Source organism: Sphaerodactylus townsendi, linkage group LG05, assembly GCF_021028975.2.
Source record: "Sphaerodactylus townsendi isolate TG3544 linkage group LG05, MPM_Stown_v2.3, whole genome shotgun sequence".
Classification (NCBI taxonomy): domain Eukaryota; kingdom Metazoa; phylum Chordata; class Lepidosauria; order Squamata; family Sphaerodactylidae; genus Sphaerodactylus; species Sphaerodactylus townsendi.
The window spans coordinates 106,871,244-107,015,422 of NC_059429.1; the positions used below are offsets into that span (position 1 = coordinate 106,871,244).

Below are 144,179 nucleotides of genomic sequence, written 5' to 3' on the forward strand. Positions count from 1 at the left end.
AGCCAGAGGCCATTCAGATACAGTTGCGCTTGTGCAAGAGCAGCATTTCACTCTTAATGTGAATCCATGTTTATTGAGGTCCCTTCCGCACAAGCAGAATAATGCACTTTCAAGCCAATTGTTTGCAAGTGGAGTTTGCTATTTTGCACAGTAAAATCCTGCTGCAAAGTGCATTAAAGTGAATTGAAAGTGCATTATTCTGCATGTGTGGAAGGGGCCAGAGAGAATTTAAAATACATATTCTAAAAACAATGTTATATAGTGATTATACATAGTCGGTACAATTTGGGAGAACAATGTGCAAACCCCCCTCTGCTGGGGAAGCTAACTGAGCTCACTTTCAGCCAGTTGCTCTCTCTCAGCCTAACCTACCTCACAAGGTTGTTGTAAAGATAAATCAGAAGGGGAGCAAATGATTTTAACTTCAGGTTCAAATCAAGGAGCAAAGCAGAGTATAAATATCAAAAATACAAATGTAGATTCTGAATCTTCTCAGACGCTTTGGCAGAGGGCAGTGGTGGAATGCTGAGTCATCAGTGCGGTTGGGAGGTGACAACCCAGGCAGCCATCACTGTGCCAGGGCCCAGAACCATTCCATCTTGCTCTGCCTTCCTATAGATTTGACCCCACAACCAGAAATGACAGGAGAGGTTACAAGAACCCAACTGTCCAAAGTAACTGGGTTTGAATTTTACAGACTGTACCTCCTTTCCGAAACACAGCTCAAATGCCTGGCATGTGAACCACTCCAAACTGGCAGCTGTTCTATATTTGCCCAGACATACAGGCTTGAAATATGCAGAACTGTGTGTGTTAGAGCATTGGAAGTCCTAGCTTTCAACACATAACACATTAGCCTACTGGAGTTCATTAATTCAGAGCGGATGTGTGGGACAGCATATAGAATTGACAGCATATGGATCAACGGCAGGAAGGAAGAAGAACTCTATTACTTTTGCAAGATAACAGTGTTTTCTCCTGCCATTGTACTTAACAAGTTTCTCCTGCAAGGCAAGTCAGAGAAAAGTAAGGTTTCTCAATGGGTGTAGATTTACACTAGTAACTGGCTGCCAATTCTATATGAGAAAAAGGTTAGGCCGAATGGGGATACTGTGGGGGGATTCACTGAGCAAATACTTACTGTGAAACACTGAGTTCATTTAATAGCCTGCTATTTGCTTCTTGTCCCTGATTCCCCTCCCTAATTAAATTACTGGTTTATTCAGGATGAGGGTTATATGTCAGTCATATCCCTGAGGTTGCAGAAGGTTGGAGATATTAAATGAATTCACACAGGCTGTTAGCAGAGCCACAGTACTGAAGAACTGAATCTGGTTCAAGTGGAATAGGAAAATTAGAGTGCAATCCTAAACTGAGTCAATCCTTCAAATCCCATTTATCTTAATGGACTTTCAAAGGTGTAACTGTGTTTGGATTGCATGGCTAGCGTTGTATATTATAATATATGGGTTGGGGTTTCCATCGTCCTCAACTTACTAATGTGGAATGGAAAGCAAATGTTGAATTGCATCAAATCCCCACTAGTCACACAGTAATTTTATGCTCACACACTCAATTTCTCCCTTACTTTACTCAATACAACCCAAAGTGTAGCCTTGAAAGTGACACCAACACTGAGAGAAACAAATTCAATAATGATCAGTAAATAATTAGAAGTTTCTGTAAGACCCATATAGCATCACTGTATGAAACATTGGGTTGGATCCAGAAGTTCTGGTGCTGTTTTGTGGGGGAGGGCTGTGTGTGTAGGTAAAAGCACTGTGTGGTTTGCCTCTAGTCTAGCCTTGCTGACAAAAAGAAATGCCTGGAAAACCACAGTTCAACCCAATCAGTTCTGGGTATGCTCGAAAGCAATGCAGTTATCTAATGAGTGCCACCAACTATGCAATTCTCAAAAGCAGTACATACACTGTCAACTTAAAGGATGTGTGACCTGCTCATGATAACTTTGGGGCATCTGTAACTCAAAAAAACCAGTGTTAGGTCAACTGGAACCAAGCCTGCTTCTACCATCTTCCCAAGCAAACCAGTGTTGTCAACTGAAATCAAGTCGGCTTCAACCAGCTTCCCTAGGCAGGAAGCTAAAATGGCTAGGGTCAAGGTAAGTTGTAAGGTTATCAGCAAACAGGAAGACATGCCAGATTGGCAAACAGGAAGTCATGGCAGATGATTCGTTAAGGTGAATTGTCAACAAGCAGTGTAGATGACTTTTTAAGGAGGTTAATTAAAATTTTTAAAAAATCATGGAGGGGTCTGTTAACAGATACATGTTAAGATAACTAAATAGAATCTCCATGTTCAAAGGCAGTTTGTTGGATACTGAGCATATATGGTAAAGCTGTTGTCCTCTTGCCTCGCTGTGTGCTGGCCATTGTTGAAAAAGTGATGACAGACTGTGTGACTCTTTGGTTGGATTCAATAGAGCTCTTTTTAATGTTCTTAATCATGCTCATCTGCACTGATTTATACCAAATAAACAGGAACAGAGTTAAATGACATTCTCACAGATTAATCAGAGAGCCTTTTGGTAAAAGTGTGGTAATATTGCTCCACTGATACACTGTGCAAAAAGACCCCAGGGTGACTTTACATGCAGCCTATCAGCTCAAATTCAGGCATCCCAGCCTCAGGCAAGCCACCAGATATTTCTCCCTTCCTCTGTGCAAAGAAAATTCACTGTGTGACTTAACTGCTATCTAATTTCACACATGATTGGCTGGTGATACAAACAAATGGAGGAAAGGGCCAAAAGAAACCCAGAGGAATATATTACAGCTGAGCCTTTCCTGACTGTTTCAGGTGCAAAAGTGTGATGATGCAAAAGTAGCTGATGGGGGCGGGGAGGAACTTGGGAGTACAAATTTATCTAGACCAGGGGTAGGGAACCTGCGGCTCTCCAGATGTTCAGGAACTACAATTCCCATCAGCCTCTGTCAGCATGGCCAATTGGCCATGCTGGTAGGGGCTGATGGGAATTGTAGTTCCTGGACATCTGGAGAGCCACAGGTTCCCTACCCCTGGTCTAGACTCAGGTTGCTCTGAGGTCCCCAAAATACCACCTCATTTTCTATTTCACTGAACATAGTGCCCATCATCCCAAGTTTCAGCACTACTTAGAAGTCTCTCTAGGAGCTCATAACCACTTATTTTAACCTTTTTCTGGACTTGAAATCATAGTAAATGCAGAGCATTTACTAGAATTTCAAATCCAGGAAAGAGTTAAAATCAATGGTTATGAGTTCTGTGACATAACTACTATCACCAGGTCCATTTCTGCACACAGGTGTGAAAGTACCTCCTGGACTCTCTGTCCAGCTCCCCCTCTTTCTGTGCTCCTCTTTAGCCCACTACTACCTTCTAGCCTTCAAAAGAGTATCTCCTTTTTTAGCACTTACTGTGTCGCCATTAAGGCTTCTCTCTGCAGTTGCATCTCTCTTCATTCTAGCCACTTCAGGGCTTCGCAGACACATAATACAAACCTGGAGAACTATGGTATCAACTTCTGCCTTTTCCATGACTTCTCTTGGGCAATTGTGTCAGAACTAGACTTGAATTATTCCTGGGATCAGAGCAGCACTGTCCAAATTTAAAGTAATAGAAGCCCATGCACGCCTATTCACACAACAAGTCTGAGCAAATATTTTTTTAAAGGCAATATAACTGTTAATTCTCTGACCCTGTTCCATTTACCCCCTAAGATGCTAGAATAAGGATAGGTTCTTTCTCTTGGAGTTACAAGTACTCAGAAAAGGTTCACACCTCTACTCCATGGACAGAGTTTCATTCCCTCTGTTTTAGCAGCATATGGCCATCACTTTCCTTGAAAAAGGAGCCACTGTCTGAGATGGCTCCATGTCTAAAGCACTTGGCTAAGAAAGATGAATCAACCCCCTTTCTATCCCTTTCATTCTTCCTTGCCTTTCCTGTTCTCTATGGAAAGTGTCACTTGACCATTTGTTTTTCAAGTCTCTGTAGCTACCGTGTGACTTTCACTACCCCTTTGCTCTTTCTTAGGCTAGGTCAGGGATCTCCAACCTATGGCCCTCCAGATGTTAATAGACTATAATTCCCATCAGCCCTTGCCAGCATGGCCAATTGGCAGAGCAGATGGGAACTGCAGTCCATGAACATAGGATGGAGACTCCTGGGCTAGGTTGGCTGGCTCCCCGGCTCGGCAAGCGCATCCCCAGCCTGGAGAGAGGCGCTGGGCACCGCATCACAGGAAGAGCCGGGTGCAAGGACCCAGCTGGTGCTTGGCGGCTCTCTATGCACCCAGGCTGCACTCGCCAGCTTTGAGCCTGCCTTTCTGCAACAGGAAGAGGCCAAAGACCAGGCAGGTAGGGAGGCGGCCGAGGGGTGCCAGGCAGGCCCGCGGAAACCCTCCCCCATTCAAACTCCATTGGTGGTGGCCAGTCACCTTCCTATCTCCCTATCTTCCTGTTGCAGGGCCAGATCAAGGAAGAGGGCTTCCACGGGCCTGCCTGGTGCCCCTCGGCCCAGCCCGGCCCTGCAACAAGAAGAGCCAAAGATCAGGCAGGTCTGCGGAATCCCCCCCTACACACACACACACTCAAACTCTATTGGTTTCCCGACCTGCCTGGTCTTCAGCATCTTCCTATTGCGAGCTGAGGGGCTCCTGGCAGGCCTGCAAAAGCCTGCAGTCTGCGGGGGGCAATTTTGCGCCTCCCACATGACTGGATACAGTTCACACTTAGGGACAAAGGTGACTACATATCCCTATAGGCAGTATGCCTCTGGTTTTATTCCTCTGTTCCATTAAAGCTTAGTCTCTCCTGTGTGTGCATTTATGTGAAAGGATGAACAGATGCAATATTTCTCCAAGGGGCTGTGGTGGTTCTTAGCAACCTGAGAAACACACAATGGCTTAGCAATGCCCATCCTCCTGACCATGTTACAACTGGTAACCCATGGCAGCCCAAGATTTGATGTTTCTTAGAAGAACAGCAGGCACAATGCTTATGGCAAATATCATGGAGTTGTATTAATCTGTAAACATTAAACCACATAGGCAGTCATGGTTTAGACTGGAACCATGCAGGAAGTGGAGAGATGATTTAATCCTCATATCCCCACTGCCTTTGCCAAAGCTACAGCACTGCCCAGATTCATCTGCAGCATTTAGATGAAGCAAAATTAAGGTGGAAATGAGTGAATGAAGGTAGGTGGTGTAGGATGATTTGAGCAACTGGGCAAAATAAAAATCTCCTGAAGAGTTGAAGGCCTACCTGATCTGAAAGAAAAATCCTTCCCTATCCTGATTGCAAGGTTTTACAGATGCCAGGCTAAAAAAATTAAGCAATATTGTTTTAAAATACTAGCTTTTTAAAAAAAGCCATGAATACATCCAAATACATTGTTTGCAAGTCAGTCTAGAATGCTATCTGAAATCTTTATGGTAACATGGACACAGCCATTGTTAATGTTTCTCAAAGGGCTTAGAGATGCTGCCGTGATTAACGATAGATACTGACCTTTATTTGCTACTGAAAGATAGGCCCAAATCACCACTTCTGCAAGCCGCTGATAACAGCAATTCCCAGAGCCACATACTGGGCCTGTAGGGAGGTGGATCAGTCAAGACTCCCATCTGCTGATTATGAAAATGTGACTGCAAAATGACATCTGAGTTGAAACAGGTACAAAGCTGGATCATATTTTTATACCTTTAATGGTCTAATTTTCCAAATATTCATGTTTGGACAGTCTCTGTTGTCTAATTCCTGTTCCCAATATATCACTCTCCCTGTTTGGAGGAAACTTTAGAATGATCTTAAAAGTGATTTGTGCATACATACATGCCACAGAGCCCAGAGGCTCCTCCTAACTGGGTTATCAATATACCTCGAGAAAAATGTCCTATCTCTTTAATAGAGGCTTAACATGTGGAAAATATGGAACTAGAGATTTTCATGGCATGGAGGTAAAATACCATCACCTAGAAATAACATCCCATTAAGCATTAAGGGACAGGGTGTTTTTCTCTACTGTTAGCAACCCTACCTAAAAAGCCTATCCAAACAGCAAATGTTGCTGAATGTTTGACAGGAGTTATTACAGTACAACCAGATATATCCTTTATATCATTATTGTCATTTCTGTGCAGTGGAGAACAGTTGTTTGTCTTGACTAAAAAAAACCCATGAAAGATGCTTCTTCAGTCTAGGATTTGGGCTGGTCCAGTCTCTCAATAAAACACCAGGTCCTCCGAAATAAGATGTCCAGAATTTCAGAACAGCTTTGGAGAGAGACACAGAGACTTCAAAACAATATGGCCTAGAGTAGATTAGAAGAAGTGTAACAGTTTAACTACTTCCAGAAGATATGGGTTGGGACTGAAGGGAGGAAGCATCTAAAAATGGCATCTAAAAATGGCAAAAATATCCAGCCAAGGCCAGAAATGAAACTACAGTGTAAAGATTAAAAAATGGTTGAGGGCCAGCATATGTGTTAGAAACTTGTAATCACTACTTTAAAAAAAATTGTTATTTAAAATAGCAAGAATGTACTAACATATGAATGTGTATATCCTATTGAATGGGACAATTAACTATTATTGGAGATGTTCCTATAAATATGAGAGTCTAAACTGGCTGTTGTGGGTTTTCCAGGATATGTGGCCTGGTCTGATAGCTTTTGCTCCTAACGATTTGCTCGCAGCTACAGCTGCCATCTTCAGAGGCATGTCACTATAAGATGTGTTTCTCTCCATGGCACAGTGTGGGGTGATTTTGTGGGGGGGGGGGGGTATATGTTTTGTCCACCAGACAGGGGGGTGAGATGCATTTGCATTTATTCAGGTGGAGTTCTTTTGCAGATGCTGTTGCATTTGCAATCACATTTGCAATTGCATTTAAAATCGCATTTGCAACTGCACTTATACTTGCATTTGCTGTATTTTAAAAGGCTTTCATGGCTGGAATTAATTGGCTGTTGTGGGTTTTCTGGGCTGCATGACCATACAGTTTTTGCTCCTAACATTTCTCCCACATCTGTGACTAGCATCTTCCGAGATATCTCTGAAGATGCCAGACATAGATGAAGGTGAAACATGAGGAGCAAAAACTACCTGACCATGGCCACACACCCCAGAAAACACACAACAGCCAATTGCATTAGCATGTGTCTGGATGGAGTTCATTTGCAGTTGTATCTGAATACCTCTGGTTTTTGGTTTTGGTGGGGTTTTTTTAGTACTGGTAGCCAGGTTTTGTTGATTTTCAAACTCTCTTTTTTTGTTGAAACTTTCCTGGTGTTTGTGGATTTCAATAGCTTCCATGTGTAGTCTGACATAGTAGCTGATGCAGGCAAAATGTTAGCAGCAAAAACTATCAGACTATGGCCATACAGCCCAGAAAAACCACAATTGTCAGTGGATTCTAGATGTGAAAACTTTTGACAATACAAAGTCTGAATTATCAGGTTCTTCTTTGAGGAAGCTCCTTGATTGTGATCTTTCTTTTTTATGGTATGAGACATTTAATATACTCATGTAACTGTTCTCCCATCCTATTATATAAAAGGCAAGCCATGGTAGCGATGACTCACTTCCAGCCAATTGCCACACACACAGCTTGGGGAACAGCTTACCCAGAGTGGGTAATAAAATAACACAAACAGAACAGCAGAATGTGAAGTTATTCACTCTCTCCCGCACTTGTCCTTCTCCCTCACTGCTGAATAATTACAGTCATTGTACTGCCTGAAGGTGCCTGAGGAGGGTTTTGACTCTTGGGGGTCACAAATGTGTTGATAACTGTTGTGTGGCAATGTAGGTATCTGGGAAGAGGAGCAGGCATCCAGGAACAGGAGGAGAAGGAGAAAAGAGCTGGTGACATGGGGGAGGAAAGGCAGAAGGGGTCACTCCCCCCCCCCTTGGTGACTACTATTAACCCTTGCACATCACTGGAGAAGTCTGGGAACAGGACAAGGAGAAGGGACCTATTGATATGGAGCTGAGGGAGGAGGAAAGGCAGTTTATTTTCACAAACACAAGGTCTAGGAATTTGGATGTGTAAATTAAAACAAGATTTTTGAGAATGCTGAATACTAACTCCAGACTCCTACTACCCCCTACCCCCCACATACACATACACACAATTTGTGTGACAGAATTTCTAGATAAACCCAGCCAACTTGCATGGTAACAACCTTCCTAAAACAAGACAGCTAGGGTAAGCAAGCAAAAGAGCATTTTCAGGTATTTTTTATTCCCCACCACTCCTCCCACTTGCAATCTCTGCCATTCTCTTCCCTCACCCATTATCTCTAATCAGAAGAATAATGGAGATTCCATTTAAGCTCTACGCTGCCTTTCCTTCCCTATTGCTCACAACGCTGTAATTTTCTTGTAATAAACAATTTTCCCCTGCTCTTTTGTCAGCATCGATCTTGCCTAGATGTTCAAAGGCTCCTTTTGGAAAATAATTTTTGTGCATTATTATATGGAACCCCCTGGCTGGGAAGGAAGATTTTTTTTTAAAAAAAAAAGGCCAGGGTTCTTAACCAAAGCATTAAATTGCAAAAGGCCATAATCAGGGACTGAAGGGTTTCTTTGTTCCCTTTCAGACGCAGGCACTGGCAAATGAGGATAATCATTGGCAGCTATTTGTTGACACAATTACTTGCCTGTCTCAGAAAGGCACCCCATTGCATATATGGGACTAGGGTTTAAACCCATGACACACACACACACACAATCTATTGTCAGTCAATACACTAGTATACACACTCACTCAGAAAGTTGGGGATCTACAGTGGTTACGTGAATATTAAAGCTACACTGAATATTCTCTAGCTTTGATTTGTGGATTGTTCTGGTGGTATGCAACTTCTTCAAAAAAGGTGGGGCTGTGTTATCCCTTTTTTTTCAGTATTTTGCAGAATTCTTTGTTCTAGTTTCTGCTTTTTCAATGACATTTCCCCCCTGGCTGCTATTGCTTTATTTTTCCTAGATCAGTCATGTAGGTGATGGCACCCAATCAGAAATCATACAGCAGCGAATAGCATGATTTCAGAATGTTCTCAAGTTCATCCTATTAGGTTAGCTCTTGACTAGCGGTAAGAAAGAGCAACTGAAACAAAACGGGTGAATTTTTGCAGATTGCTGAGCTTGCTGGCAGTGATGGTGGTGGGCAGGGAGCTAGAGCCATGGTGAAACTGGGGTGGGACGGGTGGTGAGCTGCTGCCACCCCCACCCCCACCACTGAAATGCCAAAGCTGGGTGTGGGCAGCACTGCCACCACAACAAGCTGGAATGGGAGGGAAGCTTGGGGGCAAATCTGCCTTCCTTGGAATTCTTGCAGGTTCTCAACCAGTCACCTTCCTGGCTGCAGCATTCTGCACCAATTGAAATTTCCAAACATTTTAAAGTAAGTCCATTGCAGCAGTCTGAGCTAGATGTAACCAGAGCATGCAACACAGGATGTGCCACAGCGGCCAGTAACAGGGCTGGTCCTCATGACAGTTTTCACAGTTTAAAAGAACAGTTGTCTTAGAGCATGTCTGAAAGAGAGATGGCTAGAATAACCATGGAGAAAAACTCAGGATAAATTTGATAAGGCACAAGCTAGAGCTTATCTCAAAGTCCAATTCATGGCTCTGATGTCTGCAAAGAAACTGTATTTATTTGCCAGCTACAGTTCCCTCTGGGCAGGAAAGTTCTTGCCATAGCAATTCATGCCCTAGTAACATATAAATGGGTCTATATCAGATTTTAAAAGCATCAATTTCTTGAGGTGAGAACAAAAATGTAGACCCATTAATAGGCTAGCAAGAAATTTGGCTCCGGGTTCTTTAAAGAGAGGACAGTATAAAACATAATGTGGTAGGTCCTTCAGTACAGGTTCCCCACAAATGCACAGGGATAAGACCAATGGAATCTGGGAGTATCTTCCAACCAACAATGCTATCAGGATTATCTGCAAATGGGCAGAAGTAAATGCCATTCTGAGGTTAAGAGAGGTAATGTTTGCCAAATATTCAGATGTTGGATGGTCTTTTTTGATAAATTTGAACCAAGAGGAACAGTTGGACTGAGATATTGCTTGCCTGACAAACATGGCATCACATCTAAACATCCAGTCACGTCGATATGTATGTATATGTTTTATTCAGTTGTTTCAGTACATTAGTATTTTGAAATGTTTTAATGTTTACCCTCTTGGGACCCTGAATTAGGTGAAAAGGCAGTACAGAAATGTTTTAAATAAAATGAATAAATAAACTTTTTAATGATTATCTTCCTCAGAAAAAAATATTCAGCGATGTAGCCCTGCATCTTAGAAAGGAGCACCAGCCACTAAGCACCCTAAAAAGAAACAACAGTAGAAAGTTCCTTGATAAGGACAGAAAAATAATTAAAAAACAGTCCTGTGAACACGCTATGGTACATTTCACACAGACATGCGCAATAACAGGGAACTGCAAAATGAAAACCACATTCGATTTCACATTCTTTGTATAGCACTTGTTTCCTGGAAGAATATATTTCAAAATTAAATATTCAGATAAAGATTATCCTCTCACAAGCAGTGATCTGAATTATTGCTCTTTGTTCCATTCCATTTCTTCTTGTTTACTGCCTTTGATTGATTGTTTACATTTGTTGGGTTATCAACACCACTCCTCAAAATGGAGAATCAGTTTTGTTTCAGAGAACACTATATTTTTGGGGTCTCATGATTGATTGGATTTTGTAAGAATGCTTTAAACACAAGTTCATCTCAGCTCACACAATATATATCTGTTAAACATAATCATTTGTCAGAGTAACCCTTGATATCCTGTATTCAATCATCCCCATATTTTCTCCTGATATTATTACTATTAGCCTGGAGGGTTGTAGTTTCAACGGTTCAGTCTGAATTAACCACGTTAATCAATCTTGAAAGCACACAGTGACACAGATGATGAGTTTTAAACCTGGATCCTCCTCAAGTCTAATTTGGGACCTATAGGCTTATTAAAACAAAAGAAGGATATTTTTTGTTAAACAGTCAACATGATTTTCATGCAAGCTTTGGGCATATTAATATTTTAAGGGATGGTGAAGCTGAGGTTTTTATTTCTCTGATCAGAAGAGAACGTCTCAGCATGATACACCAAAAGGGCAAAATTCTTTTGCCTGAGGTCCTTTTTGTTTGCCCAATTTCTCAATGTCCTAGGCCCAGGATATTTTAATTTTACTCTTCCTCTGATTATTTTATGATAAAACTTGTGAGACAGCATATAGGCTGAGAACATGTGACTGGTCCTCATCCCAGCAGACACTTTTCTCTTATCCAGGGTAGACCTTCTTTCAGAGAATCCTGGGCTATTGCCAGGCTGAAGTTCTTAGCCATAATGAAATAGAAAAATAATAACACATGATGAGCATAAAAACTAGCTGCAAAACTTATTAAATGTTGGGGGGGGGGGATGGCTTCTTGCCTCTCATTTTCCCTGATGGTGAAGAGATATATGAAGAGAAAGGCTTAACATCTGCTTTCACTTACTCTGTTTGTTTTAGTTAGTTTACAGTGGAATCCTGAGCAGAGTTGCATGCTTCTAAGTACAATGATCCAGATTCTTGGTATGGCTGCAGTGTGAGACCTTCTGGCCTGGCCACGCTGCTGGGAGAGGGGGGAGGGAGGGACCATTAACATGATCCTGATGCTGCAATGTCACTTCTGGCACAAACCTGGAAGTGACATCATTGCATCATGACACCTCTCTAGAATTCACCATAGAGTTTCAAGTGAATCCTAGCAGGTCATATCACTTGCAGGTTCACACTAGCAATGACAGTCCAGTGTCAACACAATGCTAATAACTCTGCCCACCCTTACATCTCTCGGAGGTTGCCAGTGCTGGACTGGAAACCTTTTTCTAAGCCTGTTCAACTCAATATGTTTAGAAAGGTGTGAGTGATACTATTTAGGATTGCATCAAAAGCATCCCACTTTTCTCCTTGAAAGTAGCTCAAAAACACCCCAATGTAAACAGCAAAATATAGCTAAGAAATTATATTTTAAAAATGCTAGCCTAGAGCCATTTTTGATCTTGGTGAGGTTAAGTATCAATTAGATACCTACGTTTTGAGTGGGGTTATAGGTATAGTTTCTGTGTTGGTAGGAGATTCAACTAGATGACCCTGGTAGTCTCCTCCAATTCTGAGATTACATAAAAAATAAAATAGTGGGGGATTCCCTCTGGATCCCCCACTATCTTCCACTGTGTCCAAGTCTGAGCATCTTCCAGAAACAGCATAAGAGTTATTTTTTAAAATCCTTTAGTTCTAACTAGTGGCTATGAAAGAAGACAGCATTCTTTTAGGGGAAGCACTGTTTCTTAAATGCATTAGATTTTCAATTTGTTGTTTTTGGAAAATGGTATAGCATTTTTTTTTTAATATGAATGTTGTTAGCCGTTTTGAACTTTTAGGAACAAGGAGGTTAAGGGGTTTATCTATAAAGTGGGGTTTATCCTGTCTCTCAAAGGAGGACCTCCTCTCCAAATGACAAATCTTCGTTTCCTACTGTCTGTTCCTGCTGTCATAAGCACTGTGATCTCCATGACTAAATAAATCAGAACTTTTGGCATCTATCTGTGTCCATATGAAAGGGCTACAGCTGGTAGGCTAATGAGATGGAAAAAATAATTCACCTTGGATTTAGCCCCTCTTGCTTTCATGCATCACTCCAGGCATGCCTTTTAATTTTTCTGCATGAAAAGGGAGGGTTTTTTTTTTAACCCAGTATACATATGGCAGTCCCTTGGGAAGTTCTCCTACTCCAGCCCTATTGAAACAAATGGGAAATGTAGTCAAGCGCATCGTTTTATTTTGTCTGTAAAATATAATGTTTTCACAGATGTCTTTTCAACTGTGATGGAGTACATGAGCAAAGCACATATTTACTGTACCCTCTTTGCCTTCTTCTTGGTCCTGGAGGATGTCTCTGCATTCAAAGCTTCCTGTGAGTCATCACTAGATCAGTGAGGCTGCAGGGTGTCATGGCTATATTTAAAACACTGGAACACAGCACAGCATGGTGGAATACTCTCCAACTGTCACATCAGGGGATTGTTGCTGAGTTGTTTTATTTTAACCACTTATGAGTTAAAGGGCAAGTGATTTGTTCAGAGGCAAGTTTCAAAGAATGTCGAAGCGCTGATCTCTGATTGGAGAACATTTAATATTGACCCGTTCACGTGTGGAAAGCATTTCACACACTAGATGATATTTATGATAATGATTAGTATTGCTGAGGGACATGATGATTACTGCAGGGAATGGCCACTATAATGCATTTTCAGGGAATTTGAAATGAATCTGGTGGGGGGCAGGAGGAGAGCAGGACATGACTACTATTTTTCTACCAAGGAACGAACTAATAATGTTGTGGCTCATGTCTCCCATTTATGTCAGCACCATTGTGAAAGAAGTTCACAGCCCAGCCTTCCCAAAATATCTGGTGGGCATAGGAGTTTTCATGAAGATAATATTATTCATTATATAAAGTGGAAGTAATTCACCTAAAGTGGATTTGTGGAGTGTGAATTATGTATCAGCAAAATTCAAGGGGCAAAAATACATATGTGGGGTAATTTCCAGGGAGATTTCTTGTAGAACAATTAATAACAGTATGAGTAGGTAAACCAGACACCAGGAGGGGTGATGTATTTGCCTAGGAACAGGGGGTACCCTCCGTCCCCGAGCGCCACTGATCTGGTCACGTGGGGGCGCAAAATCAGGTCTCCACATGACCAGGAAGACGACAAGGGCTTCCTGCTGCCTTGTCATCTTCTGGTGCCCTCAGCCCCGGCCATGTCAGCATTGACATGGGCGGGGTCAAGAAAGCCAGAGGACCCCCCACAAGCCTCGCCCCTTCCAGCTGCCAGCACCCCTCAAACCCCACCCACTCCTGGCATGGCTACACCCACAAGCTTATAAAAGCAAAGGCCTTAGCACGGAGCCTTCCAGTTGTTTCTGTCCTTCCCAGAGGGGAGGGCAGAAGGGACTGCCGGCTGCCAGCTCAAAGCCAGCAGCTGGGACCGGGTAGGGCTCGGGGGTGGGCCCTACCCCAGACATAGCGGGGGGGAGCAGCCGGAGAACGGATGTCTCCAGGCGCTATTGTCCCTTGGTATGCCTCTGCCAGGAGGGGTAGAAGATGGGGCTGATTGTTATTTATGATTAGGATTGAAGAAAAGCGAGGCCATAGTAAGGGGAAAATCAGATATTCTTACAGTTTCATAATCACCTGTCTGACAGGACTGAAGGTTGTTGACCTGATAGTATTTATAATTGAAAGAGTTTCATGTGGGTAACCATGTTAGAGTCTAGTAGCTCCTTAAAGACCCAAAAAAATTCCAGGACATCAGGTTTCATAAATCAAAGCTCACTTTGTTAATTATCTGGCAAAGAGAAAGGAAGTTACGTACTAAAGAAAGTAACATACTGAAGGGAAATAACATACATTCATGTACATAGTCTGCAAATAAAAATAAAAACAACCATCAAGATCAATCCTACTGCTACATCACTTCTGGGGAACCCACAGAGGTGATGTTGGCATAGTTCTTGCAGTTGCTGGAAGCTCTGTGTCACCTCCAGGTCTTCTGGAAGTGACATAGGGGCACAGCCAACATTGCACTCCCCCACATCCCTGCCATCAGTCCTCCTACTGGTTGCCTGGCAACCCAGTGTGATACAACCCCTCAGAAACAGCAGTGGGTGACTCACATGGCCTACAGTTAGAAGAAGGAGGATGAGATGTGGTACATCATTTTCTTAAATCATGAAGGAAGCTGCTGCATCCTCAAAAAACACAGAGAGCCAACTTCAAATCATGGATTGTAACAGGGGAGGGAATGGTGAATTTGGGACTGGAAACTGAAAGTACAATTGATAGACCTTTATTCAGCATTAGCCCTCTACAGATTTAGCATTTTTTATTATTAATAATGAGGTGCACTTTGAAAAGGAGGACTTCAACTTTTTTTCAGACTAAATCTAACTTATCCTCAAGACCACTTTATATTGCAGGCCAATTCACTAATTTTACACATTGGGTTGAATCCAGACTAGGTTTTCATCTTTCATCCAAGTACTAGCCAGCAGTTTCGTTTGTAAAGTGAACACATGTTGGATCTTTTTTATAAATAGATATATGCATAAACATGCATGATGTATGTGCATTCACTGTTAACACATAAGCAAAGCTTTTACACCATACCTGCTGCTAAATGACATTAGCCACACTTCTGTGAGTGAGCAAAATTTACCAGGCCCTCAGCTAATCTTTTTTAGTATGCATAAAACCTAATCCTTTAGAGCATTTTCACAAAAGTTTAGTTGCCATGGATATGTAGCAAAAATAAAGATGGTTTTCCTGCAAGCTCTGGATCAGCTGCATGGATTATTTCCTTTCTTCAAATGATGATGTTTTAGTGACAGGGAAATATAACTCTTTCCTTTACACAGCACTTCATTTGGTGATCACTTTAAAAATTCTTTTTTTTTCTGAAGAGAGTTCCTTTAGTGGTTAAATTCATTCTTGAATCTTTACAGCACCCCACAAAGTTATTCCATCCTCGGCTGGCAATGCCCTCCCATTTCACGAATACTTGTAATTTACATTTCTTTCTTTGCAGGCTCTACAAGTTCTTCGAAGCTAAAATGCAAACTGCACATACTATACTAAAACACACACACTTTTAAATGAACAAGTTATTTTCAAATTATTTTGAATTACTGAACATCAAAATCTGACTATTTACCACCAAAAAAATTGCCTCTGAATTTGAGGCAACTGTATCAATAGCCATTCCTAATCATCAGTTGAAAATCTTAGAATATTCAGGTCCAATCTTCTGCCCTGGTCTCCTTTTCCAAGTTAGTTAAACAAACAAACTTATATTGTAAACTGAAAACTTGGTTATTTCCCTCAAAACCCAATAATGCATACAAAACCTTCCATCAAAAACAAATATTTATTACTGACCCGTCATACTTTGGAAATGTAGCTCAAAATAAATGAGTTTGACTGCTTCTGACTCCAGAGTTATTATTAAACGATTTGGCATTGAGGAAATTGCTTTTCATAAACATCCTGGGTTCTTCCTGTTGTTTTTTTTTAAATGTCTGATACACACAGAATCATAGTTAATCTGAATGAATCCACAAACTGCATTACTAATGAGACAGGGAAATCTATCATTTCTGGAAAATGAAATACTGTAGAGAAGGCGGCCAATGGTACTCTGTTTTCAGTTTCTACTTCAAATGTGGCATTAATCCTAATGCAATTTTGAGTCTGACTTCTGTCACATTCTGAAAGCTTGAGAAAGGTCACATGGGTTTCTTTCTTAAAGGAAAACACACACACACAATAATGCCTCCCTTGGTTGTTTCCCTATAGCTACTAAATGAATATTCAAAGAGCTCACATTGCCAAAGTGTGTCAGGAAAGTAGAGAGGGCTAGAGATTGTGGATGTCAGACTATATTGGGCTGAAAACATTTGGTTGCTACATCTATCCTTGGGTTCTAAAGGCAAAACAGTGTCTGGAACATCTGGGACCCCATTTGGGGATGAGATGCTGGCTCGGTGACAGAGCATGCAGAAGGTCCAAAGTTCTAATTCTGACATGACAAACTTTAAAAGATTGGTGTGAATGATTTGAAAGACCTCTGCCTCAGACCCTGGAGGGCCGCTGCCAATCAGGCAGGGCAATACTGACTGGCACAGCTTCCTGTGTTCACCTTATAAATGTCTGGTGTATACATTCTGCATATAGTAGTGTGGAACACCCCGACTATAAAATGGAAACTGTTAGAAAATAATGCCCTCTATATTAACCTTCCTCTGTATATGTGTGTTAAGTGCCATCAAGTTGCTTCCATCTCATAGAGACCCCATGAATCATCCAAAATATCCTATCATTAACAGCCATGCTTAGCAAATACACAAACTGGGGAAGTTTTGTAGGAATTTAAAAAAAAACAATCAAGGAGTCCAAAAGCCTTTAAGTTGAATTGATACAGGCCATTCTGTTATAATATTTTGCATTATGCATAAAACATGTTAGATAACAGTACAAAACCTAGCCGAAGGAAGAAAAGAAAAATCACCAGCCTTCTCTTCCGTCTAAGGAGAATATAATCCAGTGGCTTGTACAAGCCTGAATGATAGCTATGAAAGGGGACAGAAAGAGATAGGTGTGAAGTACTAGCAGTACACTGTGAAGTTCTGGATGTTGGGAGTGAAGGGCTTTGCGCTGACTCTTAACCTCAGACTTCAGAGGGGGACTTAACTAAGAGTGGGGCAGTCAAGGCACTGGGCATCCTTTCTCTACTGCTCTGACATTGTCCCTTTTATATGTAGATTGCAACTCTCAGGGAAACTTCCTTTCTTCCGCCTTTTACACCCTCTCTTCACTGCACTTCTCCATCTCTGCAGCCACAAGGGCAGGACACAGGTCCTTCATCTCCCTCTTTCCTAGTTAAACCAGTTTAGAAAACTATATCCTATCCCGAAAGGAAGCTCGTATAATAAACCTAGTATATTAGTTTGAATAGACAAAAAACTCTTGAGTAATTTTTGTTCCTGGCACACATAAGAGATAAGCTTTGCTGTGCATGGTAGCCCTTGTGCACTCTGCTAAATTACTAGATCCAGAATCCAGTAGGTTGAGGGGCCCAGTTTTTGAGTCCAGTCCTGGAAAACTATTTCCTTCACATTATTTGCTGAGCTCAGTATTCCAGGTTGAACCCAGTCAAATTTGAACTCCAGTTTTAACACTGCTGAAGGCAAGCCATTGGCTCTGTGGTTGCACCTGGAGGGGAGGCTCCCACCTTCTGAAAGCAGGAGGTTAAGTAATAGTCTAAAATCATTGCATCAGAAAAAAACCAGAAAGGGAGTCTTCAGGAGGCAGGGGCTATAAGCTCAGCGGTAAAGTGTTTACTTTGCAATGCGGAAGGTCAAGAGCGCAATCCCTGTCATTTCCACTAAAAGGTAGAAGGTGTTTGTGAACACCTTTTTCTACAAAAGACCCTGAAAAAAACTGCTGCCAGTTGAAGTAGACACTACTGAGCTAGTGAGACCAGTTACTTGCCCTTGGTATGTGGTATTTTCAAAGTCTCATATATGCTGCAGCATCAGGGAATACCTGTAAAGTACTGTAAAATCCTAAGTAAATTGTGCCAGTTCCTATGGTCACTTTCAGTATAAAATGCAAATTCCAGTCTATGGGAAATTAGTTGTCCCTTTCTTGAGGTATTTCTCTGACACATACATGCACAGACACACATCTCTTGGAAAAGCAATATTTAACAAAAAGACTAGACATTCACAGAGGATAGGCTACTGGCCATGATATACTGGCAATATTTAACAAAAAGACTAGACATTCACAGAGGATAGGCTACTGGAAGTCTCATACGTAGAATGTATATACTTGTACCTCACTTTTCTCCCCAGCTGGGACCCAGAGCAGTTTACAGTATCTACTTGCTCTACTCCTTCATTTTATCTAACTACTGCCCTGTGAGGCAGTTTTGGCTGAGAAAGTAAGGCTAGCCCAAGGTCCAGCAAGCTTCCATGGCAGAGTGAACATTTAAATCTGCAACCTAGTTCAATACTCTGACCATTATACCTCCATACACCTGAAAAGGACAGAGAATAGATGGGGCTGCTGATAATCTACTGGCATGCTGGACTACACAGAACTTTGTTTGGGGCCACCATTACCTTCTTTGGTCATCACAAAGAGCCAGGTATGTCAAGGTGAGAAGCTGTATCCAGTTGGCAGTGTTTTAAGCTGTGGCCTAGGGCCGGGCTAAATTTGATCTTTTAAAGAAACAGAGAGTGGTTCGAATCTCTCTTTCTGTGGACCATACATGGTTTCTGAAAGATGATTTAACATGACACGCCTACATGAGTACACAAAAATGGTTTGGGAAAAGGCAGAACATTCTGTTCAGCTTTATGATCTAAATATAGAAATGCAGCCAGATAGCACAACAGGATTTCCCTAAACCTGCCTTCCAAAAATGTTCAAAGGGAATGACACCATTTCTAGCAGGCATCAGGCAGGGAATCAGTAAGCACATAAAAATGTAAGGTTAAAAATAGTCCAAGACAGATGGGGGAGGGCTAACTGGATTTCAAAAGACATTGATGTGTGTTAAAAGTGAGGATTTTAAGAAACCCAGAGCCTGTAGCATCATATGTTGAAAAGATAAAACCCATCAATCTGTAGCTAAGGACAAACTCTTATTTGCATTGCAGCTAAATTGAAGAAAATTATGAGTATTTTTCCCATTCCTCCCAGAAACAGGGAGATGTAGCCCAATCTGGGTTGCTAGGCAACTGTGGCCTGCACATGGCTGATAACACTCAAGGCATTATTTGTCTGCCTGACTGCACCCAGTCAGAACAAAGGCCAGCTAATGAAGCTTTCAAACGCTGTTGGCTCTTGCCTTTGATGGCTCAACACAGGTTCTCCTTGCATTTATGCGACAGCTATAGCAGACATGCAACGTCCCCTCAAAAACACAAATGCCTTCCACGTTCGGGCAGGAAAAGCCCAATGGAAAGTGACAGACAAACAAGATCACGTATGAGCAGCAAAATGTCTGACAGATACACAGTAGCAGGTTTCCAAAATGGAAGACAACTAGGATGAGACAGTGAAAAAGACAAATGGCTGAAGAACACACAGAAGTATCAGTACTTTGAATCTCAAAACTACCCTTGCTTAATTTTTACCACAGAACAGAAGCTTATTCCTTGAAGTCAATGAATTATATATTCTGAATTATATATATTATCAATGCCAGATTACAGAAATTCATAAGAGAAATGGGGTCTAAAGGGGAAAAAACTTTTCTTGGATTTTGTCTGTTTTCAAATTTAAGTTATAAATTTAACATAGCACAGCCTTCTAAAATGGTGACTTTCCTCAGCCCTATCAGCATTGGTGTGTGCTGCTGAACCAAAAAGTGTAACATTACTGCTGTGATGGAACAAATTCACTTCACCACACTGGTTATTTTTGAGTCTGCCAAGCCAGAGAAGCTTTTGAAAGCAATTGCAGCTGACCCAACAGTTGTAAATTCAGAGCAGGATATTTCTCTAACTTTCTTGATCACTCAGTGATATACTGCAAGATTACTTCTTGCCATCTTCCCAATGTCTGCAAAGTCGTATTTTCCTTTTACATATCCTCTTTCCACAGATCTTCTAGCTCTGATGCCAGCATCCTTCACCTTTTTTAGAGGACAACGTTATTTTCTTAGTATTTTTCCCCAACAGCATCCCATCTGATGTTCATTTCTTATTAGTTTAGGTCATGGCTCAGCAGCCAGAGAGCTCCAGGCAGTATCTGGCCCTTACTGCATCCCCAGTTGCCAGTCCAGGAGTATAAGAAATGGGAGCTGTAATAACAGGACTTATCTGGCCACTTGAGATGGGGTATCCGGTATTCTGGAGTTCTAAAGGGCCCTACAGGCCATCTAGTAATCAAGTTGTACTTAGTTCTTCAAAATGGCTCTCCAAGAGATCTAATAGCTGATGTGTCTAGATTCATACTGGAACTCAAAAGCTCACAAAAAGGAAGAAACCAAGTACTGGGGGGTGTTCTTTCTAAAACTAGCTTTCCTTTAAGTAGACACTAAGCTAACAGTGCAGTTCAGGGGCCTGTTCAGCAAGCTGTGATTCATTCAAGGAAAATAATTGTGCAAAAAAGGTTATAAACTTTTTTAACATTAGAAACACAGATTTGGAAAAAGCGGTGTGCAAATAGAAACAGACATTGACAGTGCAGTTATGCTTGTAACTGTATGATCTATCTTGAATCTCAACAAGGAAGGTTACCATTTATCCTCCTGCACTGTGCTACTGCCCCTTTATCAGAATTTTATTGCACAGCAGCTTTTGGTGCAGATTTTCACCAAAGTGAAGATTTTGGTCCAGTGGCACTAAACATTATTACCTGTTTGTTGTGGGTTTTCTGGGCTGCGTGGCCGTGGTGTGGTGGATCTTGTTCCTAACGTTTCGCCTACATCTGTGGCTGGCATCTTCAGAGGTGTATCACAGAGAGAAGTCTGTTACACACTGTAACAGACATCTGGACACATCATGCACCTTTAAATACATTGGATACTGGAGAAAATCAGGATTGCATTAATCTTCATAGGAAAAAGCCATGGCTCAGTGGTAGAGCACATGCTTGGCATGCCGAAGATCCCAGGTTTGATGCTGACCATCTCCAGTTAAAGGTCCTCCAAAAACAAGTTGGAAAAGAGCTTTAAAAGGAGCAGCAGTGGCGTAGGAGGTTAAGAGCTTGTGTATCTAATCTGGAGGAACCGGGTTTGATTCCCAGCTCTGCCGCCTGAGCTGTGGAGGCTTATCTGGGGAATTCAGATTAGCCTGTACACTCCCACACACACCAGTTGGGTGACCTTGGCCGAGTCACAGCTTCTCGGAGCTCTCTCAGCCCCACCTACCTCATAGGGTGTTTGTTGTGAGGGGGTAAGGGCAAGGAGATTGTAAGCCCCTTTGAGTCTCCTGCAGGAGAGAAAGGGGGGATATAATCCAAACTCTTATTATTATTATTTGCCAGGGGGGCCTCTGGCTATCAGTGTTGACAGAAGCTAGAATGGGGTCTGCAACCTGCGGCTCTCCAGATGTTCATGGATTACAATTCCCATCAGCCCCTGCCAGCATGGCCAATTGGCCATGCTGGCAGGGGCTGATGGGAATTATAGTCCATGAACATCTGGAGAGCTGCAGGTTGCAGACCCATGAGCTAGATGGACAAAATCAGTCTAAGACAACTTCATTCACACAACTGGTTAGCAAGAGCTTGATTTAGGGGTACTTTCTCTTCTATTTGGGAAGCTGTATTTGAGTAAACTGAAAGTAATAAGAATCAACACATGTTCATAAATATACCACTTGTTAGCTATTTAATCTTGGACAGGCCTTTAAAGTTTGCCATGCATCTTATCCACTCTTCTACTTACACTTCAAAATGTGCTGTGCGTTACAGACATCTTACCGTGACATGGCTCTGAAGATGCCAGCCATAGATATGGATGAAATGTTAGGAGCTAAAACAACCAGATCGTGACCACACAGCCGGGAAAACCTACAACAGCTACTTGTATAACTTGGCAACTTAAGGAAACAATGCAGCTATATGTCACAAACAGGATTCCCCTCACCCACCCCACATTGTTGTATTCCACTTAACTTCATACAATTTCTTAGAAATGTACAAGGTGCCCTGGATGAAGGCACAGTAACCCAATTAGAGAAAAATTGTGCAGTTTTGCCATTCTCATGGTTGTTCCAGGGAAGCTTTATCTGTACACCACTTTTGTCTATCCTGAAATTTGCAGTTTTCTCTGCCTTGAGGTGGCTGAAGATTTTTGCCTCTTTGTTCTGTCCCAAGTCAGTCAAACAACTACCAGGACTGATCAGTTTGCTAATTGCAGCAATTTTACCTTAAATACAGGCAGCTGGGTATTCATCAAGTCGCAAATTTCGCTGTTTAGTAAGAGACCTCCCCCAAGGAAAATAATTAGGGATAATAACAAGTGGATCATAATAAATGTAACACAACAACAAATGCACGCTAAGGACATGAAGCAGAGTCAGAAGGGCTATTAGGGAACCCCTGTGATTTCCCCACTTTTTTGGAAAAGAAAAACAATGCAATATCCTTGATTGTCTCTTGTATACTGGATTCTAGCTCATCAGCCACCACTGTTGGTTTGTTATAAATAATACCTAATTATTCCCCTTTTTGCTGCCTCTTGTGTCCAGAGAACAGCTCACCAGTGTCATCAGCACAGGCGAGAACTGCCACCTCAATTTACATCCATGCATAAAAGGCTGTAATGGAAGGCAGTAGGAGACACGTACTTATGTTAATTATAGGATTCCCACAGCCCTGCACCTGACAGACACCAATTTGCTGCAACTCCTCTTAGTCTTCACACGGCTCTCCGAGGCTCCGTTTTGTATCCCCCACCAATTCCATACAAGGAACCAAGAATGCTGTGATTTATGTATGCATACACAATTTGACTTTAACTGTGGGGACATGCTCCCAAACAACCACCCGTAAAGTCAGTCAAAGGTCTACAGGGCTGGCTAATTTTGTTTTAAAACCCAGAGAGATTATATGTGTTTCAAAACTGAATACATATAGCTGCTTTACATTAACAAATGGACCATTTCAGCCAGTATATATATGGATTATACTCCCTGACAGGGCAAGTGCTCTACAGCTCAGTGATATTATTGCAAGAATGGCTTGGGCAAGTCTTTCAAAAGCAACAACTGAACCCATATGTACCTGCCTGGGAGCTGAGGTTACAGGGGGAGGCTCTCCTTTTGGAACCCCCTCACTGAGAAACCAGGGGGGTATGGGAGGGCTTTCTCTATGATTGCCCCCACGCTTTGGAATAACCTCTCCTTTAGTGGTTCTCTGAGCATCTACCCTTTATGGGTTTAGGTGCCTGGCAAAAACTTTCCTCTTTACACAGACATTGGTTAGTCTCCCTGAATGTCCCCTCTATGATGATGTTGGGTGTGTGGGGTTGAAGGTTAGGATTTTAATTTTCATATGCTGTAGTATTTTTAAGAGATGGTTTTATGTATGGGGATGCTGTAGCTACCTAGAAATCTTGCATATAGACCCCCCCCCCCCCCCCGGTAAGCCTCGAGTTGCGGCGGCAGGAGCCAGGGGCCAGTGGCACCTCAGTGAAAAACATTCAGAATGCTCCCCTATGGAACAAGGTGGGGCACACCCAGTGGGAACATGGCGGCGGTAGCAGCAACTCCCTGGCGAAAAGCTGGGGCCGGCTCCTGTCACATCCGACGGACATTGCCTCCCATGGTTGCTCTTCTGTTTGGTTACTGGGGTATTGAGTTTAGTGGGATGTTAGACTAGAGGTTTTAATCTGGTTGCTGAATCCTTGTTAGCATGATAACAACTAGTTTGGTTAGGTTAATTAGTAATGTATTTTGTTATTGGTAGTGTAGCTAAGATAATAGGACTGTTTATTCTTAGGTCAATGGATTGTAACATTTTTGAGGAAATCGCCATCTGATTTTTTGTTATATTGTCAAATTAAAAATTTTTGTTCTATTGTGGGATGGGTTCTATTGTTGGTCATAATGGATTAGTAAGTATGTTGTTAAATACACTTGTGTAGATGTTGTGTGGTTTTGTTGTTGATGTTCTAAATTATGAATATTATGTTGTATAGTTGTATAGTTAAGAAATGATGTTGAACCTGTTAATAATGTTTATGATGTGGATGTTAAATTACTGTGGTGAATTGTGTTAATGTTAACCTGATATTAGATATTGCTAAGAGCTATTGAGTTTCTGTTAAGTATTTTGTTCTGATGTATTGTATCTTATCATGTATTATTGGTTGTACTATTATTTGCTGTTGTTTACCACCCTGGGCCCTTTGGGGGAGGGCAGTATATAAATTAAATTTAACATAACATAACATTGGCAGGGTATAAATTTAATAAATAATTAAAAATTAGAAGGACAATCCCACCTGTTTTTTTCTTAATCACGAATCCACAGAACTGCATGAAGAATGTATTTCCTGCCTGTCCATTTCCGCAGCTGTCTGTAACATCCAAAAAGCTACTTGAGGTTCCTGGAGCCCTCATGAATAGAACATAATTCACCATGGAGGACTGTAGGAAAGGAGTGCCCTTCTCCCCATTCAAGCAGAAGTGTCTTCAGTGTATGCAACTTTTGAATCCATCCCTATCTCAGGTCAGGTTTCCATTGTCTTTTCCTGGGCTGCACAATTGCATGCCATACAACAAATAGCTGAAACACTCAGTATTCAAAAGAAAATGCTCACCCAGCAGGAAGTACCAGTGATTAACATCAGCAATAGTTTGTCATTGGCTTCAGAAAAAAAATTACAGTAAGAAAACGAGAGTGCAAACAAAGAACACATGTAAGAATGGAATAAGAGACTAATGGGTTTTTAAAACAACTTCTTATATTCAAAATTCATGTTTCTGAAAACACAAAAGTGAACGCATCTTCAGCTCAAGCAGTTCACCAATTCCAAAACTCCTTAATCCTCCTTCCAACACCATCTTCAGCCACTCTTTATTAGGTCAAGCTTACCTAAAATTCCAGGAGCACCCTTGACCCTTGGTCAACATCTCAAGCAGCTGTTTAAGACCTAGCAAAGTCTTGTGCTTCCTTTGTCGATTCAGTTAATCAAATTATACTTGTTTATGGCCAAAAGCCATTACAAAATAAGTGCAGTAAGAGCAATAAAACCTTAAAATAAAATGAGCATTTCACAAAATGTTAAAAAGAGACAAATTACAAATTTATGAAAACATCCACACTAATAAATTCTATAGATTTGCTCTCTTTCAGATCTCATTGACTCTTATTGTTTTTGCTGCACAAGCAAAGACATTCTTTCTTATAGGAAACATAAGAATCAGCACCTGATAGTAAAAATATTATCTTTTCAAGGTTGGATTGCCAGTTTAAACCTCTCAGTAATCCAACCAAAAATATGGCTCTGGGCTCCATGTACAAGTGCACAAGGTAAAACAGAACGTGGAAGATCTTCCATGACAGACTCTCCACAAATACAATAGTGTTGCTCCTTTGGCTGCTTGCTATATTTTTCAGACAGTAGAGCCATTGGCCTAGTTGGAAGCACAAGGCAGTAAAGGCCACTCTACATTTTGGAATAGTAAGATTAGTTAAATGAGGAGTTCTGAGGTGATTCAATCAGTCCAGGATTGCTCTTTGGGCCAAGTTCAAAACCAGCTTTTTCTGGTTTAATACAATGGAAGTTTTCATTGCCAAAAATGCAGCAACAGACAAAAACAGGCAGACATTTTGGAAATATGTCTAGTTCTTTATTGATGTGCTGTTTTAAATATCACATTAAAATGTTAACATAAGCTGTTTTTTTTAAAAAAGCTCAAGTGAGCTAGTGTTGCATTTTGTGCCTCCCTGCTTTACCTTCGCAACAAAATTTCTCTCATGAAGAGAAACACATTCAAAGAACATCAATATTATGAACAGACATGAGGTTACACAGTCCTTTATGTCAAGTACTATAACTCTAGTCCCTTTATTGATTCCCTTGTATCAATTGTCACAATGTTCATTTGCTGTTGGTTTGTTAGCATCCAGGTTGTTCAGTGAAGTCATTTTCATTTGTTCCCATTGCTTTGTTCAGACTGAACATGGTTACAAACCTCTTAAAAAGATTCTGAGGACAAAGTAGTCCTCATTCTTCAGGAAGCAATGAACTGTCCCATAATTTTGCTCTGAATCTTGCACTTCTGATTAGTACTAACCTATTAGATTTTATTCATCATTATCTGGTCAGGGCACAGAGTGCATTCTTTCTTACTGGGCCAAAATATTTCCTCCACTATGCTGATCTTCATGCTCCACACAAAGTTGCAACTTCAATGCAGATTTTGTTGCACTGAGTGCACTGGCATAGATTACTTTTGTTTGGTATGCCTACAGTGAGCTGTATCTACACAATCTTGATAGGATTTCATGGGCAACTAAATTGGCAGTTCAGATTACACACAAAGGTGCATGCATTAGAAATCATACCTTAGAACAAATGGATACAAGAATCCTGCAAATTATTAGCCTAGGTCAACCAACAGGCCATTTCTATTGTGTTCTAAATGGCTGCAGGATCCCTGTATCTATCCATTCCTGGGTAGAACTGAGAGCCAAGAAGGAAGGCAGAAAAATGGTTACTTCCTCTCCACACCTTTGCCTGCTTTCCTGCTTCAAACCCATCTGTATTCAATCCCCTAACTCCTGCCAGTGGAGTTTTACAACACACTGTGCTGCTCAGCTTTCTGTTACTCATTCCTAAAATTCCTTTTTAAGGGGGCATTTGGACTTCTAATGCATGCATCCAGTGTTTCATGTGAATAGTGAGAACATTAACCCCAATTGACAATCCCCTTTTCCTGAGTTGTCCGCTCTTCAATTTCCCTATACTGCAGTTGCCTGTATCAGTGAGTGTTTAACTATTCTGCTAAAACTTACTTGGAAGATGCAAAATCTTTCTCACAGCCTAAAGAATGGATTAGAATATTTGCATTAATGCTTAGTTACCCTGTCTGGAAACCTTTGTTAACTGGGCTGTGCTAAATCCTGCACCACCCAAAGAACATGCTTCCAGCAGTATGTGTATGTATATAAATACGTTTAAAGTAGCAGCACACTGATTTTGTTCTTCTGACATTAGCAGCAATCCATAGCTGATATTCTATTTTGAAGAGGGTGCAGTGCTTGTAGGCACACCTTTCTGTAAGTAGTTAGCATAACAGATTTAAGGAGGCATCACATACTGACCATTCAAAAGCAAAACAGACTCAAAATTTCAGATGCTGAATGCTTAGTACAGAGCGCCTAGAACTGTCACTTTTGACAAACGCTTTACACATTAAGATGTTTATTTTAGCTTTTTAAAAGGACATAAAAAGTAAGGAAATGGAGAAAAGGACATTAACCTCCAAATAAACATTCACATCATATTTTCTGGACCACCTGCGCAAACAGGTTTTTGATAAATATTCTGACAAACACAGCACTTTAAAAAATTCAATATCAAAATAATATGAAAGACATGAAAAATAAGATCATATGGCTCAGGTGTTTACAAATTAGCTTTTATGCATTAAAAAACTTAAGGGCATGATGTAAAATGCTTCTACTTGGAATTTCATTAGGAAAAAAATTCATTACAAGTAGAAAGCAAATAAAGGTTAAATATTCACCTAAAATGCTAGACAGGATGTAAAATCCAATTTCAAGCTAGAGTCTAAAGAGGAATAATACTGAGGTGGCTTAGTGTGGCCAAGTACAAAACTGATGTAGATTTGTTTTAATGTCATGGCAAAACTGCATATACATTGAACAGTAATATTAGAATCTCTGAGAGAAGATGACATTCCACATCTATTGTTGTGTTTGATACTTCAGCACCACTAACCTGGACAGCGGCATTCTGAACACAAAATTCCCAAAATTGTTTCCCTGCACTGCATAGTTTTATTGTCACCTAAACCCTTCCAGAAACAACAGAAAATGTACAACAGCATACATCCTTACAGGTCTTTTTCCTTCAGGAAGCAGGCAAGTAACTTTGTAATAAAAATACAAACTGTTAAATGGCTATGAGCCTGATATCTCCTTCATCTGATATGAAGTCTCTCCAGTAAATGAATCAAATCTGTTATATGATCCTCATCAGTTTCCTGAAGGATGTGTTTCTGTTTACTAGTTGTTCTTGGAAATCCATTTTTACAGTTATAAATACCACATACATTCTGCTAACCTAAAGATCTCTGGAATTGCCTACAAGCTGATATGGAAGTTTAAAAGAACAGGTACTTTTTCCATTCAATCAATTGACTGATTTATTACAATTTCTTCAGCATACACTAAGCCTGATATTTTCCTTGATCACTGGGTTCCACAGAGTGTTTGGCTAGATTCCTTTCTCCAAATGTGCCTCCTAGAGTTTTCGTGGAAAGGATGGGTTTTGCCTTATAATCCATTCTGCATGAGGATTCACATGATACAGGTCTAACAGGTATGTATCTGGGTCCAGACAATGCTCATCTGTTGAAAGAAAACACATTTTGAAGAATTATTCCCAAAACTGGAAGCCGAGCAAACCATCCTGCATCTAAGAATGTCTGAATTGCTTTCAAATTTTTCAACCTGTCAAGAGTGCATAGGTGAAGCAAAAATGTTACTGTGTGTAGGTGAAGGAGGAAAAAACAAAATCTATGTGAATGATTTTAGTCACAGTGCTCTTCACCCCTTACCTTGTACCATCCTGGACAGCTATTGGAGGACAGTGACATGTAGACCTGACGGAGACGCATCAGGCACTGAAAGGATTTGTGAACTGCTAGGAATGAGTGTGAAGACCGCATCCTAAGTACAGCCAAAGCCAATGTCCTACCACTTAGTGAATATCCCTAATTACTGTGATCCTTCGAACCTGTTTCATGTTGCTAAATGAAACCAGACTTCATGCAAGGTTAGTAGTAATTTAGAAAGAAAAAAAAGCCTGTCCTTTCAAAACTTTATTTTGAGTAAACGGTGTGGGAAGCCTTGTTGCAATTAGCAAAATGGAGTAAGGGGTGAAGAGATAAATCCCCTCCTTTCTTCCCACATGGCCCTGATCTGAACCTTGGCTGCATGCACAGCTTACATTTTACTCTTTGACTAAGATATATGATGTTAGTCATGTTTGTTTTGACCATCAGGTATGCCATATACTGGATGCCTTTGTGGAAAAAATAGCAAGCCCTAGAAACACAGTCAATACTGAGAAACAATCAGATTGTTAAAACCAAGGCTCTTTTTAACGTACTTGTTAAGGGGAAGTTGTGATGACTAACAGAATACCCAGCCACCCACCCTCAATTAAAACACCATTTAAAAACATTTCATGGAGTTTAATACATTATTGGGAAGCTCCTGCTGTCCAGGCCAGCTCTAACATGAGGGTTAGAATCATAGAGGTGAGATCAGGTGAGATCAGGGCCCTGCGGGATTTACAAAGTTTCCACAGGGCCTATAAAACGGACCTGTTCCGCCAGGCGTTTGGCCAGCCGGGATGATGTCAACTGCCATAAAAAGAAAACATCTGGCCTCCCGTGGGTTCATAAAAAGGGGAATAGAATAGCTGAAGCCATCTATAGTTTAGTATTTTATGTATTTTAATTAAATTATATATACGATGTTTTAAACTTTTATTCTTGTTGGAAACCGCCCTGAGCCTTCGGGGAAGGCGGTATATAAATGTAACAAATAAATAAAATAAAATAAATAGAATTGGAAGGCGGCTATACAGGCCGTCTACTCCAACTGCCTGCTCAAAGCAGGATCAGCCCAAAGCATCCCTGACAAGTGTGCTTCCAACAGTCACTTGAAGACCGCCAGCGAGGGTGATCTCACCTCCTTCCTAGCCAACCAATTCCACTGCTGAACTACTTTTCCTGTTTAAAAAATCCTAATATCCAGCCAGTACCTTTCCACTCATTAATTAAACCCATTATTGCGAGTCCCATCTTCTACTATCAATAGGAACAGCACCCTGCTCTCCTCTAAGTGACAGCCCTCCAAATACTTAAAGAGAGCCCCCACCAACCTCCTCTTCTCCAAACTGAACAATCCTAAATCCCTCATAGGGCCTGGTCTCCAGGTTCATCCAAAGAGATTTTTAAGTAGTGCAAGACACCCGAAAAATCTAACCCTTCAACACACCTCACTCACTCCTCCACCTTCATGAAACTCTTCCCCTCTCCTGTGCTGATGAGCAGAGATTTCAGGGAGAGGGAAACCACAAGTGGGAGGCCCTCTATGTGTGTGATTGTGTGGGAAAAAAAATACACAGCAATCTCCATGGTCCTAAATCCAAGGTTGGGCATCTGCTGCTCATAAAATTCATTCCAACAGGCGCGGCTCTTGCATTTACCCAGCCAACAGCCCCACTAGGATAAGCGTCCCCAATTAAAATGTCAACATTCAAAATCACATACTTATATTGCCTCCAACTTCGTACAGGAGCAAGTTCATTGAATCTACTGATCCACCGCTGCAAAAAAGAACATAGTTATAATTAGTACCATGGTCAAAATCCGCCAGTATTAGACATGTTAACCTGAAGTTACAGATGGAGAGAATCATTCCTAAATAGGGTATGTATCAGTAGTGAGCATCCTTAAAGAGGCTTTGGCACAGTCATCCTGAATGGGAATAGAGAGTAGACCAATAATCCTCTGTGTTGTACACATCAGAAACACAGCTATACTTTTTTCCCCCTGGATATCAGTTTAACAATTGTGGCATATTTACAGAGTTCTAAGAATTTTACTCTGGTAAGGCAAGGATGCTAAAATTATTTTTTAGAGAGTGTTCTCCCCCACACCCCAAAATGCAAGCACCATTATGCTGAGTCACAAATTAGCATGTAACATGCACACACAAACACACCTGACCCATCCCACCCACACTCATTCAAGTGATGAAAGAAAATTCTTTCATTTCTGAAATATCATGGCTTGTAATCCAGAATGGACCCCTGAAGTAAAGAGTACCTAGTCCCCCCCTCCCCCCACAACCCTTCCTAGGTTGGGATGCCTCTCAGCCACCGTCTCTTCACCAAACTACAATTCCCAGGATTCCCTGGGGAGAGGGAACAATTACTAAACTGTTTAGACGTTTGCTGTAAGATACGCCACCATTCTCTCAAGCTCTGGTAAAGGGCTAATTTGTCAAGAGGAAAATAAAACCACAGTGAAGAATCAATATCCAGCCGCAGTGCAACTCAGCAAGAAGCTAATTCAGGTGATGCTCAACTGTGCCAATGAAAACTGCAGGCTTAAGTAGAGACGGGAACAGTTAATAGAGTATTAGCACTAATGCTTGCAAATCCACTGCGACATTCCCAATAGTCTCTTCTTTTTAACCTTCTGCAAGGCAGATTTATACCTATTTACTGAAGAAAAGAAACCACCACCCTTGTGTACAGATGACCAAATGGATGTAGACGTAGCATCGCTTTCTGAATCAGTCACTGTTCAGGTCACAATTATGAAGCATGACTACAACATAATTGCTCTTTATTTACTATACTTATACTCTACTCCTTCTCCCAAGAGCTCAGAGCTGCTTACATTCAGCTTCCAGAAAGATAATATCCCATTGGCTAAACTGACTTATCTGTAGCAGCAAACTCACTAGTCTTGTAGCAGTGGCTACTAACTTAGAAGCAGTGTAGTGGCTAATGTGTCAAACTACAACCTGGAAGATCCAGGTTCAAATTCCCAGTCATCCATGAAGTTCATTGAGGAATCTCACACCAGCCATTCTCTCTTGTCCTAACCTATGTCACAGGGCTGTTGCCAGGATAAAAAGGCAGAGTGAAAAATCACATATGCTGTCTGGAGCGCCTTAGAGGAAAGGTAAGATAATATATGAAAATGTTGAAAGAGGATCAAACAAATTCACAGGTAAATGGGTATAGCAACGACCATGTAAAAAACAAACAAACCCTGAGCAGTGATTGATGGTGGGTGAACAATTGAAGCTGATTATATAAATCTGTTTCAATCCGGTTTCAGGCAAAGGTTCGGCACAGAAATGGCATTGGTCACCCTGATGGACCTGTACCAGGAGAGGGATGGGGGAATGCATCTCTGTTGATTTCTTGACAGTTTTCGATACTATCAGGCAAGGTATCCTCCTGGAGCAGCTCCAAGGATTGGGTCTGGGAGGGACTGTTCTTCACTGATTCTTGTCCTTTCTCCTGGGCAGGCTCAGAAAGTGGGTAGTGGTGATGGTTCATGCTTTCAGCCCTGGGAGCTTCATGGTGGGGTTCTCCAGGGCTTTGTGTTATTCCCCCCCTCCCCTGCTATTTAATATATATGTGAAACTGCTGGGTCAAGTCATCAGAGGGTTTGGAGTTGGGTGCCATCAGTACACTGATGACACCCAGCTCTATGTTTCTACTCCATCTGAGTCAGGAGAGGCCCTTCAGGTACTGAACGCTTGCCTGGAAGTGGTGATGGACTGGATGAGGACCAATAAACTGAAGCTGAATCCAAACAACACAGAAGTGCTGTAGGTAACGAGACTCCAAGTCCAAGAGATCACTGGGCAGCTGGTACTGGATTGAGAGGTGGGGAAGTGTTGCTCCTGAAGGACTGGATGCAAGATTGGGGGTGTTCTTGGACTCAGCCCTGTCCTTGGAATCACAGGTGGCAGGGGTGGGTAACAGCACCAACAGCAGTGATGGCTAGGAGCACCTACCAGCAGCTCCAGCTGGTTCACTGGCTTTGCCCGTATTTGGACAGAGGGGATTTGGCCACAGTGCTTCACATTCTGGTAGCTGGAAGTCATTGTAGGGCGTGTTATGGATTGATTTCTTGGTTGCCGTCTCTTTTTGGTTGATGATGGAGCCAGGAGACCTTGAACAATTTTAATCTCTTCATTGTCAAACTTAAAGTCATGTAATTCCCCAGCAATCATTACTTATGTCTTCTTGATGTTCAGCTGTAATACTCTGGCACTTCCTGCTTAACTTTTATCATTCGTTGTTTCAAGTCTTCAGTACTGTCTGCAGTATGTGGTATCATCTGCATATCTCAGTTAATGCTCCTTCCCGTATTTTCACTCCACTTTTATCTAAATCTAATCCAGCTTTCCTTATTATATGTTCTATATGTAGACTGAACCAAAGGAAGATAAAATATATCCTTGCCTGATACCTTTGTCAGTTGGAAACCATTTTGTTTCCACACATTCTCTACAAAAGGTAACCTCCCGTCCAGGGAATAAGTTGCACATCAAAACAATCAGATGGTGTAGCACACTCATTTCTTTAAAAATCAGTCATACTTTTTCATGATCTACAACAGTCAAACGCTTTTCTGCGATCTATGAAAACAAACTATGCTTCTACCATCCTTGTATCTTGAGGTAAATAGTACTTAGTTAGGCAAGACACCCCGAGAAGCTGGATTTTCTGTTTGTTGAAGCCAATGCTGTTCAATGAATACAATATTTAGAAACTGGTAGCTGAAAGCATAATATTGTGGAAAGGTCACATAGAAATGATCCAAATAAATAAATAAATAGAACTGTTCAGGACCCCAAAAAGACTTTCTACAGTATAAACCTATATTGGATTTGCAAGTGTTTCATTGCTATGGATCCTCCCCAAGTATCCTGGGAGCTGCTGTTTGGTGAAGATGCCGACTATTTCTTTTTAAGCAATGCCACGTTTCTCCTGCTGCCACACCAGTTCCTAGTTTTCCATCAGCACAGCTCTCTTCACACTACAGCAGCAGGGAATTAACACATGAGAAAGACATGCTACACCGGCTTAGAGCTTGGTGACTTTTTACCATTTGATGAGGTTGACAGTGTTGACAATACTCCAGCCATTCTGGCAGAGGTGCTTCTGGAACTGCCGCAGAACGTCAGCTGCTTTGGTGCCATTGTTTAAGTGAACCTCCAGAGAGTCCTTCAGGAACAGGGAAGCTTGGACTTTCACTACTTTGGACGGCTGAAAAATGAAAGAGGCAGCATGGAGGAAGGGGAGGAAACACACGCTGATAAAAGAGTTGTGAGCAAGCGCAAATATAGCATCATAAGGGAAGAACTGGATGCTCAAGCAGAAAGATGCTCAGCCCTGAGAATCCACTATTTGTATTCGACATAATGGATGCAAGGTAATGATTAATATCGAATGATGCATTTCATCATAAAGCTGGACACATGTTTGACTAGGACTAGAGAAAGATAAGCAGGGGCGCCCCCTGGTGCTCACATAAGAGAAAATTCTCTTGCAGCAAGCAAAACGTGCTTGTTTTAAAGGGACTTTATGCACACAATATACAGGTGCATCTTAGGCACTTCAAACAAAAGAGAGAAGTTAGCTAAGTTGGTCCAGTTCATCGTGAGCATAGACTGAGAAGGCTGTGGAGACTTGAGATTTCAAAATGTCCCCATGAAAGAAACTCAGGAAAGCACAGGATTTGTGAAAATAAAAAATGAGGAAGGACGCCTCACAGCCCTTCGTCTCAGCATGAGGGGTTCCTTCTACTTCACTAATGGAGGAAAGGGCAAGAAATAGGTTGGCTGTGCCATGCTTGGTCCAATCAAGACTCTGTAAAATGGGTGTGGGTGTGGGTAAGAGATCTTTAGGATCTAATTCACACAACTAAAAGCTGTACTTGCCTCTGTTACACAGGCCTTCTTCATGGCTGGATCACCTTATATGTTATTACAACTGTTCTATTTCAGCACACTACTAGCTATTTATCCCAATTTGCTTGCTTCTCCTAGGCTCTCCTGTCCCTCTCCTTTTTATGATACATCTATTATGTTGCAGGCGTTATTATACATTGTAAACTTACTTTGAATGCATTGGCAGAAAGGGAGTACATGAACTTATCAAATAAATAAAATATGTTGATCTGCATCTAATAGGCTTTGAGATCTAATAGGACAATGCTGTGGTGAATCCAAAAAGAGGGCTGAATCCACCAGAATATTTCTTCTAGTGGGGAGGTTTCTTTCAGCAGAGTGTAACTTTCTCGCATCCCACCGCAGCTGCAAACCCCTGGCCCTCTAGCAACATAACTGGGAGGGAGGGGTGGAAAAACTGCACTCTGCTAGCAGAAATGCTTCTGACCCTGGAAGTGCTCAATGGGATCCAAGTCTGAATGCCCAGATCAAATGTCCTTCCATTACAAAAGAACTCACACCATGGATTTCTTCAAAAACATAAAGTAGCAATACAACACAGATTAATACTGTAAAGTGTTGTGATTACTTTAGGGCTCAGGCAAGCATTTAATTATTTCAAAATTTCATAATCTGCCTCTTAAGAAAAAAATATACACATGGGCAGTAAAAACTTATTAAGAGCTCAACCTGTTTCACTTTATCTCAGAACTGCTTACAAAAAACAGAAATCTGCCCAAAGTCAGCCAGTGAATTGCTCACCAATCAAAGATTTCCAAAGGGAATGTCTGGCAGAGACAGACATCTCTAGAATTCAATTAAAAATTTCCCTCACTAACTAGCTTCTAAAATGGCATTAGTGGCCACAGGATGGATCCAAGGTCGCCATCACTTGTAGTCTGGCCCTAAGTCACCAACATTTGCATGTGAAATCTTGAATGTGTGCAGGTTTGCGACTACCATGAACCTCAGTACCAACCTTTAATAAGGCAGGAATGAAATGGTATGACAGAAAGGGGCAGATAAGGACAGTAGCAGGTAAGGGCTCTCACTCACTTCCGCATGGTTCTTTTCTGTCTTTTCTTTGTCCGTGTGAATCTTCCTCAACAGGTTTTTGATCCTCCTGTCATAGAACTGGTACTTCCGGCTGCTGCTCTCATTCAGTTTCCGTACTTGGGTGACCAAGAAAGACGATATCTAAAATGAATGAAAAATTACGAGAGCTCAGATGGTTTACTTATGTTGCAACATTCTCACCACCCTTAAAGTTCTGGGAAACTCTTCTGAAAGTATCCAATGAAGATGAGAAGGGACACAGAATATATCCACACCAAGGAATAAAAGAAGCAGCCTGATTCTGAACAGCCTGATTCTGGCCAATGGTAGGCCAGTGATTTTGTTTCTGATAAGCCTAGATTGCTGCTTTCACCATGTTAAGCCTCCTCAATCTTTACTTTTAAAGTTCTCCCCTCCCTTCCAATGCTCATCTAACACTGGGCTCCTTTTTGCTCTCCTGCTGTATTCCCTTCTTCTCTTTCATGCTATTTCATCAAAACTCTTGTTCTTTATGTTTTGATCTATCAGTTTACTGTCCAGACCTTGGTTTCATTGGAACGAGGGCCCACTGGCTTCAGGCTTAGACCAGGAATCAAAACACCTTTTGGGACTTGGTGCTCTTTTGTTTCCAAACTTCTGCCAGCCACTAAGTTACCCACTGAACACCTGTAATGAACCGATGACTTCCAATCCTTGCTTTACAGATTTTCAGCATTTTCTATTAGTAAGCATTAAAAATGAAGGGCCACCATTTAAAAAATGAAAGTTCCATTTTGACCAACTGTCTGTTTACAGATGCAGGGAACTCAAATACCTTCGTTTCAGAGTAATTTGGGCCCAACTTACAGTCCAGAGCAAATCCTGATAGTGAATCATCATCCGCACAATATCTGCTGCCCCTTCTGCCAGCTGTTTTTCCTTCCCTTCTGGGATCTTGTTCCGCAGCCCTTTGTGCATGAAGAGGTTTGGAGCGATGACCGTGGAAACATTCCAAAGAGACATCTTGTTCTTTTTCTCTCTGGAAGCCACCAACCTCAGGAATTCCAACAGAGCCTGAAAATGGGAAAGAGGGACATTCATGGTCAAATTAACAGAACACGGAAACTAGTCAACCTTGAGCTTCAAGGAAAATTAACCCCCCCCCAAAAAAATTTCAATCAGCTTGATATTCATGTGTTTTGCATGATATTACCAGCTGTCTTAAGATCGCAGCCACTTGGCACATTAGGAATGTTCTGGTGTCAGGGCACTGCAATTCCTTAATACAGACCCCTAGGCTATGGGGAAATTGTCAACCTGACCATCTCCCATTTGCATAGGCAGCTCTTTATTCTGCAGCCATGGCAGTAGTACAAGGGATGACCAATGGCCACTTTAATCTAACTAAACTTATCAATAACGAGCTCAAAGCTGGGCCAGTGTATGGCAAGCAACTGCAGAGCCTAATGCAAGCTTTCTCAAACTTACACTGATGCTGCAAGTTTGAACATACTGCTACAAACAGGACACATTCCTCAGCCCTACTGAATTACAAACCTACTTGATAGGTAGCCTGTGTTTGATACAGCATGATATAGCACGCTTACTCCAAGCCTACTTCCTTGCAGTCATACATTATGGATCACTGACTTGGTTCCTTTAGCAACTTGCTTCTCAGATCCGATCTGCATTATTTTCCTGGGCTACAGCTGCTTAAAACTTACAGCCAAGACCAAGCATCTATTTCCTGTATAACGGCATCTCCCACTGGGTTTGCAGACTCCAGCCCTTCAAGCCCTCCAGTCTTCAAGTCAAGGGCTGTGATGCTCAAGTAGATCCCAGACACTCGTTTGCAGGGTTGCAAGACGCTATAAGGACTGCTTGTTATTTCTGCAGCTTTTTGGGGACAGGCCTACTGCACATGGGCAGACAGCAACAACACCACACCTCTCTTCACACACAGGTGAGAGGAGCAGTAGGATAATGGCATCAAGTCACTTAGTAGTACAAAAGATTCTTCATAGCTCAGAAAGGTTCAAAGGCCAGCCCTCCTCCTTGCCCAGTGAACATTGTCCCTTGATTACTTCTCGTCTTAATGTCCAACTCACCAGTTGGTCCTATTATCTGGGTAGAGGGGGTTTAATCATGTTTTTAATGCATTGTTCTAAAGTGTTGTTTTCTAGGATACCTATTGATTTGCACATGTGTGGATGTTATTTTTTGCCTTCATTTTTGTCCTACAACCAGGCCTAACCGGCCATGCTCAACCCACACCAATTGGTACATATATGCTCTATGCAGAGCTTCTCCTATTCCACAAGTGAGGTCATAACTCTGGCTCCTCCTTGCCCATATGATTTCCTGTCACTTGCTATCAGAAAGTTCCATAAGTGTGATTCCTGGGTCTAAAAGGATTGAAGACCTCTCTGCATATACTTTATGTCTTCCTACATATACTTTACCAAGGAGTTTTGGCCACCTTCCTAATTTAGACACATACATTTACTGAGTCATAGCTTCATAAACAGTTGCATGATAACGTTTCTAAGATAATGGATTCTGTAGGAGGTGGTTGCTTATTACCTTTAGGGTGTTTCGGTTTGGCTCCGGTAAAATCAGGATAAGCAGATTTAGAGCTTGCAACCTCTGTTTCAAGTCTGGGATATCTGTAGTGAAGAGAAGAATCTGAATTAAACATCAAGATTTTTTCTCTTACACACAGCTAAACGTTCCGGACCTACAGTTGGGGAACTACAAGGAAAATACAATGAAATACAAGAAGATATAATTTTAGATCACTGAATTTTCTGGGCAACACAAAAGAGATGAAGCTAGACTGGCCAAGCTATTTCTGGTGGCACTTTGCATGTCCAAATCCATCTCAATAGATATAAAGATCTGCCAATTTTAAGGCAGTTATCCGAGCACCATTTTAATTCCAGGATTTGCAGGGTTAAAAGTGCTACAGCAGACTTATGTCGACTCTGTAGAGTTTTCAAGGCAGCAGAAATTCAGAGGCTGTTTGCCATTGCCTGCTTCTGAGTGGACTGAGAGAGTTCTGAGAGAACTGTGAGTGGCCCAAGGTCACCCAGCAGGCTTCATGTAAAGGAGTGGGGAATCAAGCCCAGTTCTCCAGATTACAGTTCACTGCTCTTAACCACTACACTAAGCTAGCTGTAAGTCAAAGCTTCTCCCCAGTGTTGTTATTGTTGAAAGGAAGAAGCCTGTGCTGTGCACCAACTTTACAGTGACCAAGTTGTAGAAAGTACAAAGGGTCCATTTAAAATTAGCATAGCTTTTATGTGACACTCGCTATAGTCTGGAATCCACTTTTGGTAAAGATAGTTCATTGTGAGGGAATACACAACGTGGAGATTCCAGCAGATTCAAGGAGCCCCCATATGTAACGGGCTGCATATTTTGCCTAGGTAATATAGGATGCAAACTCCTGCCACCGTTTAAATGGTTGTGATTATTCCAGCAGTGAAATGTGCATGGACAACACCCTGCACAAAAGTCTACTTAAAAGGAAGAATCAATCAGATCTCTTTTGCTTTTCCTCTCCTATAGAGTTGATGATGGAGTACTCAGATTTAGGATTAGAAAGAGTGACTTGTGCTACACCACTGAACTTCTCCTTGCCTGGACTTCAGCTTTCCAGCCACTATATCACAATGACCCTCAAATGAACCAGAGAAATAATATAAGGTACTAGTGGTCAAGATAATAGAGACCAGGCTCTGCGGCCAAGAGCTCACTTTGAACAGCTGCAAAGGCAGGCAAGTATTCTGCTGTCAGCAAAGGAGCTGGAAGTTCCCGAATAAACCTCTTCAGCAAGCCGGACACGTCATTCTGATGGACCTCATCCCATTGAAAAATACCAGAATAGAAGGTGCTTTCTAGCCTTCGTTCCAGACTCTAAATGGAAAAAAATTACAGGGGAAAGATAAAGAGACCTCCTGGTAGTGAGAAGATTGCAGAGTTGGTGTAATTTTTTTAAAATAATGAAGCATTGTTAAGACAACACAAAACATTCTTTTGCCTTTCAACCTCAACCAACCAATGGGCCAGGACTGGTAAAACAGCAGTGATAAAATGCTGTAGTTTAAGTACTGGGAAAGATGAGATCTCCAGCAAAAGAAAGGCTACTTTGAGGAAAGCCTTCTAAAGTCACACTGGACCAACCCTGCATTTGTTGTACTGGGTGAGTAGGGAACACTTCGGAAATGTTCTTAATACTTCCTGTGCTAAAGCAACTTCTGCCCTCTAAGTCAGACACACAAACAAAAAAGCACTTCAATCCACTCCCCTACAGTTTAGCTAGGGTCAATGGGATTATAATTCAACTCCTCTTATGTAATGGAAGTTATATGCACCCTGCACTTTTATTTTTGAGAAAATAAAACTGTACCTTAATGCGGGTCTGTGATCCTGAGACTCTCAGGATTCCTTCTGTGTCCAGTCCCTTCTTTTCCAAACATGATAACAACTAGAAAGCAAAATACAAGGTCATTATTAAAAGAAAGGCTTTGCAATGAAGTTCAAAGTAAAGAAGCATTCTGACAGCAAGAACAATATGAGATATGGAAATTAACTTACTGCTTGCAGAATCAATGGAACTTTGGTATTTGGGAAGAGTTTCTGATCATTTTCTAGCAGAGTGGCAAGTGGAACTCCAAAGAGCCTGTTCTCTGCAATGGAAAATATGGTGTTATGTCAATCAACCATAATTAAACTCAAGTAAGTGATCTGCAGTATGACACAATAGTTCAGCACCAAAAGGATCATTAGGGTAAACTGGAATGGTCATCATATTGCAATGGAAGTGAAGAATCTATTAATGGTGTTTGCCAAACGGTGCTCACTTGGAGTTCTTGACCCTGATATCACAGTGTATCCGTCTAGCAGCACTTCCAAAAAGTAGTTTCCCCAAAAACTTCTCACGTGAATGACCCTGAGACCCTGGAAATCCACTGCTAATACATTAGTCCAAATTGCCCTTGACAGAGACATGGTCTGACTCAACAGAAGGCAGCTCTCGGTGTTCATATATTGGCAATGAATACAAGGCTCCATTGGCCTCAAAGTTCTGCTTTGTTAGCCACCATCAGTAAGTCTACCAAGGGACAGGCTATAAACTCTTTTAAATGCATAAATGCAACAACCAGGAAAAACACTGCAGATTCATTTAATAATACACATGTGGTTTATTGCCACCGGACATGCTGGAATGGACACATCTGCACTTTAAAGTTGATTACGGCCTAAATAGGACTTTCAGATCCAACAGCCCGCCAATTTTCCTTCTTGCTAGTTTAATCAATGACGAGAATCATTTGATGCCAAAAATCCAACTAAGAGAAATAGGGAATCTGGAGGTACCTGTTGCCTTCCATTTTACTGCCTTGTTTCTCTTCAGCTCTAATCCTAGGACATCACAAAGCGCAGTTAGCTCGATGAATGCTAACGTGGGGATCTTCTTCATATCCTGGGGTGACAAATCTCCTATCCTGGTCACTCCCAGCCTGCCCTTGGGGATCTTAAATTTCTAACCCAAAAGAAGAAGAAAAGAGCTCAGCATCACATTTTAAGGTTAATATTGGTAACATTCTCAATTCTCAAGCTGCCAGGCAGATATTCAAATGTTTGAATAACCAGATATTCTCTCATTTCAAGGAGGTGTAAGAAGAAGTCTTACAGTTAAAGAACTCTCATCCTTGATCCGTCTGGATTCCCTTGGGAACGAGCCTTTGAGTAGGATAGCTGCTTGCTCCGAATAAGCAATTTCGGTGCTGAATATTTCTTCTTGTCCAGAGCCTCTCAATGGTGATGGGAAGTCTGGGACTCCTGTTGTATCTGCTATTGCAGTAGTTTGGAAAAGGATGAAAAACACAAATCACGTCAGATGATCTTCTATAAACAACAAAAATGTCTGAATATATTTATCAGCAGCTGAAATACATCATCACCCTCATTCTCAGTTTACACCCCTCAGCCCCTGGATCACAACTTAGATCTGTCCATTTTGAGAGTCAGTCCCATTGTATGTTTTAGGAATATGCACACAGACCAATTATCTATAATGTTCATGCAGAACACTATTATTACAATTTCTTACATATAGCCACCAGGTATTTTGGAAGGAACTACTTTGCAAGCTGCTTTATAAAGAAAATATTTCCTCTCTTTAACCCCAAGAAACCTTCCTCCTTACATTTCTGATTGTTGTTGGATGACGTAGATCTGTGTTGCAACCGATCAATTTCTGAGGCCAGTTCTGGTGCAGTCTCCTAGACAGGGGACAGACAAAGAACGCACATGAAATCATATGCTGAATAATCTATTTCGTGGGACAGAGTAACTTCATCTTATTGGACATGGAAACCATGACAGTAAAACATCAAGACCACCTATAATTTGTAAAGGGGGGGGGGGGAAGCACTATGGATACAGAGGTATTTATTTTGCATAAATCACAATGGTGAAACACAATGCCTATTAACATTAGATAATGGAGAAGATCTGTTTGAACATTATACTGGGTCAGTTCACTGGTCTATCAAGGTCATTACTGGTTGGCATTGGAACTCAGAGATCTCAGGTGGAGGTCTTTCAAAACAGTAACTGTATGAGACTTTTAATTTAAAAATCTAGAAACTGAATCTGGGCCTCTGACATATAAAACAGACACTCTACCAGTGAACCACAAACACTTGCCAATGCTAGCTCATTCACACAAGCACATGTACATCATCAGACTGCAAAGCACAAGTAATACCATCTAGGCATGAACAAGTGTATAATAGGCAATCGTTAGAATAGAGTCCTGGGAGTAAGCCCTATTTTACTTCTGAGTAGACCTGCTTAGGATGGCTAGCAGGAAAAAAGTCCTATCATCTGGGAGAATCAGGGAGCACTAAACTTCTTGATGCTTCATTGTTTTGCATGTGACTGTCCTAGTTAATCAAAACCCTAAAAATTGCTGCCACTCACGTGAGGTTTTGCACAGACAAACTCAGCAAGCCCACATCTTTATATCTATTAAATATCTACTTTTGAGAGGGGACAATTTTAACCCTCCACCATCAAAATTGCTTCCAGTTGTCAATCACAATGATTGTCAGGCAGAGGTTAACAATTAAGGCAAACAGCATCAAGAAACAACTTCCTGTGATAAAGGCGACTAGGATATCCAGCCTTCCTGAAAGATTCACCTGTTAACCTGGAAATCTCCAGTTCCTAATTTCAATGTAGAACTGCCCCCATGCTAATTAAAAAGGCACTCTGCACATTCTTGGATGTTCTCACTATTATTGTGGTAGATTTCACAGCTGCCAGATCTTTAGCCGGTTGTTGGCCTTTCATTACAATGCAAGCCTCACCCAGAGGCCTAGGAAGTTGTAATGTATCGGCATAGTATTTGTGCAGATCCCAGCAGGGTTGCCTTCTGAGTTTGACAATTTTGTCAATTCGAAGATGTTTCAAGTGCTCCCCTAGTGTTTTTGGGATGGCGCCCAGTGTGCCTATTACAACTGGGGTGACCTCAGCTGGTTTGTGCCATAGACGATGTAGTAGTAGTAGTAGTAGTAGTAGTAGTAGTAGTAGTAGTAGTAGTAGTAGTAGTAGTAGTAGTAGTAGTAGTAGTAGTAGTAGTAGTAGTAGTAGTAGTAGTAGTAGTAGTAGTAGTAGTAGTAGTAGTAGTAGTAGTAGTAGTAGTAGTAGTAGTAGTAGTAGTAGTAGTAGTAGTAGTAGTAGTAGTAGTAGTAGTGCTTGATCCAAAAATTCAGAGCAAGATTTTTGCTAAATTCTGATTTAGATGTAATACTGACATGAACTGACACAACAGAGCAGCTATATCTGTTTATTCACCATTTGTGTCTTACAACATGAGTGGAGGCTCTAAGTTTTACAAACAAAAAAAAGGTGCACTGGTCAGAGGAGCTGAATGCTCCAGCACTGTACCTTCCCATGAACCCTGAAATCCGTTTCTTGCCAGTTTGCCTCATTTCTGCTACTAAAGACTGACCAGGGCATGGGTAGGGTTTGATCAACTCATACAACTTGGATCTTTCCATGTATAAGATAGATCTCCACCTTCTACATGAAATGGATAAACACATGAACAAGATGCAGAGTTTCTCCTGTTGCATATAGCTCAACTGACACTCTGTTAAATGGTTACTGTACCCTCCAGAGTGAAAAGCTGAGTCATCAGAAGGGAAATGGAACTGTCTGACTCCAAGTAAAGTTTTACGGCTTCTATTCCTTCAACAAGATTGAAGGATATCCAGCTCGAAGGATATCCGGTTGGTCTCAACCAGACCTAGGGCTTTCTTAGCCCTGGCTCCAGCCTGGCGGAACTCTGTCAGCTGATACCAGGACCCTGCGGGATCTTATCCAGTCCCACAGGGTCTGTAAGACAGAGATGTTCCACTGGGATTTTGGTTAAGACATCTTGTTTGTGGAGTATTTCATCAGTTGTAGCTGGCCTCCCTCACCCACATTTGACATCTGGGGCCAGACTATGACCACCTGCACCACATCATGAGCACCTGCCCACCCCCTACCCCACCCCCGTTTTTACTAGGGCTTGAGAATTTAAATTGGCAGCAATCTAAATTGGTTTTAAATTAATAAATGTTAGAATGTATTTATTTATTGCAGCTTGTTTGTGAAGTTATTGTTGCATAGTTTTAATTTTCATTTGTAAGCAGCCCTGAGCCCAGCCTTGGTTAAAAACTGCACCCAGGTACAAATATAATTAAATACATAAACAAAAGATCTGCAGAAACATCCCAGCAGACTAGCAGACACGGGCTTCTGCACAAGTGTCACACCACACAATGTGAGGACGCTACAGGCTTCCAGCAAGCTCTGTCAAACCACTGAGCAATCAGGGTGTGTGCAAGGGTATTAAAGGCTAAGCTAGACTGTCAGGTCATTCTGACAAGTAAAAATAGACTGGTGGAGTGGGATGGGAACAAAGGTGGGGTGCAAAGCTTTGGAGAATAAAGCAGAACCACAGACCAAAATATTACTGTGTTTAACCCACAGTGAGCCTCTGAGGGGTTTTAATGTGTAAGTTTCAGATCACAGCTGCAGTCAAACAGATCAGAAATTGATCACGTGCAAACAGCTCACATCGTCTACTCCAGTGGGGGGATTCAGCAGGTTCGCACCACTTTGGCAGAACCGGTTGTTAAAATGGTGTTTGTAAACAACCAGTTGTTAAATTATTTGAATCCCACCACTGGTCTACTCCATCAGCAAAAGCAAATGTAATGTAGGTAGGGCTGCAGCTACAAGGGCATGTATTTCTTTTTTAAAAATGCTTTGATTCAAGTACATGAGCAGAGGAGCAAAACATGAGGATTCAAGACAAGCAGCTTTTTAATCTGTTAAAAATTCTTTGAATTGGTTCAGTCGTACATTTTCATTTCACTCTATCGCATCCACACAGCAAAGTCCTCCGATCCCTTCTCTTCGTTGTATTTCTCAAAAACTCTTTGAGACAGCAAAACTGAAGTTCCTTGTATGGACATATGCAGAGGCTGACCACTGGTCCACCTTGTATATAGTAGTGTCTGTTCTAAGGTCTAAGTGATTCTCTAAGGTCTTAGATAAGGATCTTTCCCAGCTTTTCTATCACAGACACCCAGGACAGAGTTTGCCTCAAGCTACTTCAAGGCCTCAAAAAGAAGTCTCTTCTAGCATTATTACTCAAGACCCTGGCAAATGAAGATCCCAGGGATTAAAACCTGAGATATTATTGCTGAGCTATGATCCCTCCCTGGCCTTTTCATCTTCTATGATTCACACTCAGATGTACACACTTGCGTGCAATGAACAGAAAAAAGGTGTATGTGTGTATACTGTGCATGCAGTCTGACCCTGATAAGCATTGCATTACACCTTGCTGCTCTTCCAAAGACCAGACTTAAGTACAAAATTAACGCCAGAAATTCCCCCTTATATCAGCTAGAATATTAGAAAATGGCTAACAATACTTAGCTACGCCTTCTGGTTTTCCTAGAATAACATGCATACTATTTTTTTCCTGGTCTGTGCTTCAGCTATTTTATGTAAAAAACAGCCCTAATCTTAACCATTTTTATGAAGTTCCAGTTAATTGTTAAAACACTGATGGGGGAGAGAAGGAAAGCAAGGGAAGACAGCCCATGCTTACTCAGTTCAGTCTATATTACAAACTACCTCTAATTGTGGATACTGGACAACACAACAGCATTCCCAACATAAGTCGGCTTCTGGTAGCTGGCTCAAGCCTTCCATCCTTCCAAAGTTGGTAAAATGAGAACCCAGCTGGCTGGTAGGGGTAAAGTGCATCCGACTGGGGAAGGCGATGGCCAACTACCCCATAAACAAAGTCTGCCTAATAGATGGTGTGATGTAATGTGACGTCACCCCATGGGCAGGGTCATATTAACCCATGGCTGGGCCCCAGGTCTTTCAGGTACTTCACGCCGAATTTACAGGCAGATATATGGAAAGTTTCATTCACACTTTCAGTATTCACAAGGACACTGAAACCCAGTTGAAATAAAGTCGGCTGACCTCTTTTCTCACAACGCAATCGTTCTTCCTTTTCTTTTCTCTTCTGAAATCCTGACTTGTGCTTGTACATGTTGGCTGCCATTTGTTCTTTTTAAAAATCTATAAATCATAATGGATTTGGCTGGTCCCCATGACTTGTGGGTGCATTCAAGCACACCAGACTGCATTGCTCATGGAGGTGTAATAAGAAAGGAGACAGAGTGAAGTCACAACCCTGATGCTAGCACACTGTTGGCTCAATGTCTCCCCAACTGACCCCAATTGACTTAAAACAAACCTCAGCTGACCACAAGACCATACATATGGATAAATACATATGTACACATACCGCTACAGCGCAGAGTGCAAAGTGCCTGTAAACACTGGAGCCCTAGGGAGCTAGTAACAGTGCCTCAGCAGAAAAAAAATCAATGGGCCCCTAGCTCCTGTGGGGCCCCTAGGCTTCAGCCTACTCAGTTTTATGGACAATGCAGTCCAGTAATGCCCCATTGCTTGCACAGGGGATTGACTACTTTTATCTTTTTAATGAGACCTTATTTCACTGATTCAGGATAAAATACCTCCAAAAAACAAGGAAATTCCTGGAAGTGGTGGGGAGCTATCATGGGGAGAACTTACAAAGTAACATACCCCAGAACCAACCACTCCAAAGATGTCTCGGACATCACGGACAGGCTGCTTGTTCTTCTTTCGCCGAGAACGGGTGTAAGTATCGAGTCGTCGTTGCACAGCCGCAGCTTGGGTCTTGGTCAAAGTGGAAAGCAGGACGATATTGCCATTCTCTGTGGCACAGTCGGCAATCAAGTCTGACAGCCCAGCATCTTGCAGCCATTCGGCTTCCGCTTCCCCCTCTGAAAGGCAAGGTCAGGAAATACCATGATAGTAGTAGCACACAAAGGCAAAGAAACAGCCCAGATCTTGAAGAAGCCACAAACAGAGAACCTCTTCTTATTTCCAAGGACTGGAAACTTGGAAGGGCCTAGTAAGCGAAGCCGTCCTGCCCAGTTCCTAGCTCTAAGGCAGGGCTCTTCCTTTATTTTGGGAAGGAAGAAGAAGAGTTTCGATTTATATCCCCCTCTTTCTCTCCTATAGGAAACTCAAAGGGGCTTACAATCTCCTTGCCCTTCCCCCCTCACAACAACACCCTGTGAGGTGGGTGGGGCTGAGAGAGCTCTGAAAAGCTGTGACTAGCCCAAGGTCACCCAGCTGGTGTGTGTGGGAGTGCACAAGCTAATCTGAATTCCCCAGATAAGCCTCCACAGCTCATGCGGCAGAGCGGAGAATCAAACCCGGTTCCTCCAGATTAGAATGCACCTGCTCTTAACCACTACGCCACTGCGTAGTGCCATGTATCTTTGTCCACTGTGTGTTTGAAGGCACATGTCATACAATTTCCGCAGGTGAAATGTTTCCAATCATAGAGATGAAGAAATGGGAGCACATTCAAGTTACATCCATCATGTAGCTTCTAAAAACCAAGAGTAACATATAAGAAGTATAATATTGTTCCGCTCAGCCAGGAGATGGCACTGTCTCCTCTGATCCATAGAAGCTCTCCAAAGTCTCAGCCCTGGAATGCAGAATGCTCTGTAACTGGAGATGCAATGTTTGTACCTTATCCCCTTGAATTACCACCAGTCCCATGGATGGACGGACAGACAGAAAATCTCCAATATCACACAGCCTAGCTAGTATAAGATGCCTGGTCAACTTGCAGAGTCACCTTCACAGGAGATGTTCAAAGGCAACCAAGTGAGCAGCCATTGCTAACAATTTCTATGAGGAACAGACAGATACAGCTGTTTGGGCTACCATACTGCATGTATCTAGTGGGAAGCAAGCAAAACTTTCCAGGAACAAAATACTCCAAGAAGGAGCAGTGTTGCAAAAAACACCTCTTTGCCCATCCAGGTAGTAAAACAGCAGAACAGAAGTCTGTCACTGCCAAGTACAGTTATGCATGAGTATATGCAAAATTACAGTGATCCGCTCAACCACCCCCTTACGCACAGGGCATTTACAGTCAAAGGAGCAAAAAACATCCCATCAATAAATAACTAACACATTCACAAGAAGAAAAGGAATGGACAACTTTTACTGCAGAGAAGTCTAAAAGGACATGGTGCTGTATAACCTAAGAGCCTGAATTACAAATCGCCAAGTCCCCTGTTGGAAGCTTGCCTCTGTCATGAGCTTAATTGCCACCTGATGCAAACTGTGCCATCTCAGCCTCAGCTGTCCATCAGAAATGTGGACATAATTTAACTGACTGACTTTACAGTGTTGTAGTCCATTGCTCCTCCTTCCAACCCCTCCTGGCTCTGTGTGGAAGAGGAAAAGTTGCTTGGATGAACCACCTCTGCTAGATGAATGACTATTTTTCTGTTTCTCCCCTGGGCCACATAGCATTCACTTACAACACTCCTCTGTCCCCAGTATTTGTTTTTTGGGGGCGCACAGCATTGTGGGGGAGTATAATATCTTCTTTTGCTTATAGTTCATAAGCTGCTTATAGTTCATAAGATTCGGTTACCCAAGATATGCAAAGCATTTTTAAAAATATTTTGCCCTTAACTTGCTAGCCTGTTTGAGGTTTTACTTACTGATTTAGTGTACCCCCATGTTTTTCAGTCAACCCCCCTTTTTCAGTCAACAATATAGGGAAATGGCTGTGTGGGCTTATGCATGTACTCATCTCTTTTGAGAATGTAATTTCCTTCCTCCAAACTGCTTTCCACCAACCATGTCAGTTTTGAACAGGTGATTACCGATATATGACTTCACGCCTCCCTGCAGATTAACAACTGCTCCTGCAAACACTTCAGTTGCACTCATAGGCACTTGTCGATCTGCAAAATATTTCTTAGTGTAGGCATTGGAATAAAAATACTGATCTATCAGGACTGCCACCTAGCGGTCCCAAACAGTAACTAGGCAAACACATCCTGCCATGTCCCTCCCTGGCATGCACTGGCCACAAGTCATAAGAGAAAGCAAGCTGTCATTTCTCACTTCCTTTTACAACAAACTCGAGACAGCAACCTCCTAGAACCATTTTAATTTTCTCTCATCTTCTGTCTAGCCAGCCACGCAGCACACCTTTGGGCATTACAGCCTCCAACAATAACCTCTCAACAACCTGAAACTCTTCCTGCTAAGGACGCAAATCAGACACTACCTATGAATTAGCGACTGTTTAAAAGACAGGGTCAGGTTTTCCTTTAAAACAAAGAGAGCAGCATTAGTCAAACTATATGCCAGAGTTTCACAAGTGTAAATCTGACATGTTACTCCCAAGCACAGCTTTTGCATATCCAGCTTATGTCAACAGAAGCTACTGCCCTGATAGTTAATGAAAGGTATTAACTTCAACAGATGGGATCAAGAGAAGCCAGCGCATGACAGGCAGCTTTTCAGGAGGCTGAATGTGCTACCTCTGGAAGAAGAAATGCCACACAGAAATATACTTGGCTCTTCAGATCCCAGCTTATATTTGCAACTGTCTAGAGGCAGGGCATTGGCACATTTATATATCTTGTTTACAAAAGAAGATTGCAACCCACCTTCATTATTTGGTTGGTCACTATAGTCACCACTGCCACTGTGGTCCCCATTTTTGTAGAAAACAAAGAGAAGCTGAAATTATAGTTCAGTGGGTGCAACGCATACCTTGAAGCCACCAATTTGTCTGTGGAGCTCCACGCCCCCAGCAGATTTGCCTTCCCTTATATGAATTGTGGAAGAGATCACATATTAAGAGATCACTGCATGCAGAAACTGTGCCTGATAGAAAAAAATGGATAAAGCCGATGGAAACCTGTGCATACATTCAAATCTTGCAGAACTCTGGCCAGCAAATCCAGGGAAGAGTTGAAAACCGAAAGCAGGTCTCCCCTCACGAAACACGCTACCCACGTCCACTCTCAAAAGAATTCCCTTCTATATTCAAAACATAGATTTGTCCACAGGATTTGCCACTTATTGAAAAGTTATCTTGGCACCAAACTAGACATGTTTCATCAGATCTGTGTTTAGCATCTACCTTTAAAAAGCAGCTAACGTAACAGGAGGGGAAGTTAGAAGATCTGTGCCACATTGGAACGCTTTTCTCCTGCTGTTTTTCTGACCCCAATCCCCACCTGCCCTGTGGGAGAAATCTTAGATATACCATATGGGAACTCGTGAGTTCTTTTTTCCACCATGAAAAACACAGTTAATTGAAAAGCGTTGGAAGCAATCTGCACAGGAAAAATAGGGAAAATTAACCCCAGTCCCAACATCTACTCACTGATCCCCTGGGCCATGTCCAGTTTGCACCCAGCCCAATAGCCTTTAAAAAATCAATCCCACAATCCCTCAGAGCTACAGAAACTTCTTACCTTCTTGGGGTTTGACGTCTGTAAAACTGCACTCTTCAGGCTCAGATTCGGTGCTCTCTTTGATGCTTTCCACCTCTAGCCAAAAAGTATCCATTGACAGATTGCCTGCTGAATCTGACCTGGAATGCCGACGCTCAGACTGCAGCGGCTCCAAGGAGCATTTCCGAGCAAAGCGGCTCATTTTGCAAGGGCAATTTCTGATGCTGCAAGAGAGAACAAAACAAGACTTACATGCTCCAATATCTGGCTTGACAATCAGTTTTACAGCCAGTACGTCAACAGTCTCCAAACCCAATTAACAAGAGCAACAATCGGAAGATAGAGGTAAACGTTCCATTTTCTATTTCTGTTTAGTGATAATGCACACTGATGGCTGAAAAAGAGCCCAATGCATGACGCGAGAAGAGCTACTAACAATGAAAATTTCCTCGTACTGTCCTTTCTATGACCCAAAATGGAGCAGCCTTCACATGTAGGGGAGCATCACAGATTGTGAGGTAAATCAACTGGGCATAGGAAGAGCTTCCGAAACACCTGAAGGGCAATCTTTGAAATTCTAAAACAGTTAAAGCAGTCAAACCTGTTTGGATCTTTCATACCCATTTTTTGCTTCCAGTAAAACTGCTCAAAAAGAATCTGGAGGCAACTTAGATTACCAGATTAGTTGTTGTGTAAGATTTGATAGGTGACATATGAACATCCAACACCCCACCTCTGATGAAATGGGCACTAGCCCACAATAAACCTTTAATCTGTCACCTTACCAGACTCTTCCTCTGTTTTCTCTGCAATATCCTAGAATTCAAAATGAGACATCACTCATTCATGTTTTGTAGCTCTTCTAGACAGAGCATCCATTGGCCTCTTCTATATTTTGACAAGTGGAGAGAGTTAAGGCTGGCATTTTCAAGTACCATAGCTGTCATTAGACTTAACTGTTCTTCCAGAGTTACAGGATGAAAGTTCAACTTACATCCTCATAATTATTACTGCCGGCTGCCAATAATACATCACTGCTATAGCTTCTCTGACCTTTCCAAGTAGATAAGACTTGGACCTTCCTCATCAGCCTCTTCTCCTCCTGTGCACATATGACTCTTGCCCTACATTGGAAAAGTGCATCCTACTGAATCTTTTCCTCTGAATCAAAGCTGCTCTTTGCCAAAGAAAACATATACATAATTACATCCCAACTGAGCAAGTTACAGGGTGAAGTGACAGTTTGCTTTCAGAAAACAAGAGGAAAGGTTTCCCCACTTAAGCACTTGAAGATGTATGAGCTGCCATTTTGTGACCAGCTCCACCCACCGAGCCACCATTTCATGACAGGTAACTTCCAAAGCTGTTGAGGGGGGGAAACTTCCGTAAAACATAAATTCTGCTCTTCCCAACTCCAGGGAAGTGGAGAAATTCCTAATCCATTGATGTGGTCAGACATATTCCACAATCAAGGCCACACTATCCATTCAGGGCAGTTTGCCTGAGTGACTATTGAAAGTTATCTTTTTAAAAAAGAGTTCTTTACCATAATTAAGAAGCTAGTTTTCTTGCAAAAGCTCAAGTGGGAGAGCAGTCTAATAATCCCCACACATTTAGAGATCTAAGGGCCCAGAGGAATACCAGAAATAAAACTGTTTTTCCCCTCATTTCCCCCAACCAAAGCCCCTTTTCTCAGTTTTCTCAGTTTCTCCCAGTGGAAAAATGGGAAAGTTGGGACTTCTATAAAATACATTTTCTTTTAGAACAAATCAAATGCTTCAAAATTTACTACATGATAAAGTATGAAGACTTCCTCAATTTTTCCAGTGGAATTCAAGGGGGATCTCTTATGCTGTAAACTTATACAATATTTTCAAGGTGTTTTGTTTGTTTCTTTGAAAGTAAATAATTCTGACTATAAATAACAGGCTATAATGTATTCAATCATAATACATTAAAGAATTCAGCATCTTATTTACTAAATATCTATTTTCTAACTCTACCTTTTATTTTTCCAATCTGTCGGATTGCGAAAATTCAAGATACGGCAGCACACAGTGATGGCGAACCTTTGGCACTCCAGATGTTATGGACTACAATTCCCATCAGCCCCTGCCAGCATGGCCAATGGTAGTCCATAACATCTGGAGTGCCAAAGGTTCGCCACCACGGGCATAGGATATAGAAATCTGCAATTCTTCAATAAGCTTCAAATGAAAATACTTATACTTTTAAACTGCATATATGCCAAATGGCATCATTTTACATACTGGATAAATTATAAATAATTTCACATCAGTAAAAGAAGTTTCAGTTTGATAGGAAAGTAAGTATTAGGTCTAAAACTTTCATGTTATGATTTAAAAACTGCTGGGTGGACGCTAATAATAAAAATTCAATCAAATGCAGCCCTAAATAAACTGGTTTTCAACAGGCTTCTGCAGATCAACATGAGGGAATGTTATGGAATTATGTTTCATAATTGTGGGGCTGCCACAGAAAAGGTCCTCTCATGCGTACCTGATGGACAAGCTTCTTTGAATGGCATGAATACATGGGAGAAGACACTTGTCTAGACAACTTATTCCCAATCCCAGCAGGACTTTAACAGCCTAGTCCTAAACCTCAGGCTGCCAGGGATGGCAATTCTTATGCGCTGCCGCACCACTCCAGGGGGCTTACAGGTGGTGCGGGGAGGCAGCTGAAATAAAAACACACTGACCCTCCATAGGGCTTAATTCTAAGCCCTGGCCATAGTGTCCCTGGCGCTAAAGGCCAGGTGGAAGCCAACTAAAGTCAGCTCCCCCACTGGGAACTTCCTGGCTGAATACGTGAATACCAGCAATGATCCATAGCGGCACCCATTTCTGTGTTTTCACCCCTTGGAGCTGTGGGGTGCCCAGCTGCTGGCGCCTTTGCTCTCTCTGCTGGCAGGGTGCCACTTATGCCAGCAGAGGGGGCAAATGCATCAGCACAGTTCTGCACTGCTCTCTATGCCCATTCCCCTCCCCAATGTGATTGGACTGCCCAGTTCAAACCCAACATCTTGAATTGAGCTTAAAAGAGGGATCCATAGCCAGTTTAATTGCTGCAGCACTGGGGGCATAGGCTTGAGGTAGCAGGTCCTGACCAGTGGTCAAGTTACAGCATTCTGCACTAGTTGCAGCTTCTGAACATTCTTCAAAAGTAACCGCAAGTAGAGCATATTGCAATAGTCCAGTCTAGGTGTAACTAAGACATGGGTCACTGTGGCTATACCTGACCAACCCACAAACAGATACAGCTGGAGCTGAGCAAATGCACTCCAATCCACAGCAGCCACCTGGTTTTCTAATATGACTGCTGTGTCAAGCAGCACTCCCAAGCTGTGAACCTGGCTTTTCAAGAGGCATATAACTGCATCCCAGGTGAGTTCTGAAGTCCCAGGTCTGCCTCTGTCTTGTGAGGACTAAGTTTCAGCTTGCTCACTCTCATCCAGGCCACTAGTGACTCAAAGCATCAGTTCAAAACAATAACAGAATCCTTGAAATTAGAAGGAAAAGAAAAGTAGACTGGGCACCATCTGCATATTGATGATATCTCAGTACATCCCTGTTGATGACTTCTCCCGGTAGCTTCATATAGATATTAAATAGTATGTTAAATAGAGCCCTGTAGCACCCCGCAGCTCAAAAACCATGCAGAGCACGAATCCCTCAACACCAACTTCTTCCCAACACTATCCACCAGATACAACACAAACCACCATAATACGGTGCTCCTTAGTCCCAGTGCTGAGAGGTGGCTTGATCAGATGCTATTGTTGATAGTATCAAAGGCTGCTGAAAGATCCAGCAGAACTCGAAGGGTCACATTCCCCCTTGTCCAGTTCTTGATAGAGGTTATCAACCATGGCGATCAAAGCAGTCCTTGTTCCAAATTCTGGCCTGAAGCCAGACTGAAATGGGTCCAGAAAATCAATTTCTTCTAAGAACCAAACCACCTCTCAGCAATCCCTCTACAACCCCTCCAGATTGGAAGCCTTCGCTTCAAAATTCCTGGAAAGCTTACATCCCTATACACATCCAATCTGAAATGGTACATCCTTAGCCAGACAGTCCTTCAAGATCCTTCTGAATGTGTACACGCAGCTTCAAGGCTACAGAGGGGGGAGGGGGTGGCTTCTGAAGGCCCAATTTGATTTAGGTTTCAGCAAATGGGATTTGTGTTTGGGGTAACAGTAAATTAAAGCAAACAGAAGAGAGAGGACTTGACCATAAAAACAACAGAATTAAATATCCAAAGGTCAGGAATAAATTCACATTAAGGCAACCCTTGGTAGCCTACATTAAAAACATATTTCCACACAAATGGACCTAAAAATGTCCACCTGTGTGGTATTTGTGTGGTAATATTTTTATAGTGTAGGCTACAAAGGAAACTGCCTGTGCTGCTGGTGTGGGGTTGTGGGTGTATAAAAATTATAGATATATATATTAGTATTTATAAAATGCTATTAATTGAATCTTTGGACCCTTAATGTAACAGTCAATTAACCAATCTCAACTTTCCCTCTAAAAATTGGAACAGGAGGAGGGACAAAAGCAACCAAATGGAAAGCACAAGTGTCTGACACATGATTACCTTTTGAGCAACAGACTGGGCAAAGGCAGTTGGATTCGGCGCAAGGAAGGACACAGCAGGTACAAAGTTCTGTACAGCTACAGTGAAGTGCAATGTGTTTTTCTGAGATCCCATGTACATGTCACAATCCCTTCCATAACTGTTACTAGCACTCAGCTCCTTAAGACCCAACTGAACAAGTTTTCAACCAACAATTTTCAGTTCAAGGCTAGAGTTTGCAAAAAACTAAAGCTGGGATTCTACAGATAATTATTCCAGGAGAATAGCCATATTCAGAAATCTATGAAGCAACCAGAACCAAAACCAGAAGTCCAGCAATTTCAGAATCCTTGTCAGTTCAGAGAGTTCCTTTGTCAAATGGTTATATTACTAAGCATTACATTCCTCATGCATATGATTACATGTTCTCTGACTCACAGAAGAACATGCTGGAAATATGTTGTGGACTCCTGCTTAAAAAGTCAGTTGGTTAGCCTGACACCTATATGTGTCTTAATTTTCAAATCATCCTTAATCATTGACAGTAGGTTCACTATCTGGTACCATGTTCTCTTCATAGATTCAAGATTCCACATATACACTAGGGAGAAAGAGGAAGTTCCAGCCAAATGGGGATAAATGTCTGTTTGGAAACTAGTTTACAAAAAGAGGAATTAAGAATGATGTGGTGGGGATTATGGGCAGGAAAACTTTGTGTAGGTGAAGTTATATTTCCAGCTACTTAGCCTCACTTCTCTTGGCATTCCCCTTAGGTTGCATGTCATAACCTCTCTTGATATTATCTCTTTACACTTCTGCAAGGATCACTGGGTTTAGTACTAGGGAAGAAACCCATTTAAAAGACTCTTTTTTTTACAAAGAGGAATTAAGCTGAAGCAACAGCAAAGAAGGTCTGTTGCTTGTATGTGCACAGATGCATGTAAATATTGGTGGATTTGTTTAATACTAACACCAGTAAATACAGGAACACAGAATAAACTTGAATTGTTATCTGGAGGAAAAAGAACTACACAATTTGGCAACTGTTAACAAGGAAGTCTCCTCTCTGCTGTCAAGGTCATCTTGAAACCAGACTGGTCTACGCTTCACTAGTATCATGCAAAAGCCGCTCAGAACAGCCTCCATGCGGAGTCTTCTCCCAAAGTTAAATACATCATCACATGGTGCCTTTCTCTGCCAGCAGCAGCCACTGCCAAGAAAATTGGACACTAACGGGGAAACACTTCATGTGATCTCAACTGTGTCCCATGGTATGGCTTTCAAGCTTAACTTCAGGGAATTACTTGGTACACAGACCTATGCATGCCTGAATGGAATCCCACTAAATTGTGGGGTATTCCAGAGCATTCATTCCATTCATGGAGGATAATGCCTACAATTCCTGGGCCTCCCCATCACTCCTTGTGACCCAAGTGTACAACCAAGAACACATCCTCCCTCAATTTCAGCTGCATACTGGAAAGGGAAATTCATAGTAGGAAGCAAACTATCTTTTAAGAAAAGCTATCATTTCTGATGTCATCCTGCAAACTTAAGAACGGAACTTTGGATACTCGACTTGAAGGTGTCCCCTGACTGGAACTTGAGGACATCAGTTTGAATGTTGGGAGGCAATGATGGGAAAGCTTCCCAACATTCAAAATTATGACCCCAACGTCTAGATGAGAAAACAGAAGACCACTTAAAGCAGTAGCTATGTGAGCAATGAAGTATAGGCCTACTCATACATTTCCCCAAACAGACCAATGAAATATCAACCTTCTCTTTCTAACAGCAGGGATAAGCTGCAGACATGTTCTTCAAGCATGGCAAACAACAGGCCTACATCAGAAAAATCCAACATAAGGGGTGAGGCAAGGCAATGGGCAAATGGGGGGTTACTTTCACCCCTTTTCTCATGACTGTCCCTACACACTGTAGCTGACCTTGGTCTATGAATCCAAAAAATGCTACATATACCAAGAACAGCATTGAGGATAGTCAGTCAAATTTTTCTATCATACTAGCAGGCCCGGCCACGCGTTGCTGTGGCAATTGTCCTTCTCATAGTCCGCAACCCACACAGATGTCCATGCAGGTCCAATGATCCCCAGCATAGCCTTTTGGGGTGGTCAAATGGAATCCCTTTTTCCCTTTTCAATGCACATCATTATATGGTGCTGTCTTGTTTTTCTAGTATAAGGTAATCCTTTCCATTCCACAACGGAACTGTCCAGAGTGTGAATCCCACTGTCCATGAGGCTGGTTGACACGCACAGTCCTGGCTTGGGTAAGGCAGAACTGGGCTATCCCAGTCAGGCAGCAGAGGCAGGGTGGTGAGGCTCTCAGATCGAGGCCAGCTCCCTATGTTCTTAAAGGACCACGTGCAAAAGAAGCGGAGCCAGTAGTGTTGGTTCACCCCCACCCCACGGATTTTCTTAGAAGAAAAAGGCAAACTCCAGCTTGCTTTTAGTAAAAGAGAGCTGTGGCGAATATGGGTGAGGAAGTGGGTAAGTGGTGGTTGGATGTGAGGGAGGGCAGAGAGAGGTGTGTGAGGATGAGCTGGATGTGTATTGTGTGGTAGCAATAGGTGAGGCACAGAGAGTGAAAGTTACCTGCGTGTGAGGGGGGGAACCCCACCTGATGTCTCACACAGCAAAGTGTGTATGTGTTTCACTTCCACTCATATTATCTAACAGAATTACCTAGTTACTGTTTTCACTGCTCATCTCTGCCTATCTGCACGAACATTCTAAGCCCTCATACCAAGCCCTCAGGCCACAGACAGGCTGCACGAACATTCTAAGGGTGACAGTTAAACAGTGTCAGCTTCATGGCCTGGTGCGCCAGGAAAAAAATGTTTTACCTGGCTCAGGTATGGACTTTTGGTGATTTGAAGGTCCGATTACCTGCCCGCAACTGGGAGGGATGTCCTGTAAAAATTTGGGGGCGATCCGTCCAGCAGCTTCTGAGGGAGACCATCAGGGACAAACACACTGTTAGATTTTTATAGATATAGATGGTGTATTGACAGGTACAACTAAGTGAATTCTTGGTCCATAAAAAACAGGTCCGATATTTACTACATTCTGTGGACCTTTAGCTTTTTATTGATCGAGGGGGCATCAAAGACCTCAGATCTCACACGCTTGCCACGTGAAAAGGATGTTTAACAGAAATCATTTCATGCTTACTCGAGGCCATGAAAAGATTTCTACTAAAACTGAGGAGTCCAAAATGGCAGGAAAGGAGAAAGGGGCTGCCCTGCATTGCTGGCAAGTCAAAGGTAAACAGGTTATTCATATAAAACATTTGTATATTGCCTTTCCACCAAGGTGGTCAAGGTGTATCACAATTACAAAAATCAATAAACAGCCCATTATAAGCTATCATCAGTGGGGGGGAAATGATACAATCCATTAGATCTACTAAAATCTTCTATTAAAAGAACCATGAATTCTAAGAACAGCAGTTAACTGACACTTACAACCAAATTGAACAAAGAAGAAACAAAAATTTGACCTAGCATTATAATATATATAGCAATGATGCAAGACTTGAGAAGAGGGAGGCAAGTACATTCAACATCCTGGGGGCCATCAATGAAAAAGCCCTAACCCTCATGGCTAACATCTCATCTCAAAATGACAAGAAAAAGGGCCCAAGTGGAAGACTGAAATGTCTCGCAGGACTATATAGAATAGTTCCTTAAATATACAGGTCCTGGGCCTAAGTAATACTCTGTGATTTGTTTTGAATTTCATGTACTCTAATTTAATGGAATATTTCAGGTAGAAGAATGCATACTGCAGGTATTCCTATCATAATGCATGAATTTTTACAATAAAGTAAGTTACACAGTTTGGTATAACATCACCTATTGTGGCAACAAACTCCCAAAATCCAGTCATATATAATGCAATCTAAACTGGAAGCACATTATTAACCAGCTCTTCTAACAACAGAAGTATAGGAATTGCTTTGTGCTAAGTTTTGAGCATTTGAATACTCTGAAAGAGAACATCAAAGTCACTCCAGAGCTGTCATTTCTGAAAGAGACTGGAATCTATTACATCCTGTGAAAGCATGGTGATTTGGAATCCAAAAAAATCCTTCCAAAATAAGCAACATCTGGCAACACTGGGGCCAACACACCAACAACATGTGCGTCAGTATACTTAAAGAGCCGTTTCCTTTTGAGGACAGCAAGGAAGGAACACTGAGTGACCTTTGATTGCAGCAGCAATTTAGATACAAACACAGATTATATGCTGTACCTATTCATGGGGCATCTGTAACAGCACAGTGAATAGAGGGATTGGGGGAAGGGGGAAGTTGATAATTCACTCAGAAGCTTCAATTTAACACCAACTGGGTTGTGTGGCGCCCAATACTAAACACAATGAGTAGAAGAAAAAGCAACACTATACATTACAATGGCTGCGGGAAACCCCCGTCAGCTTTCTAAGACAGGACTTATAAATATGAATGCATATTTGCTCCCACACTTCATGCATATACTGCAGCAGGCAATTTGCAGTGGTTTCCCAAGTGCAACTTCAAGAACTTCAATTGTTTACTTCAACAGAACTGAACAGGGGTCTGCAACATGCGGCTCGCCATGGTGAGAGGGGCTGTTGGGAATTGTAGTCCATGAACATCTGGAGAGCCGCAAGTTGCAGACCCCTGGACTAGCATTTTATGGGCTTAAGGATTGGCAGCTGATTTTCTATTTAAGGTGCTCTTTTTTATACTATGTTCATGGTATCATCCAAGTGTCCTACCAGAGGATGCTCTGTCTTTAAAAAAGTGACCCAAACAGCAGGCACTGTACTGCACTGAGTATAATGGTCCTAGAGCTATGGCTGGCCATTACCCTTATGACCCACTAAGAAAAGAAAGGTTATGATGGATAGCAGGCTATAGAGCTATATTATACCAAAATGGTTCATGAGGGTGCTTTTATAAAGGGAACAGGACTGCAAAGTATACCAGTGTGCACAGTATATTATCTGTTCACTTTATGTACTAACCTATTCTCACCGCTTTGTTTTTCTACTTATGAAATGCCATTTGCTATATTATTTAACATATGTGTAATATGCATGTTTTATTTCAGATTGTTGAAATTTGAGTCCCATGTCTGGAGATAATTCCAGATTGGGGGGGGGGGGTGCCTCCACTGCCCACACTGCAGAAGCCTTTAAGGGGTGCATCCCTCCTGGTGTCCCAGAAAGGACAGAGGTTGAAATAGTAACAGAAACCCTACCAAACATGGCCAACAGCAGGGTTGGGACTGAAGGGGAAGAAGAAAATAGTTTGGATTTATATACCACTTTTCTCATCCATCTCAAAGTAGCTTACAAATTCCTTCCGTTCCTCTGCCCACAACAGACACCTGGTGAAGCAGGTGGGGTTCAGAGAGTTCTAAGCAAACTGTGACTAGCCAAATGCCTCCAGCAGGCTTCATATGGAAGAGTGCTGAAATAAACCTGGTTCTCCAGATTAGAGTCCACCTGCTCTTAATTCCTACATCATGTTGGTGGAACAGGTCGGGTCTGCTTTGGTAGAGGCGAGATGGTGCCACCAGAAGAGGCCAAACTGGCTGGAGACAACAGGATGCTGGGCCTGCAGCAAGACAAGAAGGACCCAGATACCAAGTGGCCCTACCTATCCTGCCTAGTTGTGAAGAAAGGCAGAAGGGTAGGGTAAGTACTAAGTATAGGCAAAACGAAGCTGTAATAACGGCCGGTAGCCTTTTAGGCCAGGGATTGATCAAGGTATCAGCTGGAGTGGGACCTGGACTAAGATTGAGTGCTAGTGGAAGGAGTAAAGACAGCAAAAATTAAAGGAGGGACTCTCAATGATGGCCTAGGAGGGGAAGCAGGTTCACTTCAAGGTGGCAGAAGATGCTGCCTGTGGAACAAAGAACCAAGGTGAAGCAACTCCCACTGCTTCCAATTCTAAGGCCTAGGGAGGACACAGGTTTTGTGGCAAGATGGAGGAGAGGCGACCAGACAAGACTGGGCAGGAGGAGCACCACACCTCATGAAATTGATTATTAGTTGTCTCATCCTATTGACTGCATTGGTTTACATTATGTAATCTGCCTGGAGTCTCTGTGAGAAAAACAGGCGTATAAAGCAACACATAAGTAACATGTCCAAATATTATAGAAGAGCTCCAAGCTATGCTTTCCTACATGGTGGTTCAGGCTATGGCAACCCAGTCCAGTTCCCCCCCCACCCCCTCCATTCTTGGATGATTGGTCTGGAATGAACTCTCAAAAGAGATTAGGACCATGAAAATCCATGTCTGTTTTCTGTGTGGTTTGCAAAGCAGTTATGTAAGAAAGAAACCTTAACAAAAGAATCCTAATCAACCAGTATCACATATGTGGGAATATGAGGGCATTTTTCTGCATGGGAGAACTGCATATGCCTCTGACATGAAGGGCCATGTGGAGAAATGGTAGAGAACAAAGAGAACAGGGCAAGATGAGAGGCCAGAAAGCAACTCCAAGGTTAAGACAAAGAGAGATATCTCATTAAGGAGATAACACCCACACTTGGAGCTATATGGCACCCCCACCCCCAAGTCCAGGTATATTGAGTCACTTATTCCAACTCTAAAGTATCACTTCAGTGCCCTGCCCAGCATTTACATATGTGTTTTGGTAACTCAGCACAAAGAACTCAAGAACTTACAGCCCTTTCCTCTTTGGACTGCCTTCCCCACCCTAGATCTGGGGCTGGTCTTCGGATTTCCAGCTCTTCCCAGTATCCCATCCTTTCCCACTCCTCTTCCTCCCATCCTCATTTTAGAAATATTAAGGGATTCACTACGATTTGTTTTAAAGCAGGGCATGTTTGCACAACATTGCAAAGCATGCTACCACTGTGCTGAGCAAAATTCAAAGCCTTCCTCCCATCTTCCTGAAGAGCTGCATGAACTGGAGGAAACCTTCATAGACTACAGGTGTTTCCTCAAAGCCTAAAGGCAGAAGGAATGCCATTAGCATCAGAAGCATCAAGCCATAATGAACCACCATAACACACAAACACAACAAAAGCATTGTTATATATCATGTGCATACCTGATTAGTAAACACAAATTATTTTGTTACGTAGTCAGAAGCTCCAAGGGCGAACTGTTCCATCCAAGGAACTGCTCTCCCCATGCGGCACATGAAATCAAAACAGCCTCTCTTATCCACCAGCTACATTAATGGAACACATTTCCTCTGATTGTTCTCAATTGGTCTAAAGGGCAGACTTGCTTGCTGCAAGTAAAAACATGTGGTCCACAATACCGCAGTTTTAATTTATTTGGAACAATGGGAAGTTGCTGAGCATCTAGCACCCGACAAATAGCAGAGAGAGAGAGAGAGAGAGAGAGACCCAACCATAAATTATTTGTGTCTCAGTTCCTAAGACCATCAGAAATATGTGTTTTCCTATGGTCTTAGGCGATCCCTGTGAAAGGGTTGTTCAACCCCCAAAGAGGTCATGACCCACAGGTTGAGAACTGCTGGTTTAGTGTCTTTTTAATGAAGAATAGGTTATTAATGTCATGTAATTGTTTTAAAATGTTGTGCACCGCACTGAGCCCTACCTTGGTCCAGGAGGGTGGGATACAAATTTAATAAATAAATACATTGTTCATACCACTCCCTGGCTCCTCCTCCCTCACAAACACTCCCACATAAGATTGCCCACTGTGATGTCCCCTTCACATTTCTATCCATAGGAGTGCACTGTGACTTACAGAAGCTCATTCTGAAATAAGCATCAGTCTTTAAGGCACCACTGAACTTTTGTTTCATTCTGCATGATCAATCATACTTCAAACTCCTCCACTGCACAGCTGGAATAGTTTTCAGACTTTTATGCCGTACTGTCAAGTCACATGAATCAGACCTCAGATTTACATATGTGGCACACACACATCAAGCCAACAACAAACAAATATTTTCTGGATGGGAGAAGTTGGGCTGATCTTTACGTATTGTTTAGGCAGTTCTTGAAATCTGGTGTGGTGTCATGATTGGAAAAGTTGAAGAAGGGGAGTTTGGTCTTATACATCGCTTTTCTCAACCGCAAGGAGTCTCAAAACCCTTCCCTTCCTCTCCCCATAACAGAGAACTTGTAAGATAAGTGGGGCAGAGGGAGTTCATACAGAATGGTGACTAGCCCAAGGTCAGTCATGTGTAAGAGCAGAAAAACAAATCCAGTTTACCAGATAAGTGTGTGCTGCTCAGATAGAGGAATGGAGAATCAAACCCAGTTCCCCAGATTAGTTTACCATCCTTAACTGTTACAACATGCTGGATTAGAGTATTTGGCAAGGACTTAAATGATCCAGGTTTAAATCTCTACTCAGCCTTGGGCCTCACTTGTTGATCTTGGGCCAGCCATTTGCAAGAATCTTATGAAGATGAAATACAAAAGTGAAACACCACCTTGAAGTCCTTGAAAATAGGGCAGGGTGATGAAAAGGAAGTTAGAATAAACTACTTACAGCTTCAAGGAATGCAGCTCAGCCTTCAATTAATTTCTCAAGGTCAGTCAGTTGGTAGGGAGCTTAAGAATGAAAGGGATTTTTAAAAACCCTGGAGAGAATGGGGTTTTATTGCACTGGGAAACCAAGCCCCCTTTTAATTGGCTCCCTACTTTTTGCCTAAAGCAGACATATTCCAGTAATTGACTGTACTAAGCAATCCTTCAAACTACATGGTCCAGATCAACTGATACATAGTCTCCCCTGGAGTGCAGGAACTTCGTGTGGCCTGAGTAAACAAGAGAGATGGGAAAGCAGCCAGATCTGACTACCAGAAAACCAATCCAGCATGGAAGAACCAGCAGGACTAAGCAGCACAAACACTTAGTACACACGACAGTACAAAAGAAGTACAGAAAAAGGATCCAATATATATTACAGAATTTTGTACGATTTTTCCTTTCTAGAATGCTAAAACTTAGTTTAACCAGTAACCAAACCACTGAGGACCATGAACTACAACCAAGACTTGATGAGTACACTATTTACAGGATTACTAACTACAAAACTTTAGAAATAACTCTAAAAAGGATATTATTTGGGTGAAAGTACGCTGCCATTTTTGAGCACACGTGCTATAATCTTTTCATATACATCATCACTTTCACAGTAATCTGGCTAGTTCCTGTTGATGGCACAAGTTACAAAACCAGGCCATCCATAGACAAGGCTAAGGATATCTACCTACCTGAGGAACTTCTCCAGGTCTGCAGAAAAGCAGACTTTCTAAATTTACCAAAGGATGATGACTAAATATGCTCTGAAAAGGAGGGATTGTGAGGAAAAAAGTACTAAAGAGAAAGAAGAGAGGTCAGGAAAGTCACCCCACTCAAACCACAAATGTTCCTGGATTTTGAAAAGTGGAACAGGACTTCCAAATCACTTAGCTCCAATTCCTGGAAAGCCCCCATTTCTTGTAGGCCCACAACCTTTGCTACAGCTGATAGTAAAGCAACTGGACCCCATTATAATGGAAGCAGAAAAGCTTGACCATCAGAAAGCTATTGGGGGGGGGGGGATCTTGCATACTTGGGAGATTTCCCAGGTAGCCAGGAAAACAGAACTTTGTACATTCATCAAAAGAAGAATTTTTTGCCAACCATGGATCAATTCAGTTAGACAGCCATCAGTCTCAGTGGTGACACTGATTTGATGAATCCTACACACATAATAGTGTGTGTTCACTTTACAAAGGCAACCACAGATAAACGTGGTTTAAATCACACATACATCTATGTATTGAGTGTAACCTGAGTATTATTCAGTGCATGTATTAAAAGTTTACCCTGTACATCGGTTGTACATGCGTTCACCAAGTTGTGAACATGACTATTGACATTGATCTTGCCATCCCCAATTTAAAAAAAGCAACCACTGACAAGTTGTATGTTACTGCAAAAAGACTGCATCAACATTACAAATCTTACAGACATGGCCAGCTATTGAAAAGGGTCAGAATTCCCACTGAATTTGAGCCGGGAACGTCACAAAGGGTGCAAATACCTAGCCAGTCTTGCCAGACCTGGCTCCTGTGACACTGAGGACAACAGAAAGTGAAGTCACAAGACACAGAAGACCAGTTTGAAGCCCCCACAAGCAAGTCTTCTAGTTGGTCAGGCCAATAAGGGATTCTGAGGGCAGCTTTGAAAGCAGAGGTAACACCCAAGAGATGCAGATCTACTGATGTCATGAAGGCTTTCTTAGTTATTACTGCTCATTCCCATATACTGCAATTTGTCCTTCGCCTGGAGCTGGACATTGGCAGCCAGCCCACACTCCTGAAATCATCAACATGAGGCTTCTGCAGGTTCAAATCATGATGCCTCGTCAAGCAGGAGGCAGACCAACAACTACGAACCCTTTCAATTAGTAATTTTGATCAACCACTGCTTCCACTCTTGTTCTGCTTCCAAGCCACAAGCAGGAAGCTAATTGTTTCAGCAAACTGTTCAAATGCACCTAATTAGATGGATGACAGCATTTCCTCACATGACTACAGTGCTTTCTTGCAGCAACCACCACTCCTGCTACCTGTCTGCTGTTATCTCCATTCTTGGAGGCAACATGTTAAAAAAATGGAAAAACATGGTTTTTAAAAGGCCTGCTGGAGTTGAGACTTAAGACTTGTATCTAAGTGCCTTCAGTGTCTGCCCAAGAATCCAGCTAAGAATACAATTTCATCCCAGATTTCCTTTTAGTTGTTCCTAAAGGGCATCCCCCCCAGCAAAAAAATCTAAAAGTGCAATGGGGATTTTCTTAGCATAAGTTTCAGAAAGTCCATCTAGGTGCCATATCTAGATCAGATCCTAGCACATATGCAGGATGAGGCGTTTACATACCCCACAGTTCCATACTGCTTCAAAGGATGTTTAATCAGAATGAGCCATTTCCAGTGGATGAGAAAAGTATCACCTCCACTCCAGCTATTGTTCAAGCCCATCCACCCAGGATGGGCTATCTGGAGGACAATTTACTTCAATCCTCCCAATTCTTTGTCAGTATGCTAAAGATACCTATCAGCTACATCATCCTGAAATGTCAGGGGTCATTTTCACTCTTCCCTCTGAATTGGGGGGGCAGTTACCTGCAAACTGCCTGGCCTAATTCAAACTGTATTTCTTGGACCAATCCAAGCCTGGAAAAGTCACATCCTCCCCTCTCTCTGTGTATATGTATCAGAGCTTCAAGAATTAGCTTTCAAGTGCTAAGTTTAGGTCTGGTACAAATCTATTTCTTTTTTTAATCCAATAAAGTTACTATTACAATCACTTTCGTTCTATTTATTTAAGTGTAGCTTGGGGTATCCCTATTAAGATCTACCTGGGTACACTTAGATTACAAGGTCTTGTAGTATTCTTTTCTGGAACCTTTTTTAGCTTATTTCCCATGCTCTGTGTCCAGTTTGGGTAACAGTTTGAGATAAACTTCACCAGGGGACATAAGGACAACCTGATCAGATGTTCCCCTTGCATACCACTGATAGAGTTAAAGAAGAGAAAGTTTGTTGGGTGATTGGGTCCAAGTTCGCATCTTGTCAACTTTCAAAAACTCCTGTACATATATATGCCTTTGGGAATTTTCTGCCCTGGACCAAAATCATAATTCACACATATTCAGAGACTGTTACATGTTCTGCCAATTATGAACATTTTCTGAATCACCTTGCTCTAAATAATTTTCCATATTTATATCCTACCTTTCCGTTCTTGGGTCAAGGTAGCTTACAAGTAATAGTTACATAATAATGAAAACACTTCATAGTAAAACAAAATATACACACACAATGCCTCCTGCTCATACCTCATCAAGAGTCAAGATCTCCTGAAAAATATACCACAAGAGGGCTCTTCTCATATCTTCAGTAATTCTTTAAGAACATTTTAATCTCTTTATTCTAGATACACCTCACTTTAATTCCAGCCTAAGGTTGTGGCGGACTATAGAAAATCAGTTATTGTTAAAACAAAAAGGATTCTTATATCACAGTTAAGTCATTAGTTTTTTAAATGCCACAAGACCCTTTTTGTTGTTGCTTTTTCCATATTCCATTTTGCTGCATGAGATATAGTTGTCACAATGTGATTTGTTAGTTTTATTAAGATTTTAAAGTTACTTCCTGAGTACATTCCTTTAAAAGTCCACTTTTGCCTCAAATTTAATGTGAAAGTTCAACATAGCATTCATTTAAACTTGGTCAAAACTGGGAAAATAAAAATTTTAACCACACTGTAAGGACTTTGCTGTGACAAAAGTGTAGATAACACACCTGCTTTCTGCCACTGCCATGGTGGGGGTAGAGATGCCAAGCCACCCTCTATGGCAGGAGACCTCTTGTTGGCTATCCTCAATTCTTTCTGCCAGTGGAAGTAGCAGTGGGAGAAAAATGGACCAAAAATCATTGTCAGGCTGACATCTCTTTAGGAACACCCAGAAATGCCATGGTTTTACAAGAGAGTTTCTGGCAATTCTCCTAGAGATGCACCAAGTTACTTCCAGGTTTTCCCCAGAAATAATGTAATGATGCATTTTCCCTTTGAACCCTGCCCTCTGGATTCCCACCAAATGCCAAAGCATGACTGACTGCAGAGGGCAGGGGCGCATTTCCTGTCCAGATGCAAATATGAGATTTGAACCAAGGACGATACCCTATTCAGATTAAAGATGACAGGAGATCTGTGAATTCATCTGTCATTTCCTGGACTATCTTTGGTCTAGAACCGTGGTGGCGAACCTTTGGCACTCCAGATGTTATGGACTACAATTCCCAATTGGCCATGCTGGCAGGGGCTGATGGGAATTGTAGTCCATAACATCTGGAGTGCCAAAGGTTTGCCACCACTGGTCTAGAATGTCTGCTTGGTCCTAGTGCCTACCTAGTTCTGTCCACAAGGCACTAGGACCCAAGCAAAGAATTCTAGAACAAAGATGGTCCAGCATACGGCAACTGAATTCACACCCAGCACAATTCTACATGCTTGTTCTTATTTGATTCTGCTTGTTTGGTCAGGCAACCCCAGCAGATTAAGTTATTTCCTAGATTCAAATCTTGAGAGAGACATACCAAAGCAGGGCTTGGTAATTCAGTTTTAACACACATGGAAATGGTTAGTGTAAAGATCCTTATTCATTAGGAAACAAATTAGGAGATGGAGTAATCATGCCACAGGGCAGTTCTCACCACTCCCAGCTGCTTCTTCCCTTCGTGCATAGGGATGGTAACTGCCTCCACAAGCACAAGACAGTTCCCCAATATCAATAGTACACCTACTTAAACTCATGGACCAGACAGGGTTATGTTGCTTCTCCATGCTGTGTGTTTATTTTGTATCAGACAATACAATGCTGCCATTTCAATTATACTTAACCCTGGCATGCTACTATTGGCTGATATGTTTTCTGATGGCCTTCTCAGATACTTCCTCTACATTTTCCTGTTTGAAGATCCAAGAAGTGTCTGATTACAATGTCATAATACAAAACAATGTGTGGATTCTTCCAGAGTTAAGATTGTGATGGCCCAGAAAATTAGTAACTGCTTGAAGAGGTCACTCCTGTCATTATTACCAGGAACTGGTAGCAAGTGAGAGGTGGCCTCCATGTCCTGCTATATCAGCGGTTCTCAACCAGTGGGTCGCGATCCCCCTAAAAAAAAACCCTATAGAATTTTTTTTCCATAGAAATTTTACCTTACTACCCTACACACTTTCAGAAGGACAAATATCTTTTTCAGGAAACACACATCGACATTTCTAGTGATGCTCCAGTTTTTGGAGGTGGATACATTTTTTATCATGTACTTTATAGATATACGTCCAAACCTTTCTAAGGTCACTGTGTTATTCTCTTTACTAGGTAGGCCAATGGCCCTCTCAGCCTTCACAGCATATAGCTATGATAGCAACTGGATAGGATCATGTCAGTGTTTGAGATACCACCATTGTTGAGACGTGACCAAGTTCTCGTTATGCAGTAACAAAAGAACCCTCAAAAAACATGCTAAGTGAGCAATTAGCAAGGAGTGATCTGAGAAAGACAGGAATAAACTATTTTTAACCCCACTAGAAACGAGTCCAAGAAGGATCCACTCGAGCTGCATACTTAAGAGATTTAGAGGCAGCGGAAATTAAAAGCACAGATGCATAAGCTCCTTACAGTTTCCCTTTTCCACTCCCCCAACCCCCAGATATAGACGGAATACGTCAAATGTTACCACCCCTCCTTAAGAGTCTTTCTTGAAACACTGTGTACCACTGGTGCTCAGTTTAGAGTCACGGAGAAAGACTGAAATCACCTATCATAAAGCTGATCTTGAAACCAAAACTTGCTAAGAACAGGTTAACCTCAGCAATTGTTCAAGGTGAAATAGTTCCTGCATGCCACTTGGTCATCTTGCGGAATGTCACCAAGTCAGTTTCAGAGCTTAAAGAAAATGCAGAACAGCTGGCTCGCAGCCTAACAAATGGGGAACTCGTGGATACTAGAAAGACCAGAACTTGAGCAAGCAAGGACCCTGGGGGCGGGGGCAGAATACTAAAGAAGCCTGGATCTCGACCAGTTAAGAATTATTGGAAAGCACAAGAAGATGTATTTGAAGGGGTAAGATTATCTTAACAGCTACATAGTCCTTCTGTGGTACCAGTGCTACTGACTGAACACATAACCATTAAAAGGTAATTAAAAATACTACTGGGATTTTCTACATATCATTTCATGAACATCAGAGTCACAGGAACATTCAATCATGCCTACAAATCTGGAACTCAGGATTCATTAAGCAATGCTAAATGACTTGCCTGCTGGTTAGAATTGGATGCGTGATTAAAACAAAGCAGTATACTTGAAAGCTAGTTACCAGATTTTTTTTAAAAAAAGCAAGAGAGACTATGCAGATTCAAAACTTATTATTATTCAGTGTCATACAGATAATAAGAGTTCCCAAACATTTTTTAAAGACAACCCACCTCAACCAATTCAAATAGGGCAAATTTGTCTGAAATCTTCTGTCAATATAATTTTGAAAAACCAATTCAGATGTAGCCCTTAGCTCAAAAGATTTTTGTCCATTTTCTTACAAAATAACCTTACTGCGGCATTGTTAAAAGTCTCCATAAATTAAGAGAAACTGACCAAAAAGCTAGTCATCATGCAAAAACTAGATAACATTATAACATTGAAACCCCCCCCCCGGAAATAAAAGCCTTCAAAACAAAGCACTTTGGAAACTGGCAACTGCTAGCCTAAAAACTCCATAAGCCTTTATAATATTACAAACGAAAATCAGAACTATGCTCATTTACTAAATATTGTTACTAGTTCAAGAGAACAATCCTTTTACTAGGCAATCCAAATATAATTATGTTACCCCAGTGATTTGGCTGCAATGTGTGTGCCATGCATTCTTGATGTTGTAGTTTAAATGTACAAAAAAGAACTAAACTCCAGCCTTTGATTCGAGTTAAATGGAAACTTTCTTTAAAAAACTACATTTCCCAATTTCGGATGGGATGCATATTTCAGGCCATTACTTTGTGTTTCCTTTTGCTTTCTCCATAAACACCACAAATCATTGGATAAGTTTTAAATTATTTAATTTACTTTACCATTGAAAAGGCAGCATTTTTAAATTTCCTGAAACTACCAGCCTGTTAAAAAAATTCTTTGAGAAGAATCCCCTCCAATTCAGACCAAAACTCTTAGCCATAGTTAACAAAATTATTACCTTCACAGCCCATGATAAACTACATTTCTGCCCGTCCTAGTAGTCGTTTAGCCTGATGTTTCTTCTTTAACACACCTCAATGCCTGCATTTTGGTAGGATTACAAGACCATCCCTTCGACACAATTCCACTATCTGCAACAGATTGTCCCAAAGGAAACATTCCAAACAAATCAATACCTGCAAACATCTGCATAGCCAGAAGACTGGATTGGCTGCAATGCAACCTGGGGTCTAGGAATCCGAGTCCTGACAAATCCAGACTTGCTGTGCTTCCCAAATCGATCCATTTTGTTAAGCAGAAAACAAACCCTAGAGGTGTCTCTCCACAGACCGGATCTGCCACCAGTCCATCGGTGTCCTCTTCTGAAGAGTCCTGAGACAGAGTAAGTCACTGGAGCACCTTAGGATTGTCTGCACTTGACAACACCAAGCACAAGGCTGCAGCACCACCCACTCATGCCATAGGAATGCTGCTAATTGGACGACAAATCTGCCTCTTTTTTCTTTCTCTCACACACACTGAGAATAGAGAGATAAACATCTAGTCAACGTGCCCAGAACTTCAAATATGCAGTCAGCGTCTCATTCCAAGAGCTGTAATCAATTGTCTCGTGCTTAGAACATAAAGAATACTCTGGATTTCATTCTCAGATGCTCAAAGGGCTACCTCATTGTGAGGAGCAGCACTTGGATACGATTTCTCTTTTGTGGTTAGTTATTGTCTAAAGTGAGACAAATTGGGGAATGCCTGCCAAAACGTGGTCAATCTATATCTGACACTTTGCCTGTACAAAAGCCAACTCAGGTAGACACTTTTTTCGTTAATACTTCCAGCAATGCTAATGAGTAGAAGATCTAGAAACACCAAGTTGAAAACACTTCTGTAAGCATGCTACACAGCCAGTCTTGAAAGAGTACATGGGACTTCTGGAGTTCCATCCTGCACACGCTTTCTGCCAATGTTAAATCTATAACGTTTCAGATGTGAAATGTTTTTATCTTTGAAAAGGAGCACGATTTCCACAACTGCTTGTGCCTTTCCCAAAAGAAGAGGCTCTAGTTTATTCAAAATACTGATGGCTCCATCTACTTACATCAGCTCCTGCACATACACAAGGTGTCACAGTATATCTAACTTCACCACATGAAAGGGATAGGAAACTAAGAAATGGTGGGCTTTTTTGTGAGTGGTCAGTTCAGGCCGCATACTGCTTGTTTATTCCCAGATTTCTGCATGCATTTTTGTGCCTTTAGTTTTTCACTCTGTTGTTGTTTCCAACCCAATTTTTCCCCCAAATCTTTTGAGATACCTTTTACCCCAATGTTTTCCTAAAATCTGATCTTGAGCTGTGATTTTCTATTGGCTTTCTTTGTCTTGCTCACTCCCACCCACCTCCAGCTCACTTCATAATGACTGGACTGTCATTGTTAAACCACTCGCTCTCCTACCCAAGGCGGTGATTTCAATTTTTTAAAACCTCTAAAATATCAGTATGACATTGAAGTGTTGTAGTGATAGTTAACAAAGGTTCTCAGAACTCCCTGCTTTCATTTTAACCACAACAGAGTAAGTCTCTAGCCCTCACAGAGGTGGATTCTGCATGGGCCAAAATCACCTGCATCAGCCTGGTAAAAACACCAGTGGGGGGGAACTTCCCACAGCTCCCACCTCCAAATCACGGCAGCGCCACTCTTTCCTCCCACAACCAATTTGTACTTATCTTGCTAAATGAGCGAGTCTTTTGGAAAACGGCGCCTTCCACCCGGTGCCAAGCCACCAGGTGGAAGGCGGTTTTTTGGTGTGTCACTTTTTAAAAAAACCTACCTTTGCCTACTAGCTCTGTTGAGATGAGGGGAAACTCCTCCTGCCCTCCAACCCCAGGGCGTTGTCAGGGCCATGGGGGGGGGGGTTCCCCTTGTCCCAATAGAGCTACTTAGGAAGAGGAGGTAGGTTTTTTTTAAGTAGCATGCCTTGTGCAAACAGGCTGCCACAGGCCACAGCAGCTCACATGCACATGCTCCGCAGCTCCCTGGGCCCATGCAGAGTCCGCCAGACATATGCATTTTTCCTTCTATCTCCATGAAGGAGAGGAATAGAGCCTTACCTTTTAAATGAAATATGGGAATTCTGGGAACTTGCCTCAGCTATCATTACAACATTACATCACTATATATTTTAGGGGGGTTTTAAACTTAGAGGGGGTTCTGTGATGCCACTGACAACACTGAGGACAACAGCACCTTCCCTTGAAAAACTATTTAAGCCATGTATGGAAGAAAATAAACTGACTACAACTGTAAAAATGCACAGCAAGTGCAGATGTGCGGAAGAAGTCTGCTCAAACCAATTCAAGTGCTTCTGGATTGACTCCCCAAAAAATCAGGAGTAGCTCAAGTGTGCAGAAAAGATGAGGGTGCAGGCTCACTGTTCCTTAGTACACAGGCATCAATTTAGATAAATTATTCTCAACTCTTTAGATCACTCATATTATGTTGACTAGCATGAAGCCACAGAATTTACAAGAAGCAGCAAACTTACAGCCAAGTCGCACCTGACGCATTGTGCTTGACCCTATTCACTGACACACATAACACCATACAAACTGGGTTTACTCACCTTATAGGTGATGCATTGGGCTCTGGAGCACTGCAATGGGAAGAAGGGGCTTTCAACGGGGCTTCTACACCACTTTGCCAGTAGATGTGGCTCTGGGGGGGGGGCTGAAAGAAGGAGCATGGCCATTCCCACTAGCAAAAACACAACTGGAAAAGAGCTGGAAGCCTCTCCTCTTCCCTTTTAAGACAAATAAATATCAACTTCATGCAAGTTGCTACATGTGACACCTGTGTCCCAACTTGTGTCACACAACATCTAGTCTAGCACCAATACTATCTTGTGCACTTTCTGCCTTGAAGCACTGGCAACACAGGATGGGGCTTGCTGGTTAATAAGAGGTTAATAATGGGTTCACATTCAAGAGTCATTGTTTGGAACTGCATTCATAAACCACCATAGATTACACATTTTTGCAGCCCCCCCCCCGCCCCCCTCCCATGTCAACACAGTCACTGTTCTCATCCAAGGGGCCAATTTGCATATTCATCCAATGCTGAAAACCAAATGGTGCACATGCATATATGTATTCATCTTATGAGAGATCTAGCATGATACAGTGGTTAGAGTTTTGGACTAAGAGCTCAGAAACCCAGGTTTAGATTGCTGCTCTGCCAGGGAAGCTTGCTGGATGACTTTGGGCCGGTTGAAAACTCTCAGGGTTATTATAAGAATAAAATGGAGAACAAAACGATGTTGTAAGCCACTTTGGTCAACACTGGGGGGCGGGGGAGAATGGAATATAATTGAATTAAATAAAGGACAGATGCAAGAAAGACTAAGGCAGGAGTTCTCAATTTTCTTGAGCATTAGGATACTTTTGGAATTCTGACACAGCATGGTGGGCCCAAAATGGCTGTGGCAGGAGATGCAGTCAGCCACAAAATGGCTGCTGCAGCTTATCTTCAGTTACATAGCGAAGATCCTTGTACTTTAGTGGCAGCTACTGCCAAAGAAACATCTATAGAAATCTGCACAACCAATCAAATTTCTGATGGTCAGTGAGAAGCCCTGCTGAGTGTCTCAAAGGTTGAGCTAAAAACTGTGAAATCCATGACAAAATAATTATATTTATTATATGGTTTACACAAAAACATTTGTTAAAAATACAGGGCAGGGAATACAATTTACACATTAAAAATCAATATAAACCAGTGATTCCCAACCTGGGATATACCAAAGCATTTGGAGGTATGTGGGGAAAAAATTATGTAATAATTTTGCTAATACAGTGGTACAATTTCATGGGTTGCCAAGGGGTACGCACGGGAAAAAAGGTTGGGAACCACTGGTATAAACCATTGCACAGATCTCAGACGCTGTTAATGATACAAACATAAACGACCAGTGTACAATCATGCATGTTTCTTGCCAATTCAGTCTTCCTCAGTGGTCATAAATACAAAGCAACATTATTAAATGAAATACATCTGTAAATACACCTTACAGGTATTTTTATCCGAAAATGGGAAACCGTTATATCTAATATGGCCTGGTGTTGCCTATTCACACAAATCACGGGTCTTTCACAACTGAAATTGGCTCACAGTGAAATCTGGTATTTGATTACCAGTGTTGCCAGATGTGTGAACATCAATCAGTGATAAAATCTATGGAGCAAAAGACCCTTTGGCCCAGCCTGCTTTTAAAAAAAAAAAACTTGGTTAGCGCCAAGAAAGGTGTTGGCCAGTGTCAGGGGACCCATGGGCACCATGCTGGGATCCTTGATTTATGCAACCATCTCCTAAGTCTCAACTTTCTAAAACTCAGATAATTAAAGAGAACAGTAATATCAGAAAGAAACACAAAGCCTATGTCAGGGGTGGCCAACCTATGGCACTCCAGATGTTCAGGGACTTCAATTCCCAACAGGCCCTGCCAGCTTGGCCAATTGGCCATGCTGGCAGGGGCTGATGGGAGTAGCAGTCCATGAACATCTGGAGTGCCATAGGTTGGCCACCACTGGCCTATGTGGACTGTATCAGAAGTTCCTTCAGCCTACTCTATCACAATCCCAAACGCATTTCATGCAAACCCTAAAAAACAGATCAGAGGAACAAATGCTCATGATGTGGCTCGGTCAAATCACATGTTCAGAACTAGGTCCAGCTGTATTTAATGAAGCTTATGTGCAGGTAAAAAAAATGTGCTCTCAAGACTGAAGCAATGAAGAGATGGAATGATTTCATTCAGGTTAGAACAGAATCTGTGTTATCCTTCATTAGGCTGAACCAAATTGACACATAACATTGTGAAAGTTTTTGAGCTCACCAGAACTCTACCTCAGGCTTGATGTTACAGTATTTGAAAGAGAAACCAGGGTGGGAAGCATATTTTTCAGGCCATGATGTTACAAGCTGATATTACAAGCATCTTTTGTGAAATCCATGCAGGCTCAAATTAATTGACTCTCAAAATTTTCTCCAAAACATTGTTGTGGCTATAATCTTAACCCTAGAAATTTCGGGTTGGGTTAAATCTACTGTGGCCCTGTTGAGAAAATTCAGAATACATTTATGAGAAGAATTTTGGGTCTCCCTAAAGGATCACCTATAACGCTTATGAGAGCAGAATTAAGATTGGTTCTGGTGGGTTTTCCGGGCTGTATGGTCATGGTGGATTTTGTTCCTAACGTTTCGCCTGCATCTGTGGCTGGCATTTTCATAAGAGGGCATGCAGACATACACATTTTAAAATACTGAAAGAAACAGTTATCCAGTGATCCAAACTCTTTGTGTTATCAGAGTTTGAGGTTGAATCTGGTCCAAGAGAAATCTCGTTCAGAATATCTTATTTCTATTCAAACACACTATTCCATACCAGATGATGTTCTCAATAGTGGTTGTCAGGGAATATATCTGAGTATGCATTAATAGATAGAGATTGATTGAATCAATCAATCCAGAGTTGCCCCCTTCTTTAAACTTTTGAAGAAGGATCATATTAGATCACCGTATTTAGAGAATTTGAAACTTATATCTTTAAAACGGCATTTACTAACCTCAGATTCCAGGCCATACCAACGGCAGTGTATTAGTGCGTGATGTAGTAATGTGCTGGTACTTACCTGCAAATGTATCAGTGGTAGTGACACAGATGAGGACATTCTGCACTATGTTCTGAGTGTCCTCTTTATGATGACATAAGGACCAAATATATTGAAGGACTTTTTCCAACTGCGGGGGGATATTGATAACACTGGGAAATTGATTTGTCTATTATCTGATAGTGATCCACACATTACCAATCGAGTAGCACTTTTTGCTCATGCTGCAAGAAGAATCAGGTTAAGTATGGTGTAATGATGTTGTGCCGTATTATTTGATAGGGATATTTATAATAGTACTAATTTAGTTTTTTTTACCTATGTCGGTATATGTGGGGTGTTTTTTGTACATGTTTTAATTTTATGATGCTGTGTATGAGGAGATTGTGAAGGCCTATGGCCAAGACAATAAACTTATTACTACTATAAACTTAACCCAGACGCAAACTAAACAAAAGACTGGAGATTTATAACGAGATCCCCTACCTGCTTACACTTTCATAAAATAGCAGCTATGGGTTGTGGTCCAAGACAATGGAGAAGACAAGGCACCTTCTATTGGAGGAAAAGTATGAAGGTGTGATAAATAAGGGGAGGGGAAACCCAACTCTATTCATGTATTTCTGCAGGGAAGAGTACGTTAATTCTATTTACTTATACTTCCAAGCCTTTTATCCTTTTTCCTTTAAAAGAATATTTATAAAATATTTAAAATTTAACAAGCCCAGCAGGAGTCTCAATCAATTTTAACAACCCTGAAACATGCAAGAACGAGTTACAGGAGCCCTGATGTTATCCTAGACGAAACTCTTGCAACAGTAAGAATGGTAGAGGCTCATGCCAGTGGGAAAGGAAATCCAATTAAAACAGTATGTGAAAACTTTTGAAATTTCTAGCTCGAACTTTTAAAGAGCAGCAAATAATGTATGGGGCAGAAGGGCGGGATTGATTTTTTGAGTATACTCAAGCAGCATTCTCTTTTTAATTTTTGCAAAACTGGTTCCAGCCATTTCTAGCTATAACTCAGAACTAATAATAGTGCAGTATATTTAAAACTTGCATTTTCAGGGAAAGCATGCAAAAGGCGGCAGCTAATTTGAGTAAGGGTAGAAGTGAGAATCACCCTAAACTGCATAGACTGATCGCATGCAGGAACAGTTGAGATGTATTTGAGTAACAATTTCAGTAGCTGCTATACTTGCTTAGGCATTTCAAAATTCTAATCAAAACAAACACATAGAAACCTTTGTCTCTTTCCAACTATCTATCAGTTTAATGGCTATACTGTTTATTCATATCAAGATACACAGGCTGTCCTTACAGAAGAGCAATTAATCTGTACATCTTTAAAAGGTTAAAAAATGTTCTCTAGAAGTGCATGATAAGGTTAATTTTTTACCTAGGTCACTAAAATTTGCCAAAGAACAACCAGGCCTAATTAATGGTTCAAAGATTATGAGACCACTCAAAACAGATTTATAACCAGGACTTACCTTCAAAGGAGTGGGTCTGGAAGGGGTTGAAATTTTCCACATAAAAGGGCAAACTAGGGGGACAAGGCAGAAGCTGGAGAGACAGCTGAGGCTATAAAACCTCCAGTCTAAGACAGGACCAGTTTTGAAGGTCACAATCTTCAGCATGGAGTGGGATCAACCCGGGGGAAGCCCCTCTCAGAAGCAAGGAAAGTGAACACGTAAAGCATAGGTCAGGTATTAAGTTTGTCAGACTCCAGGTACGACAGCTCATCTCCAGACTACAGAGATCAGTTTCCCTGGAGAAAACAGATGCTTTGGAGGGTGGGCTCTATGGCATTGCAACCCCACTGAGGTCTCTGTCCTCCACAGGCTCCTCCCCCAAATTTCCAGGAGCTTCCCTACCTGGATCTGGCAACCCAGTCCCCCATTTCCCACCAGTGGAAGGAGGGGGGGGGGAAGAAACCTGGCAGCCCTACCTGGCACACTGCAAGTATCCATACTACTATGTTATTGTCAGCCAAACCTACTGGTTTTGACAGACATGGACCCCATGCCAGATTGCCAGACATCTAGAAATGTCATTGTGGCATCAAATATTTGTCAAGGAAGAAATATGACCATAAATAACCATGAAATACAAATCTGGCTCCTAAAATTGGGGGAGAACTTCTAGAGCCAAAGAAAATTTATCAAGGCCTGACTTACGGCATTGCCACTGGGCTGGGGGTTTTCATGCCACCACTTAAGTAATATTCTAGAAGCCCCAGAGGCAATCATGCATATGGAAACACAGTGACTTCTTAAGAAAGCAGGAGGAAGGGAGAAAACAGACAAACTTGGACCCACTTCAGATCTGAACCACGTGACTGAGAAGAGCTTCCTAATGTTCTTTGCACAGCCTCAGGATCTCATTTAAACTGTGTTGCAATCCTTGCCAAGCAGCTATACATGCTTAGTTTGCATTTCTTGTGGACATTGTGCTAGCATGCTAACAAGTAGCTTGTGTGGCTACTTTGAACAGGTTGCAGCACAGCTTGAATGCGATCTAGAAACAATGCAAAGTCACATGGAGAAACTGTTTGCCTTGCCAGCCACTCTTTTAAATGAGGGTTCAAACAGCTCTTTTTGAGGCTGAAAAGCCACCACGACACAAACCACAAGATACAGGATGGTACTTCCCCTCCCCCCTTCTCTCTTCCACTCATGAGTGACTAAGATGGCCTGCAAAGAGCATTTGACAGAATTAGCTTTTACAAAATAGGTCAAGAAGTTGAGCAAGAACTATTCACATGCAAGGTCAAGGAGCTGATTCTTATACATTTGTAAAGCAAAAGAGATACCCAAAGTTGTACCATTGCAGTCATTTTATGAAAGTCCAATTGCATGCAAAATAAACAACAGAACTTGGTATCATGTACTTCATTAGCCTATGGGGCATGGAAAGATGCTATTTTGTCACACAGTTGAACTCTTACAAGACCAGTGTACCATTCTGAATAATGGGAGGGCAGCAGAAAGAGCCCACATCTGAGGACTCTTCCATCTGAAACAGAGCTATGTTCACCAGCCCTTCACCTGCTCCTTGAAGGTGTAAACTATTTATTTATTTAGTAAAATTTATATGCCCGCTTTTGGCCCTTATAAGGCCCACCAAGGCAATTAGCAAATTAAAAACACACATATTAGTCTGCCTTAAAGGGGACAATAACCTTGCTCAGCCATGAGAAGTAGAAAAGGATAGGGATAACCCTAGAGAACATCATGTTTGAACACCCCTACTTATTCCTATGCCACAGACCTCTCTGCAATGATACCAAAGCATGCAAGGACAAGCTCACTCCATGCTGTCACTTTGAATGTTTCCATTTTCCAAAGTATCACCAGCACCTCTACGCTGCAAAGTAATTTTACCTTTCATCTGTTCGATGCCACCACGTTGAGAAGTCCAGCAGCCGTGTTCCTTCTAAACAGCATAATGATGCTCGTAGAGAGCAACTGTTCAAACACTAGAGTCATCTATGTCTTTTGTTCCTTCAATCCAATTACTGGTGGGACTTGGCTTTCCTGAGTGCATAAAACCTAATCAGATCACAGCTGGGGCAGTATGTCAGAGCAACCTAATGCCCTATCCATTTGGAGGCTCATAAGCAGCTTTAAAAGCACCAAAGTGTTATGCCACAAACAGAGGATTAGGCCTTCAGGTAGGGACTAAGCACATCAAGAATGGATCACGCTGCAGAAGCAGCCTCCGTATTTATATTATAAGCAAACTACCAGCAGATGGAGATAGGATGAAGAAGGAACTTTGCAGCCCCAAGGACTGTCATAAATCTGCCACCCACTGGTACATAGCTGGGTGCCGCAGCTCTACGGCTCAACTGGCGATGGGAAATTTCAGCCCACAACGCAAGTTTTATCTCACTCCCAGAGGCTCTACCCTATTTATTCAGGGTGTGGTAAGAAATTTTCACCCACAGTTTCACTTGTAAGGAAGAGAAAGTCGTTAGATAAGTTTTCCATACTTTCATGTTACATCTCTTTAGATTTGATATGCATGCAGTACTCCTGCCAATAGCTAAGCAATAACACACCTTGTATTTCATATAAGAATTCTACTTGAACTGCTACCATACTGCTACCTTAAAATGAAGGAAAAAACAATGGTTGATGCCAAGCTGCTCTTGAGAGGAGATCATATTTGTCCCTCAGGCTAGAAAAACGTTCAGTTCAAGCCAGAGAACTTACTTTGCTCGGAAGCAGAAGCCCAAACATCCATGTTGGCATACACACACACTTATGGCTACCATCTCATTACTTAGCTAGATTTAAAGAAGAGATGCATAACATTATGGCTTTGAATCCTATTTCATGTTCCTCATTCAATTCAATCTGGCCACAAAATAGCTCACTTCCTCTGCTCCTAGCACCTCCATTTGTGCAAGATTGAGAGCTTTCTGTGAGCAAGCAGAACTGCTAGTGGCAGAGGAAGCAAAAGAAAAGTGTGCATGGAGCACACTTGCACAATCATGTTCAAATGATTATATAAGGACTTCTTTATCATTTCTTTACCATTATAAGGACCTCTTTACCAATGCAAAGGGCTGTAAACATTAAAACATTTTCAAAAAGCTTGGGAAACTGGCAAAAGGTATCCAAGAATTGTCAATCCTTACGGAATGAACATTTTTTTTATGTTAGCCTTACTGTTAATGCTTACAAAGGAGCCCATTAACTTGTTAGTTTTTAACAAACATCAATATTACACCAAAGAATATGCACGTAGGCCAGATTGAGAGTTTGTTGACATTTACAACAATATTTTTGACAGTTTAAATGTTGATTTCTTTAATAAAATTTAATCCTCATCTTCCAGGCTCTGAACATTGGAAAAAATCTAGCATTGCTTGTATGGTAGTTAGCAAATGAGCTCAATACAAGGAAGAAGACCAAATTCTGGATACCAGGAGGGTCTAAGTGGTTGAGCTCTTGTCATTCTGGAAAACAGAAAAGCAGTTGTCCTATAAAACAGGCCTGGAGCCTCAGGGCACAACTGCTGGTGCTTTCCGCATTGTCGTGCTTTCGGACCTGAGATAAAACTTAGGAGTCCGAATCCCGAGTCCTCAGACAGACGAAGCGTCGGACTCGAGTGTCTGACTCCGCCGACTTCACCTCCCTCTCGCCATTGAATTTCACCGACTCTCACTGGGGAGTTGAGGTGCGACTGGCGGACTTCGGGTTGCACTTTTCGAGGCGAGAAGTTTCATCGGAGTGCGGAATCTCCCTCATTCGACTCTGCCATGTAGCCAATCACAACTAAGTATTTAAGCCCATGCGCCCAGTAAGGGGAGAGGCTCCTTCCGTGGCGGCTTAAAAGCTTTGGAGCATCGCGCAGAACGGGGGGACACAGCAACCAATCGGAACGCAGCACAGGGAGGTGGTCCCGCCCTCTGAGCTCGGCTCCGGAGACACGAGTCGGCTGCTGTCGCTGGAGGAACGTGGGGAGGACTTCAGAGTCAAGGTAAAGACTCACGCGCGACACGAGTCAAAACCTGAGTGCGCACTTTCGTGTGTCCGGAAGGGCTCTAAGCATGGGCAGGATTTGAGATTCTCTCACTATTTTACCGTACCCAGGCTTCCTGTGTGCCTATCCAAATACAATCCCATTAAAAATAAACCCATGCCTCGTCAATCTGGTAAACATTAAAACCAGAACCGCAAAAGACATTTTTAATGCCTAAGGTACCGGCTTAGTAAGAGGAAGCTCTAAGGTATTAAAGAAATAGCTTTTATATTTCTTGTTCCATCTACATTCTTCCTGCTTAAAGCACATTCCTTCCTCCACTGGTGAAGTTAGTTAATAATCTAGCTGCAAAGGATTTCTGCCTCTTGGCTGGAACAGCGTAAAAATGTGGCTTTTAACTGAACCAAAGATTTTTATTAGGGCAGAGTCAAATCAGCAGTGGGAGGGGGAAGAAGAAGTCATGGTACTTGAAACAGTTTTCTCCAAGAGGAGCTGTTTGCTCAATTATTCCCCCCATGAGTTCATGAAAAGCACAAATGAATCACAACTGTTTATATCTAAACATTTATAAATATCAGAATAAAGGAAGGGAGATAGAGAGAAATATTGATTCAGGTTTAAAAAGAGAGAGTCAACAAGGATGCAACAGGTCAAAAAGAACACACAAGATTAGACACATGCAACAATGAAAGATGGGTCATCTTACTCGCTCTCAGGCCCGTTTCACATTCTCTGAAACAGGGATCCCCAACCTTTTCGAGTTTGCAGGCGCCTTTGGAATTCTGCCACAGCAGGTGCAGCCAACTACAAAATGGCTGCCATTTTGATGCCAAAGCAACATTTTTAAAGATCTGCATAGCCATCAGATTTCCAGTGGCCATACAGAAGCTCTGCTGAATAAAAGCCCCACACGGCCTTGCCCGCTTTCCAAAAACACTTCGTGAAATGTAAGCATGGGTAATGAACTCTTCTTCCTGAGCTTTCTTGTTTGTAATGGCACAGTGGATTGTCCCATTTTTGTCAAAGATCTTCAGTGTCCACACTAAATAATACAATGCTTGACTAAAAACTGCTAGCTTCTTCTCCTTGACCACTTTAAACACACAAGGACACACTTGGTCAACAGCAGATCCACTCCTCCTATTCAAAACATCAACATCTGCCTAGGAAAGGCAAAAACGTTTTTTGCTACTCCTATGTGTCACAACATTGAAAACTGAAAGGCAACTCTGCAGTAATTAGACTGTTCACCAAAAATCTAGGAGACGCACATTCAAATCCCTACCCTGCCATAGAAGTTGCCAGATTACTCTGGGCCAGTTATTCTGTCTCAGCCTAACTTACCTTGCATGGTTGTTAGGAGGATAAGAATGGAGACCAGATCAACATGTCACACTGGGACCCCACTTGGGGGGAAAGGTGGGGTGTAAGTGACATAATACAATGGTCCAACTTACGTTCCTTTATTATTAATATGTTTCTTTGATTAAAGTTCATGAGCCTAAAACTAATACAACAAAACACACAATAAAATCTAAAATATGCCATATACAAATATGCCATAAAAAGTCAACTAAGTAACACCCATCTTAGTAGTGCTTTTGATGACAGATTAAGTTATTTCTATATCAGAATCTACTAACAAAAGAGAGATCAGCCAGGATTCAGCAGGAAACTGATAACTAGCCAGGACAGGACTAAACCAAAGATCACTGGGGACACTCCAATGATCACTAAATAGTGTAAGATCATCTATAGAGTCTCCATTGGTAATGTTTCTACATAATTCAATGATACATAATACAATTAACCAATGATACCTATAAAAAAGCCCACCAAGTGAAAGGGTATGAAAAGTTTTGCTGGCAACCTTAGCATCACCACTGTAAACAAAACACACATTTAGCCGATTTCTTTAAAAAGCAAGTGGTTTTGTTTTCAAACATCATAGGCAAATCTGCTTCTTGTTCTTCACAGGTTTAAAAGAGAGACTGAATTAGTTTCTCTTGGAATTAAATGCCACCCTACTGGTTTATGTTTTGAATACCAGCCAGTTTCTTTAGCGTGGGAAGGATGCGTCTCTCCAAAATCAGACAGGTTAGTAAAAAGAAAATACTAGCTGGCATGCTGAAGCCATGACTTCCCACACAATACACAGACAATTCAGAAAGAGTTATCCACTGTAATGGCACGTGAAATGATATTGAAAGTTTTGGCTTACGCAAGAAGAGAGATAGAGAAAACAAGAACATGAGAAAACGAGAATACTGGAGTGAAATGTCACCCTGTAAGTTGCAGAAAGAAGAAAAGTACCATGCTTATTTATATTGGACCCCAGTCCCTAATACCACCACTGTTATCAATGGTGAGGTTGCAGGTAGCCACAATGGTCCAAAGCAAAACTCCAACATAACTACATAACACTTGAAAAGAAAAGAAAGCCACACAAAATGACACAAAATTGTATGCCAACTATCAAGATCCCTAGAATGTATCATCAGGCTGGGTGTACATTTTTTGATGCAAAGGATGAGAAATGCACATTTTCAAATCATGGTATTAAAGCTCCTAAGACCACAGAAAGCAAACTGAATAATATTACCTTGAATTGTGTAGGGAAACACATATGCAAAGTCTTTTCCCAGGTTTATTTTCCTCCTTGAGAAATCCCACACTTTACTAGATGCATTCAGGAATCCTTAACACAGAAAGATGCTGCAGATAGTTGTGCTGGTCCAAAAAAAAACATTTAAGAAAATCCATGGCATGCTTTTTCTTTGCTTGTAACATATTGCCCAATGAGGTGTTTTGAAGAACTCCAAAGCTTGCATGCAGTGTGTGTCACTTTGGTTGGTCTTAATAAAAGCTATTATGCAATTTCTGTTTCTGAAAATCAATGGACTACTTTGCCAAAGAACTACTGTGTGATGAAAATCTCTGCTTAGGAGAATACCTTCTCTGCATGAATTTTATTTATGCCCTACCTTTGAGCCATGCCAAATTATAAGGCACATCACGAATCAAAACACGTAATTACATTCAGCTGTTAACTAAAATAAGCAGCAGACAAATCAGTAAATCAAAAGCCTGCAATATAGGATATTGTAACAATTGGTGGTTCACCCCACTTCCTAAGCTGCAGGAAATTCCAGGGGATATGCCTCTGTACAGGATCTGTTGTTTCTGTGTAATAAGAACACAGCAGAGACACATAGAGTGTGTGTAATGTCAGTTTAGAGTCCATATATTAAACAGATCACGTTGAAAACAATCTTCTCCATGAAGGCAATTCAACTGCTTACATCTGTATCCGATGCCCAAAGGAACTTTATGGAATCTGTAAAACTACCACCTATCCATCTCACAACCCTCTGACCCTCTTTGCTCTAACTAATAAGTATCCTCCTTTGCCCTCACCCCCTCAACTCACACTCTATTGACAGACTGCCCAGTCAGAGAAGGCATTTATTCTTCAGTGGGGCAAGTCATCCAGACTGGTTATGTTTACGCCCCCATTAGTGCAGGCAGGGCTATGCAAATTTGTGAGTGTCTCCTGGATTCTAGCTTCCCCAGTTGTCCCAGAGCCCTGGACTTCTTAAACTTTCCTATCGCTCAAGTTTTATTATTTCCCTTCTGGGTGGGATCCGGATGGCTTTACCCACTGAAGAGAAGACACCTTCACACTAAGTCCAATGTGTTGTTCTCCTTCAGTGGGCCTTCAATCATCCAGGCTGATTATAAATCTAAGCTAGAACTCAAAATGGGGGGAAAGGGAGAGAGAAGAGTAGATATTGTCCAGCCCAGGTGGTTCTAATGTACCACCTGAAATAGGATTCCCCTCCCCACAGAGAGCTAGACAGAAACCGCTGGTTCCAACTGTACTGCTTCACCAGCATGCAAAAGGGTGGCCAGGTCCCGACTCTGTTGGAATTCCTCGACCAGAGCCCTCATTGAGAAGGCTTCACCAGGACTCTAGTATGGTAGCCTGTCATGTAAGCTGGTTCCTCTAGACCCGTGGTGGTGAACCTTTTGCACTCCAGATGTTATGGACTACAATTCCCATCAGCCCCTGCCAGCATGACCAATTGGCAGGGGCTGATGGGAATTGTAGTCCATAACATCTGGAGTGCAAAAGGTTCGCCACCACTGCGAGTCTAGACCCTGGATCTCATACCCTTTATGTGTACTGAGCTCAGTCCAGCTGACACTGGAGGCTGTTGAGGGTTTTGTTCTATGTCCCTACAAAGGGAAGGATACATCAGAAGGTCACCAGGCCTATGTCCTGACTATGTTGACCTTCAAAGCCCTTTGGACACCTGACTCATGCAGGACTATTTCCTTTGGGTGTATTGCCTTTCAGGTGAAAAATAGCAGAGTTGCCTACTAACTTGAGAGAATGCAGATTGAACATTAGGGTAAAGGACAATTCTGATCTCAGATCACAAAACCCCTATTACACGTACCAGTTACAAAAAATGCATTCAAGTGTCACTATCACTTCTGGTGGCCATCCTAATTCTCCCTCCTCCTCAGACCTCAAGGCCTGGAAATACCTTACTGCATCAGGATGCCTGCTGGTCACCCTACCTCATGTTGGAACATCAACTCCTGTCCCATGATTCCTGGAACACCTCTCAGCAAAGCAAGCATTTGATTGTCACTCCTGTCAGCCACTTGATTCTTCTGTCATCTCCGGCTTCCCCGCCAGGTAGGAAACCTGTATCAGTTTTGGATACTAGCTGGCCATATCTAGTAAAATGTATTTCCTGAAGGCTCAAAGCCTGAGCTCCTAAGGCAGAACGTGAAGCAACATGCGAAATGTTCACAGACAGAAAGTTTCACAGACAAAACGAGACAAGCTATAGCACCATCCTTCATGAACAGCGTTCCTGATCCCTAACACCTCCAGGGCAATTAACCTCTGAATCATCCATGATCGTATTAGAAAGCCAATCAAAGACAGCTAAGCTAATGTTCCCAACTTCACAGCTCATATGTCCAGGATGACCAATGATTGAAAGGTGTTAGACTTGTAAGACATGTTTGCTATTTTGTAGAGTGCTACTCCTTCCAATTCATCCCATTATTGCTTCCCAAGTCCCATTTATTGGCTGAGAAACCCCCTCCAACCCTCTAGTTAGAAGTTCAGAGAGGGATCTTGTGATCAGGGGTATGCTGGGTCACAAAGGCTAGAGGTCTTAGGACCCGATTCATTTCCCAATTTTTGAGAGGGTCCAAAAATTCTTACATATGGCTCTCCATTCCAAGTCTCAGTGCAGGTCGGATTTTCCAGATCTGACCACATTCCCAAATTACCAGGTTTTGGTAATGAACTGCCCAGCACCTCTGTTGTCACAATCACCTGTGCAAACAAAAATTAGGTCAGCTGACTGCTCCATATCTCTTGCAGTTAATAGCTTCTTAATGAGACAGAACAAAATATTATAACAATCCCACATCATAACTGCCTCGTGGGATCATTCCCATGGAATGGTTGACCATGTTGCGGGTCTCCCCATGAAGCCAGATGATACCCAGGGAAAACTCTACTCAACTGGGCTGTGTTGCACTGGGAAACTGGCAGGAAAAGATGGTGTGGTAGCCATTTTGAAATCCCCTGCTTCTGCCAGCCGGGTCTCCAAAATGGCACCCCAGTGGAGACTGTACAAAAAGACTTCTCATGAGGTTTACAGTACCTGAATGGAGTGGGGTCTGAACATTGTTTTCTGGTCTCCAAATGGTACCTGAGGCAGCAGAGTCTGTCCAAAAAGACCAGAGACCACTCCTGATCCCATTCCAAGGTTTAAAAGACCTAGATAAAATGGTGACTGAACTGTCTCCAGCATACTGTTTGGTTCAATCTGGCAGTTCTTTGTGGCCTTCAGAGGTCTACCGACACTACCCTGCCAAACACAAGCTTATATTTTGTAAGCAGCATTCTTCCATCTGAGATCACCAAAAGTCACACTGTTTTGATTGCTTGCCATCTCCCTCTGGAAATATCTGAACAGCACTTCTACCTGGCCTGAGGCACACTCACTGGACATACTTGAACCAGCCTAGCCAAAAGACTTGTGCTCCAGATCATTATACTACCATGAAACTCAGCAGATAACTATGAGCTGGTCACAAACACACAGTCTAACATATCTCACAGTGCTGCTGTGAAGATAAAATGCAGAAGAACAAACCACTTATGCCACCCTGAGTTTCTTGTAGGAAAGGCAGGACACAAAATATAGTTCACACATGTGATCCCAGAAAGACACATAATGGCCCATTACACATGGAATACTTACCTTTAACCTGTTCTCTGCAATAGGCTCTCCTCGCATTTCTGTTTACACATGAGGAGGCAGCCTGCAGCACAGTATGTCTGTTGAACTCTGCTGGGCCTCTGCTTCTCCTGGTTCTTTTAACTCTGCCCACCAACAACCTTAAAAGGTACAGAGATGATATTCTCTCCTCCCTTCCATACACTCACTCTTTCTCACTTTCTCTATGTTTCTCTGCCACTGTCACAAGAGAAGCAAAGAGAAGGAGAGAAGGTGTCCAGGTCAAAGTTGTGCCCACTGGCAAATCTATCTTGATCTGGCAACAAAGCAAGACTTAAATCATGCTATACTGTATATACTTGCATATAAGTTGAGTTTTTTTTAGGCTGAAAAATGCCCCCCTCAACTTATACATGGGTCCCACTTACCAGTAATTCTTGTGCAGCATTCCCCCTGTCCTGTCTTCGCTCTCTCCTGCCTTCTTCTCTGCCGCCCCCCTTTCAGCTGCTTTCTGTGCGTCGTTCTCTGCTTTGCTCTCTGCCGCCCCCCTTTCAGCCTTGTTCTCCTCTGCCTTCTCCTCCACTACCTCCTGTTCCGTTCACCCTCCATGGCCCCCAGCTTCTTCCCTCTCCCCAGACCCACGTGCGCCAGCCTCGCCCCTCCTTAAAAAGTCTCCCAAAGGCTTCTGGGGCGCTCCTTTCCCCCAACTGCGGTTCCTTTGCTGGCTCAGCACCCCACCTCCCCATGGACCTTTCCCACCCTCAACTTATACTCGAGTCAATAAGGTTTCCCAGTTCTTCAAGGTAAAATTAGGTGCCTAGACTTACATGTGGATCAACTTATACATGAGTATATACGGTAAGTGGTTTTGCTTACCCTGAAGAGGGTGGAAAGTGAGAGTGGGGGCTAGAGGAAATACATTTGTACAAGAAATCTTGCTGCAGCCAATATGAAGCAAAGACCTTGAGTGTAATCAGCCAATATTAAGCAGGTCCGAACTAGAAGTTCAACATAGTCACAACGCATTTCCCTCACCCCATTTCCCTGGAACCCTATTATTAATGCTTTTTTATTTTATGTATTTATTTTTGGTAGCAGTATTCACCAGTACTGAGGGGGGAACTGGTAGAAATCAGTGTGAAGTTTACATGAGCACTGACACTTTTAAAAAACCCCAACAAAATCACTGATTAAAGCTATTTCTATGAATTAGTCCTGGAGCAGTAGAATAACCCAGAACCAAAACACTAGTTTCAAGGAAAGGGGGGGGGGGGTTCATAATTTAATGTTGTTCTACATAGAGGCAGTCTCACTGATGAACTAAGTTTTCCAGTGTTAGTTTTGCTCCCCTTCCTCCTTAGTTAACATAAGGGATCATTCAAAGTAGCATCTCCCACCTGCACTCCAAAGTAACACAGTCCATTCACCACTTAATTCTGACCCAATAGAGCATTATGGCCAATCCAGAGACTTTTGGCCAGGCTTTTCTTACCACCAGCTTTTTGCTTAAACGATAGAAAAGTAGGGGTGGCTATAATGCTTAAACCTCACTTCTGACATGCTTAAGGTGTAAGCCAAAAGTAGAGCGTGGGCAAGGTAAGGCACACATGGGACTCCACAGAAATCAAGAGAAAGCCTTCGGCAGTCAGCATCTGAAACCTTGAGAATGGTTTCAGAAAAGCAATTTCAAATTTAAAGCAACCTGAATCTCCAGTTGAACTGGATAGAATGTTGTAGTTGTCCAAAATGACTTGCGCTGTTACCACCATTCCAAGCACAGGCAAGTTTCACAACATTCTTTTACATGTGCGAGAATGTAGGCCGCACAGGCTCACTCACTTACCTGGGCGCTAAAGCACATTATGTTCTAGCTTTTATGCTACTGCAGCCGTTGGTATATTCAGGTACAGCAGTTACTCTTCACATACACTTTAAACATCCAGCTGCACCAAACAGAACAGTCAAACAGATTAGCTCCTACCATGTGAAGGTCAGTTCTTACTTTAAAACAAAAAAATGCTGTTAATCTAGGAATTCAAACCAGCTATTGACTCTACCTTTAAAAAAAACAACACCTACCAGCCAAATGTCTCCAACCAATATCCTTTTTTTGTATCTGCATGGCTAGAGTGCGAGTGTCAGCTTCAAATTAAACTAATAATAAAAGCTTTAAGAGATTTGTTTATCTACATTCACAGCTGTCTTATCCTGAAGCCAAAACTTTGTTTCCTGGTTCTCTGAAAACGCTTCCTTTTTCCTTTACTCTCCTCATTCGCTTTCTGCCATGCAATGAGCTCTTGTTCCTGGCTTTCTGAGTAAACAAAGCACAGACTTGGGAAAAGCATGCTTTTGTCCTGCTGAATATTTCTGAGGTTTCACTTAAATCTCTTAACTACTATTGTTGCTCAAAGGTAAAATATTTAATGGTGGTGAAATTTCTTCTCAGCAAGGCCAAAGGTTTGCCCAGAGACACAGACAAGCTGCAGATGCCTTATGGCACAGGTGTCAAACTTGCGGCCCTCCAGATGTTATGGACTACAGTTCCCATCATTCCCTGCCAGAATGATGCTGGCAGGGGATGATGGGAACTGTAGTCCATAACATCTGGAGGGCCGCGAGTTTGACACCTATGCCTTATGGTAACGATTTCATACAAATCCATAGAGTTTGCAGCTGATAGTTATCCCCTGTCTATTGTCATATGCACTGCAATTTGTCATATGCAGAGCATCCTTTTGGACCTTTCTACATCTGGCACATTTAGGGTTGACAGCTCTAGGTTGGCAAATTCCTGGAAATCTGAGGGTAGAACATGGGAAGGACTAGGTCTGAGGAAGTGAGGGACCTCAGCAGGGGACATAATGTCATATGGGCCACCCTCCAAAGCAGCCATTTTCTCCAGGGGAGCTGATTTCTGTCATCCGGAGATCAGTTGAAGGTCTCACACCTGGAAGTTGGCAATCCTAGACAAATTCATATCATTTCACATTTTATGTTCATGTAGCCCTACAAAGTAGGTCCCAGGAAGTTCAAAAATGAAACTGATGTTCTACAGATGTGGGGTAGTACCATACATCATTTCTGGGGAAATTATATCTTTTAATTCATCCATTTTTACCCTGCCATCCTGTCACAGAGGAGGGAAGATGGAGTGGTTTTGCCCAATCTTGTCAGATCTCAGATGCTAAGCTGAGTCAGTACTTTGAAGAGGAACCAGAACCACCAAGGACAACTCCGCAGAGGAAGGCAAAGGCAAACTACCTCTGCTTCTTACTTACTTTGAAATCCCATTGCGGGAGCTGCCATAAGTTGATGACACTTTATATATTCGTTCATGGAGCTTTGGGAGGCATACATTGCTCTACCCTTTCCAATATTATCTGCTAAACAACTCTTGTGAAACAAGAGAGCCTAAGGAATAGTGACTAAAGTCAAGGCTAAAACTCACTCCCACTCATCCTGGCTACAAGCAGTGATATCTGCCCAGGACTTTGGGAACAGCATGAGCGCAGTCTCTTATCTTTTCTGATGGATGTAGAAATTCTGAACAGACACAATATCACATTGTGCTTTCAATGCATGTCACAAAATTCAATTCTTGTCCAAGCAGATGCTTTTCAAATCAGCTGCTAAGAATGTATGTGAGCCTTGACAGGATTTCCTTCAACTGTATTAAGAGAGTAATTTGCAAATACCAGTTCACTTCTGAGATTCAGCTTGGCGGGGAAAATACTGCTTAAGCCAATGTACTTTTGTGTTTATCCATCCTTCCCCCCAAAGGATATCCTTCCATTTCATTGATACAAGGATACCACCTGCTAATGAGCTAATGGGACTTAAAATACGGTGTACACTTCATACACAGAGGCGTTTACATTTTAGCCACAAAGAAACAACCTTGCCTTTTTTGCAATAACTCCCGTCCCAGAAGAGGTACTGTACTTAAAACAGCAATGCCAAAAGGAACCTCCAAAATCTATACCATGTGAAAATTTATGCTGAAATAAAAGTGTGTTAAGCCTCTAAAGCTTCTCAGGAGCTGTTTATTTTTGCTGCAAAATACTAATAGGGCTATTCTTCTAGAATTAATTCCAATGCTATCAACTCCATCATTGTGAACTTCTGAAAATAACCCAGATCGGAAGAGGTACAATGATTACACATAAGCGTAATTATCATGATATCCATAATTGCTGGTAATTTGTAGAAAGGGGAGAACAGTTTTAAGTTCTAACTCTGTAAATCACCAACAGAAAGTAACAGAGAAAATCCACATCTTCCGTAGAGTTAATTTTTGGAAGTCAGCAGGCAACTTCTTACCTAGTGATTTACTCACTACTTCTTAGAGTTTAAGCAATTTTTTAAATCAGTGTCATGGGGTTTTACAGCATTATGAACATAAAATTCAAGAGATTTTGGACTTCATAAAAATCTGAGCAGGTTTACAATTTTGGAAGCTGCTTTTAATGAGATTTTCCACCCAATATGCATTAAAGGAGGGCAACTTCAGTAATTACAAATCTATTTTAAAATGCCAAAAATGCACAATAATGCCCTCCTCATCCTAAACAGGTTTTTTCTAAGTAGCTTCTCACTTGGAGGGGGAAAAAAACAGAATTACTGGAGGTCCACATGTCTCTGCTTCCTTGGATTATCCCTGTTTATCCGTCTGTTTCCTCACCCCAGTCTGGTTGCCAGATGCCCCTTACAGTTATTCTGCCCTTTTTTCCACAACATCTTTAACAGAATGAAAACACTGCGCTGCTGCACATATAGCTACATGTACTGTTAACATAGGAATACAATGGACTTTGGGATCAAATAACTGAAGTAGATACAATTTGGAAAACTCACCCAACATTCACAATTCTGAGGAAGTACTATCATTAACTATAGACGCTGCCCTCAGTCCATGAATCAGGAAGACACAGGAGAAACATTTGAGTGCCAAAGACTTTTTAGCCTTAACAATCAGAGGCAGTGGAAAGAGGAAAAAATACCAACAAAGGTCACAGAATATTCAGAAATAGCAAAATGAACAACCTTATTAAAGGACAGAAATACAGAGAAGTTTGTAGAAAACTGGAAATCTTTTATGGACTACATATTGGAAAAAAATATGGTAGAAGAGAAATAATTACAGGGTTTGAGATCTAAAATAAAACAGCAGAATGAAACAGAATATTAGAAATTATTAAAGTGTGTCATTGATAAATTGTTCCATTTTAAATAGATGCATGAACCTAGAATGGATTAGAATTCAGCGAGATAATGAAAAATCACTTTTTGGTTACTTTTCTTTTTTTGTATTTCATGTTCTTGTTTTGATTGACATGGTGGTCATGTGAAAATGTCTATGTATTTTTTGTTTTTGTGTATGTTGAAAAAATAAAAAATGGTTTTAAAAAATCAGAGGCAATTCTTGTAAGATAGAATATAACTGAATCTAGTCGGTAATGGAAAGTCTACATTTTTAGGAAAGTTTATAAGAGAAGCAGGAAGAAAAAAACACACAGAGAGACCTTAAGGGGAAAAATGAAGGTACGTGCTTCTTATCATGAGATTCTTTCTTCCTCAAAAATATAACTTTCCTATCAGACTGCTTCATATATAATTACACTGCTTTAAAAAAATACATACTCCTGAAAAATAAAATCAACTTCCTCACATCTTGGTTCACCACACAGTCATGAAACGACTACCCCAAGATACACCTACGTTAAAACCTGCAACTTCCTTTACAGAAACTGGGGAACTGTAAATACAGCTATGTATTGGCTTCCTCAAGGATATCTACCCTCCTTAGGAAAGGAAACTGAGAATTCTCAAAGGGAAAATTCTCAAACCTCAAAATGGAATACAGTTCCAAGGAATGCCTGAAGAAATTATTGTTATACAGTGGAACCTCGGTTTTCATTGCCTTCGGTTTTCATCGGTTTTGGTTTTCATCGATTTTTTCAGTGAAAATTTTCTCTCGGTTTTCATCGATTTGCAATAAGGTGCAGGGGTTTGTGGAGAAAAATCACCCGGACAAAGCTGTTGCAGGTCGTTTATATGTTTATATAATTCCTTGGACCACCTGCTCACTTCATCTGAAACTTGTTTAATGACAATATCTTGCCCCATTTTAGACAAATCTTAAAGAGGCATCAAAAACAGACCTCTTTGGACAGCTTTCTGGTGCGACATTGGTCCACTGGCTCTGAAGCTGGTTCTAGTGTTTGTCTGTTACTGTTTTCAGCATTAAACACTATGTTTATTCACCCAAAAATGTGTTTTTGGTATGTTTTTTGGAGCGCTTAGAATGGATTAATTGGATTTACATTGATTCCTACGGAGAAGTTTGCCTTGGTTTTCATCGGTTTCAGTTTTCATCGATTCTTTTCGGACGGATTACCAACAAAAACCGAGGCTCCACTGTATCTGTTTAACTGTAGTATAGATGTGTTAGCTGTATAAATATGCATAGTGTATCAAAATTTTAACCATCTTGTTTTCCCAACTTTTTTCATCTTCCTTCAATGTAGGCTTCTCCCTTGTACTAATTTAATTTCTTCAGTACAACGTCCTTCTTGTTATATTCAGAGAGTGCTAGAGTTGCCAGGTCCCTGGCCAGGGATGGAGAGGTATAGGATCACCAGATCCAAGTTGGGAAAATTTTGGAGATTTGGAGCCTGGGGAGGCCAGGGACCTCAGTGGGGATACATTGCCACAGAGTCCACCCTCCAAAGTCTCCATTTTCTCCAGAGGAGCTGATTCCTATAGTTTGGAGGTGAGCTGTAATTCTGGGAGATCCCTAGCTCCCAACCAGTGGCAGACATTCCTACAGAGAGCAATCCTAAATAGGAATGCTAAGAACCCTACTGAGCCTCACTGTAAGAGAATTCCTCTAAGGATCACAGTATCAGTGAATTTTCTAGTAGTAGAGCTTGAGGCATAATTTGGTACAGAAGTCCACCCAAGTCCATTTTTATAATCAGGTGAAGTGAGCAGGTGGTCCAAGGAATTATATAAACATTCACATATAGTGGCTGAACATCCAGGTCTGTTGGCCTACAATTAGGCTGCCATGTGATAGTTGCAAAATGACAGACAACCGTAGTTAGTAGCCACTGATAGAGAAGTGGAAGTATTTACTGGTAGCTGGATGCATCACAGCAAGCCCATGTTCTGAATCATTAATTGGTACAGAGATTCAAGCAGCCAAAAGAGACTTAAGCATATAGGCTTATGTGGCTCAACTTTTCAACATTTCAAGGAAGGACTGAGTCAATTCTTCCAGGATGCAAATATGTGATCTGGATTATTTACTAATTATATTTACATCAAGTCAACTCTAAGAACTCATTTTACAAGTTAGAAAACCAGGGCATAAAAGGCACTGAGAACAACTGTCAGAATTCACTAATATATGATTAAAATATTCTAATTTCTATTGTACTTTTTCTCCAAGCTTTAGGTAGTCTGCAATGCAGTTGAGGGAGGGAGAGAGGGGGGCATGGTTTAAGCAGTTAGCACAGGAAACAAATGGTGGTCCCTCATCCACTAATTCCATACGAGCCCCCATAATCTTATGCTGTTTTGTAGAGAATTCAGATATAGATTTAATTACGGAATGATAATTTGTATGTAGACATTTCCCTGAAACTAAATGTGACTATTTTTTACTACTATTAATATACCACAGAGCACTATTAAAGCATTCAGTGTTATAAAGTCTAACTCTACATCCAGATACACTGTTGTGACCATATGAGACTGTTTTTCAAAATACTTTGTTATTTTCTACTAGCAGCTTTTAATTTTTTCCTACTTCTCAGACAGCAAAAACTACATTCACTAGGTAGCAAAGGGTGAAGCAGTATTTGCAATTTTCTTGTAAGAAAAAAGGCATTTGTACTTCTAAATTACATAAATATGCTAAATTACAATTTTATATAATAAATTATAAATTATGTGTTTTTGTTGGTAAAAATAAAAACAGTTTAGCCTCAATAAAGTATTAGTAGTAGTAGTAAAGTCTTTATTGGCATTGTAAATTACAGTCAAACATTTATCAATTTAAAAAACTAGAATGCATCAAATATATACACATACAAGTTGTTCCCATGAGTAATGTTTGTAATTCCAGCTCTTATCAATATAAATTACCAAAAGCTACAGTGCTCAAGTGCTTGCTTTTTTACAGTTCATATAAAAAGTGACACCTCATAATGAGACTGCAACATCTTTCTATAAGTCCTCCGCACTTGCTTGGGTTTGGTTATCAGGGGTCTTAGGTTGGTTTCTAAAAGAACTGTTTCCCGACATATTGGGAAGTGGACTGATTGTAAGGTGTTATAGATTTCCAAATCTAGCATGGGATAGCATACTACTAGCATACTACTTTTTAATCTTTATTTGAGTGACCTCCCCTCACTTTTGACAGGTCCCAACTTCCACGCTCCCAAGCTTTCCTCACGTTTTTTACCAACCCTGCTTTACGCGGATGACTCTGTTCTGCTATCACGTTCCAGGGTGGGTCTAAGGCGGCTCATGAAACAATTATCTGAGTACTGTAACACCAACAAATTAACAATTAACTATCAAAAACCCAAAATCATGGTTTTTGCTAGATCCCCCAAAAAATATTCTTGGAATAAAGTATTGCATATACCTCAATTCCCACCCACCACCCAAAAAAAAAATTCTGCTCCGTCACCATCAAAAACAGGAGCAGGAATCCATGGCTTCAAAACTTTCAGACTTTTTGCATCCCTAGATATTACAGATAATGTATTTGAAAGTATTTTCCAGGTGTTTTTTAAAAATAAATTAGGTTCTGCAAAATTTAAATGTGACTGACGGGTTGCTTATAATAGATATCTGTTAATACTGCCAGATGTCCCTACCACTATAAAGAGCTTTTGTTGCACAATATACAAGCATATAGGATGTACACAAACTTCTGGCATGAGGTTTGTTTAAAGATTCTTTTTCTATTGAAAGGATCTTAGCAAGAAAATATTTGTGTGCTGCTTAATGCAAACACACAGATGTACAATATCTGAACACCACCACATACTTTCTATGGGATAGTCTAACATAATGTAACCAAAAACCTTTCAGCGAAAGAGTTGTGTAACTCACAAGTGAATACATCCTATCTAGAGAACTGCTTCAAAAGCACAAAGCAGTCTCACACCACTGTAGACTTTATTATTTGGTTGTCTCTGACAACTGAAGGAGGCGGAGAAGAGGGAATAGATTGGCAAACAAAATATCTTGTGTTTGAGATTCTTAAGATGAAATCATTAAATTGTCAATGCGATGTCATGGTCAGAGCGTCAAACTACAATGAGGGAGACTCAGGTTCAAATCCCCACTTTGCCATGAAGCCTTGCTGGGTGATTTTGGGCCACTTACACACTCCCAGTTACACACTCTCAGCCTAACCCAACCTTCTTAACAGGGTTGTTGTGCGGATAAAATTGAGAAGAGGATAACGAAGTAAGCTGTTTTGGGCCCTCATGGGAGAGAAATATGGGGCTATAATTGAAGTAAACAAATCTACATTTTCATTAAGCGGAAACTACTACAGGGGTTGCAGAAAAGGCAAGCATTTCTGCACACCAAACACAAACATCATAGCAGAAAACGGCCACAAGATGGAGCAATCGTCTAGTCACAAGAAGCACATCAAAGCCAAACTCAAAGTGAATGAAGAAGGGCCAGTGGCCCACAAAGGAGCACAAAGGCATTATTAATGTTCAAAGAAAGCCCAAGGCATTCTGGAGCCCTTGAGAACACATTCACATGAGCATTTTTAGTTTTTTCATACATCCAATGTGGTGCAAAGGTGAAAGGATTGGGTGAGGACCAGAACAACCCAGATTCAAACTCTCCATCCTGTCATGAAGCTCACTTGGTAACTTAAAAGTCCAGAACTGCATCTCATCCCAACCAATAAGGCAAAAATAAAATAAGGGGGAGGGGAAGCCACGCTCATCACCTTGAAAGAAGAGTAGATTTTTTTTAAAAAAATCAATCAAATCAATAATTTATTACAGTCCTGGACCAGCAGAATAAAACAGACATGAACAAAGCAGTTGTAACAATATAGGTGCGAATTTGCTTTTTAAATATATCCTAGTGGAAAATGTTCCACTAGGATATATTTAAAAAGCAAATTCGCATCATTAAATTAACATTATAGCTCAATAAACTCCAGCAGCTACACTGAATCAGGAAACTTGATTAGAATTTTCAGATTCAAAGTTTGCAATAATGAAAACAACAGTCCTCCATGCTTCCTTAAGGTAGTAGTACACTGTAGGTCCTGCAGGTGTGCTATCCAAGGAAACAGAGTTAAGGGTGCCAGCATGCACATAGAACAGATGACTGGCACCCCCGGTCATCTGGTCAGACAGAGATTGCTTACTCACCATTTAAAATAGCAAACCTGGAGTAGGATTTGGCATTCACACAAAACACAAACGGGAAGGCTGTGTGGATTTATGCCATTTGATGGAATGGGAGCAGAGCATACCTGGCCACCACGGCCAGTTTTGGCTGCCATCCTTGTGGCCTGCAAAATACCCTGAGTTCAGTCGAGGGTTGTAAAGTAAAGGAAGGGGGAAGGAATCTTTCAAAGTCAACCACTCTTATAATATCACCTTGAATAACCTATGTGCCTAAACTATTCAGAGGAGGAAGGGAGGGGTAATAGGTGCGCACATCGGAGAAAGAAGAGCAGTACGAATTCAGCAGGTCTGGTTCCCACATAATCCTCAAAGCACGAACTGGGTCGCACAAAGATTCTGTTCTCTTGCAATATAACTAGCAGCAAATCACAGGGAGACTTACCCAGACATATAGGATTAGCAGGTTTTTATGTTGGATGACTTCCAGTTCTTCATCCCTCTTCCCAGAATGCCATGGGTACTAACTACACAAGCTGAAGTCATTTGTGCATTCTATACAAGGAGCTTGAGTTCATGACCTGGAAGAGCCTTCCTTCTCTCACATTTTATTGTTCTTGAACATCCAGCCTAATGAAACAGCTGGAGATCTTGAAATCTTATGCACCATAATGTGTGTTGAAGGGGTAGTAAATGGCTTTGGTAGATGCAATATGTGGGGGGGTTTGGGGGGGGGGAGGTCCCCAAACTATTTTTTTTCATAACATTCAGCTGCCAACAACAGCAGGCTTCCACTTCCATCCAGATACCACTATTTAAACGTAGTGCAATGGTGAAAGTGTTGAACAAGGGTTTGGGAAGCCCAAGCTTGAATCCCCACTATGGCAGGAGAGCTTGCTGGGTCACTTTAGGCCAGTCACAACTCTCAGCCTAACCTGCTTCACAGGGTTGTTGTGAGAACATGGAGGAGAAGAGATTGATGCAATCCACTTCAGGTCCTCAAAAGGTTCTTATCAGTCCCCTGCATGGCAGGGGGTTGGACTTCATGGCCCTTGTGTCAAGTCAAGAACCTTTAATGACATACAATCAAATAAAAGAACACACACACTATGGTAATCAAACATACACTTACAGTAACCAGGCAGAAAATTGATTAGGAGTGCTTACTTACAACTATACTAAGAAACCTGGCTATTTGCTCTAAAGCTGCACCCAAAGTATTATTCAGAAGGAACAACGATGACCCTTGTGGTCCTTTACAACTCTATGATTCTATGATCAGGGACAAAGGTGAGATACAAAGTAAATGAGTGATTTTAGAAGACCAGATAGTTGCATGTTTCTCCCCCACAGCCTGCTTTTTAAAGAATAGACTGTATTAATGTAAACTGGGGGTCTTGCAACCAACCTAAGAGATGCATAATATCTACCAGATGGAAAAAGGACACTGAACATCCTGTGTTTTCACAGCTAGCACAAAAACATCCAGAATGTCGCTCTTACTCAGACAAAACATGTCCTTCTGCGGAAATATTAGACTCAGCCTTCTTTTAGGAAAAACAAGCCAACCACATGTGTTCTGGCTCATGACAGTCAATGCCACCATTAACCTTTAAGATGCCATAAGACTTTCATACTGTTTTTGTATTATTTTAAGAATTTAACTTTCAGTACCTTTATACTGTTTTATAAGTTTTAGCCTATTTATGATATTTTATGACTGTATCCATTGTGTGCTGTGCGCCGCCCGGAGCCCTTCGGGGACGGGGCGGGATAGAAATTTAAAGTATATATATATATATATACCATCCTAAGCAAAGTTACACTGAAGTCCGTGTGTTCAGCAAGGAGTAAATCAGCTGAAGCTGGCAGTGTTGGCACAGTTTTATTTTATTTTTAAATTCTGCAGGTGAATAGCGCAGCTTCTTGACTCCAAGGCCACATCTCACATCACATATCTCAAAAAGGTTATCGAAGAGATAGAAAAAGTGCAGAGAAGGGCAACAAGGATGATTGAGGGACTGGAACACCTTCCTTATGAGGAGAGGCTGCAGCGTTTAGGACTCTTTAGTTTGGAGAGGAGATGTCTGAGGGGGGATATGAATTAGGACTAATAAAAGGAAACATTTTTTCACGCAACGTGTGATTGGTGTTTGGAATATGCTGCCAAAGGAGGTGGTGATGGCCACTAACCTGGATAGCTTTAAAAAGAGCTTGGACAGATTTATGGAGGAGAAGTCGATCTATGGCTACCAATCTTGATCCTCCTTGATCTGAGGTTGCAAATGCCTTAGCAGACCAGGTGCTCAGGAGCAACAGCAGCAGAAGGCCACTGCTTTCACATCCTGCATGTGAGCTCCCAAAGGCACCTGGTGGGCCACTGCGAGCAGTAGAGTGCTGGACTAGATGGACTCTGGTCTGATCCAGCAGGCTCTTTCTTATGTTCTTATTTGTGAAGATCCGTTGCTCCTACACAAATCCAATCAACAAATCATTGTCATTTTGACTGGAATTCCTAACACTATTTTCAAAATACATACTGCTTATATTGTCTGTGACTAATGTTTCCATGGGTCATGCAGATCAGGAAACCAGCAGTTTGGGTTGAATATCTTTAAGCATGTGGACTACAGGGAAGGAAAACGGATGAGTACACTTGTGAGCACTCTAAAGAATGCCCAGGGGAAGGACCAAGGCTGTGTGGCAAAGCAACTGCTTGGCGGATGGAAGGTTCCAGGTTTAACCACCTGCATCTCTACGTAAAAGGATCAGGTGGTAGGTGATGATGTGAAAAACATCTGCCTGAGACCTTGGAAAGCTGCTGCCATTCAGAGAAAACAATGTTAACCTTAACAGACCATTCAGATTCTTGTGTTCATGCCATCTCATGCTCAACCAAAACAGTGGTCCTTATAACTTTCCAAAACAGAACGCCAGCATTTTGTGCTACTTGTTCTTTGAGGACTACCACATTTTCTCACATTTTGCCTACCACATTGGAAAGACGTTGACAAGATTTTGAATAGAGACTCAGCTGCTGTACAAATTCTTTACAGCCCAATTCTGACAGTGCAGCAGCCAGGGACGGCGCCGCTGCAGTATCAGTGCACTACCCCAAAAGGGTTTTCAGGCAGCAGGGAAAGGAGAATAAAACAAGAACACACACACACACCCCAAGCCACCTGTAAAACAACCCACTGGACAAAAAGGACTTATGCCACAATTTCAGGTGGCATAAGCCTGCTGCTGGAAAGGGGGTGTTCCCAGACTTAAAGCCCAATAGAAGTGGACTAAAGTCAGCTCCACTCTTGGAACGCCCCCTGCCTGCCCCCCCCCCCCCCCGTGTGCACCCTGACACCAGCAAACCTTCAGAGCAGCAGCTCCTTCTGGGATCACGCACCATGGAGCTGTGCAGCCCACTTCCATTGGTATGTTTGCTCTCTCCATGGACATAGGTGCCCCTTATGCTGGTGAGATGGGTACCCATGTCGGCGCAAGCCCCCACAATCCCACAACATGTTCTCTTCTCCCAGAGTGAGCTGTTATAGTAGCAACCTACTAGTGAACCCATACATACATACAACAGCATTTCGTGTAGACCCTGAGTGAATAAAACCTGGGGGGTTATGGCAAACAGCAATTCAAATGTTGGTTCAGGCAGCAGTCCAATACCTAAACACACATTTGTCACAATTAAACGTGACAGAACTTGGGGTAAAGGCAGAGTTTGCATCAGAAGCTGAGTTCTGCAGCACCAAGTCCACTAAGGTGCTGCATCACACTCAGCACTGGCATCTGTAAGAACTGCAAAATGAAAATCTTCCAGTACCAAAGGAAATTCCTCCTGAATGTTGAGATTGGCAAAAGACACCACTGGAGGTACATTAAACTGTTTAGCAAGTCTCCCATGAAAAGCTTACTTTACACCACCGTTTTAAACTGACCTAGAAAAGTATTCCTACAGATCCTTTAGTCTGGCTACATGAAGCACGCAGATACAGGCCACCAAAATAGACTGCAGAGAAGCTCTGCAAGAAAGCATACTATGAGAAAACCATAAGCACACATCCCATTCCCTCTAATGCAGAATCCAACCCTGCCTTCTCACCCCTTCGACCTTGGGCGCTTGCGCAGGCAGTGTTTTTCTTTTTAAAAATGAAAATACTCCCGACTCAGCACTGCCTCTTGGCAGAAGGAATCTTTCCAGATTAGAGACACCAGGGAAGACTCCCGGTTCAAACAATAACAGCATGTGTTGCTTAGGAGAAGCTGGCGCTTGCTGAGCAGTCACAACAGCCAACGGTTCATTCATTCATTTGCAGGCTGGCACTCCCCACCCCCCAATTGCAAGGCCATTGTCAGCTGACTGACACCAGCAAGATGCTGGTCTGTTACAAGGACAAGGCAACGAAGGGAAAGGGGAGACTTTGATTTGCATATCATATCTTCATTCGGAATCAAGCCGTAAAGCCAAAAATCTGCGTATTTCACTCACTAAGAAGTCCGTTCCAACAAGCTCGCGGAGACGTTTTCCTCCAAAGTAACGGTTCATGACCTTTTGCTAGAGTTTGCTGTAGTTGCTGAAAGCTCAAACGTGGAATTTTAGGATGTGGGCGTGCGCTTTTAAATTTCGACATGAGTTTGCCGGAGGGAAACTAACGGGAGGGTTCTTGAGCTGTACCGAGCAACAGGCGAGTCACCTGTTCCAGCATTTTTGGAATAAGGAGCAAACGTGTAGAAGGAAGAAAATCCCATTAAACAGTTAGATTTCTTCGCGTCATCCGTTACTCTTGACGCTACCTATCCTATTCTGTTTAGATGAACAAGTATCTGTAAATGCAATTCCCACGTTATATCAGTTTCGCCCCCCCCCTTATAAAAATACTGATCAAAAATAGCAAAGATCCTAGTCTGCAGAAGAAGAGACACACTAGTAGGAATCTCTCTGGAACAACAGTAGGGCTGGATCTCAAAGCTTTTGAAAACTTTTTTTTTAGGGTGAGATTTAAAGCAGTCACAGAAGAAGCCCGCCCTCTCGTTCTTGGGTCGCTCTTTTGCCAGATATCCCAGCAATAACCACTCCTGCGTCCACAACTCATGAAAAACCCTAGCCTCCCTTCGCGGCTGTAGCCCAGAGATCTCTGAGCAGACAAGGTCGACGCATTAAAATCAACCTCTAAGGTCCAATTTTATGCGCGCTGACTTTAGAAACGCGCAACCTCAGGCTTGCTCCTGGGAAAAAATGCAAAGGACCGAGCTGCGCGTTCTGTCGCTGGCACATACATAGGCACACTCGCTCCCTGTTTCACCTCCTGGAAGAACAAAGAGACACCTACCTGGTACTCACTACGGGACGCAAAAGACACCCCGGAGAAGCTGCACCGGGCGCCTCTTCGCTTTTCCTCCAATGGATTCAAAGCGCTTTAACCCTACGAGCGGCGGCGAGAGTCAGGGTTTTGAACGGGGGCTGGCAGAGGGAGAGGGAGAGGCGGAGCCAGAGAGCAGGAAGCCCCACAGGGGCGTAATCTTTCAATCTGCGAAACGCTTGATCCGACCCGACGTCCGAGATCCGTGATTAGGAACGCCGGTGCTCGTTTGCAAGCTAATCGGCAGCGCTAAAAATGTTGTTTTAAGGATTTGGGAAGAATCGATGGAGGAGAAAGTGTTTAACCCTTTGCTTGCATGGCTCTTCCACGGTTAAGTAGCTCAAGGCAAAATCTGTGAATGAGACGGGCACAGCTGTTACACGTGACACCCTGGCTCCTTCCACACATGCAGAAAAATGCACTTTCAATCCACTTTCATTGCACTTTGAAGCTTTATTTTACTGTGCGGAATAGCAAAATCCACTTTTGAACAATAGTGAAAGTGGGTTGAATGTGCATTATTCTGCATGTGTGGAAGGGACCCATAGTCATGTGTATTCCCCCTTCCCCTTCCCCCATGGCTTGGATTTCCTCCTTTTGAAGGATTTGCATTATGGGTTACGCTTCCCAATTTACTATGGTTTCGGAGGGGTGGGAGAAGGAAGGGAAAGCATTAGGCGTCCTTGCGCCGGGGTGCTTTCCTGGCTGAACTTGCAAGATGCCAGTAGATTAGTGTAATTTTTTTTTTTTAAGGGAAACTCTCACGCGCTCCAATGACGCGTGTTGCTCGGAGAGCTCCGCCCGCCTTGTTAATCTCCTGCAAAGCTACGCCAGTTGCTATGGAAGTAGGTTAGAAAGAGATCGTTGGAAACATCAGGGAGTAATTAGGGGCCCGGCTTGCCTTAAACCAGCTCTGGCCTGTTCCTTGTTGCGAAGGATGAGGTGCTCACGCAAGAGTTACTTCATCCCAATGCAACACGTTTTGCGCAAAGGAGTTTTTCCAGGGTTTGGGTGTCCCACAATATCTGCAGTGTGCAGCCTTCCTGGTTCTGTATCAGATATCTGCAGTCTTCCTGGTTTTATCGCCATCTGTTTTAATATTGCTTTATTTTTATATATTGGTTTTATAGTTTTAATTATTATACTATTATAAAATGTCTATGTAGTAGGCCGCCCTGAGCCCTGTGGAGATGGGGCGGGACAGAAATCTAAATAAATAAAACTGGCTGTGGTGGGTTTTCCGGGCAGCGTGGCCATGGTCTGGTGGATCTTGTTCCTAATGTTTCGCCTGCATCTGTGGCTAGCATCTTCAGAGGTGTATCACAGGTGCCACAGATGCAGGCAAAACATTAGGAACAAGATCCACCAGACCACGGCCACACAGCCCAGAAAACCCACCACAACCAGTTGAATCCAGCCGTGAAAGCCTTCAACAATACAAATGAATAAAAGTTTGCAGCTTTCATAGAGGAAACCATGTTAGTTTGTCATAACAAAATTGAACAAAAGTCCCCTGGCAATGTAAAGACTAATAAAATTTATTCCAGTATATGCTTTGGAGGTCAGAGTCCACTTCGCCAAATGCCCTAATTTACTGATATATCATTTTAGATTATGAATGCGAAATATGACACTATTTGACACTATAGACAAGATTGCCCCTCTACAACTACTGTTGCCCCTGGGGCAGAACTGGGTGGCCTCAAGAGGGCTGGGAGATGTCTCGAATGATGTTGACAGGAGATCTGGTAGAGGTCCTAAATAACTGCCTGACTGCTGTGGTATGCTGGCTGAGAGTGATCAAATTGAAACCAAAGCCTGAAAAGACAGAAGGTATGCTGGTTGGCAAGGGGACAATATTGGAGGACTTTTACTTCAGCTGACCTCTGCTGATTCAGTTAAGAGTCTTGGGGTTATATTGGACCCAATTTTATTATGAGAAGCAAGTTAATGACATTGCTAACAAGGCTTTCTTCCAACTCAGCATAGTCTAAAAGATGGATCAGTAACAGATCAGCAACATAGTGTAGATCCTTATGCCGTGCTGGCAGCTGCTGCAAAGGCAACATTAAAAAAAATTGCAAAGCCAATAAAATCTCCAATAGTCAATCAAAAAACTTTGCTGGGTAAGAGCCTTATCTCACCTCATTCACTTCCTGAAAACTGAAGGATGGGTGTTGAAGGGGGGGGGGGGGTTTGCACAATTTTACTGCTTACCCAGTTACCATTTTCTGTAGATATGCTCCCTGTGTGAAATTTGCATCATTTAATGTGCCATGTTAATACTTACGGTTTGCTTGAATGCTATTTTCAGACTTACGATTGGTTCTACAATTCTCATTCTATTGCACTGTTTATTGAATGTATCATTTGTCAATTGCAAGATGGAAACTTGAACTATTTAACCTCCTGCTGTTTACTTGCTGGAGAAATTGACTTCTTTGAGCTCCTTTTATCTCTGCCAGAGAAAGAACATGGGCCCCCATAAGTTTCAATTCCCTAAAAAATATGTTGGGCTGAAAGGCTCACTCTAAAATTTTAGTGGCATATCTGACAGATTATGTAAGAGAATTACTGGGAAAGAATTACTAGAAACATTGGGCAGGAATGTGGATGCTTTATAGCAGCTATGAATTCGAGATCTATTCTTCCCCACCCAGACAGATTATAGCTTTTTCTGCAAAGGACTTGGCTGAGGAAGACAAGAAGTTCAAATACAATTAAGAAAAAAAAATGACAGACAGTATTTTTAAATATATTTGTCTTAGAGACTGCAAGCAGAGTCAAAATGAAGCACCAAGAATAGCTAGGCTATGTGCCAGAACATAATCTCTCCCTTCCAACACACACCGTTTACATGTGTGTGTACCTGAGTCATCATTTAATAAGTCTGAGCCAAGAACTCGAGAACCACTTAATGTTTTGATTCTCTCATTATAGAAATTCTGAGCTCCAGCTAACCAGTCCCACTTTCAGAAAAAACACTTTGCAGAAGTTTATCTACAAGAGTGTCTCCAATCACATATATTTGTTTTGTTTGCTAGTGCGGCTTTATTTTTATCTTGCATACAGCGTTAGCCTTTAGCCCCGCGCAACTCTTTTCTTTCTCTTCTCCCCAACGGAAGTAGGGAGATCAAAGATTTCATGCTTTAGGGAAACCAGAATCTTCACAGACTTCTCATTCAGCCAAGAAAAAAGTTGACAAGTGCGAATAATCAGAGAGGAAAGTGGCAGCTGGACTCGAAGAACACTGCAGAGCTCAAACAACTGGCGGAGAAGACTGACGGGGACGGCAATCGTCAGAGCGCACAGCAACTAAGGAAGAACAACATCCGCATAAAAAAGCATTCTTCAGAATCATGATGCATTTCACTGGCTGTTATTATCTCAGTTTAATAATTACATAGAATGTAAGACATACCAAATGTCATTATTAATGGGCCAAAACCAATCCCAAACTTACAAGTCAATCCTAAAAGGGATTTATTTCAGTTGACATGAGAAGCAGTCACTGGACAAGACATCTAAATCTGCCACTTCTAAAAGTAAGAAAGATGGAAGAAAGTGTCTCTCTAATGCAGAGGCGTAGCTAGGGAAAATGGAGCCCGGTGCAAAATCTGAGTTTTGCAGAGGGGCACATATTTGTTTGTGTTTTTTGTTTTTTGTAGTGTTTTTTCAGTTTTGGGCCTGCAGAGGGTGCAGTTTTTTGGCTCGCAGCACCAAAGGTTCAGGGTATGTTTAGAATCTCCTGATACCACCCGGGTTTGGTAAAGTTTGGTTTCGGGGGTCGAAAGTAAAGGACCCTCAAAGGTGTAGCCCCCATCTCCTATTAGCTCCCATTGGAAACAATGGGGGATGGGGCACTCCCTTTGGGAGTCCATAACTTTGGACCCCCTGAACCAAACCTCACCAAACCTGGGTGGTATCATCAGGAGAATATCCTAAAGATACCCTGAAATTCTGGTGCTGCTAGCACTAAAACTGCATCCCTGCAGGCCAAAAACTGAAAAAACACTAAAAATACAAAAAACACAAACCTGAATTTTTGCGGGCCCCCCCAGGCACGCACCTGGTGCAACATGCACCTCCTGGCCCCCTTGTAGCTTCGCCTCTGCTCTAATGCTCATCTGAATGGAGGATGGGCTACTCTGCTTACCATTATGATGTTAGATAAGGAATTTTTTCCACAAAAATACTGGTTGACACCCCGGTTCCATCTGTCTGAAATAATGGCAGATAAGCTTTTCTTCTGATCTGTGTCTTTTGAGCTCAAATGTGCAAGCTTGGACCACATTTTTCCCACAAGTGAAGCACTCCATATGTCACTTCCTGAAGCTTTACCCGGCATCTTACTTCGGTTGGTATTTTTTCCAAATTCATTCTCAGGTTTGAAGTTAGCATTCTCATTGGAAATATCAGAAGGTAGCCTCTTGATCTTTTTGACGGTGGCTAACTGGGCTAAAAGAGGTTTATAGAAGAGTTACTGGGCTTAAGGAACTAAGAGCAGCAAGCTAGAAGAAAGGACAGAATTTTTAGCTGGAATAGAGAAGTTGCCACAATTGAACTTGGCTGGGCTGTCAAAGGCACACTGAATACAGTTCAAAAATTGCTATTTGAAATATACAAAAACTGCTAAAGTGATTTTTAAAACTTAAATTTCATTTCTGAAAAGTCAAAAGCTAAACTACACTCAAAACAGTATTTGTATAATAAAGAGATACTAATAGCTAGATCTTTCAGCTGTCTTCTTCCAGTGGTAAATATGGCCAACTTCCATAACTGCTTGAATATTCTCAATCGATCTCACAATCTCATGCAATCTCATTTTCCAGCACCAAATATCTAGCAATTTCTGATTAATAAAGTTTCCCTACAATGGAGAGGAGGCTGATTGGATGATAGTGATTAATAAAGTGGTCATTTGGAAAGGACAAATAATATTTTAACACAGCTATGTTTCAAAATCAAGGCCAAGCAGCCCTTCAAACAAAGATGATCCAGAACCAACTATAAATCCAGTGGTCTCAGTAAGTACTCTGATGCATACTTGATTTTTTTTTTCCAGAAAGGCAGTCTAGAAGATAACATAAATAAAATGCATGCAAGAAATCAGTGCATACCATTATTCCAGTGGAAATGCTGCTCAGTTCTCAGATTGCATCTTTTTTGTGAGAAGTCCTAACAGAGTTACATCCATCTACGGTCATTGACGTCAATAGATTTAAATGACTGTATCTCTTTATTATTACTTTGCAGTTATATTGGGAAAGTGCTGAACTTAGTGGTAGGACTCATGCAGATAGTCCCAGATTTATTCTCCATCATCACCAGTTACAAAATATAATAACAATCACACATGAAGCTGCACATGTGTGCACAAAATATAATAACAATCACACACGTCTCTCTGACTGGGGGCTGTGGCTTGGTGGAAGAACCTCTGCTTTGCACGCAGAAGGTCACAGGTTCAATCCTTGACATCTGCAGTTAAAAGGTCCAAGCAATAGGTGATGACCACTGGTCCACCTGTATCAATACTGTCTACTCTGATGGCAGCTGTTGTCCAGGATCTCAGGCTGAGCTATTTCACATCACCTATCACTTGGTCCTTTTAACTGCAGATGGCAAGGATTGAACCTGTGACCTTCTGCATGCAAAGCAGAGACTCTTCCACCAAGCCACAGCTTCTAGCCAGAGATACATGATTGCTCTGGATTGACAATGGTCTGATCAAGCAGAAAGTAGCTTTATACATTCTTTATAGTATGGTATGTATTTCAAAAGACATAAGGACTACTCTGATGGCATGTACCAAGAATCATTTTGGAGATCCAACAGCCCGATAAGAAACAATCCCGTTCTAAAAGCAGCAGTTCCACTCACTCTGAGAAACTTTGTGCTACCATGTACCTCGCTTAGTGCTGTTTAGGCTCCAGTGTTTTCATGACACACAGCGGAACTTTTACTTACATAGTAACTAGGGAGTATTCAAGTGTATCAGTACTAGACATGATTTGACTAGCACAGTGCCATTTTAGTAGCCTTTGTCCCAGAGCATCTAGCCATGGGATGACAAGAGTCTTTGTTTTTTGCTTCAGGAAATCTGTATCAACAGGATAATAAAAGAGATGATTCCTTCAGTTTAAAAGAAAGAAGGAAGGCCAAGGTACTTTTGTAAGCAAAGAAGACACATCCTCAACCTGTACTAACCTGACAATGGCTCAACACTCGATGTCTACTTCCTTGAATACATAGGCTGTTGCAGTCTTGAGATTATCTTTCAATCAAGAGTCTTAAAAACAATATATATTTAAAAATCATGACGTAGTAGATAACGTATTTGTTGTTCTAAAAGCAGTCCCTGGGTTCTGATCAGTTCTCTTTAAATGGCTAGTCTACAACAAGCCAAATATGAACAGCCAGAAACATCTATAGTACTTTCATTTCCTGACTATCATTTCAGTTCTCATTAGTATTGCAACAGGGGAGTTTTAATTGTTAAAGTCATGGTACTTTAACAGCTGGATAATAGGAATTCAGCAAATGATACCTGCTGCTATCACTATACTTTTATATAGCAATAAAAAGGGGAGGGGGGGTTTAGTCGCTTGAGTTCTTGGAGGTTCAAAAGTCCAGCTAGAACCAAGATGGCCATCTCACCTCCTATACTTACCTTTGTGATTGGTCATTCTACTTTTAAAATTCATATTATAACTGAAAAGTCATAAAAGGAAGAAACCATTTTCCTTCTTGTAACAGGATAATGTCTCAAGTATTTATTTATTTACCTGTACATGCTTTTCTCTCCTAGTGGAGATCCCAATTGGGTTATCATATTGCTTCCCCCACATTATTTTCAGAACAACCCTGTAAGGTGGGATGAGCTGAGAGAGTACAACAGGCTTGAGGTCACCTAGCAAACTTTCAAAACAAATCAGGATTTGAACCTGAAAGTCCTAGATTAGTATTCTAACCACTGTATCATACTAGTTCTCAAAATTATCACAGCAGCAGTCAGTATCTGCAGCTCACTTCTGTGTTCAGCTTTATTTCATGGTTAAGATAACCTTATAGCAACATATGCTGCTAAGTAAACATAATGCCAGGTATGTGATTTTTAAAAAGTACTGATTGCAAATACACGGAGGAAAGAGACAATAGAAATATAAGGAAACAAATTATCCTTCTTCAGTTTATATTAACTGTCCTTTTCCATTCACCATATAAATCTTATTACTATTCATTTCAGATTATGAGAATCAAAACTGATACTTAAAAGAATATGACTGTACAGCTTCTACTTCAAACATTTACAATCTGAAATGTCTCTTTAAACAAAAGTAAGAATTTAAAAGCAATCCGTTTAGCAAATACCATTATTGATATGTGGTACTGATGGAATGCTAACCTGCCTGTTCTTAGGTTACAAAACTCTTTGAAAGAGGCACAAAAAAGTTGTATCTTTCCTCAAGATGATCCACACAAAGCTAAGAATAGTTCTGCATCACCATGTTCTAAATGGAAGGCTAATACTTAAAGCCTTAATACATAAGCACAGGTCTTAGCTATCTGGTAACAAGGCTTACCTTTATGGAGCTGAAAGTGAAGCCAGAAAATCACTAAGATCAACAGTAAAACGAAGGGCAAGCAAAGCCAGAAGAAAAAAACAGGAAATGTTAGTTCATTAATTAAAGGAACCAGGGGGTACTTCATTGTTACTTTCAGATCAACCTTAGCTAACTGTTCTATGCATGTTTTCCTTGCTATTTGCTGTGCTCTGCCAGACACCTTTGGACAACTTCCCTCTCTTATTACATCACAGCATGACTCACAAAAGCAAATATGTTGTCATTCCCACACAGCTGATTTGAAAGAAGGCTTCTATCTCATTAAAGGATTAGACGAAGAATAATCAGGGACATTGAAACGCACATGGTATAGTATCCCCCTCCTTTATTTGCAGTTAGAATTAAGAAACCAATGAGAGAGAATAACGTTAAAAATGTTCCCCTTTATAGGCAAATGATGCAGTCCTAATCATGTATGCAAGAAAGTAAATCCCATTGAAAGCTATAGGTCATATTTCCAAAGTTGTGAACTATAACAGCTGTTTTGAACTAAAACAGCATGGGTCCATGCATGTTTGCTCAGAAGTAAATACTATGTTCAGAGGGGTTTATTCCCCAGTAAGCATGTATCAGGATTTTCTAGCTCGATCTGATAGCGAGTTAGACATGCTCATAGGTCTGGCTGTAAAGATTAGGGCTACAATCCTAAACGCATTTACTAAAAAGTAAATCCCAGTGAAATCATTTATACATATTTTTTGACTTAATACACTGAAATATATTTTTCAGTGCTGTGATTCTAGACACAACTACTTGAAGTCATTTCCATTACCTTCAGTAAGACTCTCTTCTATGACAGAATCATATGAATTCAGCTTTACATCCTTAAAAAATAATAATGAGCTTAACTGCGTAAAAGTCTAGGATGAGCTCCTTCTCCTTCAACCCCAACATTTCACCTTTAATAATTTCATGACAAGTAAAAATTCAGTAGATGGGGCAGGGTGGGGTGGGGAGGGATCTTCTGATTGTCTACACCTCCTATAATTTTTAAGGCACTGAAGGCCTCACCTTTTCCTATGTATAGTCCTTCAATTCCATAAAATTCAAGAGATACAAAGTGGAATATGGAATGTTTTGGATATGGTTACAAGTTCTCCTACTATCTGCCATAGCTATCTGTTTCATAGCTGTTTGCTCCGGTGCAATTAACAGGTAATAATGTATTGTTGAAGGCTTTCACAGCCGGATTCAACTGGTTGCTGTGGGTTTTCCAGGCTATGTGGCCATGGTCTGGTAGATCTTGTTCCTAATGTTTCACCTGCATCTGTGAGTGGCATCTTCAGAGGTGTATCACAGGGAGAAGTCTGTTACACACTGTGTCCAGATGTCTGTTACTGTGTCCATTATTCTTCATAAAGTACATACTGGAATTATATTGGGAATGGGGAATGGCTTTTCGTTGGAGCATCCACAAATATTTCAGGTTTAATCCCTGGAATATTAAGTTAAACAACGGTCTCAGGCACTGGATAAGGCTTTTCTCTGCCTGTTTCCCTGGAGAAACTCTGCCAACCAAATTAGGCAATACTGAGCTAATTAGGCTGAAAATCTAACTCTGTACAAGGCAGCTTTTTGTGGTCATTGTTCCTTTAAAAATGTGTAGCTTTGCTCAGGAAGGAACAGGGTAGAGGAGGGAATCAATATTGCTGACTTTCAGCACAGATAAATCTGTGGATACGTAAATCCAGAGATTGGAGCCATGAACAGACAAGACAGATCTTTCTACGAACCACTGTATTGGTGAAAGATTAATTCTGTCATCAAAACAAACCTAGATTAAGGAACAATTCCCATGTCATTGAGACAAATAGTAGGGCCACTTCAGGTCAGGAAAACAGTGCAAGCCCCCTTTTCCTGTGGGTCATGGTACCAATTGAAATCTTGCACAGACTGTAAGTTCCAGGCACACAACCTCCCCAGACCATGACTGCTGTCACATGAGGCGACGGGGTTACTATCGTTTAAATGAAGTAACTGGCATGAGTCACCTGTAAGTGAAGTTTTGAACTCAAATTCCTAGTGGTGCCATTCTGCAATGCCAACCACAACACCACACCAGCTTCCAATTTCACTTCCTTTTGCAAAAGCTGTTCAGCGCCTCTGGGGCTGTTAAAGGCGGCTAGAAAGGCAATTTAAAGTGCACTCAGATCCCAATTCTGTGGATTGCCAAGCGGGAAAAGCCAGTTGACATACACCTTCGTGCGTTTAGCAAAGCACGTGGGAATTGGGACCCAAAGGTTTGTTTGGGTAATGCAAGTGGAATCCAGGGCGAGGGCAATCCCAGGACTTCAGTGGCTGGTACTGAGCATGCGCGTGGGAGTGTGAGCATGCGCAGGAGATTTCGCGCGACCAATTTGTCGGGAGCGCTTTACGGCCCGGATTCTGGGCATGACGGCTGCCGTGGCTGCTGGCGGGGTCTTCCAATTCCGCGACGCCCGCTGGGAGCCCGACCCGCAGCTCGAAACCAGCCCGGCCGTCCGGGTCCCGCAGCCGGCTCCCCTGGTGCTGGACAATGGCTCGTTCCAGATGCGGCTGGGTTGGGCCTGCGCGGACGCCGAGGTGCCCGGCGAGCCGCTGCTCCGCTTCCGCTCAATCGTGGCTCGGAGCCGGGGAGCGCGCGGCGGGGCTGGGGTCGAGACGCAGGTGGGCAACGACGTGGGCAGCGCCGAGCCCCTCCGCTGGCTCCTCCGCTCGCCCTTCGACCGCAACGTGCCCGTCCAGATGGAGCTGCAGGAGCTGCTCCTCGACCACGGCTTCCAGCGCCTCGGCGTCTCCTCGCAGGTAGGCAGGCGACGGTGGATCGGGCCCCTCAGGTGCATGCTATGAATAGAGCAGTGATGGCGAACCTATTCAACACCAAGTGCCCAAATTGCAACCCAAAACCCACTTATTTATCGCAAAGTGCCAACCCGCCAATTTAACCTGAATACTGAGGTTTTTGTTTAGAAAAAATGGTTGGCTCAGAGGTGTGTATTACTTAGGAGTAAGCTTGGTGGTTGCCGGTGACTTTGCTTTGAAGCAACCGTGCAACTCTTCCAACGGGTGAATCACGACCCTAGGAGGGTTTACTCAGAAGCAAGCCCCATTGCCAGCAACCGAGCTTACTCCCAGGTAAAGGATCACGCTTTAGTTCTTCACATGAAAACCAGTGGGGTTTAACAGCACTTAACAGGGTTACCTACACTGCTTCCCCAAAATTAGGTCTTAGGTTTCATGCAAATAATCGTGCCCAGCGGCCCAGGCCAGCCTAGATGTGGGGGGGGGGGGGGCTCTGTTTGTGCGTGCCCATAGAGAGGGCTCTGAGTGCCACCACTGGCACCCGTGCCATAGGTTCGCCATCACTGGAATAGAGGCTAACGGGATCATTGCATTTCGTAATGTGGCTCAAGCCCGATCTGCATGGTGTTTTTTTTTCTTATTTCGCTTAATTTTTCACAAGGCTAAAGATGTGGAAGAACGAGGAATGAATAAGAACGAGGGTACTGGAAGGTAAGATGGATATTTGATTGGCCCCTTCCGCACATGCAGAATAATGCACTTTCAGTCCATTTTCACAATTGTTTGCAAGTGGATTTTTCTATTACGCACAGTAAAATCCATCTGCAAAGTGCATTGCAAGTGGATTGAAAATGCATTATTCTGCATGTGCGGAAGGGGCCTTCGTTGGACTGCCTGCCTCTGCACAACCCTGGATGCTGCACTCTTCTGCTGTCATGACCATTTGGAACCAGCGAGTCCAAGTGAAGGAGGGGGCCTGTTGCAAATGACTGTTGTGGGGAATGTTAGTGCAGTATGCAAGATGTGTAGAAATAGTGCTCATGGATGAAGAGGAGAGGATGCAGGCAGCATTCAGAGGTCGATTCTTCTGATTTTTAGCACTGCATGTCTAGGTTCATATCCTGCAAAGATAGGGTGGGATATAAATTGAATAAATAAATAAATAGTACAGTTGAGCTTCTCTGTGGTATCTCAGAACTTATTTATTCATTTAAATATTTGTTAAACCTTCTCTCCCTCCATCTGCCTGAGCAGTCCCTAAGCAGTATATAACAATAAAAAGATACAGTGCAATTAAACAAAATAGCAAACTGCATCTTGAGGTGGTTTCAGTGGCTTCTGTGCCTCATATCTCTTTATGGGCTATCTAGCTCAATGTGGTTCACAAACAAAACAACAATTAAATAGTATTTAAAGGAGCCTGGGGCATAAAAATAGCATAAACAGCATTCAGGTAGTCAAGAATGGAATCTATAAAATAGTGTTCAGACTTACACAGAGTGCAAAAACAACTTTAAATAATGGAACTGATGCCTAAAAGACAGCAAGATCTGGTGAGCCAGATACCTGGTGAGGTACAAGGGGGAGGGCATGCAAAGGGTGAGATGCCACCGCCAATAAAGCTCTATACTTTTCCAGTACCCTTGTCTTCAAAAATAGTGTAGGGCTTGGGTGCTGTGTGGTTTCTGGGCTGTATGGCCGTGTTCTAGCAGCATTCTCTCCTGACGTTTCGCCTGCGTCTGTGGCTGGCATCTTCAGAGGATCCTCTGAAGATGCCAGCCACAGACGCAGGCGAAACGTCAGGAGAGAATGCTGCTAGAACACAGCCATACAGCCCGGAAACCACACAGCACCCAAGTGATTCCGGCCGTGAAAGCCTTCGACAATACAGTGTAGGGCTTCATTGGTGGTGGCTTACTACAATCTTAGGAAAGCAGGACAAGCAGCCTTTGCCTGATAATTTTCCCAATTAGGTTAGGTAGTAATAAGCTAAGATGGTAGCGTGAATTAAAATTACTATGATTTAGAATGAAGTTAGGCTCTTCTGTATTAAACAGTGGGGCAAATATCAGGATTTCAAGTTCGTTTGGAAGCTCAGACTCTGGCACAGATGTCCTTGGTTTCATAACAGGTATAACAATGCCAGCTGTGGTATTAAAAGGAAAGTACTCTTCATGTATTAATGATTTTCCATCCATTCATTTATTCTCTTGTTCTGAAAATTACAGCTAAATATGTACTGCCGGAGCCTAGTAAGGGAAACAGCTTCTGTGGCTGGACTCTGACTTTCTTCCAACTGTGCAGACCAGAAAAGCAGGCCTGGCTTCCTTCTCTGGTATGGTAGAATAGGAAGGAAGGACCAACTTACACATTCTCAGAAACTGCTGTGGTCAGAGGCTCACAGGCTTGTTGACGCCATATAACTCCACTCGTGTCCTAGATATTTTAGGAAAACTTGCCGCTATGTTTAGCAGGAAGGATTTCATGGTTGGCCCACATGTCCTCTGGCATGGCCAGGGCATTACATTCAAACTACAAAGATGAGACATAATATTAACATGTAATATCTCTTTATATCTTTCCTACCTTTTCAGAGCATTTTTTAAACATAAGTAGTGGACACATTTCTCCCGATGCATTGTTTAAGAATTGGTACCACTAGCAGAACCAATTTTGTGTGTGAGAGATCTGCATACAACTAGAAGCTTGTGATTGTCTATCTCTGGCAGAAGTATCTCCCCAAAAGAGAGAACAATCCTATTTGTGTATACTTAAAACTTTCCAAAGTGGCTGGTGTCAAGGCTGCAAAATTATTATCTGATACTCCTGTGTGCCATCTTCAGATTTCTAAAAATGCAATCATAAGTAGACTTAACACCCTCCTAAGACCATTGACTTTAACAGAAGGATGCAATTCTGCTCACAGTGTTATTGGGAGAGCTGAAACAGACATGTAGGGCATAACGTATCTTAGGGCATGACTTAAAAAATAATTCAAAAAAATCTAACCTGTTATTTTTCCAATTTCATTGTAGGGCTGTGTTGACCATCCAGTTGTGGTAACAGAAGCTGTATGCACCCCACTTTACTCACGGCAAATGATGTCAGAGCTCCTCTTCGAATGCTACCAAGTCCCCAAAGTTTCTTATGGTGTGGACAGTTTGTACAGCTTCTATCACAACAAACAGCAGGGCTGGCCTTGCAGTGGTCTCATACTTTCCTCTGGATATCAGTGTACACACATTTTGCCAGTTTTAGATGGCAGGTGAGCTGAAAGCTTATTACAAGGTTGGATATGGGGTTCCTTCTTTGCAGACAGAAGTTTACTAAGCTAATTATGTTTTGAAGACACCTTTGGCCATGGGCATTATGAGGTCGCAGTCAGGAAGAGTTTTTCTGGCACATCTCATCGTGGCTGAACATATGAATGAGCAGAGTAGATTTGAACATATTCAATTGCTTTATCCTGAGTTGGGCCATAGGTTCATCTACCTCAGTGTTGTCATCTTTGACTGGTAGCATCTTATCTGGGGTCCCAGTGTCTTTCTCTGTACCTGCTTCTTGAAATCCTTTAATAAGTTTCTGGGCCATTGCTAAGCAAGTTCAGTACCTTAAGTCATAGCACCTCCTTCCTGGGCATCCCTCAAAAGGCAAGAACTTGAATTGGTTGCCCAGAGGCAGTTGGAATGCCCAGTTAACAAGACTGAACTTCCTGAATGCAGTGGAAGGTATTAACAATCTAAGCTGAGCCAGGTGGATGTTTTGTTTTATTTTGTTTTTACATTTCAATGGCTCACTTAAGCATGCATTTATATTTTTATATCAACACACAAGCTGTTTCACAAGCTATATATGTGCTTGTGAAGATGTAGATGTTAGCACCACAACACCATCAAGGTGACTCTTACTATTTACTTTCTTCCATCAGTTCTTTTTTCTCTTTTGTTTTTTAAAAAATGAAAAAGTTATCCTCAGTTCTTTGTTCAGAACAACCTAAATAATGTGTTTAGTCTTTTTGTCATAGGATTTGCAATGGTTTCTGACAAGGTGGCTGTTCGTAGTGAATGCTTGACATTACCCTCTTGGTTTGCTTTGCATGCCCAAGTGGATCTCTGAATATTGCCTGGTATGCGCTTATAAAGCGTAGAAATGCAGGCATCATTTGGCAGAGCCTTGGTTCAGGCATTTCTTTGCAAGGTCAAGTTGGCATTGCGATTTTTAAAACATATCAGAGCATCTTTTTTATTATTATTGAGGGATCCCAGGTAGAAGGACTTTAATGTTATTCTTGTATTGTTTCTTTTTGTCGGTAGGCTGGATGCGAAAAACTGCAAGCGCATCAATCTTGGGGGTTGCCAGGCTGCAATGTACTTGCAGCGTCTCCTGCAACTAAAATACCCGGGACATCTGGCTGCCATCACTCTTGGCCGTGTTGAGGAAATATTGCATGAGCATAGCTATATCGCAGAAGATTACAGAGAAGGTAGGAGTTGCCATCATGCATCTTTTATTCAAGTTTTATTTTATCATGTTCTCCCACTATTTGGCAGAAATGCCCCAAACATTCTGGCAGTATTTTAATTTTTACTTCATTTATGCCCTGACTTTCTCCCCAGATGGATTTCAAAATGGCTTACATCCTTTTCCTCTCCTCCATTTTCACAACAACCTTGCGAGGTTGGTTACGCTCAAAGTGTGTGACTGGCCCAAGGTCACCCAGTGAGCTCCCATGACAGAGTGGGGGATTTGAGCTTGACTGATTTTTGTGTTCCATTCTAATTCCAGTGTTAAGAGTCAGTATTCATCCAAAGGAGAGAGCATGGAACTAAGACACAGGTTATTTGTGATATTCCTTTATCCTTCCTAAAGAAATTAAAAGTTGATTGTTGATTGTTCTAGACAAGCAGTGTATTATAAGCCAAAATTTTCATAGCAGTACCTGCAAGTTTTCATTTAATATGTATGTTAAGATGTGTACTGGCCTGACTCAGTTACTTCATTCATTCATTCATAAAAATAGGCATGAATCTGGTTTGTTGTCAAGCTCACATACAAATACTCTGACTTCTCCTCCTTTGCATAGATTTAAAGTTTCCTGTTTTGGAAACTTTTGGTCAAAATCTTGTTTGCTGTGATGTTTGAAATACAGACACCTGAGTGAATTACAATTCCATTTCCCCCCATAAACTGAAATTCTAAATTACAATTTCATCCTAGTTTATGTAAGAACTTGGATTCAGTCATCATGACAAATGGTAGTTTGAAGACTTCTGAAATAAGTTTTCAATTGTACATCACAAGTGGGATGTGTAAACTTACATCCATCATCAACAAAGATTGGTTTGTTTGTACAGTTTCCAGCCAGTACAAGCAGACTTTTAAAAATCTGATCACGGAGGTTCATGTTTCTTGATATTCCTACCATGTCCTGTTTTCTAATATAGTTTATTTTAGAGAGTGTTGAGAGAAGAATTCAGAATGTGAATGTTTTAATGGTTCATTAGAATTCCTGCATGATGTGATCATTGGAAGGTTTTTTAAAAATCCACTATGCTTTCACCTCTTAAAAACAACAACAACATTTAAACTACCTAGTACCGTGGTGGCGAACCTTTGGCACTCCAGATGTTATGGACTACAATTCCCATCAGCCCCGGCCAGCATGTCCAATTGGCCATGCTGGCAGGGGCTGATGGGAATTGTAGTCCATAACATCTGGAGTGCCAAAGGTTCGCCACCACTGAGTCCTCGTATCTACATATAATCTTGCTTTTCATAGATGTCACATGGCCTGTTACAGACTTCTTTCCTGATTTCTCCTTGGTTAAGAGATGGATCTGTTCTTTCCTACTTTCCACCAAGTGACTCCACCCCATCCCCTTTCTCTCCAGCAGCAAGCATGTTTTACTGTTAGAGCTGCACAAAGATTATTCTTTACCTAGTTGGCCATAAATCAAAGTTTGAAGCTATTGTGCTTGGTTAAATCTTGGTTCAAGGTAACTGCAGCTCTTCTAACCTCAGAACTGATGTAATGTTATGGTAAAATGGTAAAAGTACATCTGGATCTTTCTTATGCAGGTTTTATATGGATAAGCAGCCCTTCAAATGTGATAGCTTGGCCAAAAAGGAGGAACTTTAAGCAACTTATATATATATATAAACAGAAAAATGTTGAAGGACTGAGTGGTCTGGGGTCTGGTCATCAACTAATTTTAGGGAATATTATTTTAAGAAACTAACATAAAATAGTAACACCAACTTTTCACCATACTCTGGATTGCCAGTAAGTCTTTCTTCTCTGTGCTTTCTCAGTTTGAGTGAGAGCGGTTAGCACTCTTAGGGAACAGAAATTAGATCTGGGACTTCTGACTGTTGATTCTTAGAATAACTATTTTGGAGTATTGATGACCATCTAGTTCCTCTCTTCTTCCTTCCCTTTGGTCTTTCAGTATCCTGCATCTTGTTGCAAAGGTATGCAGCCCAATTAAGTGCATTAAATAGGTTTGTTTGGTAATGCTGAGCAAGGGAGTTAAGTACATTTCCCTCTCGCTAGATTGTTTTCTCTTGAATTCTCAGAAGCCGTTTCTGATGGTGTCTGCATTGGCATTGGGCTTGGCAAAATTGGTCATTGTGCCTTTAAAAATGTTTTTTGGGAACAGAGATGGTGAAGTGGAGGTCTCCGGAGTATTATGAGGAGAACGTGCATAAGATGCAACTACCTTTTTCAAACAAGTTGCTGGGGAGCACCCTCACCTCTGAAGAGAAACAGGAGAGGCGGCAACAGCAGCTTCGGCGCCTCCAGGAGCTCAACTCTCGTCGGAGAGAGGAAAAACTACAGCTTGATCAAGAGAGGCTGGACAGGTTGCTTTATGTTCAGGTAGCGTCATGTGATGTTTCAACTGTAGCCATGGGGCAACTGGAAGAGTGAAGCAGAAGGAAGTGAGCTGCCCGTGAGAAGCCAGCTCTGATTCATCGCCGGGTCCTTTAAAACCCCATGCCAAAGCTGCCAGCAACTAAGACAGTGGTTCTCAACCTGTGGGTCGTGACCCCTTTGGGGGTCAAATGACCGCTTCACAGGGGTCGCCTAAGACCATCGGAAAACGGTCTTTTTATATTTTATATAGACCAATTTTATGATTGGGGGTCACCACAACATGAGGAACTGTATTAAAGGGTTACGGCATTAGGAAGGTTGAGAACCACTGCACTAAGAAGTCTCTTGTTCGCTTGACAGTTTGTCACTTTCTCTTTGCATTTTGCTGAGCGGCAGAGGGGATCTCCAGTCATATTCAATTCCCAGGGACTTTGTTGCCATCTGTTGGAAATTTACCATATATACTCACGCATAAGCCGAGTTTTTCAGCCCATTTTCCGGGCTGAAAAATGCCCCCCTCGGCTTATACGCAAGTCACAGAGGCTGCCCAGCTGGCTGGGGAAGAGGGGAGATCTTCCCCTGTTCCCCAGCCAGCCCAGCGACCTCCGTGCAAGGGAGGAGCCCAAGCCAGCAGCCCCAGTCTGTTGTTCAATGCCTTGAGCCCTTGTGGGGGCGGGAGGGCAGTATCCATATCCAATAAACTAAGCTGCTGCATTTTCCACCCTCGGCTTATATGTGAGTCAATAAGTTTCCCCAGGTTTTGGTGGTAAATATAGGTGCCTCAGCTTATACACAGGTCGGCTTATACATGAGTATATACGGTATATGAAAAACCAGTAGTGTGTTAACAGTTTGTTGAAGGCAGGGAAGAAACCTCATTCCTTCTGTTGTGTTTGTGTGCAGGAGCTGCTTGAAGATGGCCAAATGGAACAGTTTCACAAAGCTTTGGTGGAACTGAACATGGACTCTGCTGAGGAACTTCAGTCTTATATCCATAAACTGAGCATGGCAGTTGAACAGACCAAGCAGAAAATCCTGCAAGCTGAGGTCAGCGTTGAAGTGGATGTTGTAGACAGCAAGCCTGAGGTATGGCATAGAGTTCTGCTAACAGGCTTAAGTGTCTGCAAAACAGCCGAAAGACTTATGTCGTGTTGTCAGCGGCATGCATACTTTTTCCTCTTCCTCCTGAAGATGGTCCTTTCCCTTTTTGCTCATCCCATGAAAAGTCTGAACAGGCCTTCACAGAAGCAGTTAGTGTGCCACTAGTCCTACTAATTAGTAGCCCAAACTCCATTATATCCAGAAACCTAAGCAGCTGTTCTTTTTGAATATGTTTGGGAGACACATTACAGCCCATAGTTAAGTATTTGAGCATGAATCGCCTCTTTGAAACTGAGGATGGGAAGGTGACGCCTGTTAAGGAATTCTCCAGACACCCCTGCCCCTTCTACCCCTTGTCATGTACCATCTCTGAGACTCCATTGTTTCTGAGGTTTCCTGGATTTCTATTAGAAAATGCAGAGGGAAATGTGATATGGGTTAGTTGTAAAGGGAGGTGGCTTTCTCTTAAATTGTTTTATGTTGTTCATAATCCACCTTTTTCACTGAGACAAAGTGTAAGTCCATGCAGTTGATAGACTGAGACATCTAATAAGCTATGTAATGGGGCTAGAACAGGGCCCCATTTGGCCATGCTGACAGGGGCTGATGGGAATTGTAGTTCCTGAACATCTGGAGAGCCGCAGGTTCCCTACCCCTGGGCTAGAATTACAGCAGTCTGAAAGAAAGCATTAGACATAACGTTTTAAACATTGCAGAAATTGGTACTGCATTAGTATTAAAACAAAGCAGTGAGCAGGATTTTTAAAAAAATAATTACTTAATTTTTTACACTGACTTTTCCCCCCTTTAGGGAAAAGTGCAAGTGACTTGCATCATTCTCTATTTTATACTCACAACAATCTTGAGTGACTGGCCTCTGATCATTCAGCGAGCTTCCATGGCACAAGTGGGGATTTGAACCTGGGTCTTCCAGCTATTAGTCCAGAACTCTTTATCACTGTACCACACTGGCTGTCTAATACGTACGACAACACTACACAGTAGTATAGTTTATGATCTTGTTTGTTTTATAAAAAGCTTTTCCTGAACTGTTCCATTACAATATAGCCCGATTACCTTTATAAAAATTCCTCCCTGAACAGTTCTTTTTTGCAGTGTTTGTGGAATGATAGCAGTGCGGGAGCTGTCCCAATTCCTCTGGCAGGCCATTCCGTAAGATGGGGCTGCAACAGAGAATGCGCACATATGGGCCATTACTGATTTTGCTGATTTGCAGGGTGGAACCTGCAGAAAGCCCTGCTCAGATGGGCAAAGTGTTGGGTTGAGCATAGCAGGAGAGACAGTCCTGTAGATGCAGCCTTTTCTAACATCATTGTCTTTTCCAGTGACTCCTGTTTTTTCATAATGTGAGCAAAGTGCAATAGCTTCCTGTCACAAACCCTCTGCCCTCTTGTACCCTGAGGAGATTTTTCCCTCCTAAATTTCCACAGCCTATCCCTTCAAGCGCTGAGCAGCTCTTTCAGTATGGTTCTATAGCAAAACATAGAGTGTGGTCAATGTTAATTGAAAATAACTGTTTTCCCACCTTCAAAACAAAAATAAACAAACAGTAAAATGGGCTTCTTGTACTCAGTTCCTGGGCACCACCCAGGAAACAGTGGAGTGTTGCTTTCTTTCACCCACTTTTCCTTGTCAGTAAAAAATAAGGCACCAGAGGCTTTTAAACTGTTTAAAAAGATAAACTAGAAGAATTTATTTAAAAATAATAAAGAGGTTTGGCAAAGTAACTAATATGAAAAACAGGTAAGTTTATAAACAGGCAATATTTACATACATGATTGCTTATTTGCTTTAACACTGTTTGCAGTTCAAGTTCAGTTTCTCAGGCATTGGCACAAGGTTACAAGTAACTGGTTTTGATCTCAGGGCTCTCCAAAAGATGTTAAATTCTCCTTATATGCTTAAACTTCAGGATTAACAGACTATATTGTTGTTATGAGAACTCCTTTCTTTCTCTGTTTGTACTCTCAGGTAACTTCCAGCAGAGTTATCTAAGCACTGACTCAGGGATATCTTTCACTAGATCTGTCCCTTTACAAACTAACAAAAATAATAGGATTTTCCCTTCTGAAACCTCTCAGAAGAATTCCTCTGCCATTTTTTTAGATAGTAACTAAAAGTAAAGCATCCAAGCTTATTCCCTTCAGTGTTATCTTCCCAGAGAATATAAATATCACATGTGGTTTCAGTGTTAGATGGCTATTCAGGAGACTCAGATCAGACTTGCCTTGTCTGTCTGAGTTTTCCCCTCACAGGGAGATAAGCTTTAACCTAGAAAACAGAGCAGTTCTCTGTTTCTCAAACTCTCTGTCTCTCAAACTTTCTCCTCACTAACTCTCAGTCATCAACTGACTGTCAGTTCTAAAAGCACAAACTAAAATACTGGCCCTCTGCTTGCCAGCCAGTCAGAAGCTGCTGAGGTTTACTTGTTTTCAGGAGTTTTTGCTCTGGTTACCACTCAGCAAAGTCCTGGAATCTGTCATTTTACATTCTAGGGAGAGTTCAGGTTTGATTTGATCTAGAATTCATGTATTTGTCTTTTTTGATGTCCACAATGTCCGTGAAACTCCTCCAATGTCATGTTTCAAAGGAATTGGCTTTCTTCGTTGTGCAAATGTGACATCCATATGTAGTAATGGGAAATACTGTAGTAATGGATTATCTTGATCGTAGTCACCAGCAACACAACCTTATGCTTCAGAATCTTTTCCATCTCTTTAATAGCTGCCATTCCCTCCTGATTTCCTCCTGATAGCTGTCATTTCCCTCCTCTCAATCTCCTCTTGATTTCTTGGCTGCAGTCTCCCTTTGGTTGATGATGGAGCCAATTTCCTCATCATTGGCCTTGAAGTTCCTCCGTAGGCATAACTTTTGTCTTCCTGCTGTTCAGCTGTGACCCTGCTGGAAGAAGTCATTGGAAAAGATAGTAATACTAAGAAAAAATTGAAGGCAGAGAAGAGGAACATTAGATGGGTTATCTAAAAAAAAAAAGGAAGCTTCAGCCCTCAGTTTGCAAGACCAGAGCAAGGCTGTTAATGGCAGGATATTTTGGAGGTAATTAATTTATAGTTGCCATAAGTCAGAAGCAGTTTGATTGTGCTTAACACTCACAACCCTGCTGTGATATTTTCTGCTTTAACCGGCATCTGTGTCATCTGCATATCTCAAACCTTCCCCAAATCCAGCTTTCTTTATGATAGATTCTGCACATAGATTGAAGAGATAAAATGCATCCTTTTCTGGATGCACTTTTCCCCACGTTCTGTCCGAATAGAGTAAAAACAGAAAAAGAAAGGATTTCTCATAACAACAATATAGTCTGTGAATCCTGAAGTTTAAGCATATGATGCACTTTTCCCCAAGTTCTATCTAAATGTTCTGTCCAGGGTACAGATTACACATCAAAACAATCAGATGTCGTGGCACACCATTTCTTTTAAAACCAACCACAACATTTCATGATCCACCCTGTCAAAAGCTTTGCTTTAATCTATGAAACACAAGCTGATTTTCTTTTGAAATCCTTTTGGACGCTCCAGTAACCAGTACCCCTTCCTTATCTGAATCCTGCTTGAACATCTGGCACTTCTTGCTCCATATATGGTAATGGTCTTTGTGGTAAGATTCTTAGCTGTCTTTTTAGCTGAAGTTTTTTGAGGACACCTTCCTTGCATTCAAATGGGTGTTTAATCTTATGTAACCTTTATTTTTAAGCTATGTAAACTTCTGGGAATGTTTGCTAAATTTAAAAATAGTACAGCTGGCAAAAACAAGTTCTTGGCGTGAAATTCCTAAACCCAAATTACCTAGTGTTGGAATTCCAAGTGAAGTTGCCTCCATCAGCTTTGAAACCTCCCCAGTAATTAGTATTATAGCCAACAGTGAGCCGTGGCATCATACACCTCCATTTTAGCAGTTTGTTTCCGGGCATAGTACCTGCTTTCACTGATTACCGGTGCCTGGAACTAGCAATTTCCCAAAATTCACATACCATATATTTATCCAACAAATATTTATTTTTCCAGCATCACCAGAACAGGCCACCAAATAGGATATTTGATTGACCTGTAGGCGATTGTGTAAATGTACCATGTCTGTGCCATCTTTAATAGCTAGGTTAACCTAGTGCTTTAATTGGGACAAAAACACCTTTTTCTTGAGGAGCGGTCACTTGAGGCAGAGGACTGAGTTTTGAACTGATAGCCTAACAGCTTGGTTAAGGTAGCTAGAAATATGTATGTGTATTCTGCAAGGCTCTGAGTCCTGAAACTGTTGTTCTCTCAGCTTGCCATCCTAAGTGGGCTTGCTTGAGAGTAAGCATACATCTAAGCAGCTTTTGGCCCAGATAGAAAAATCATTCAGAATGGTCTCAGCTGCGTCTTAATCATACTAGCCTGTGCAGCTTGGCTGTTTACTGGAATAACTCGCGGTCTTTTCCCTTCCAAGACACCTGACCTGGACCTGTTGGGCAGCGAACAGTCCATGGATGACGTGGAAAGCATGAATGAATTTGAGCCTTTATTTGCTGAGGAGCAACCTGAAGCTGAAAAGCCAATTACCACAGTGCAGGTTTGTCGTTTTTATGTATGCATGTATACACACACACAGTGGCACATTATGCAATTTACAGGCTTGTGGTGAGACTGTGGGGCCCCAAGCGGGATTTACAAAGTTTCCGCAGGGCCTGTAAAACGGACCTGTTCCGCCAGGCGTTTGGCCAGCCGGGATGATATCAACCGCGATAAAAAGCAAACATCTGGCCTCCCGTGGATTCATAAAAGGGGGAATAGAATAGCTGATGCCATCTCTAGTTTAATATTTTATGTATTTTAATTAACTTATATATATGATGTTTTAAATTTTTATTTTGTTGGAAACCGCCCTGAGCCTTCGGGGAGGGCGGTATACAAATACAATAAATAAATAAATAAACTGGGGGAGACTTCTGTTGCAAAAACGGCCCTAAACTTTGACTCTGGAGGCCACCACCCACATGGAAAACCAAAGTAACGGTGGATGGACAGCATTGCTGAAGATATGCATACTGTCAACCTTACCTCTGAAGGTGTCCAAAATCGAACTATTTGGCGAAGAAAATGTCAGTGCTAACTTCCTCCAGGGGAATATAACCGAAGAAGATATATACATACACAATCTGTACATAAATTATCAACATGATATCCTATAGTTGGCATAGTAAGAAACACATATCCCATTGGAAGTTGGACATGAACTTGGAAGAGGCTTAGGCTCAGGTGCTTAGCACAGCCCTGGCTTGGCAGAACAGTCCTTGGAGGAGACTCTCTTTTTTTTAATGAAGCCTCTTATCTGCAAGATAGAAATAAATTGTTTGTCACTTAAGTAGTCTGCCTGGTATCAGCAATCGCCTCTGCCTTTTTGTTTGTGACTCCCACTCTCTGGAATAGACTTCCTCAAACGGATAGGGGGAGAAACCGTCTGGAGAAATATGTAGGAGGTGCTTCAAGACTGATTTATCGGCCCAGGGAGCTTAGTGGCTTGTAGGTTGGCAGGGTGATGATGGTTAGCTAGGGTTCCATTGTGTATTGTGTGTTTTTAATTGAGAGTGGTAAGCCACTGTGAGCTATGGGGACTGGCAGAGTATAAGTAACTTGTACTGCAAGGTTTTATTTAGTGGAATTGGTCTTGCTTTTTCAAACAAAAAGTTTTGTCCAAAGCCATTTGCTGTCAAATTCAATAATGATGGTGGCAGACGCTGCAACAATAAAAAATGAACCTCACCACAGTCAAGGCTAAGAGACCAAACAAACAAGGGAAGGGGAGGAAAAAGGGAGGAGATGCATTTGACAATGCCAGATCAAGGCCACGAGTTGTTAACAAACAGCTGCAACCAATTATGGCCCCCTTCTGATCTTCCCTTCCTAGGATGAATGTGGTGCAGTGATTTATGAAAATGCCTTTCCCTGTGTAGTGTCATGTGCTTAGTGGCAGAAGCAGAGAGGTTTTTTTCCCATTCTCCTCTGCTGTCACAAGGCAACTAGCAGGGCTTTGTTTGGCAGGAAAGAGGAAGCAAGTTCTCTAGGCTTAATGGCCTTCACATGCCCTGGTGTTTCTCCAGGGAAGGAGTCCACCCTCCCAGTGGACCTTGGCTGTGCATATGTGCATGGATGCTCATAACTTAATGTCCTGCTACCACTGGAGTATTTTGGCTAACAGAGGGATTTCCACCTCTGGACAACACTTTCTTACCCTAATCCTTCCACTGCAGCACATAAGGCTTATCATGTGTTGGGCAGGAGGAAGGAAAAATGTTGGCAAGGGGGAGAGGAAAATACCATGCTTTGCATGCGGAAATCCCTCTGGCTGTGGAAGCAGTCCAGTGAGTCCAAGCCAGAGATAGTAAACTGCTTTGCAAGCAAGAATTACTCCAGTCTCACTGATTTAGGGTAATGCTGCCACTTGGAATTAAAACCTAACTTGCTTCTGCATAAACACATGTAGGTTTGGAACAGTGTATTGTGGGTCACTTGTAGAAAGGCCTTAACATGGTTCTCCCCTCCATGTTAATCTTACAACAGTCCTGTGAAATGTGTTATGTTGAATGAGGAACAGGTCCAGCCAGTCAACTTTATGGCAGAATGGGAATTTAACCTTAGGTTTCTTTGGTTCTAACCTACTAATTCAACTATTACATCGCTGTAGGGATGCCAGCTTCCCTGTGACTCCTGGGGATCTCCCGCTGTTACAATTGATCTCCTGATCAATTCCTTCGAGAAAATGGCTGCTTTGGTGGGTGGACTCTATGGCATTCTATGGCATTACATCCTGCTGAGGTCACTTCCTCTCCAAGTTCCACCCCCCAAATCTCTACATATTTCCCAACCCAGAGCTGGCAATCTTATACCACCCTGGTGTAACTTATTTTCTTCTCAGTCTGAACATATTACTGAAAAAATGTCTCCCTCTGTAGGAGTTGCTGTCATCTTTATTAGACCTGGTGCAAATTATACCTTACACAGCAGTAGTCACCTACAATGCATTAAAAAGATCAGAGCTTTTTGGAGGGTGGGGGCAGAAACATAGAAGAGAGAGATCCTTTGTCAGTGGAGGAGCATGTTACTCATATGTACAAACATTTTTCATCTAAATTATGTTTTTAAAAAGCCTCTAAAGCAACCCTGGTTTTGAATCTTCTGTCTTTACAGCCTGTATTTAACTTGGCAGAGTATCACCAGCTCTTTATTGGCACGGAAAGAATCCGGGTTCCTGAAATCATTTTCCAGCCATCCTTGATAGGAGAAGAGCAGGCTGGAATAGCAGAAACCATGCAGTTTGTTCTGGACAGGTTGGTTTACAAAGATTGCAAATCCTTTGATTTTTAATAATCATCATAATAGCTGTTTTGTTCAGTTGTTCCTTGGGATTTCATGAAATATGTCTTTGCTTGTTCCATGACCATAGACAATGTCTCACTTGACAGAACATTAACCCAAAAACAGATGTCTTCACATAGAAAGTTGTATACTGGGGAGAAGAGTTACAAAGCCTGTCTTCCCCTTGACACCTGGTTTCTACACAAAGGGAATTTTATGAATGAACATTTGTCCATGGGCAAGCTTGCTGTGCTATCTGCAGTGGTACTTCCAGAGACAAGTTTGCAACTTCATTAAGAGCTTGGCCTAACGATGTAGATGTCTGTTCAGAAGTAGTCTATGGACAATTCTACTTTTAAAAAATCTAGATGCTGCAGCCAGAACCTTTCTTAATTTATAATGCACAAACTGTTGTTTAGTTGGTTGGTTGATTTCACTGAAATAGCACAGTATGTCTGGACTTTTTTCTCCTTTGGTGTCATTGTAAAAAAACACCACATTCTCTTTGTTGCTTACTGGAGAAGAATCAGGGCAACATGGCCTCATGAGGCATAAAAAGCCAGTGGTGATCTGGAACTGAAATCATGGGTGAGGGGTGGGAAGCATAAAAGGAAGGGGAGACTCTCACAATTCCTACTCTTTGTCTTATTTTCTTTCGCTTGGATTTAAATGTACCTCGTCCTGTCAATCCCAGAGTTAAGTGCTGTTAGGTTTCAGTGGAACTCGAAGTTGTTTGAGACCTGTCTGGTTTGTACCCATTCATTGAGAGTAGCCCCCAAAGAGAACTTAATTTGATACGCATAGGAACAGACTGTGAGGACAGAATGAATGCGTTTTCAGATTCTTCTGTGGATCCTGATGGATAAGGTGCTTTCTGTTACCAGTGGAGGCTTGTAACATCAGATGACGCACTTGGTATGTCATTGTGAGCTACCTTGAGTGGAATTCTTGAGACAGGATGTGCACGTCAATTTCCTTTGTCTATGGAAAATGTAAAGAGGTTTGCTTTAGATTTTTATACCCCACTTTTTTTCTCAACTGGGAATCAAAGTGAGGAGGAGGAGGAGGAGCTTGGATTTATATCCCCCCTTTCTCTCCTGTAGGAGTCTCAAAGGGTCTTACAATCTCCTTTCACTTCTCTCCCCCCCCCCCCAACAAACACCCTGTGAGGTGGGTGGGGCTGAGAGAGCTCCGAAAAGCTGTGACTAGCCCAAGGTCACTTAGCTGGCGTGTGTGGGAGTGCACACATAATTCGCCAGATAAGCCTCCACAGTTCAAGCGGCAGAGCGGGGGATCAAACCCGGTTCCTCCAAATTAGAATGCACCTGCTCTTAACCACTACGCCACTGCTGCTCCTTACAACAATATTCTTCCTTCCTCTATTCCAGGGGTCTGCAACCTGCGGCTCTCCAGATGTTCATGGACTACAAATCCCATCAGCACCTGCCAATTGGCCATGCTGGCAGGGCTGATGGGAATTGTAGCCCATGAACATCTGGAGAGCCGCAGATTGCAGATCCCTGCTGTCCTCACAGCAACTCCTGTCATGTAGGTTAGGCTGAGGCTGACTGGCTTAAGGTCACTCATTGAGCTTCTGTGGCAAACTGGGAATTCCGACTTTGGTCTCCCAGATCCTGGGTAACCATTGCACCGTTCTGACTCTCTGAAGCTAAATCGTCACCCCTTTTGTGACAGACAAATATCATAAATCTGTTGGGTGGGGTTTTTGTTTTGTTTTAAATAGATGAAGTGCTGTTTTGCTTGTTCAGGTATTCCAAAGAGCAGCAGCAAAAGCTTGTCCAGAATGTCTTCCTCACTGGGGGAAATATGATGTATCCTGGCATGAAAGCCAGAATCCAGAAGGAGCTGTTAGAAATGAGGCCCTTCCAGTCGTCTTTTCAGGTAACATGTTTGACTTTGCCAGTGCAATTGCTGTAGATGATGCATAAATATTCAGCATGCCTGTGTCAACAGAATTTCATGAAGCAATTGAGGAGAGGCCTTTGAGTTGGTCTGAGATGCTGTCTTGAGTTATTCTGTGTGCTTGCAGAGGAGCGTGTCCTTTGAGGGCTACCTGTAGAAGAGATTCAAAGACAGCGCCATGGTTGTCATGCACATGCACAAAGAGGGCACTGGGTTCTGCCAAACAGCTTTGCTCTTACATGTTGCTGTTCTGATTTCTGTAACAGTTAAATTAACCAGGCCTCTTTATCGGTCTTGCTGTCACGTAGGTGCACTTTGCCTCTAACCCAGTGTTAGATGCATGGTATGGCGCTCGGAATTGGGCCCTGGAGTACGTGAACCGGGAAGAAGGCTGGATCACCCGGAAAGATTATGAAGAAAAAGGTGGAGAATATCTGAAGGAACACTGCGCTTCCAACGTCTACGTGCCTATTCGCCTCCCAAAACAGACTCCACGGACAGCTGAAGCTTCAGCATCCAGCAAAGCTCTGGGGCCTGCTCCTAACGGTGCCTCTGAGCAGACATAGAATGGTGACTCCAAAGCTTTGTAAAGTTAAGATTAGGAGTAGCCTGTTCTTAAAAAGCCTACTTTTCCATAGCAACAAGTGAGTTGCTATCCTGCAAAAACTATCCTTACAAGTCCCAAATTTTCAGTTGGGCTTGCAGTATTAGGCATCTTAAGCAGTGGATCAAACGTACAACAAAAACATACAACAGATTTTTTTCCCCCTGAACTCTGGAGTGAGAAATCTCAAGTGTACCACATGTTGCCATGAGATGTACATCTGTTCAAAGTGTAAAAAAAGACCAAAGCAGAAATGTCAGTGGAAATGCTTATTGGCCTCATAGAGGCTAACACACTGTATGTATTATAATGGATCTATGGTTTAAAACTCTAGTAATGTAAATAAATGTAAATAAAGTATTTTTACAGTTTCCTCAAGAGCATTTTTTATTGCTCCGCAGTGTAGCAGTTTTAATCCAGAAGGGGGCGCTTTCGCCTAATGAAAGAGGGAATTTTGACAGGCATGTTCATTGAAATTGGTATTTCAGAGATTGTCTTATGTTGTGCTTTTTGTTCTCTTTAGCTGGTTGGATGATCTTCTCTGTCTGTCCCTTAGCTAATACATGGAGTAGCGATGGAAGCTGTATTCTTAGATAGCTGTCATAACAGGAAGCTTCAACTATTCCCTATTGGAGTCTAGGTTTATGAAGAGTTCATTGAATAACAGAAGATGGGAGTGGGTAACGCGTTTAGAGACATTTGTGATTCTTTTGAGGCCCTCGTACAATTGTGTCAAAATATGACTTGAACGCTGCTTCTGTCCTTGGAGGCCCCTCCTTTCCCCAGGGTCCATGAGATCGAATGCCTGGTTTGTTCTTGCTTATGTTTAGCATCCATTGTATTTCATTCCCATAGTTTCTTGGGGCTTCTGTTCTAGATGAATGTGTCCCTGTACATTTGAATTTCACCTCTATTATACAGAATCCTAGTTGTGCATTTAGGGAAAACTCATGGTGATGGCACAAAATATAGTCAAAGCAGTTAGCCTGATTTTCTGTTACTGTAAGCTGTACCTAGATGTTCTGCTGTCATTTCTGTTGGGAGCTGATCAGAATTTTTTCATAAATGTGAAGTTGGCGAAATTGGAATCTTGGGGTTTTTCCGCCATTAAGTCACAGCTGACTTATGGCTTCCCGTAGGGTTTTCAAGGCGAGAGATGTTCAGAAGTGGTTTGCCATTGCCTGCCCCCATGCCTCACGACCCTGATGTTCTTTGGAGGTCTCCCATCCGTGATTGGTGTTTGGAATATGCTGCCACAGGAGGTGGTGATGGTCACTAACCTGGATAGTTTTAAAAGGGGCTTGGACAGATTTATGGAGGAGAAGTCGATCTATGGCTACCAATCTTGATCCTCCTTGATCTGAGATTGAAAATACCTTAGCAGACCAGGTGCTCGGGGGGAGCAGTAGCAGCAGAAGGCCATTGCTTTCACATCCTGCATGTGAGCTCCCAATGGTATCTGGTGGGCCACTGCGAGTAGAAGAGTGCTGGATTAGATGGACCCTGGTCTGATCCAGCAGGCTCTTTCTTATGTTCTTATCTAAATACCGTATATACTTGTGTATAAGTCAACCCGTGTATAAGTCAAGGCTCCTAATTTCACCACCAAAAACTGAGAACATGTATTGACTTGTGTATAAGTCTAGGGTGGTAACTCCAAAGCAAGTGGGGGCAGGGAAGAGCCGGGGCGCCCACTCCCCACCGGATTGCTCCCTCCGCTGCCTCCTGGATCCCCACAGCAGCCCCAGCCCTTGGCTGATCTAGCGTTTCCTTGCTTGCAAGCTAGGAAACGCCAGAGCAGGCAGGGGCAGGGAAGAGCCATGGCCACCCATAATGCCGGGCGCAAGCCTGTGGAGCACCCAGCAGGCTCCTGCCCACTGCCCCACTGCTGCCTGTCCTTCCTCTTGCTCACTCACTCAGCCACTCATCATTTCCTTTCCGGTTGTGAGGCTTGGCCGGCTCTGAGGCTTGGCTTTTCCTTTCCCCGGCTGCTCTGAGGCTTGGCTCCAGGGAAGCTGCTGCTCGGGCAGGGTGTCTCTATCATTCTCTTAAAAGGGCAATGCTCCAAAGATTGCTTAAGCATTGCCCTTTTAAAAGAATGATAGAGACACCCTGCCCGAGCGGCAGCTTCCCTGGAGCCAAGCCACAGAGCCGGCAGGGAAAGGAAAAGATGGGTGAGGGGAATGAGGGGTGGCAGCGGCGGGCGGCACCGGTGGGTGGGTGACTCACGTATAAGTCGAGGAGGGCTTTTTCAGCACAAAAACTGTGCTGAAAAAGTCGACATACGCCCTGTCGGTCCGGATGGACATGCCCCACCACCCCTCAGTTCAGGCTGCTTACGGGCTGATTTCACAGCCGCCTCGCGGAGACTTCTATGGGATCCCACTCTGGCTTCCTGAATGCTCTGCGGGACCCTGAACCCACCGGCACACTTGATGAGCAGGTAGAGGACTGGAATTCCCGGCTCTCTGACGCCATCGAAAGTATGTTGCTGCCCTCGGCGGCCTCTACGCTTCCCCGCTCAGCGTGCTCCATGGTACACGGGAGAGGAGTTACGCCGCATGCAAACGGGCGCTTAGACGCCTAGAGCGATTATGGAGGAAATCTCATGACGCAAGCGGCTGCGAACATCTTATAGGACGTTGATACCAGACTGAAAGCCTCTGCGATGGCGACGTAAGAGGAAGGCCCGAAGAGAGCTTTCTTCTCCCTCTCCTACGCGATCCGCTAGCTCGCCCGGCACAATTCTTCCCTATAATTCGGGTCTTCTAACCTCCCCATCGGAGTGAGTTCTTCAAATTCTCAATTGAGCATTAAAGGCTGGCCAGAGGCATTTGCCAAGAGCTTTGCATGGATAAGGTCGCTGGTCGGCTCCGCCATGAGACCTTCCCCCCCCAATGTTGGGATGCTACAATTAGCGAACTGGAGGCTCCTTGCCGTCTTAGACGGCCCCTTGCATGGCCCAGTTTTCCCTGCTCTCTGAAGTCGCTTGTCCGACAGGGCCTTAGCTGCTGAATTAGACACAATCTCACCTGTCCCTTCTGGATCCGTGGCTCCTTCCTGGCTCTGTAAAAGCCTGCCGGGAGGAGCTACGCACCCCATCTGTTGAATAATATCATCAATGCCTCCCCTTGCCAGGCAAGGGAGTCTCTTCCGGATGGGTTGAAGGAGGCAGTGGTCCACCCACTCTTAATAAAAAGACCACCGTTAGATCCAAGGGATCTACACCAATTACCGCCTGCCGTCTCGAATCTTTCGCTTCTGGGGAAGGTAATTGAGAGAGTGGTGTTGGAGCAGCTTCAAGGCTTCTCTGGATGACACATGTCGGCTTTCGACCCCCCTTCCAGTCCGGCTTCCGCAAGCTGGGCATGGGATGGAGATTGTTCTCGTTAAGCCGCTACAGACACACTCCGGTATACAGCTTGGACCGGGAGGGCGGTGATCGGGCGCTGCTGGTTTTGTTAGGGGATCTTTTACCGCAGCATTTGATATGGTCGCATCGACCTGCACCTTTTGACCCACCGGGCCTGGTCAGCCTGGAGTAAGCGCGGGCAACGGTCAGCCTTCAATGGGATTGCCTCAAGCTCCGGGTCGGAATCAACAAAGTGAGGTGCGGGGATCAAGCCTCCCGGCTGTGCCCGCTTCTTGCGTGTCACCCCAGGGGCCATTATCCCCGGGCCATTATTTTCTAACATCTATGTACTCACCCTTGCTCCAGCTGGTACGGAGTTTTGGGCTGGTCTGTCATCAGTACAGCTGGATGACACTCCAGCTCATTCTGTCGTGATGGAGGGGGGAGCAGCCGCCGCCCCTGCGGGCCTCTACAGCATTGTCTGGAGGCGGTTTGCTGCGTTGGTTCGGCGACAGAGCAGGTTAAAACTTCAGGAATCCATCGAAGACGGAGAAGTCCTTTAGAGCTTGGCCGCTGAGGGGCGGGACTTTTCAGCCGCCCGGTGTGGGAGGGGGAGGTCACGATTGAAGCGCCGACCCTCTCCTCCAAGGCGCAGAAGCCTGGGGGTCCACCTGGGATTCGTCCTCTTTCTACCTGGGAGACCCAGTGTGGCCCATATAACCCGGGTTGGCACTTTCTTCCACTCTTCGCCGAGGCCCGGGCGGCTACAGCCCCTTCCTCTCCCAAGCCGGACCTGGCCACTGTGGATCCATGCAACGGTCACCTCCCAGGTTAGGAGCTATTATTGGTAACTTCGGCTCTACGGCTGGCCTTCCCTATGCGCTCGCATCCGGAGACTGAAACTGGTCTCAACATGCGGCGGGCGCTGGGCTTGGTCACAGGCAGCGCCAGTTGGGATCACATTCAGCCTGTGTTTGCGCCTACTGCACTGGCTTCCAATGCGTAGAGGATTCGGATGCGCTTTCAAGGTGTTGGTGCTGACTTAGCCTTTAAGGCCTTACGCGGCCTGGGACCCTCGCATTATCTCGGTGACCGCATCACCCCATATGTTCCCACACGGCCTCTTCGTTTGCCGGTCCCAGAGGCCAGTTTGCTAGTGGTTCCCGGCCCCTCGATGATGCGCGGGCTGGCCTCCACACGGAGCTACAGGGCCTTCACAGCCCTGGCCCGGCAGCCTGGTGGAACGCTCTTCCACCAGCTATCCGGCCCCCCACTGGACCCAGGTCCCCGGCTAACAATTTTGGTCAATGCGGGGGCTTGTGTACCCTCCCCCCACAGACTTCACCATCATGTTCGCAGCCTGTTTTACACAGCAGCTATTACTATCAGGCAGCCTAGGCTGCCTTAGCTCCTCGCCCCACTTGGACGCAGGTGGCCCCACTGGGCCAGTTCCACCTCAGTCTATTTAGCATTAGTGAGTCTACTCTCCTGGAACCAGCGTGCCTTGCCTCCTCAGGGTGTGGTCATGTAACAAACCTCCTCCCTGCTCAGAAGGGAAGGAACGCGAGTCTCGGGAGGGGAAGTAAGCAGGTAGCACGGGCACAGGGGAAAGAGGCGGCCCTGTCTTTGGCTCTGAGTTCTGCCTGCCATGTCGGCCACTAACAGCTCGTGTCCCTCGTAGAGTAGCTATGCATGCCTCGTCAGGAGGACAGAGAGGTTTGTTGCCAGTCCATCACTACTCCCCCTCACCCCACACTCCACTCTATCAGGAAGTTTTGTTTTTCCCCTCCCCAGCCCATCGCCTCCCAACAAGTGGGTTTCACCCTCGTTCCTTTCTATGGTCGCCTCCGCTGTTGGCTCTGCCAAGGGCTTGACTCACATGGAGAGGCAAGCAGCAGAGGCGTGCAGGAGAGGCAGCCCCACCAGGTGTGCAGGAAACAGGGCAGCAAGTGGCCCACGGGCTCGGGAGGCTCTGCCTCCTCAACTATTGTGTGCCAAACAAAAGAGCAGAGTTTGCAGCTCGGCCTTTGCAAAGAGGGGAGGAAAAACTCTGCTTTTGTTTCTCAATCGCCTCTCCCAATCTTGAAACGCTGTTTCAGGGTTTTCCTTGTGTGCACTGGGCAACTGTAGCTTAGTACCTCGGACCTGGGAGGCTAGGGCAAATGGAGGTAACCACGGAGGAGATTTCCAGCACCCTCCCAGAACTGAGGTGTGGGAAACGCAGTTTAGCTGGAGTGCAGGAAATTTGAGCAATGCCGAGCCTGGGAGAGACGGTTTCGCTTTTGCTGGCTCTAGCAAAACGAGGGGTTTTTCCTCCCTCTTTGCAAAGGCGAAGCAAAACAGAAGCCTGGGGTTGGAGGAGCAAGGTGTCTGGGTCTATCGTTCCCCTCACGCTTGCCTCCTCCAACCCAGGCTTCTGTTTGCAGCCCGCTTGCAAGAGGGGAGGAAAAAATCTCTGCTTTAGAGAGCCAGGAAGCAAACTGTCCTCCCACCTTGAAACGCGAGTCCAGGTTTCCCTCGAAGGACTTTGCGTCGCTTGCTGCCTCTCCCCTGAGTAGCACTCCATCACCTCGGGAAGAGGAACTCCTCAGCCCCTCAGCCTCTGCTGGACTTCACCCCTCGCCTCAATTCAAATTCAACACGCAGCCAACTGAGAGGTAAAAGCACTTCCTTCTCTTACTCCCCCCCCCCCGCAGCCCTGCCCACGCCTCAAGCAGTCCTGACACCCCACCCTTTTATAACCCACGAGGCAGAAATCCCCTGGCCTCCCTCTCCCCACGCCTGAATAGTTCAAGTATAATCCCCTAACTTCCTCCTGAAAATACATTATTCCCAGAAGCTACTTTTTTTTTCCCACCCTCCTGTCCTGTGTTTTAACAATGACTGTAAATATCCCCCCCCCTCCTTTTCATATGCTGTGGGCTTGTGGTAGATATGTTACTGCTTTTCAACACCACATATAGCTTCATTCCTTGCTCATTCTGAACTCCCTTACTCTGTTCTGCAGACACCATCATTTTGTTCTGTACACCTGTGATACCTGGAAGATTGTTCCTGTATTAGTTGTTCTATTCATTTACCCCTGATGTAGCCAATGCCATGGTTAGTGAAGGAAAGCCCCCCCCCCCCCCCCCACTTTCTGGGTATGCCGTATTCTAATCTGTATGAATGACTGTGTCTGGAAACAAGATTGCTCAGACTGGTCCCTCTCTAGTTAGATCTCTGTAGCTAAGCAGGGTTAGCTCTCATTGGTACTTGGATGGAACTCTGTTAAAGAACCAGGGTCATTGGCAGAGGCAGGCAATGGCAAACCACCTTGAACATCTCTGTTTTGAAACCCAACAAGTGCCTCATAAATTGGCTGGCTTTTGACCTCAGTGGCACTTTCCACTACCACCACTGGAAACAGGTGTAAGGAATTGCTATAGGGATGGCAGAGTACAGGATTTGATTTTGGGTATGTGTGTCAGGGATCTGCCAAATAGTTCATGTCTCTTGAATAGATGCGCTTGAAGTCCAGCATAAACTCTGCCTTGAGATCCTTGTATTTGAGACTAAAGGCCGGGGACAAAAAAGTCTAGATAAGTGCCCAAGACCTTGTTGATTTAATCTCTTGCTGTTGAAATAAGATGTATGTCAGCGAGGGACTGCTGTTTAGATAACACTAGTTTAGTGTAACTAAACATACTGCAGTAACTAAAACATAATGTAGTTCTTTGGAGAAAGATTCAGGTTGATTTATTCAAGTGCTTCAAGTCCTGCAATGTGAAAGGGAAAAAGTCATTCTTATTCAGGGAGATTGCAAATTGCATCTTTCCAGAGAGGCTTGTTCCTTTTTAAGCATATGAGAGTTGAAAACAGGCATTCCTGCTGTCTTTGTTGGCACAACGGGGGTAGATCTCTTTATATTATTCACTATTCTTTAAAACCAAATTCGTAATAAAGAGGATGTAAAATCTTAGCTAAGGTATAAGTAGACTTAAACTAATTCTCTTAACTGATGCGTGTTCACATAACTTCAGAACTTTTCTTATTGCAAAGGAAAATTTACCATTGACATCTTATTTTACAAAACAAAATTTCTTTGTATTGTCAAAGGCTTCCTGGCTGATTCAACTGTTGTTGTGGGGTTTCCCAGGCTGTGTGGCTGTGGTCTGGTAGATCTTGTTCCTAACGTTTCACCAGCATCTGTGGCTGGTATCTTCAGAGAGAGAAGTGTGTTACACACTGCCTAGTATTGTGATTTCATGGTCTTGGTGAGTTCCGCAGAGGCCTGCAAGACAGAGCTGTTCCGCCGGGCGCTTTGGAGAGACCAGCCGCTGATGGTGCCCCTCTCCCTGGCCCTACACCTGGGCCTTTAACATCTATCAAGATCTGGCCGCTCCTCTCTAGGGGGAAGAATTTAATATTAGGTATCGGGCGCCACCTATACCTATATCTATGCTTTTATTCATTCTACATTTTATATGTTAATGTGTAGCTAGTTTCGCTGCTTTTATAAGTTTTAGCCTATTTATGATATTTTATGACTGTATCCATTGTATGCTGTACGCCGCCCAGAGCCCTTCGGGGACGGGGCGGGATAGAAATTTAAAGTATGTATAAATAAATAAATAAATAAATAAATAAATAAATAAATAAATAAATAAATAAATAAATAAATAAAATACGCGAGTATATACGGTACTTGCCAGGGTCAGGGATAAGAGTAGGATTGGCCCAAGGTTGCCCAGGATGCAACCTGGATTTCCTACCCTGACACTTTAGCCACTATACAACGCTGCCTCTCTTCTCTTCTATTTGTCTACCTGTGGTCCATGTTGCATACTGTTCCCAAGGGAACCTTTTTCCTGCCCTTCAGCGGACCTACCAAAGCGTCATCGACTTGGGGTTGTAAATTTCACTTAATAGCACAATTGTTCAAACAACATCATTTTATCATTTAGACATTAACAAGTTCACAGTTTATCTAGCCCACACAACAATCTTCTGTATTATCAAGTGTGCTACTGATTTTAAAGACAAAATTGATGTACTGATATTCCCTGACATCAGGCTTGAGTGGAGGTGGTTAACAATAAGGTCAGAACTGGAAAACCTGTTCCACAGGCACCGACAATCATGGAATGCACAGGGAGCGCTCGTCTTTCAGTTTTTTTCAAGCACTGGAAAATGTTTGACAGCATGGATCAGTTTGCGTGAGGAAAGTATATTTCTGGCTTTAAATTGCAATTGAAAAAACACAGTGGCCCTCTGGGAGTACAGGCCGCTGTCACCAAGACAGGGTTGATTTCAGGTAAGTTTTCACCCTGTTGAATTTGCTTATAACCATTCCTGGAATGTCAGCCAGTTTCTCAACCATTCCTGGAATGTCAGCCATTCTTCCCAAATGATGATGTTAGGAATACAGTACTTCAGATGTGACTTTAACCAATTCTAAGGAGAGTCATACTACTTATTTCCAGTTCTGGAACACAGTGATTCTATTATTACAACTTTTGGTGCTTGTCTCCCTTGCCCCATCAACCAAGTCGATATGCTAGAATTTGTGAATGTGAACAGATTCCTCAGAATTCCAGGCTTTCTAATGAATTCAGTTATACAGAATCTGCAGAAGAGACAAATGGCTGCATAAATGCATTAGTTGCCTGCCTGTGTCCAGTCTTTTAATCACAATGGCAAGAGCTAGACATTTTTTCCCAATGGTTTGAGTATGCCCTTTTAAACTAAGATAGAAAATGGCAATTATGTACTTCTGTTTGCTTGCAAGTCTTTGTGTCCTGGCTTGATTTCCATAAGCATTGGCTTGGAGTTGGATCCTACCTGATTTGTACATTTCCCCCCCACAAGAGACCTCCAGTTCCCCTCCAACTTATTCTTGGGGGGTCTCTTGTCCTTTCAGGGTGCTTTGGACTACCATGGGAGGGGAGGTGTTGGTGAACATTGTCTCTCCAGCCATGGGAATTAGCCAGGATCTAAGCCACAGGATTGTATCCACCTGTAGAATAAGAAGCTCTTTCCACAGGTACAAGCTAGGAAGAGAAGATATATTACCTGATTCCTCCATGTTACTGGAGCCCCCTGTCCTGCAGCTTATTTTGCTTATGAGGTTCTGCTGATCCTCAGAGGAATTTCTGGATAAATAACAGGCTGCTTGAGGGAGAAAGTGGGGGAAAGTCTGTGCTACCAACACCTTCTGTGAACTCCATTAGTGGATCCTACCCAATATCTTAGAATTGTCATATTTTAATTGTATTGTTTTCTGTTAGTTTACAAGAACAGTCTGAAGCCAGTATCTGATTTCAATGAAGCAAGAGTGCACCCTGACTTTGTGCGGCACAGTTAAAGGCAGAACAAACAGGTGCCTCTATTTTCCTCCACTCTGCTCTCTTGGCAAGCTTTCTAGCAGCACTTTGGTATCAGAAGTCATTCCCAGAACTCTAGCATTAGCTGCAATAATGGTCAATTAAGTGTACCAGGAAGTAATGAAGAGGAAATAACAAGAGACGTGTTGATTTCAGCTGCCCACAACAAAAGAAAATTAATGTTTGCCAAGTGGAAAATGTTAAAATCAACAGCAGGGGAGAGGGGAGTAGAATAAATATTTTTCATGCTTTTAGTAGTCTTACAAAACGCAGAGTGCCATAGAAACTAGGGCTGGAATCCAGAGCTCGCTTTCCAAGGAGAATGTCCACTGAACTTAGATCTTCCTTCTGCATAAATATTCTTAGGGTCAGGCTATAAAACACTTCATTGGTTGCTGGCAATTTACCATATATACTCCAGTATAAGCCGAGGTTTTCAGCCCTGTTTTAAGACCCCCTCGGCTTATACACGTGTCACCGCTTACCAGCAATCACAAGCACTTATTGCTGCCCTCCCTTGAGGGCGAAGGGGAAACCCCCGCAGCCAGCGGACTCTTCAGGCCTCTGCCAAGGCTGGGGGCGTGGCCTGGGATGACCTCCCTGCAGCTGCACAAGCCACTTGTTGCTGCCCTCCTCCAAGGGTGAAGGGGGAACCCCGAGGCACCCCTGCTGGCTGGGCTTCCTCAAACCCCAGGCGGGAGGCAGAGGGAGCTCATTTGGGCAGTGACATCAGGGGGAGTCACTACCCAAATAAGAAGCTCCCTCTGCCTCCCCTCTGGGTTTGAGGAAGCCCAGCCAGCTGGCAGGCAGAGGGAGCTCCTTATTTTGGCAGTGACTCCCCCTGATGTCACTGCCCAAATAAGGAGCTCCCTCGGCTGGCTGGGCTTCCTCAAACCCCAGCTTCCCACCCTCAGCTTATACAGGAGTCAATAAGTTTTCCCAGGTTTTGGTGGTAAAATTAGGTGCCTCGGCTTATACACGAGTATATACAGTACCACTGAGGTGAACTGGATTGCAGCCTCTTTATCACCAAGTTGTGATCTAAAGCTTGATTTCCAGGTGTCTTTTTTGCTTTACCATTTCTGTGGTCCTGTTCAGACATCAGGAACACCGTGGGAACAAATGTGGCATGTGGCTGGACTCCTGCACACCCTTCTTCTTGTGCAGCGTGAAAGAGATTGAACTCTTCTGTTCAAGTAAACCAAGATGACTGCCTAATGAGCTTTTCTTCACCACAATCCAGGATTCTAGGCCAGAATTAAATCCTGGTTTAGAAACCCATGTTACAGAATTAAGCTTGATTGAATTTGGAATTCACGGGGAAGAGGGCGGGGGAAGCACAAAAGCAATCTGGCTTTATTCCTGTCATGACCAAAAAGGCACGGGGCAACATCTAAACGTTGCCTGGATGCGGTACAAAGGGCTGGATACTTCAGAGAGTATGCAAAGAGGATTGTGCCCAGCAGCTTTCTGAGGCCTTCAAAAAGCTGTTTACTTTTGTACAGTCTATATGCCAACAACTTCAGCTGATGAGCATCACGATTTAGAGGGGTTTGTCTGATATCAGCTGCTCCCAGAGGCTTCCCGTGCTGTTCTGCCACTGTTCCGGAATAAGTCTCACTTAGAAGTTTGGGCTGCCCTTTCACTGTCTGTCTGACTTCAGAGGGAACAGTCAAGCTAGTGGAGCAGAGAGCTTTTCTGGGCTCATGAATGTTTGATGTGAGCCAAGCTGATGTGACTGGTTTTTATTGTTCTGAAGTTAACAGGTTTATAAGTATT

The 144,179-nt window shown here is 42.5% G+C and overlaps 2 protein-coding genes across 9 annotated transcripts; one reads left to right on the forward strand and one right to left on the reverse strand.

Annotated features, from left to right (window-relative positions):
- Positions 1–25,938: 25,938 nt before the first annotated feature.
- On the reverse strand, positions 25,939–104,498 carry ARHGAP40 (Rho GTPase activating protein 40). 8 transcript variants are annotated; one of them, XM_048497577.1, is made up of 15 exons: positions 104,370–104,498; positions 50,843–51,045; positions 47,094–47,314; positions 42,106–42,181; positions 41,590–41,750; positions 41,274–41,439; positions 40,491–40,582; positions 40,303–40,380; positions 39,650–39,809; positions 38,475–38,557; positions 36,759–36,965; positions 35,913–36,053; positions 34,013–34,173; positions 30,644–30,699; positions 25,939–28,709 (listed from the first exon to the last, which is right to left on the reverse strand). In XM_048497577.1, exons 2-15 carry the CDS (start codon positions 51,021–51,023, stop codon positions 28,603–28,605), a joined length of 1,890 nt encoding a protein of 629 aa, XP_048353534.1. In that variant the 5' UTR covers positions 51,024–51,045; positions 104,370–104,498; the 3' UTR covers positions 25,939–28,602. The 8 variants fall into 8 exon arrangements, with proteins under 8 accessions (XP_048353534.1, XP_048353536.1, XP_048353533.1 ...); XM_048497579.1 differs by having other exon boundaries at positions 104,381–104,473; XM_048497576.1 differs by lacking the exon at positions 104,370–104,498 and adding an exon at positions 87,607–87,692.
- Positions 104,499–114,381: 9,883 nt separating this feature from the next.
- ACTR5 (actin related protein 5) lies at positions 114,382–133,054 on the forward strand. Its single transcript, XM_048498699.1, has 9 exons — positions 114,382–114,811; positions 117,844–118,073; positions 119,122–119,291; positions 121,468–121,685; positions 122,586–122,768; positions 127,251–127,373; positions 129,989–130,128; positions 131,926–132,058; positions 132,388–133,054. The coding sequence occupies exons 1-9, from the start codon at positions 114,419–114,421 to the stop codon at positions 132,643–132,645; spliced, it is 1,848 nt and encodes a 615-aa protein (XP_048354656.1). The 5' UTR covers positions 114,382–114,418; the 3' UTR covers positions 132,646–133,054.
- Positions 133,055–144,179: the final 11,125 nt, after the last annotated feature.

Excerpts from the sequence above, each read along its gene's own strand:
- ACTR5 (XM_048498699.1), top strand. The coding sequence starts at position 114,419 with ATGACGGCTGCCGTGGCTGCTGGCGGGGTCTTCCAATTCCGCGACGCC. Across the intron at positions 114,812-117,843 it reads GCCTCGGCGTCTCCTCGCAG|GGCTGTGTTGACCATCCAGT; the intron begins GTAGGCAGGCGA and ends ATTTCATTGTAG. Across the intron at positions 118,074-119,121 it reads TTGCCAGTTTTAGATGGCAG|GCTGGATGCGAAAAACTGCA; the intron begins GTGAGCTGAAAG and ends TTTTGTCGGTAG.
- ARHGAP40 (XM_048497574.1), bottom strand. The coding sequence starts at position 71,489 with ATGGATCGATTTGGGAAGCACAGCAAGTCTGGATTTGTCAGGACTCGG. Across the intron at positions 42,182-47,093 it reads TTGGAGTGGTTGGTTCTGGG|GAGACTGCACCAGAACTGGC; the intron begins GTATGTTACTTT and ends TCCCCTGTCTAG. Across the intron at positions 40,583-41,273 it reads AGTAAAATGGAAGGCAACAG|AGAACAGGCTCTTTGGAGTT; the intron begins GTACCTCCAGAT and ends TTTCCATTGCAG.